Raw genomic sequence first — 144,179 nt, forward strand, 5'->3', positions numbered from 1 at the left:
TGGCAACCTGGATAATCCGTGCGGCCATTGTTTTGATTTCACAGAGAACTTCAGTAAAGAATGTGCTAACGAGCAAGTCGTATGACATCTTTATTGACGTACCTATGTCCATCCTTACGTCAATCCCGGCACCTTTAAGGTATAAATATTGCCGACCTTGCCCTATGCAAAACACACGCGTGGTGACAAGACGGAGCAGCCATACTTGCCGAAGCCGAGAGCAGAAGCAGACCCCGCAGGCAGCAGCCCCGCCTTCCTGACGCGCTGAGAGACGCGCTGCTATCTCAAGCCGAGAGACCCAGCACCGGCGCTTCCGGGTAGCCCTCGCAGGCAGCCTGGAATATCGAGAGCAGAGAAAGAGATACCATTCCTCATTCATCCTAAATTCCAGGTACAGAACTGAATAACCCCTCCTAGAGAATTCTTTAGTTATTCACTTGGCAAAAACAAACTTAACTTAAACTGTAACTTTCTATTCCCGCCCACGCATTAGACTTAGGTCAGGTACACGGGGTAGGCGTATTTAGAAACACCAGTTGAGTACGTTTAGTCAAATGTATATGTGTATGTAAATATATTTTAATCATTTTAAAACATCATATGGCTCAGAAACCATATCAATGTTTTTACAGTATTATTTTATACTATTGCTTTTAATGTATGCACTTTACTTAACTATAAGTATTGCAATAATATCGATCCATTTCTCTTGTACGAGAAAAGAGACTGATCAATAAATAACATCTTTTATTGAACACGCCCGTCTCTTCCTTTTCTCTACATTCTGATGAGACTAAGAATGCACGTACTGACTGAGTAAAATAATTGCCTTGTGCTCACACGACTCTCGAGATTGACTCTTGATTAGGGGAGAGCAAAGTTGTCATGTTCTATGGTTGTCAGAAACTAAATCCCTTCTTGTCTAATCAGGGGAGTTAATCCTTCCTTGAACATTCGAGAAAGTTTCTATCGAACTCTGAGCTTAGCTGGCAAACCCAAAAATTAAGTCTAGTATCGACAGTAGTAGACCTAGTTAACGTCTGGCCTAGGCCTTTACTGCTGTAGGTACTATTCCAATGCGCAGAGCCTATTGGGAAAATAGGAGCTACACTACATGGCGCCCAACGCGTTTGGAAAGGGCGATAAAACTAACGTAAGACATTTAGAGTAACTCAGTCCTGCTTTCTCACTCAGACCCCTTTTCCCAAATACTCCAAAGACGTCTGGAGTGGGTGAAAGGTTATTATATCCTCCAAAACCTCGCAGGAGGGAACTCCTATGTATGGTTCTTGGTCTAGTCAACGTTGAAGGATAAAACAGTTCCAAAATATTGTGCATCTAATCTCTGTTTCCATAAAGAAACCTGATCTGCAAATAAACATAATACCATCCTGTCAGCAAAATGGACAGCGATGAAGAACGAGAGGTTACTAGATTAGCTACTGAAATAGCAGATGCTGATGCTACCATGCAAACAGCAGACCCGGATATAATACTCATCCAGGTCGCCAAAAGGAGATCTATAACCTTAAAACTTATAGAAAATGGACTGACACCTAGAGGTGGCACAGTCATATTCGTAATCGAGGCACACGAATATCGGCAGACAGAGGTATACTATACATGGATACATTTTCCAGCAGCTAATACTGTAACAAAGTACTTCCACTATTACAAAGTAGAGGAACCTCCTAATGAGTACACTCCTTTTGAGGAGGTGGAAGTACCACTCAAATTCCAAGAGCATTTGCTCTTATTTGATGGCGCCCTAATACATAACAATCACATTACAAGGCTCGGTCCTTTAGGAAGACCAGGAGCAACGTGGCCGGTCCTAGCCGGATACACACCACATCCAGACATCGAAAGAATGCCTGCAACAGAGCTGTTAATACAGCTAAAACAACTACTAAAAATTCACAGACAATTAGTTCAGTATGTAATGCGGACTTCAACAATTCAGCCAGCGATTAAACTTCCACAGCTGACCCCTCACCAGGGGAACACAAATAAAATTACACCACAGAACATCCAATCCTGCCTAGGTAAAGTCCCAGCAAAACGGGAACAAATACCATTCTGGTTGGCACAGAAAATTACCCAAATAGAGGCGGTGTTTCCTGACACCACCCCATTAGAAAAACACAGGATTCTGACTATATGTCTCCCAATGGGAATCGCACCACACATTGAGGACTGTGACACTTGGGGTACAGTCTTTGCTTCCATCTACACAAAAACGCACGGTGTTCCATCCATTTCGGTAATACCAGATGTGCTAAAACAAATTCAAGATGAATACGGTCCAGAACCTGCTTTAACTCTTGGTATGAAATTACTGAAAGACTTCAAGCAGGTCTCGGCTATATTACTAGCCAACATAAAGGGTGAAGCAGCAAACGTGGCGATCCGCCAGAGGTTAAAAGAGACAGATATAGCAGACCAACCAGCTGAAATTGCCAGAATCATAGAAAAATCCTATGAAGAACTAGGCAGAGATAGTCTAGGTGGAATACCAGTAAAACCGCAACTGACTACAAGTCCAGAAAAAATGTTTTTTAATAATAATAATAATTCACCAAAAAAGAACTGGGATGGGAACAAACAATCCAATCCTAAAGAAAAGAAATTCCAGTCCAGAGGAAGGTCTCCTAGGCGAAGAGAGAAATCTCCAAACCCGAGACAAAGGTCACCCCAGAGTGAACCCTCTGGGAATAGATATAACCTTAGAAATAGGGATAATATTAAAAAACCTGATAGATATCAAGACATTGATACACGTCCCTCTCAATCTTTTCAGAATTCCTCGCAGAAATCGGAAAGAAGAGGACGATCAGAAGAGCACGCCAAGTCCAAAGACAAGGAACCTGCTCAACTGAAAAAGAAATCACAATTTCCAAAAAAGAAGGTAGCCAGTATCAAGGTAGTTAACAATGCCGAGAATACTGAGGACACAACTGAAAAACGGAGAGTGGGCTCAGACAATGCTAGACAGCGCAGCAGAGGTGAGCATAGCTCGCAAAGTCCTTATGAATCATCTGGAGACAGTGGACACGAATGAATACCTTCAAGTGGAAACTGCAGATACCAGAGTTAGCAAGCCCCACAAAATATACGAGATAACATTACGTATAGAGGGAGATAAGACTAGGAAAATTAGGGGACTATTTTGGGATAACCTCTCCAAAGGCTATGACATCCTTCTAGCTGAAAAAGACTGGCCACCAGAGTTTGTCAGGGAGTGCCCTCATGGCGAAGAAGTAATTATGCCTGCCTTCTCGAATCAAATACCGATTCATAAAAAATACACACTTGCTAGAAAGTAGGCAGTGGCCTTAGCACCTGCTTTATACAAAAATCATGTAGGATGGGATGAGGATTCTCCTCCTCACAAAATCCAGTTAAAATCACAACCTACTGCACAAAGGCAGTACCCAGTTAAGCAAGAAGCTAAAAAACAAGTAAATGAAATACTAGATCAGCTAGAATACCAGGGGGTGATTGAAACTTGCACCTCACAAATGAACAATCCTTTGTTTCCGGTCTCCAAACCAGACAATTCATACCGTCTAGTTTTGGATTACCGACACCTTAACACATGTTGCAAAACTTTTGCAGTACAAAATTCACACAGTGCTGCACTAATGAATAACATAGTGCGCAAAAAATACAAAACTACCTTGGACATCTCCAACGGATTCTTTTGTCAAAACATAGCACCAGAGAGCAGATATTTAACAGCTTTCTCAGTAAATGGCACTCAAAAACAATTCTGTCGGTTAGCCCAGGGGTACAAGAATAGCCCGGGGGTATTCTCAGCGAGAGTAACAGAATTACTACAACAATATGATGATGAAGCATTATCTTATGTCGATGACATTTACTTAACAGATGATGACTTGGAGACTCACTTGAAAAGAGTGAACACCATAATACTTGGTTTCGCTGCAGAGGGTTAAAAATTCAACTTCAAAAAATCCAGAATTGCCCATCTGAAAATCCAGTACGGAGGATATGAATTATCAAGTATTGCCTGGTTGACAGTCTTTTAAGAACTAGAAGAATAAAAAAATCTAAAATATGAAAAAACGTATCCTCTGCCAATCGACATTCTGCCTCTACGACATTACGCCTGTGTAATCTATACAGACGGACATGCTCAACCCTCCGTTTGGGGAGAACATGCATACAATCCCACATGTGAGATCACAAAAGAAGTGTGGCGCGAAGGTAAACTAAGACCTCTATTAACAAAATCACACTCAGTAGAAACTAATTCAGAACTGCAAACTGAAATAATAGCTTTGAAAATGGCACTAGATAATGCGGATCGCGAATTCCCGACACTTATAGTGTCAGATTCATATTTCTGCGTCAAAGCATATAACAAGGATTTGCAGACATGGATTCAGAACGGTTACAAAGATGACACAGATGCACCAATAAAGCAGAGACTTCTCTGGGAACAAGTAGCTCTTTTGAAGAAAGAACTACCAAAGACTCACGTGACTCACTCACTGAGTCATCAACGTGATGGCGTTCACGTTGTAGGGAATTCATTGGCTGAGACAGCCGCAGCGGCAGCCACTAAATCGGCTCCCGTAGATCGGAAAAAGCGTACATTAAAATACATTGACGGTGAAACATTGCTGGCGGTGAAAACGTCATCAAAAGGCGACTGCTCAGCGTTACCGATCAACTATCCACTCAATTATACATACATAATCGATGCAAACTCCGTCCCTTTTGCTCGAATCCCTGGAGTGGGGGATAGAGTGATTCCAAACATGGACAGGAGAAACTTGTTAATCGCAGACGCACACATGGGCGAGGGTCACAGACACCTTAAATTAAAAGATTCTCTGGAAGATTTACAATCACGGTACTGGTGGCCAGGCATGAGCCTCCATCTTACCATCTTTGTAAAAAACTGCCCAAACTGCAACAGAGATCGCAGTGGGGAGAGATGCAGTTTAATACCTCGTCGTATCAAGGCAGATAATATTACCAGCAAAAAGAATGGCTTGCGATTAACATATACAGGCTAGTTCCCACTTATAATGTAGATCCACAGCAATCGGCTGACGTCCGGACTATTATACAAGATTTGCGAGTCTAAATGGCATATACGCTAAGAGCATGCTACGTTCGACCATTTTTTTCTTTTTCTCAGGCAATCCAGCCTGGGGGGGGGGAAAGAATGGCCAAATGAGCACAGCCCAGCGGGAATCTTCTCACTTCCTTCCTGAGGGTATGGGATGGTGTAAAGAAAAAACCAAGACAGAAAGCAATCTATAATAGAAAGGATATTAGGTTCGGGAGCTGGGTGGGTCAAACATCTAATAAGTGTCCAACGTAGTCTAAATAACTTGCCAAGAAATTCTCTGAAGGGATTCAGTCCGTACGAATTATTATTCGGAACTAGGATGTTGATCTCTGACCTTGATAGTCAGACTTCAGTGGTAATAGAAAAAAGCTTTGATGTCAAAGACCGTTTGGCTATTTTGCAGGACTTAAACAAAACAAGAAAAGACCTGAGCAACATACAGTTGAAACAACAGCCAACAACCACTGAAGAATCACCACCTGTCCCAGCAAGACCTGTCTGGATTCCAAAAGTCGGGGATCTAGTCAGGGAGAAGATCGCGGTAAAGAAGGAATTTGGGCCTTCTTACAGAAAAGCAGTTCCTGTCTTGTCTGTCAACGGGACAAGATCAGTTGTACTACCGCCACTTGCTGGAAAAAAGGAGAACCGAGTTGTATCCATCGACCTGGTAAAACCACAACATGTGGCCGATAACAAACAGTAGGCCAAGTGGACTCCCAATAAGTAGCAGAACACCAAGGTTTGCTACCAGTACAGAGGTCCTAACAAAGAGGCTCATCACATTCGAAACGCCTACAGAAGAACAACAAGGACTATGCAACAATGCAATAGAACTTAGACCTCTGAAAACCCAAATAAAGACATTTAGCAGAGACACACCAATCTATACTGAAGTACCAAGTGAAAATGCAAGAAACAAAAATCCTGAACCAATTGGAACAATTGACAGAACTGCATCCGGTTACTTCATCAACTTCGATGATTCCTCTGAAGGTTTCAGCGAACAAAAGGCACAGCCATCATCAAAATCCTTTAAAGAAAAAGCGAAGGAACTTTTGAAACAACTAAAAGAAACATAACTGATTTCTCCATGGATTGAATTTTGGGTGGGTTTTGGTGCATTTATCCTCATACTTTGGCTCATCATGGTATTTACTTTGGGACGCTTCATTGAGGGAAAATATGCTAAAATGGACACAGCAAGTCAGAACATCAACTTGGTCCTCAAACCACACACATCTTCACACGTCGAGAAAAGAGAACTTTCTTCAGAACTTTCTTCAGCCAACTTCACAGCAATTCCAATACCTGGTGGGGTAGCCTGGGACAACACTGACTATGAAATTTATGGTCCGGTCGAGATCCTGAAATATCCACACCAAATTAAGATCTCTTTGAGTGACTTTGCAAAACCAAACTCATTTGCTGATGATTGGGACTTTGAAAGTATAAACAATATGATGTCTGACTTAGTAATGTCTGCTAAATTTACAAAACATGATTATTTGCAAGCTTCTACAAATTATGATAGTATGTATTGCTATAACCACTATGGTAACCATTTCTTGCATAAATCTGCACAACCTAGAAATGTTTTAAATTATAATCAATGGGAACATTGTGCTACACCTCCAAAAGGGAGCTCTAGAACCGTTTATGACAAATATTCATACTTTCAAGGTTTTAACACTAGTAATGCTGAAACATTTTATTATAAATTGTCAAACAAGACAGGGACCAAAACCATGATAACCAACACAAAATTGATTTATTCTGATTCATTCTTTGAAAAAATGAATACTTTTGGATTCGATTATTGGGACAAAAATGTTGATTTGAAAAGTGTTTGGGGTACAAAAGAATGGCAAGTACAGGGTATAGAAGCTTTGTTTAGAGCCTGCATGATCCCGGAACAAATGATATTTTTAAATGACACTGTTCAACAAACCACCTGTCTTGGCTTAGCCAAAATCAAAGATTTAAATAACCCGTCTATTCCAAAGCCAACAATGTTTAGCAATAACTCTGATACAGATGAAGAAATAGACATAAACCATATACTTCACCAAAACAGAACACATCCTGATTGGAAACAATGGTTGATCTGGCCCACAGATACAAATAACTGTCAAGATAGATTCCTGAATAAAACACAGGGTTTCAAAATGACCAGGCCAGACCCTAGATATCCCCAAAGACATCACCCAGGGATAATAACAACCTACAGTGTGGGCAAATTATGCCTTCAATGGCTACAGTCTTCCACACTGCCTGAAATTAAGCAACACCTAACTTTACTTACTGATGGTGCTGACTTGCGTGATTTCATAATGGGACCACGCAAACAGCGTCAAAAGCGTTTCATAGCAGCCTCTGTATATGCAGCATACAATGAGGCCTGGAAGGTTACTCAAATTGAAACAGCAGAGAGAATACTTGAAATTGATCGTATTAATTTGGAAAAATCACTTTCTGTAGTGGACAATGGGTTAATGACTCTGTCCTCCAGAATTTTTTCATTGGACAGCATTGTGTCTTCAGCAATCGATATATTATCGCAAGACTTACTGTTATTACAACATGGTCAGTCACAATTGCGTTCTATTGTACAGCTTGGCTGGACGTTACAAAATCTGCGTTCTGGCTATGTGCCTTGGCGTTTAATCAACACAACGTCACTATTCCAAATCTTTAACCTTACTGATAGACAAATCGGTATGGCGCAGAAGGGTGCTGATTATACAATCTTGAGCATTGAAAAACTAGAAAGATTACCGTTGACAATGTCAGAACGACCTGTCAGTGAATGGATAATCCATGGAATCATAAATATTCCAATCTCAACCTTCAGGTTTCAATACTGCCAAAAATATATACAGGCTGGCATGTACGAGAAATTGGGAAAGGGGTACCTTAAAACAACTTGGAACCTGCCCTATTCACATGCATGTGTCAGTAACAAAGGACAGAAAGTGTTTCTTAGTGGCAACAATTGTGCTATGTCACTAAGCGGCACACTTCTGTGTAACGGTATTAGTTTGCACGGAGCCTGTGAAGGGAATTCATACAACCTTTCATGTCACCAGCAAGGCGCACCTGCAACTGAAATAGAACCATTCTTTCAAAGACTCTATAATGGGAGTTACATTCTTATTGTAGACCGCAGATGTTGTAGTCTTATGCCCGGGACTCCTTATCTCGTCACTACGACGGCGAAGGTCAAGTGCTGTGGACGTTCTTTGTTCCCCAGCTCCTTTCCAGACAGGGAGGCAAGGGCATGGCCCGGTTTGAAAATTACTTCTATTCGAATAGACACTTTAAGCAGAATGAAAACAGTGCTTCTTCAGACGCCTACAAGGCTCACGTCATCTAAAGAAACGTATGATCTACAAGTCGCAAGGACGACTGCAGAGATACATACATTATTATCAACTAATTCCCCCGTACATTTCGCGGAAATCCTGAGCGAAATCTTAAATATTTCTGATACCACTGGGGTCTCAAAGGTATTTAAGACAGTATTTTTGATGGCATTAACACCATTCAAAGCCATACTGGGTATTTTTCCAGATTTCGTCCATTCGATTTTTGGCGGACTTCCCTTGATCTTGGGACTAATTGCAGGAATCCTATTCCTAGTCCTTATTTTTCGTTATGGCAACCCATGTCACAGAACAAACTCTCACGACAATGGAAGATACGATCCTAGCCATTGGATACCGGGACCGGATATCAAAAATCCTGGGACTCTCCCGGCTTAGAGACCTAAACATGACTTGGTTTCTATCATTTCGACCAATGTGGCAAAGGTGTGTTTTACCTGTACTAAGGTGTCTGCTATGCGGAGAAGAATGCGTGTTAGACGCCTGTCTGACGCTACAATCGGATGCGCCGGTGGATGCAGATACACTGCTGGTTCCTACCAAGGTTCACGCTTTGTGCTGCCCTCAAAGGCTGCCAATTCTGATGACGGCATTCCTGGAATCTTCACCACTGCGATTGAAGGGTAGTGAAGTTCAAGATGAAAGCAGCATCGAACAGGTACGACCTTCTGTCAGCAATGCAAATCAGAATGTCAATGCAGACAATCATGCGCATGAATGCATGGTTACCCCTATTTCCGACTTAGTGGAACTTTCCCATGAAGCTGTTGACAGTTTTTTCGAAAGCCTGAATGATATGATGTTCTCTCCGGAACAGAAATAGAGACTTTTGAGTAAACTCGCACACGGCGTTCCCTGAATTCGGCCTTCAACTTTTAAAAAATAAAGTCACATGAACAATTACAATCCAGTTCACGGACAGCAACTTTTTTCAGCAAGCCCTTAAAATATTTTTCTATATATTTTTGCCCCGGGACACTGATCTTCTGCTTAAAGTAAGAAACTATTCCTAGAGAACTAAGATTTCTATTTTTTTAGATACTTTATAGACTTTATATAGACTTTAGCTGCCCGCTGGTATGTTCACAATATATTTTATGTGATGAAATGGTTTCGACTTTTTTTCTGTATAGCCATATTAAGAGCCATTTCATGTGTATTTCTCATATACCAACAAGCAATAATGCATAACGATGCGTGTTTACTTTTGCATTTAATTCATAGCTTAAGTGCATACAATATATATGACTGCAATTTTTCAGTATATTTGAAAATTTCAAAATGCATTTATGTATTTTGGGGTGGTAAGGTATACACTATACTCTATAGTATGTTGTACTATGTTATACTATGCATAGATTAGTAGATATGACCATAGTTAGCGTGGAGTGGGTGTCGTGTATTTCTATAGGTTCTGAATCGATCCCCCTATTCCTGACCCTATTCTGGTTAAACTACCTAGCTAGTTAACTAACAGTCAGCCCATGAGGCAAGAAATCCCCCATGATGCAGATACCGTTATCTGACGCAGTCACACTACGGCACAGGAACGTGTTATCTGATTAGGTCATAACGCTTGAGATCTAATTAGACAAGCGACATTCCTCCAGCCCCTGATAAGGCATACGACGTTCTCATAACAAATCAAACCTATGACAACCTGGATAATCTGTGCGGCCATTGTTTTGATTTCACAGAGAACTTTAGTAAAGAATGTGCTAACGAGCAAGTCGTATGACATCTTTATTGACGTACCTATGTCCATCCTTACGTCAATCCCGGCACCTTTAAGGTATAAATATTGCCGACCTTGCCCTATGCAAAACACACGCGTGGTGACAAGACGGAGCAGCCATACTTGCCGAAGCCGAGAGCAGAAGCAGACCCCGCAGGCAGCAGCCCCGCCTTCCTGACGCGCTGAGAGACGCGCTGCTATCTCAAGCCGAGAGACCCAGCACCGGCGCTTCCGGGTAGCCCTCGCAGGCAGCCTGGAATATCGAGAGCAGAGAAAGAGATACCATTCCTCATTCATCCTAAATTCCAGGTACAGAACTGAATAACCCCTCCTAGAGAATTCTTTAGTTATTCACTTGGCAAAAACAAACTTAACTTAAACTGTAACTTTCTATTCTCGCCCACGCATTAGACTTAGGTCAGGTACACGGGGTAGGCGTATTTAGAAACACCAGTTGAGTACGTTTAGTCAAATGTATATGTGTATGTAAATATATTTTAATCATTTTAAAACATCATATGGCTCAGAAACCATATCAATGTTTTTACAGTATTATTTTATACTATTGCTTTTAATGTATGCACTTTACTTAACTATAAGTATTGCAATAATATCGATCCATTTCTCTTGTACGAGAAAAGAGACTGATCAATAAATAATATCTTTTATTGAACACGCCCGTCTCTTCCTTTTCTCTACATTCTGATGAGACTAAGAATGCACGTACTGACTGAGTAAAATATTTGCCTTGTGCTCACACGACTCTCGAGATTGACTCTTGATTAGGGGAGAGCAAAGTTGTCATGTTCTATGGTTGTCAGAAACTAAATCCCTTCTTGTCTAATCAGGGGAGTTAATCCTTCCTTGAACATTCGAGAAAGTTTCTAGCGAACTCTGAGCTTAGCTGGCAAACCCAAAAATTAAGTCTAGTATCGACAGTAGTAGACCTAGTTAACGTCTGGCCTAGGCCTTTACTGCTGTAGGTACTATTCCAATGCGCAGAGCCTATTGGGAAAATAGGAGCTACACTACAAAACAAAAAAAATATATTAAAAAAAAAAGGAAGAGTGAGTATAAGGGAAGGAAACAGAGAGTAATGTTAAAAGAAAGACAGCTAGAGGGAGTAACACAGAGATACTGTTTAATAGATCTATTTACCAAAGAAAAGATGTAAGAGGGCATAATTGAGAAAAACAAAATAGATAAGGAAGTGAAATAAAAAAGGAGAGTAGAAGAATAATAAACAAGAGTTTCTTAGAGAATGTGAGTGAATGTTCTAACTAAGGAGAAAAACAGTAAAGGATGTGGAATGAGAGGTAGGGATAGAACCGGACTAAAAGAACAACCCTGAGGGAAAGTGTTAAGAAAACAGTGAGCGAAAGTAAATAGGAATAAAACAAGATGTATGACAGTGACTAAGGTTAAAACATGTGGAATAACAGAGAGAAAAAACAGAAAGCAGAAAAGAAGAAGTGACAGAAAAGGAATAATTGAAACAGCAAAGAAATGTAAATAACATAGTGTGCTTGAACTACAGGGAGAAAGCATAATGAACAAGTAGTGAAAGAGTGATGAGTCAGACACAATGAGAGTAATAGAGACGGAGTGAGTGAACAGGAGTGATGAACTATGAGAACAGAGGGACTGAGAAAAGGAGTGGAAAGAGTAGAGTAAGTAAGTAATAGAAAAAGGAATGAGGGAAGTAGCAAAGGCAGGAAACTGAGGGTTAAAGAAATGAAGCAGTGGAACTAATAGAAGTTAAATGTGATAGAGATTTAACGGAAAGAGTACAAAACACTTACCTTATAATTGTCGTTAACTTAGTCACTTGTTATTTTTATACTTTCAATCTGTGAAAGAAAGAACAGAAATTTGAAAAATATTAAAACATGTATTTAAAAATTAGAGAAGACAAGGGAAAAGATTGAAAATCATCCAATTTTACAAAGAAATAAAGTTAGAGATAAACATGCGGAAAAAAAGAGAAAGAAACGGTGATAGACAGTCAGAGACAAAAAGAAATTGTAATTGAGTAAATTACTAAGAGAAAAAAAGGAAGATACTTTCAGTGACAGAAAAGAAAGATAGAAGAGAAAACTAAATTGAAGTTGTGTAAGCTACTAAAAGAAAGTGAGTAAGGTAAACTATATAAGGAAAGGGTGAATAAGGAAAAGAGAGTGAGGGAGAGAGGAGACAGAGGAAGTGAAGGAAAGAGTGTCAGATACAGACTGAGTGAGGCAACAAAGAAAGATAAATGAGTGAGGGTGAGTTATACTAACTGATTGCACCAAAAAAGGAGAACCCAAAAATATTTAATTTAGTAAACAAAGGGAGGAAAGATGGAAAAGACAAGCGAAGCAGAAGGTCTAAAAGCTGGAAAATGGTGCAAGGGAGAAAAGAAAAAAGCAGAGTTGGAATAGGGAAACAAAGGTTGATAGATAAGTGGAGTTAGAGAACAAGGGTGAAAGAGAATAAAACAAAAGGCAATGTGAGTATGTAAAGAGGATTGATAGAAGGTAGTAAAAGACGAGTGAGCATGAGACAAGACGAGTACAAATTAAAATTCACTATACAAACTACAGAATTAATTATACATGTTAAATGGTTTATTTTTACTGTTCTCAGAATATATCAAATTTCACTAAAAACAGTGAGTTGAAGGTATTCATCATATAACAGCGGGGGAAAAAAACACAATCAAAATGATTGTGTTTAACAAACCCATATAACATAACCAATCAGAAATCAGAACTCCTCAAAAGTAACTTACTTTCCATGACGTCGAAGGATGTCCTATGAACAGCTTATACTCTGTTGTGCTGTTATTATTTTCTGCCCGCCACTTTCTGAAAGAAAAGCTCCATCGTTTTGACAAATATGTTACATACAATAAATGACTTCTCGCTCTCTACCGCACTTCTCCTCAAGGCCAAATAGTGTAAGAGCCATTTATAACTCTTGGAATTCTTCTAAGCAAATCCCGTCATTTTCTTTTTCCACAACTTTCAGAAAGAAAACGTTCAAGATCACTTTTACAATCCTGTACTAGTAATATCTCACCCTTCTTGCTCACTCATGTTCCACATTTCCTATGACACTGATACTGCTTACTATGAGGCAGACTTACACTACCTCTATGACTATTACAATTATTTAATTCTCTTGATTACTGTTAATCACAAAGCAATTTAAAACAGTACATAACATTATATCAACTCCTAGAATCATTATAGGCCAGTTACCTACCCTAAATTCTCTCTTCTGAAAACACAAAGTAAGAATATTTTAAGTCAAAAGGCAACATTGTGGGGGCGTGGCTACGATGGCGGCCGGGGCGGACGTGTAACCGCGGAGCTTTGCCCTGGTCCCTTGTAACCCCCACTACAGCCCTGATATCCAGCGCATCTGGCCCCCCACGCACCGCTACCCACGCGGCGCGCTGTGGGGTGCACCGGAACCCCCGAAACCAGCCCCGGAGGATGACCGCTGCAAGCCTTTGCCGCCGCCGCATTACAGGGCGGGAAGGTGACGAGCTCCGGGCCCCGCGCTCGGCGGCTCTACCTCGGCCTTGAGGAGGCCGGACGTTGCTGCGGAGCGGCGCGGAGGGGACAGGGACTGCTGCCTGGTGATGCGACCCCCCCGGAGCACAGAGGACTTGCGCTGCTGTCGCTGGCGTGCTCCGGCGGCCCCGGGACTGGCCCGCAGCGCTGCCCGGGAGTGCCTCCAATTTAGTCCCCGGCTTGGGCCTGCGCGGACCCCGGACCTGCCAGCGGAAGAGTGTGCACCCCGAGCTGCCCCGGCGGGGTGGCTGACGACGGACCGGCGGGGGCCTCAGCACACGGACAGTGGAGCGGCTGACGTCCGGAGCGGACTGGGCCTGGAGGACGCTACACGCTGGGCCCCGGCTTGGGCCTTCACGGCGGTGAAAGGCAGTGGGCACACAGGACCTGGTGGCCTGATCGGCACCCCCCCCCCCGGCTCCACGCGGCTCCCTATCTGGGACTCTGCACGCCGGCTATCGCCTGCCCGAGCCGGACCACCGGACCCCGCAAGCAGCTGAGGAGGCCACGGGCGGTCCGACGCTACTCAAGGTGAGGAGCTGGGGGAGCTCGGGGGGCCTGTGGTCGCGCCCCCGGCGGGAGGAAAGTTGCGGTGAGCCCGAGACCCACCCTGCGAGAGGCCCTGGGACACTTGCTGGTGGTGCACAAGGGGTTGGGGGTTGTGCTTGAACTGCACCCTGATACCGCATTAGGAGCCCAGCGGACCGGCTACCCTCCATCTGCGCGGCCAGCTCCTGCCCACGGGGTGGAGGCCGGCCCCCGAGGGAGGTGGGCCGCACTCCATACTCCCCGGCGTTCCGGGCCACGCCGGGGGCCACGCGGGTGCCGCGCTCGGTGGGCCTCCCTGACACAGCACCTTCACTGCGCTGGGACGTGGTCAGCCCGATTTCTCGCCCACCTATGTCGAGCACTACACGCAGAGGGGGTCGTCCGATCAATGAACTCTTCATGAAATCCTCCTCTAAATCGGGGAAACCCCAATCGCCCACAATGCCGGCGACTCAGACTGTCACCCCGACCAAGGAGCCCGCGGAAGCCCCCATCACGAAATCGTTCCTAGAGTCCCTCTTCAACACGCTACGTGAGGACTTCCAGACTCTGAAGCAGGACATGGTGAGTGAGCAGAGGGAGCTGCGCCGGGACCTGGAGGGTCTGGGGGAAAGAGTGATGGCGGTGGAAGAATCGAATCAGACCCGTGGGGACGATCTGGTGCTCCTCCAGCAGGAAGTCGTCCGTCTTCAAGAGCAACAGGTGGGCCTCCAGGCCCACGCGGAGGACCTTGAAAACCGCTCTCGGCGGAACAATATACGGGTTCGGGGAGTGCCATTGAAAGCAGAAGGGAACAGCGTCACGGAGTATCTCCAAGACCTCTTCCGAGAGGTTCTTCATGAAGCAGCCGACTTCCCCATTCGCATTGACCACGCTCACCGGGTGGGGTTGCCTCGCCGAGCTCCAGCCCCCCCACCGGACATTTTAGCGTTCCTCCCGGACTTTCCCCTGAAAGAGAGGATCCTACGTGATGCGCGCAAAGCACAGCCCATCCGATTCCGAGGCCATCCCATTGAACTATATCAAGATCTCTCGGCAATTACTCTACAGAAACACAAGGATTTCAGGGTGGTCACCACGTTCCTGAGAGACAAGGGGGTGCCCTACTCCTGGGGTCACCCATTCCGTCTGATCTTCAAATGGGAAGGAACCTTGTCTTCAAATGGGAGGGAACCTTGCACCAACTCCGTTCGCTCCAGGACACCTGCGCCCTGTTGGGTATTGAGCTCCCTGATGACTGCTCGGACGGGGCTTCCTCTCCGGGGTTATCGCAAGCAACTCGACCCCGCTCGACTGAGGGATCCTGGCAGCAAGTGAGGAGACGTCGAGGCCCTAAACACGCCCACCGCCCGGACCCAGGAACGATCGCGAAGGACAGAGCCGCGGCCATTGAGGAGGTCGTTAGGACGCCGCTGCTAACCACTGAACTGCGCACTGATGGGGGGCCACACTCACATTGCTACTTCGTAGTGGGGGGGAGGGGGGAGGGGCGGGAGGGGCGGGAGGCCTCACTGGCTGCCACTGCCACAATCCACTTCACCTTTTTTTACCTACAGGCCTGATTTGACTTTGGATAGGCCTGGGACTATGACTTTGGGTCGGGGGCTACAAGTTGGGGTTAGGGTGGGCAGGGGCGGGACAGGGAGTTGGGCATGGGGACATGGGGGAGTTGGGGGGAGAGGGGGATCGGGGGAGGGGAGGGCTGGGGTCTGGGGTGGGTGGGGTGGAAGGTACTGGACCCCTCCCGGTGTGGTTCATTTACGTCGGCGCAAATTGGCACGGGGACCTGGCGCACCTCGGGCACACCGCATACACTGCCTTGCCTACAATCTTCCTATGAATGGCTAATCCTCCGCTGAAAATCCTCACCTTAAATGTGAAAGGGCTCAACAACCCCATAAAGCGCAGAGCCGTCCTATCCTTTTTAGAAAACTCGGGGGCCGAAATCTGTCTGCTCCAAGAAACTCACTTACTCTCCAAAGACTGGCACAGGATGCGCTCCAGGGCATTCCCGACTCAACGCTATTCCTCGACCCTTGAGAAGAAAGCGGGGGTGGCTCTTCTGGTGGCACGTCACTTCAAGGGGACAATGGGAGACAAGGTGGCTGAAATTAAAGGGAGATTCCTAGCTTACACACTTCACATAGGCGGGCTGGCCATGGTAGTTGGATCTCTGTACGCTCCAAATTCCAAGCAGGAACCATTTCTAAAGGGGGCACTAGCAGACGCCCTGCAACCCAATGTTGGGGCGGTACTGGTGGGAGGAGACACAAACCTAGTGATGAATCCCGACATGGACAGGTCTGGCCACCGACAAGGGTTTGCTGGGGCGATCACACGAGAGGGGAGCCGATGGCTGACAGAGGAGGGGTTCACAGATCTGTGGCGCGCGCGTCACCCCACCTCCCCGGGGTACACCTTCTATTCCCACGTGCACCGCACTTACGTGCGCATTGATCATTTCTTTGGCAGCGCAGACGTGTCTTCCCTGACAGAAGATGTAGAGGTGCTCCCAGCGGCGCTATCGGATCATGACGCACTTCTACTGCACTTGCAGACCCCTGCGCTTAACAAACGCAGAGGTAGATGGCGACTCAACGACGCCCTCTTGCAGCACGAGGGGGTGACCCAGAGACTCCGAAACCGCATCATAGACTATCTACAGACTAACGACACCCCGGAGGTCTCCTTGACTGCGGTATGGGGGGCACTTAAGGCGGTGATGAGGGGCGAGCTGATTTCGGTGGCCGCGGCGGAAGCAAAGACGAGGAAGGAAAAAAGGCTTTCCCTGTCTGCACGGGTGCTTGATCTCGAACAAGCCCATAGCCGGACCGGAGCACCCAGGATATGGAGACAGCTCAAGGCGGTTAGGGCTCAGCTTGCCTGCTTGCCAGCTTAGACCTGGACAGAGCAGAGTACGCGGCCCTGAGGCTGCGCCACACGTACTATGTGGGGGGGAACAAAACGGGGCGCCTACTAGCGAGTTGCCTCAAGGCTAAGACTCTGAAGGCGAAGGTACCCCCCGTCCACGCTCAGGATGGGACGATCGCCCAGGACGATGTCCAAATAGCGGAAGCCTTCCGCGGTTTCTATGCCTCGTTGTACACGGCGGAACCGCCGCCCGAGCAGACACTCATTGACACTTACCTCCGCGACGCGGAGATAACGCCCCTGAACGAACACGCCAAGGTCTCCCTTGACGCTCCCATCAGAACCGAGGAGGTCATCTTCGCGATCGCGCGTCTCAAGCCTCTAAAAGCCCCAGGCCCGGATGGCTTCTACAAAGCTTTCTGCCCCCAAATCGCCCCGTTGTTGACCGGACTGTTCAATTCCTTCCAGGGTAGAGGTTCCATCCCCCAAGACATGCTGGACGCGGACATTGTGGTTATCCCTAAGCCGGGTAAGGACCCGTCCCAATGCAAAGCATACAGACCCATCTCCCTTCTCAACCTCGATCTAAAATTGTTCACTAGCGTGCTGGCTGCTAGATTGGGCCCGTGTCTACCGGGGATTATTGAGCCAGACCAGGCGGGATTTGTTCCCAATAGACAATGCGCGGACAACACTAAACGACTGCTCCACGTCATCGATAAAACTCATTACAATGACTCCGACGCGGTCCTCCTGTCAGTGGATGCCGAGAAGGCGTTCGACAGGGTGGACTGGGGTTACTTGGACGCCGTCCTGATGCGATATGGATTCGGGGACCGATTCCGCACGTAGGTTGCTAGCTGTTACGCCACCCCGCAGGCCAGGATCTCGGTTAACGGGGTACGTTCGGAACCTCTAGACATTAGAAGGGGAACCAGGCAGGCGTGCCCTCTCTCGCCCCAGCTTTTTGCTCTGTACATCGAGCCCATGGCCCAGCAGATCCAAGATAACGGGTCCATAAAAGGCGTCCGTTTTGGCGGCGAACAACAGACCGTAAGCCTATATGCTGACGACATCTTGGCGGCCCTTGAGGACCCCTCGACATCGGTACCGGCTTTCCTTTCAGAGGTGGAGCGCTTCGGTGAGGTGTCGGGGTTCAAGATGAACTTAGAGAAATCCCTAGTCTTGCCCTTGGGTCGGAACGCGAAAGCGGCACAACATGACCACCAGACATATGGCGACTTAACTGTTCAGATGTCTATACCTTACTTGGGCATCTCTCTGACCCCAAGCACCACCCAAACGGTTGAGGAGAACTATACGACGTTGACCAATGCCCTCAATGGAGACCTTGCGAGATGGCGGCGTCAGCCGCTCTCCTGGCTGGGACGAGTAGCAGCGGTAAAAATGACCCTGCTCCCCAAGATCTTATACCTATTTCAGACCATCCCAGTTACGCCCCCGATCGGAGTACTTAAACAACTGCAGGATTCCATTACACACTTTGTGTGGGCGGGTAAGCGTCCTCGCCTCCGCAGAGACCTCAATACAAGAGCCGCGGTGGAAAGGCGGTCTCGGGGTGCCTGACCTCCTTCGCTATTTTCAAGCGACGCAGCTTCGCTACCTCTTAGAATGGAGCAGGCCCGAATCCGAAAAACGTGGTTGTTTCAGGATCGCGCCATGGGCCAGATGTCCTTATGGAAGATCCCATTCCTGAGACGCAAGGACAGGCCCTCACACCTCAAGAAATCCCCCATCACGAGAACGGTGATGCAAGTTTGGGACAAAGTAGCGGTACCAAAAGGCCTCACCACATTCCCGTCCCCGATGTCCCCCCTGTTTGACAACCCTGCGTTCCCTCCGGGTATGGCCCCACGGTCATTCCCGCAGTGGCGTGACTCGGAATGCAAAGCGGCTGGCAATCTCTTCACCCCCGAGGGCTTTATGACAATCTGCACTCTGCAGGACTATTACACGCTCCCACAGATACAACGCTTCCAATACTTCCAGATTAGGCACTGGCTTATGGAGAAAGACGTGCAACCTCAAGTAGGCAGACCCCTGACAGTCTATGAACGCTGGCTTCACACGAAACAAAACGACAGACACGCAATCACAGACCTGTACACGATGATCGGCCCACTTTCCCCTGCTGCTCGGTCGGCGGGACAGAATAGATGGGAACACGAACTAGAGCGCACCTTCACAGATAGGGAGTGGCAGGACATCTATTTCAGGGCCCACCACATCGCCCGCAATGTAGCCAGTAAGGAAGCGGCAGTGAAAATAGCGTACTACTGGCACCTCACGCCGGCCCGGCTTCATCAGGGTAACCCACGCAGAGACCCAGGCTGCTGGAGGGGCTGCGGGCAACAAGGGACACTCACTCACATCCTGTGGGAATGCCCAGAGGTTCAAGGGTACTGGGAGGAGGTGCTCCACAGCTTTGACAAGCACTTCGACACCGAAATCCCCCGATTCCCGGCATACACGCTCCTCGGCCTCCCCAACGCCATCACATTCCCTCTGAAATCGGTCAGGGGCAAACAGATGGGGCTGGCGATGGGGGCGGCCACCCAACATATCCTGTCACTGTGGGGCACCTCCAGGAAACCTACACACACGGGATGGCTTCATCGCCTATGGTACGTTATGGGTATGGAGAAAATACAGGCCTCCCTCACCCAAACACGGGACACATTTCTGGACATGTGGCAGCCCTTCGTCTCCCTCCTCTCGGAGGAGTTCCACAAAATCACTTGCCCAAAATATCTTAGAGTACTTAGACTTCCAAGAGATTTTCAGGGGGAACCTTGCTCACCTACCTAAGCGCCGCGGTCATGCCAGAAACAACGAACTGATGCCATCGCACTTATCACACCGGGGAGGGGTAAATGTGGGTGGGAATGGGGAGGGGGAGGGGGGGAGTTGGATGTTTGATAGACTGGATTGCCACTCGCTTCCGTATGCAGGGCCTTCCCGGCTCTGCAGGACCTGTACCATTTAGCCTCCTCGGACCCAACCGATGGAAGAAGAGGGGAAGCAGCTCATGGCAGGGCGACCGCATGCTCGTCCGAGATGTTGATGTATCCTATGTCTGTTGTGGTGAACCTTCAATAAAAAGATTTAAACCAAAAAAAAAGGCAACATTGTTTCATTGTCAAATGGGAATCATTTCCGAAACACCAGCTTTTTTTACATTTTAAATAAGCTGTGTAATAAGCAGATGTTGTCAAAGGACCATCATGTCATATAATAGCTGCAGTTACAAATGTTCTTCCTAAAATCAACGACTGTGTAGCCACAACATTTGTAATTAAAGTTGAAAACTTACTTTCATCAGGTTTATATAGTTGGAATTTTAAAATGACATTATAACCAAAAGTTTGTACAAATAATGTGGACAGCATTGCAGACTTACATTACCTCTACTCCATGTTTTGATTGGCTGCTTGAATTAGCTTATTAAAAGAAACAGTTTTTCAGAACTCATTCAAAGTGCAGTTATTTTTCCATGACGTCAAGTGTTATGGTAAGAACACCGTTTGCTTTGGGAAATACTCTGTTGTCCTTTAACTAATCCGTGCCCACTACTTTCAGTAAGAAAACCTTCTTTTTTTTCAGGAACTACTTAAAACTCAAAAATAACTTTTCACTCTGTACTACACTTATCCACAAGGCCAAATAGTGTAGGAGCCATTAGAACCTCTTGAAATTCCTCAGAGCAAATCCCGAGATTCTTTCCCTAAACTTTTGGTTGTAAAAACACCAGGTAAGAATTTTTAAGGTCAAAAGGCAATTTTTTTTTGAAAGTTAAAACAGAATCATTGCAGAATGACCAGCCGTTTCTAGACTTCAAATAAGCTGTGTAATGTCCTGATGTTGTTGAAGGACCGTCATGATATATAACTGCTGCAGTTACAAAAGTCCTTCCTGATATTGACAACTGCGAAGCCACAAAATTTTTTATTAAAGTTGTCAATTTCGTTCCATCAGGTCTACATCGTTGGAACATTAAAATGACATACTGGCCATAACTTCGTATAAATAATGTGGACAGCATTGCAGACTTACATTGGTTACACTCCATGTTTTGATCGGCTGCTTTTACTAGCTTATTAAAGGACACTGATTTACTGTCTGGCAAAGTTAAATATATAAATCTTTCTGAGTCTACACTAGTAGTACTTGATACCCTACAGTTCTCGCAGTCATGCTGCCATTGATAAGAAAGGCCAAACAGATGATCTACATCTACACCTTCATCTTGCAATACATCAAGCATATACATTAAAAACTTTGTGCGTTTGACCTGAACATTTGTCTAACAGATTTCGAATTTCAGACACACTTTCTATTTTTGTTCTATCAGTGCTACATTTCTCTAACACAGAATTCAATAAACAGCAAAAACTTTGATCCGAATTGATCACAATCTGTTCTTTTAAAGTTTCTAGAGAAAAGACAACATTAACCACTACATTAGCATAGCAGTTGACACCAGAACTATTTTCAAATTGAAAACCAACAACATCTTCAACAGAATCCATTTTCTTTCTGCTTATAATTTCGGGTTCATCAACTTTTCGTCTTTTTGCTACAACCTCCCTACTATTGGTCACATTTCTTCGTTTCCGGCCTACCACACGTTTCTCAAACAAAGGATATTGAGGCAAATGTGGCGCATACTCTCTTCTTAACCTATTGTATTCCTTAACACAATCTAGATCCGCACAAATGTTTGTGACATCACACTCAATCAAGTACAATCCCGATAAAGTTCTGACTCGTGACAATGCCACATATGCCATACCCTCCTTGAACACAGAACTGCCAATTTTCACCAATGCACTGTCTACACTTAAACCTTGCGATTTATGGATTGTCACCGCATATGCCAAGCAAACAGGAAACTGCTTACGGCGAACATATAAGTCTTTTACAAGCAAAAACCTAGCAGAGCAACGACCAATTAGCTGTACTTCCTCAATGCCATCAAATTTAATTTTTAAAAATTAAATTCCATCTCTATTTCTGTATTTCTCAAAATCAACAACATTACCCATTGATCCATTTACCAGACCTCTTTCAACATGTAAATTCCTTCTCAAAATGATACGGCAATTTAAGCACACATTCAGAGTCTTTTCAAAACCAGCAGTTTTAGATATAGTCTTCTCTAATGAATCCAATTTAGATTTCAAATTCTCAGACAAAATAATTGTTGCTCCCATATGCTCTATTCTGTCAATAGCTTCCAGTTTCACAATCTCTTGGTTTTCTAAATTCAACATTTTGTTGTTGAAGATGGCACATTCTGCAAGAGTTGGCATCAAACATATTCCAGATTTCCTCTCAGTAATTTTCCGAAAAATATTCTCTGGCACAACGTCTTCTTCTGGATACAAATTTGACAGTAATCGTGCATGTAAAGCTTCTTTCCCATGCTCGGTCACTTTTCCGATTCTAACATCTTGTAGAATATTCTTATAATCTTCATCCTTCGCTTGACGCATATTTTCACGCAGTTCAGCATAATTGAAGTTTAACCATATGTTAACGTTGCCAATGCTCCTTAGGCACTTCCTGGTATCTTCATGTGTAAGTAGTTTAAACACTGGTTGTCCTTTCACTGGTGTCAGCTGCAGAAGATCACCGAAAACAATGATGTGTTTGCCACCAAATAACACATCATACTCTGTTTTAAGAACTTCTTGCATTCTCAAATGCACAAAGGCAAGCATGACATTGGAAACCATGCTTACTTCGTCAATGATAAGAAGTTTCATTTTCCTCAAGACTCTTGAAACTTCACAACAAGCATCTCCAGATAACTTGTGGTATTGTAATTTGTTATCATGCTCCACTGGCAGCATCAGTAGACGATGCAAAGTAATACCTTTAATGTTATGTGCTGCCAGTCCAGTTGGAGCGGTGACAATACAAGAGAGCGATGACTCAGTCCTTTTCTGCAAATAACATGAAATTGCTTTAATGAGGAAACTTTTTCCTGTTCCTGCTTCTCCACTCACGTACAGTCGGACAGGCTTCAACGACGTACATGAGCACTCTTTCTTCTCATGACTTAATCCATGATCAATTTGGTTGGTAACTTCGTCATATATTTTCCTCTGCTCAACGTTGAGTTGCCTTTCCAAATCTTCTAAGTTAACCGCATCCTCCTGAGCATGTGCCATGGCTCTTTCAACTTCAATCATGGCAGTGGCAGCTTCATTTTCAATAACTGGTCCTCCTAGTGGATCCTGACTCAATGAAACAGAACTCTGACTGTCCTGAGAACTGTCTCTAGCAATCTCGGCTGCAATTGTTGCTTCCTGCTCGATTTCCACATTCAACATTTCTAGATATTTTGGAAAAACAGGACATTCTATGGTCTCCTTGGCTGCATTGAAAGAGTCTTCGTAACAGAGGAAATCTCCAAGCAGTTCCTTTTCTGCACGCCAAGGCTTGAAAAGTTGCAAAAGAGCTAAATAGAAAAACTCTTTTCTTTCTGGAGATTCGCCACTCAATTTTCGATGATTTACCAATTGGCATTTTCTTTGCTTGACCAGACATCCCTCACTTCCAATTACAGCATACACTCCTTTATCAATATCTTCTTTGATGTTCCTCTTGAATATGTAATTTTGTAGAACCTCATACAGACAAACATTCTCGAGGTGACTGCTTCTATTTGGATAATATGTATCCAACATGTTGGTCTTCAAAATATATGTACTGTTTGGCTCCTTTTCCACCAAATAATCAATTTCCCGTACAGGTTTCAGAACTCGATTACGCGTTGCAGCAAGACCAAGACTCGCCCAAATGATACTCCTAGATTTGGCATAGAGACTTGCTGAAGATAACTGGTCAGAACATTCGTAAGCTCTGATTTCTCGATGCGACAACATCTTCAGACTGAAACTGTACAACTTCTTACTGAGGCTCTTTTCATGTCCTCCCACATATCCTTCAATTCTGTCTTTTCTTTTTTTGTGATGTAAGATGTCACATACCGAGCAACAGCCATACAGTTATCAGCCACAAACTGTATATCCATGTTAGCATTCCACATGGACAAAATCACTGGGTTGTAGTCGTTGATGTACTTGGACTCTTCGTTTCTTTTCAAATTGTATGTATTTTTGGGTGATTTCCTCGTCACATTATGTCGCAGCGAAGACATCAAACTGTTCACTCTTCCTTTAGAAATCACCGGTCGTGGAAAGCTGAAACGACATTTTGTGTAGAACTTGTCCTTGTTTCTGAATTTATGACGACAGTACTTTCCACAACGATGGCTTTGAAAGCGTAAAACTTGTTCTCTTAGGCTTTTGTCTTCCTTTGTCTTTGGAACAGCACATGTAGAATACTGTTCTATGAAACTCATCACTAAGTCATCTGGATCTGTTCCAAATTTGGGTGCATCCTTGATCCATAGCAGCATATGTATATGAGGAGCACCTCTTGCTTGATACTCCTTTCTCCAGAAGAAATCCAACACCTCTCCAAGAGGTGGATTTTTCTTGTTCATGATGAAAGACATCATAGCTTCAAATCTATGATTGAAGTACCTGCATACATTCACTGGATCCAAAGAGCACAGTTCTCCGGGTGTCTTGAATTCGATATTTTCAATGTTTCCATTTGCCTCTCGTAGAAATTCAAGTAAGTCTTCCCAGCCATACTCGGCACAGCTGAGAGTGAGGAACCATGTGGGAGTTCCTAAGTTCCTCAGCATACATTTTAAATCACCATGATGACGGTACCAGTACTCATTAGTACCACGCTGACATGCCATGAGATTAATCAGGTGAGAATCCAAAATACTGTCTTGCACATTGACTTTATCCATAAAGTCCCTTGCCGAGATATTTTGCATCTGTACACCACTTTTCAAGATGTGGTTCACTGCATATGACAGTCCAGAAAGATCACTTTCAAACAGTAGATGAAACAAATAGGGAATGCATTGACGAAACCTAGGATCTTCTGCATACAATCGTAAAGTCCGGTATTCAGAAGCAGGAATTTGATCAAGTCGCTCATCATATCTTCCTCCTTGACCTGTTGGAAATAGCTGTGGGAAACACCGAGCTTCCAAACTTTCCTCCCAAACACTAATGGGACTCCCTTTGGCTTGTTTCATTTGAAACAACTCAATATCATTCCCCATTACTTCCTTGGAATGCAAAGGATGAACACTATAATGTTCATATATTTCTTCATTTTTAGAGGCTTCTACTTTCTCAATTTGTCCAGCACACAAATCGCTGTCCTCTTCTTCACTTACTTCCTCTTCTGCAACACATACATTCTTGTAGTACTCATTGTTTTTCATCAAATACAATGTTGCCTTTTTGACTTTCCTAACATCCACTAAATCTTGCCAGATTTTCTTACTCTTTGTCGGAACCCCATTAACTAAGATAACCAGAGGTTCCTCTTCCACTTTCTCTACTCCAATTGTATTAATGTTTTTCTTCAAATCTAGAGGCAAATAAACAACTCTTCCCTTTAATCCTCTCTGTAAATCTGATGGAGGCAATTTCCCTGTCTTTGGCTCCATTCGTACAATAGCCTGAAAGGGATGGACACTTTGAATCAAAATAGATTCATAAGTATTTAAATCCTTCAATTCAGAAGGAATGTCAACCAATTCCAGATTATTATGAACCGCTCTAGCAGGCATCCGGTTTTGATTTAATTTGTTACAACAATAAGTACACACACGTTGATCCGATCCCAAATCAAAACAATTTTCTACCATCAAGTATGTTGCGAAATCCTTCCATTCACTATTATTTTCCCTTTCACTTTTTGCATATAAATCCACTAACTTAGTCTGATTCTTATAATAAGTGCGTCGACAACACACACAAGTGAAATTAGGCCTCTCATTTGATTTCACCTGAAACGTGGCAATTTCCTTCTGAAAATTATCTGTACTGGAAACCTGTACACTCTCTTCCACATTACCTTCTTCTTCTGGGTCAATTTCAACATTCTCCTTTTTACTTGCAAAGTAACAAAACTCAATTTCTTCACAAATATTCTTCACATCTACTTCAGAACCATGCAAAAGAGCACTGCTTAATTGTTTAAGCTTAATTGCTGGACTCTTAGCAAAATACAACATTCTCACTCATTTCCTCACTTTATTATGATGGACTGCTAGCATCCTGAAATGATGAAAAACACTCTGGCATACTCTCCTGGAAAGACAAGCCAGTGAATGACCATGTAAACCTGTCACTTCTCTCACTCTGCATGGATCTAATTCCTGCAACAACTTCATTTTCTGTTTTAAACTTTTCTTATTAAATGTCCGTACAAAATCACAAAGCAAATTGATGGAATCCTGTTGCACACTGCAAATACTATTACACTTCCAGGTGTACACTGGACCCTTAGGACGTCTCCCTAAAACTTCATCACCTAACACCTCTTCTGCCTCTGTTGACACAAGTGTTTCTTTTTCAACTGGACAACCGTCTTTCACCTCATATGCTCGACCACTGGTGTCAACTGCATGCAACCAAATCATTGTCCTGGAAGTAACTCTCCTCATTGAAAAATGCCTCACAACTTGAACTATGCATCCATTCTCCTGAAAATACTTCACAAAAATGTTTACGATTAACTATTCTCTTCCATCTACTATTTGTTTTGAATTCATAAATTGCCTTGTTTAGTTTCCTAATTCTATTGATTACCAAAATGAATAACTTTCGCTTCATTTCCAAAGCCTGATCAATAATTTTCTCAACATTTTATTTTTTCTTATAAAAAGCCAGTTTCTGTTGACCTTTCTTTACATTTTTCATCAAATTTACAATTATCCTGTTGCGCAACATTCGTGTACGAATGTCCCTAAATTGATTGTGCCTTCTACCGGCACTCACAGAGTTTTCTCCTGCTCTACCACTAACTTTATTAAGGGGCCTTTCCTTCCTGTTTAAATTGACTCTCTTCTTCTGGACTAAAACATGTTCTGTAGTGATACTTTTTTTTCTGGAAATGTTTCTTAGGAAAGATTTCGTTGTCTTACCCGGAGCTTTTTTGGTGACTTGACGACTTTTTATTGTAGAGGACTGCTGCAAGCATGTAGTAAGCTGCTGTGTTTGACGTTTTGTAGCCTTTCTCCTTCTTTGCCTCGAAGGCATGATTTAATTTTGAAATGACCTGCAGTTGAATCTGTGGTAAAATATAATAAAAAATGTTATTAACCACTATTACCAAACAGTAAATCAATAACAGTCGTCAAGAAATTAACACACTAGTTGTCAATTCTACATACAATAATTTTTAGTGCATTGACAAATTTAAAACTCACAAATAGTAGCAAAGAAATGGAATGCTTCTACATTTGACCTGTGCTCTTTTATATGTGAATCTGAACTAATTTTATTAGCATATTTCACTGTTTTATTAAAGACACTTCACACAAGCTGTTTTTGAAGTTGTATTTAATTTTAAATAAAACGGTTAACATGGTTACTTTTAATTTCCAGTAGTTTAAATTTGTTTTTAAAAGTCTTTATAGTACAATAGGCTTGAGCAGGTCAGCTGCCCACCCTATGTCATACAAATCTGACAAATCAGCATCCTCATCATATTCTTCATCATCCACAGGATATAAATCATCCAAGGGATCTACTTCCACTGACGTTTCAATGACAAGTTCAATGATAAGATCGAGATCAACAGATTGCTCATTATCACTCATGGTTGATGTTGTCGTTATCTTTAAAGAAAGAGAACAACAATGAGATGTTGCAGAGTAAGAGACAAATCTCAGAGACTATAATAGTAAAATTGTTTAACAAGAGTAACATTTTGCAGATATTATTTAGCCATGTCCAGCGATGCTGAGGAGGTGAGGCCTATGTCCAAGTTTTCAGTGAACAGGACTCATCTCTTCTTAACCTTGGATAAGCCTCACCGACTCTGTGTCCCCTGCTCATACTTAAATGTAAAGGGGCAGATTTATGTTAACTGCCGCATCCCCAGGGATGCACCAGTTAACGTGCGCCGCTGCTCTGCCACCCATGGTGTGCCGCATTTACAATGCAGAGCACCATGTGGTAAAAACAGCACAGATGCGTCACGCATCTGTGCCGCAAAAGCGGCACATTGCAGGAATCACGTCGCAAGCCCGACATGACTACTGCAATGCACAGGGGCAAGGCACACATTGCATGGTGCATCACTCTTTATGCCTGTTTCAAACAGGCGTAAGGATTTGATTCAGCAATGCCATAAATCTTGTAAATTTCACTGTGTTAGTTTTACAGGGCTTTCATGCAAGTGAACGCCCACCCTGCAACAAAACGCCCACATGAAACCTGACGCAAGTTTCATGTGGCGCAGGACTTTACAGCGTGACACATCTGCCTAGATGCATCAAGTTGTAAATATGTCGCAACATAGCGCTTCTTTAGCGCCGCCGCTGTGTCACAAAAGTGACGCAACGGCGGCGCAACACAGGCGCACGGCCATCATAAATCTGCCCCTAACATTTTAAATGATTGGTTCAGGATGCCGATAAGGTGTGGCCTATTCAGAGGTTTGTTTGAGGTGAGGCCTACTCAGGGTTGCAGATGAAATTTAGGCTTGTTGAAGAGTACAGAGGAGGTAATACATGTGCAGGCCTACCAATGAAGTGAGTCATGTCCACTGCACTCTTGAACAAAGGCCAGACCTCCTCTGTCTCCCTGGACAGGCCTAAACCTCATCTGCACAATGTGATTCGTAATGTTAGGAAACACAGGTAATGTAATTGAAAAACGTGCACATTTTTTTGCTCATTTCACAATCACATCACCTGTGTTTCCTTTGCTTAGGTATCTCATTGTGCAGATGTAGTCTAGCATATCAAAGAGTATGCAGAAGGTGAGCACTGTATGCAACAACTATGACACTTACAGAAGCCTCAGCTTCTCCATGCCCCCTACACAGTCCTAAATGTATACATTTTAAACTGAAGGTATCTTGTTGCAGATGAAGTGAGGCCTATCTTGCAACATGGTGCATCTTTTGCACCGCTGCTGCGTCACAAAAGTGACGCAACGGCGGCGCAAAAGAGGCGCACGGCCATCATAAATCTGCCCCTAACATTTTAAATATTGGTTCAGGATGCCGATAAGGTGTGGCCTATCCAGAGGTTTGTTTGAGGTGAGGCCTACTCAGGGTTGCAGATGAAATTTAGGCTTGTTGTAGAGTACAGAGGAGATAATACATGTGCAGGCCTACCAACGAAGTGAGTCATGTCCACTGCACTCTTAAACAAAGGCCAGACCTCCTCTGTCTCCCTGGACAGGCCTAAACCTCATCTGCACAATGTGATTCGTAATGTTAGGAAACACAGGTGATATAATTGAAAAACGTGCAAATATTTTTGCTCATTTCACAATCACATCACCTGTATTTCCTCAGCTTAGGTATCTCATTGTGCAGATGTAGTCTAGCATATCAAAGAGTATGCAGAAGGTGAGCACTGTATGCAACAACTATGACACTTACAGAAGCCTCAGCTTCTCCATGCCCCCTACACAGTCCTAAATGTATACATTTTAAACTGAAGGTATCTTGTTGCAGATGAAGTGAGGCCTATCTTGCAACATGGTGCATCTTTTGCACCGCTGCTGCGTCACAAAAGTGACGCAACGGCGGCGCAAAAGAGGCGCACGGCCATCATAAATCTGCCCCTAACATTTTTAATGATTGGTTCAGGATGCCGATAAGGTGTGGCCTATCCAGAGGTTTGTTTGAGGTGAGGCCTACTCAGGGTTGCAGATGAAATTTAGGCTTGTTGTAGAGTACAGAGGAGATAATACATGTGCAGGCCTACCAACGAAGTGAGTCATGTCCACTGCACTCTTAAACAAAGGCCAGACCTCCTCTGTCTCCCTGGACAGGCCTAAACCTCATCTGCACAATGTGATTCGTAATGTTAGGAAACACAGGTGATATAATTGAAAAACGTGCAAATATTTTTGCTCATTTCACAATCACATCACCTGTATTTCCTCAGCTTAGGTATCTCATTGTGCAGATGTAGTCTAGCATATCCAAGAGTACGCAGAAGATGAGGACTGTATGCAACAGAGCGATGCACATTACTCACCTCCCTTGACACTTACAGAAGCCTCAGTTTCTCCATGCCTCCTACACAGTTCTAAATGTATATCATTATCATCATAGTGACTATGAAACTCTAGCAGTACATATTGTGAAACCTAAATGTCTTAAATTAACGATTTTTTAACCGACAAACAAGTAAATTATTCTCCCAGATTGATGGTGAGAAGTGATATATTTATTTAAAGAAGCAGACACCTTTTTGTCATTGTCATAAATGTAAAAAGCATTCCTTTTCTTTATGAACCATTTTCATGTCATACTTTGAAAACACAGCACAACTCCTATGTACAAGTACACCCTGTCAGTACTTAAATTTGCCAAGCACACATGCGGGCGTATTTACAAGAGCCTTGCACCATGGAGAAATGACTTAAATTTACTAAGCACTCATGAGGGCTTATTTACAAGGACCTTGCACCACCTTTAAAGTCACTTTTAACGTGGGGAAAATGACGTGAATGTGGCTCATAAGCTTTGTAAATTTGCCCCCATGTTGACTTTGAAACTCTTGCAGAACATATTGTGAAACCTTAATGACTTCAAGAAACGTGTTTTTAAACCGGAAAACAAGGAAATTATTCTCCCATATTCATGGTGGGAAGTGAAATATTTATTTAAAGAAGCAGACACCATTTTGACCTTCTCATAAATGTAAAAAGCATTTCTTTTTTAAAAAAAACGATTTTCTGGTCATAATTTGAAAACACAACACAGCTCCTATGTACAAGCACACCCTGTCAGTACTTAAATTTGCCAAGCACACATGGGGGCGTATTTACAAGGACCTTGCACCACGGGGAAATGACTTAAATTTGCAAAGCACTCATGAGGGCGTATTTACAAGGACCTTGCATCACCTTTAAAGTCACTTTTAACGTGGGGAAAATAACGTGAACGTGGCTCAAAGGCCTTGTAAATATGGTCCATGCTGACTATGAAACTCTATCAGTACATATCACGTAACCTAAATGATTTCAAGAAACGTTCTTAAACACATCAAGTAAAGAAATTATTCACCCAGATTCATGGTGAAGTGACTTAAAATGCCCTAACACACATGAGGGCATATTTTACAAGGCCCTTGCACCACTTTTGCGTCACTTTTAACATGGGAAAATAACATGAAAGTGGCTCAAACATGAAAGCGTATTTACAAGGCCCTTTCATCACTTTAGCGTCACCTTTAACATAGGGAAAATAACGTGAAAGTGGCTCAAAGTCCTTCTAAATATGCCCCATGCTGGCTATGAAACTCTAGCAGCACATATCAAGAAACCTAATTGACTTCTAGAAACGTTTTTAAACACATCAAGTAAGCAAATTATTCACCCAGATTCATGGGGAAGTGACTTAAAATGCCCTAACACACAAGAAAGCGTTTTTTTAAGGCCCTTGCACCAGTTTTGCATCACTTTTAACATGGCTATGAAACTCAAAGAAACTAAATCTATTTGTAAAACACTTGACACAAAGCAACATTTTAAATACACAACTTTCTTCATAATTTTCTCCCTAAAGCATACTATTCTCTATCTAAATTAAATGAATCTTTTCTCACCTTAGCAAATACTTTTTGAGTTTCAAAACAGTCTCAGACACACACCAATTTTTCTTTAGCAGAGCAAAGGGTATGCACTCCAGAGGCTGCAACCAACAAAGGCACAGAAATGCTGTAATTCATCACACATATCTCTCATGTCACCCAATCAAAACTCTTCCCTCACTTTTTTCAAATCAACACCCTTCCCCCCTCTGCCCTTTCTGCCTTTTTTCCATAGCAACCACCTCCTGAAAGACCTGTCATGTTTACAAGTTCACACAACAATGTTTCAATTGAACTCTGAACTCTCAGTACACCTGCGTATCCAGTGCAATCTTTCATAAAATGATTTTTTCTTGACCATTCAAATTACATCTTTCAAAGAACTCATCCATGCACCCTAACTTTCTGTTTTCAGCAATCAAAATCCACCAATCACTGCTACTGAATCATTAGCACAGAAACTCCACAGTTTTTTTCATTACAAACTCCTACTGTTTCAACTGCCATTTCATTCCCACACTTCATCTGACTGCAGCAGAACCTCCTCTCACCATGTTTTCTGTCTGGATTGTTGGACATAGTTACATCCACTGGGCTCAAAGGTATGCTGATAATAGAAATTTACACAACCTCAATTTAGAAAATGTGGAAATCAACTGGATTGGCCACAGAGGATTAAGATGTCACCAATTGATACCATTGGTGAAACCCTTTTTGCATTTGCCAAAACCTGACCTGTTAATTGTGCACTGTGGAGGAAATGACTTGGGCACTTTGACTGGGGTAGGTCTGGAAATGCTTTTAAAGGACACCTTTGAGCAATTGATGGCACTTTTTCCTCAAACTGCCTTGGTATATTCAAATATATGCCAAAGACAGAAATGGAGGTGGTCCAACCAATTTTGTTCACAAATTGAGAAATCGAGGAAGCATGTAAATAGGTCTGTTTCAGCTTACATGAGAGACCATGGAATGGGCTCCATCTACAACAATAACTTGCGTTACTACCTGCAAGATATCTACAGAGGAGATGGAGTTCACTTCTCAGATGAAGGGAACAGAATTTTCATCCTGAATTTAAGACTATGTATTGGTACCTACTTATAAGTACCTAGAACTTACACAGAACCCAAAAGCTCTTTTCAGAGCTACCTTAACTATGATTACTCTTTAAAAATTTCAAATGTACCTTTTTTCACTAATTTTCACTTTTGTTCGCTTCCCGGTTCGCTACCCGGTTCGCGTACCGGCAGCTAACCTCGCGAAAAATTAAATTTTTTTTTTCTTTTTCGACATATATGAGCCTCCTCAGCCACCCTTAGAAAACCTAGGGGGTCAGGATACGTCTCCCGTGACCCCTTATACCCTTTTCCAACATTCTTTATCCTCCATCTTGTGTCTAAATTCATCCGAAACACAAGATGGCGGACTCCCGTTACGCTATCGGTTAGCTTCCCGGTTAGCTGCCCGGTGAGCTGCCCGGTGAGCGTACCGGGACGCGCCTCCACGGCGAAAAATCACAAACATTTTATTTATTTTATTTATTGCCCCGCGGGGCACTTTAATATCCCCCTCATCAATCCTAGGGGGTCAGGAGGGGTCTACCTTGCCCCCTTTCCTTCATTTACCCCTTCGTTTTTCACCACATCTTGTCTCTCGATCCTACCGAGAGACAAGATGGCGGCCGCTCCGGACTGTTTAGAATGTTGACAGTCACCGGAGAGCCAATCAGCTTCGCTTCGCGAAGTTCCGTCACGCGTCAGGTACGCGAACCGGGGCGCTAACCGGAGCGCTGTTACAGATATATATTTTTTTGAACGTTAATTTATCAAAATCCACTGGAGCACATATATTGAGACCTAGCAAAGGCACATCGGGCAAACCATATCTACAATTTTGCCAAGTTTCATGTAAATCCATTCAGCCGTTCGAGCTAAAAGTGAGTCCAACCGCCCTATGGGAAAATGAATGGGAAAAACGCGTTTTGGGACTGCTCAGAAACAAAATGTGCCATTTTCCTGAAAATTTCAGCCAATTCCGTCCGCAAACGCCAAAGTTATTAGACATAGAATTTTCAGAACTCCCATAGAGAAAAAATCCTAACTATATATACCTACTGGCTATCGCCAGTAGGTACTATATATATATATATATATATATTCACTGAAAAAACCATAGGTTATAGACCATATATAGTTAGGAATTAGCATTTACAAAACCTTGAAAATTCACTGAAAAAACCATAGGTTATAGACCATATATAGTTAGGAATTAGCATTTAAAAAACCTTATTTTACTCACACAAAACCATTGAAATTCCATATATAGTTAGTTGCACTAACTATATATCGCGCACCCGCAATCCACTGCTGATGATGTCACATATTACATCATTCATGACATGGTCAGTGACATCACTGATGACATCACTGATGACATCTCAAATGACATCACTGATGAGATCACTGATGACATCATCCAGTGACTGTGTGTTTCTGTAAAGTTTAAATATGTTTTACATATTGAAGAATGAGTAGATGTATAAGTGTCTGGACGAAGGATTTAGTAGGTGCATGACTGAATGTATGAGTGAGTGATTAAATGTGTCTCACTGAGTGCATGGGTTAGTGACTAAACTGTCTTAATTTGTGCATCATTATGTCTGTTGTTCTGTAAACTGCTGCATGTGTTGATCAGTAGCTATATGATTAACTATATGGGTTATTGATTGATTGTCCAAGTATTTGTATAGGAGACTGAGTGTGTGTGTGGCTGGCTGGGAGGTGTGTGACTCTGTGCAGATCAATGTGTACTTGTATCACTGATTGTATAAGAAAGTAAGTATGTGTTAGTATATGTTTGAAAATGTAAGGAGCTCTATGTTTAACTGTATAGACAAGAAAATGGAAGTGTGATTGATTCTTTACAGGACTGACTAGGTGTGTGAGTAACTCCATGGATGAGTGGCAGAGTGTAAGTGTCTGTATAGGTGTATGAGTGCATATGATAGTGTTGTAAACATGAGTGATTGTATGTATGAATGATTGTATGGGTGAATGAGTGAATGTGTGTGTAGACGTAGGAATCAGTGAGTGCGTATGTAGTAACTAGTATTGGTGTGTCAATGGTTTCAAAAATTATACTCTGTATTTAACACTGGGTGTAACAGAGGTTATATTAAAGTGTGAGGAGATGCATTGTATTGTCACATTAATGATATCATCATTGATGTGACCATTGATGTCAAATGAGATATCATCAGTGATGTCATTTGAGATGTCATCAGTGATGTCATCAGTGATGTCACTGACCATGTCATGAATGATGTAATATGTGACATCATCAGCAGTGGATTGCGGGTGCGCGATATATAGTTAGTGCAACTAACTATATATGGAATTTCAATGGTTTTGTGTGAGTAAAATAAGGTTTTTTAAATGCTAATTCCTAACTATATATGGTCTATAACCTATGGTTTTTTCAGTGAATTTTCAAGGTTTTGTAAATGCTAATTCCTAACTATATATGGTCTATAACCTATGGTTTTTTCAGTGAATTTCAATGGTTTTTTAATAGCAAATATCATAAGCTGTCGAATGTCAAGTACGTGGTAAGTAAAAACATTTTCGTGTTTATGCACACTGATCTGCTTTGAATGCTACCCCCCACCCCTCATTTCTATTAGGAGTACTCTCTCTTTGCAGATAGTGAAGGGTAGTTAACGCAGCCCTTTGCCCCCTTTGTAATCCGTCGTGCCTGCTTCTCTCTCCATTTGATTGATTGTTCTCTTTGGTTCATTCTCTATTTACAAACAAGCACAGAGTCAAAATACTCTGTTTAGTCTTTGCAGATAGCGAAAAACCGTGTAAAAAAACAAAAGGAATCGAGCAAAATCAGTAGGCCACTAATGGGATCTCTTTTTGACCTCGCTAAAATAGAAACATTAGGAACAACCTGTTGAAAATAGCAATGCGTATGTACATAAGCGGCGTTCATTTGTGTTCACAGTACCCCTTGTTGATTGTTTGAATCGAGCATTGAATTGTTCGAAGTTGGTTCTCTTAAGGATCTTCTCTGCCTGCAAACGAGGAAGAATAGGAATATTCTCTCTCCCTTTGCAGATAGTGAAGGGTAGGTAACGCAAGCCTTTAACACGTCGTACCTATTTCATTCCTCATTGATTGATTGATTGATGCACCTGTTTCACCCGGACCATTTACTAGACATACGTCATCTGGCCCGACCAGAGAGCACCCCTAGTGAAAAAGACATATGCAATAATAACGAAGTGATCACTGTATCCTGTTAACAGAAACTTTAGCATGAAACAACCTGGAAAGAAAAGAATAGGAAATCGAAAATCAGTAGGCCACTGATGAACATGAACTTTTATTAAACAACGAACAAAGAAACGATAACATAACGTAATGATAAAACCTATTAATGTCCTAGAAACAAGAAAACGTTAGAAATATGCCAGTGGTGAGAGACCAGAAAAACAGTAAGAGAAACCAAATCACCCCTCGCTGTCCCACCGCCTGCCACGCCCAAAAAATCGATAGACTAGGGAAAATGCAAGTCAGTAGAACATCCGCCCCCACTCTGGAAACTTCCAAGGTGGGGCAGGGTTCCGGCTACGCCCAGCCGGGAGCAGCCCATATAAAGCAGGTCCTGCTGCCACGCCTCGGCCAGGAGATCCTAACGTAGGGTGTAGCCGGAGGAGAGGCCGAGACCAGCGGGACCCGGCCAGGGGATTGCCTTTACAACGCTGAACAGTTGCAGGGGGGGGGAATGTCTCCTCGACCCTCCCCTCTCTCTCCCAGTCCGGCCGCGGTGGCCCTTGAGAGTTGCAGGTAGTCCCGCCACATGCTCTTCCGGTCCGGCCACCAACGGTCGGGGGGCCGAGGCCGACGGGATCCGGCTGCAGCCAATAAACCAAGAAACCCGTTAATGGGGCCAGAGCCAGGGGCGTCCGGCCGACATCTACCGGAAGCCCGGCCCGAAGACGGACGGGACACTTCTTCTTTCTTGAAAAATGGCTGCGACAACACTGGGGGGGGGATGTCTTGCACATGCCTCCGACCCCCCCCCCCTCGTCCTCATCGCCTGGTCCGGCCATAACAAATCTCAAGCGAGACGCCGTGGGATGCACTGGCAGGGAGAGACGGTGCGAACAGGCCTCTCCCGCCTCCCCAGGTGGAGGCTTCCCAGCTGCACCCTCAGCGCTCCAGGCGCCCGGAAAAGGGTTCTTCCACTGTGGCTATGCTGCAACGTCTCGCCCGGCAGGGTGGAGCCCGTCCGCTCATTTGACCCCGCGATCGCCAGTAGCTACCGAACTCTCAAAATGGCGGTCGACCTGGCAAGAGCGGGCCCAGCATAAAGAAATGGCCCGGTCACTGGTTGACTCCACCACCGTAGTCCTCCACGACCTTGAAGATTCTAGAGGAGCCGCGGGAGTCTCCGACCCCCGATGGGGAATGACTGCCATGATCACCCGTGGAGTGACGAAACTGTATCCGCGGGACGTCGGCGCCAGCCTCACTTTGAATTACTAGAATCCTGCAGACCTCACTTCCGGTGAAAGCACAGTGTGACCCGGTAGGAAAAATTGTTGCACCCCCTCCCCTTTTTGACTGATAGTTCAAACCACCGATCCTTTCCTTTGCCCTTTTAACGGAACTTTGGACTGCCTCCCCCTCTTTTACATTTTCTAGAGAAAACAAAACATTAACCACTACAATAGCATAGCAGTTGACACCAGAACTGTTTTCAAATTGAAAACCAACAACATCTTCAACAGAATCCTTTTTGTTTCTGCTGTGACCCTGCTACAGCACAGCCATTGTCCCCAGCAGTAATTCTGCAATGCCGCTAAGAATAGCTGTGGTGCCTACTGGACTCACTCACCCCCGCGGCGCCCCACGCCGTTATTTGCTGGGCGGCAACTTGCTAGACATCACTTTCGTGCCATCTAGATTTCAGCGCGTTCTGCTGCCTTGGAACTATTCGCACAACAGACCGCTACTGACAAGAATATTTCATTATTGGTGCTGTCAATTTCAATAAATCTATTGGATAATTCAAAAGAAATTGCCACGGTCTCTTCGTTGTTTAAATGTTTTTACTGTTTTTGTTTTCTTGTATATATTTATATGTTATTAAAGTTTTATATTCCTACTACTTTGTTGGAGTGCTATATATTTTTAATGTGACACATAATTGTAAAAACTTTGATGTACAAAGAGTCATTCCTGGAATCTTCCGCTTCAGGCTCTGTCCCCTCCCCAATCACAATACAGGATAGTTTTCAGATAGTAGGAACACGTGTGGTGTGACGGATCTCATCGGGTGTGGGCCTTGATCTACTATAACTCCTTTGAAGAGGGGTGATTCTTTACAGCTGGGGCCATAAACTACATCTGCAGGGCTAGCTGATAGCCTGGACAATCGGACACAGAGGAAGAGGAGTGTCAGAGGGTGCGGTAGTGAATAGGGCGAAAGGGAGGTGTCGGGCGGGCACAGTGTGATTCTCAGGGAAGAGCAGCGCAGATGGGGGGAGGTTTATTGCCCATGCATAAGACAGAGAGCGGGGGTGACCAGTGCCTGGGGAAGATGCTTGCGAGGGTGAGGAGCCATGCTACGAATCGACAGCGTGCAGAGAGTGGGTCTGGTCAAGACATCTAAAATGGCTGCCGTGCACGACAAAAGTGTGGCATTTCAAAAAAGGCAAGATGGCGCAGACAATGTTTTTCAACACTTCCTCATTTCCTTCGAATCGAACGTTAACAGACGTTGGGGCATATTACCAAAGTTAAGCGATATTTATCGCTAACGATGCTTACCAACGAATTTTTTACCGCTAAGCATCATCAGAAATTACCGAAGATAAACCTTGCTATTATCAAGGTTTATCACAAATGCGATAATAAACGGCCGCAATGCATGAATATCGCTAAAAACTCAGCGATATTCATACATTACCGAGCTAATGCTCTTAGCCATGTTATCCACCTCCCATTGGATAACATGGCTAAGAACTGCTCAGGGCAGGTGTTACTTTTTGGAGATATTCGCGCTTAGCGCGAATATCTCCAAAAGTTGGTAATAGGAGATAGATATCTTGCATGTTGTAATGCAAGTTATTGTGGTATATGGAACTCATACCATAATCTCTCAGGAAAGCAGAAACTGATCCTTTTGGGACCGCCTAAAAAGGCCTAGGGGGTGAGGAGTACTCTACTTTGCCCCCTTTTCACGTTCCGAACTATTTTATTTTACTCTCTTCTGTAATTACACAAAATACCAGCGATAAGATGCATCGGAGACACACACTGAGAGAAAGGAGGCCGGAGATGAAGAAGACATGTCAAATACACATTGGAGATAATATAGTGGCAGAAGGGAAGTAAATATGAGTAAACTTACCATGTAACATAAAAATGTTGCACTCTATACTATAAGTCTCATTTTATACTACAATCACTTCGCTACAACCTCATAAATTAAAAATAAAAATAAATAATGTCTCAAACAATTTTTGATTTCTAAATATAAATTTATTCTTCAGAATTTTCTAAATTTGAAACAACTAGTAACATGTCCTCATCAGTAATTTCCTCTTCAATCATCTCATCTGGAATCTCCTCATTAAAAGTCTGCAATGATGATTCTTGTAACTCTATGGTCTCCAAACACTCGATAAATTCGCCATCAAGAGATTGATCAAAAAAATCATTCAAGTCATCTCCTCCTTCTGACAATATTTCATTATTGGTGCTGTCCATTTCAATCAATGTAGTGGAATCATTCAAGTCATCTCCTCGTGACAATATTTCATTATTGGTGCTCTCAATTTCAATCAATGTAGTGGAATCATTCAAGTCATCTCCTCCTTGTGACAATATTTCATTATTGGTGCTGTCCATTTCAATCAATCTAATGGAATCATACAAGCCATCTCCTCCTTGTGACAATATTTCATTATTGGTGCTCTCAATTTCAATCAATGTAGTGGAATCATTCAAGTCATCTCCTTGTGACAATATTTCATTCTTGGTGCTGTCCATTTCAATCAATCTAATGGAATCATACAAGTCATGTCCTCCTTGTGACAATATTTCATTATTGGTGCTCTCAATTTCAATCAATGTAGTGGACAATTCAAAAGAAATTGCCACGGTCTCTTCATTGTGAGCCATTTTATTTTGAAATTGCTTGCTGTAAATTGCAGAAAAAAATAATCACTTTCATTTATCGTTTTTAGTAATACATAATATAAAACTAACTTTATCAAGTATTTAGTATAACAGAAGGACTGCAAATAAATAACAGAAAACATTTTTCAAATTATCTTCAAGTGTACAACATAGTTCCCCTTACAAATTAACAACTCACCTTTTCAAAAGTAGGAAAAGTGTTAGTACTGTGTAAATCAAACACCAGAAATTCACCACCAAAAATTCCTCACAAATGTACCTCAGACAGTAGTATCACAAAATGGCTGTGGTTTCCTCTCATTTGACATATATACATAACCAATTAACTTTCATCACACACAAATACAAAACCAAAGTAACATTTTAATTGGTTCTAAATTTCAACACTTTCAAATGTGTTTTCCCCATGCAATTTTCCATAGGACATTTACATACGTCTACAGCCTGAATGGCTGAACGGAATTACACCAAACTTGACAAAATGGTACATCAAACCTAAGAGGTCAGGAAGGATCTACTATGCCCCCTTATGGTCATTTCCCCCTTCGCTTTGGCCTCCTCTTGTCTCTCAATCCTACCGAGAGACAAGATGGCGGCCGCTACGGACTGTTTGGAATGTTGACAGACGCCGGAGAACCAATCAGCTTCGCGAAGCTCCGTAACGCGAAAAGTACGCGAAGCGGAGCGCTGTTACAGATATATATCTTTTTTTGAACGTTAATTTCTCAAAATCCACTGGAGCACATATATTGAGACCTAGCAAAGGCACATCGGGCTACCAGTCCCTAATATTTTGCCAAGTTTCGTGCAAATCCATTCAGCCGTTCGATTATTATTATTTTATTTTTTTTTTGCCCCGCGGAGCCCTTTTAAAACCTCCACATCAAACGTAGGGGGTCAGCGAGGATCTACTATTCCCCCTTATGGTCATTTGCCCCTTCGCTTTGGCCTCCTCTTGTCTCTCGATCCTACCGAGAGACAAGATGGCGGCCGCTACGGACTGTTTGGAATGTTGACAGACGCCGGAGAACCAATCAGCTTCGCTTCACAAAGCTCCGTTGCGCGAAAAGTACGCGTCCTGGAGCGCTGCCCGGTCCGCTGTTACAGATATATATCTTTTTTTAAACGTTAATTTCTCAAAATCCACTGTAGCACATATATTGAGACCTACAAAAGGCACATCGGGCTACCAGTCCCTACAATTTTGCCAAGTTTCGTGCAAATCCATTCACCCGTTCGGGCTAAAAGTGAGGCCAACCGCCCTATGGAAAACTCAATGTTAAAAACACGTTTTGGGACCCCCCTTTTTTCTCAGCCCCCCCTTGACGAACCCCCCCCAAATTTTCAAGGGCTGCTCAGAAACAAAATGTTCCATTTTCCTGAAAGTTTCAGCCAATTCCGTCCACAAACGCCAAAGTTATTAGACATAGAATTTTCAAAAAACCCATAGAGAAAAAATCCTAACTATATATACCTACTGGCGACCGCCAGTAGGTAATATATATATATATATATATATATATATATATATATATATATATATATATTACCTACTGGCGGTCGCCAGTAGGTATATATAGTTAGGATTTTTTCTCTATGGGATTTTTGAAAATTCTATGTCTAATAACTTTGGCGTTTGTGGACGGAATTGGCTGAAATTTTCAGGAAAATGGCACATTTTGTTTCTGAGCAGCCCCTGAAAATTTTAGGGGGGTTCGTCAAGGGGGGGCCGAGAAAAAAGGGGGGTCCCAAAACGCGTTTTTCCCATGTTAATTTCCATAGGGCGGTTGGCCTCACTTTTAGCCCGAACGGCTGAATGGATTTGCACGAAACTTGGCAAAATTGTAGGGACTGGTAGCCCGATGTGCCTTTTGTAGGTCTCAATATATGTGCTCCAGTGGATTTTGAGAAATTAACGTTTAAAAAAAGATATATATGTATAACAGCGGACTGGGCAGCGGCCCAGGACGCGTACTTTTCGCGCAACGGAGCTTTGTGAAGCGAAGCTGATTGGTTCTCCGGCGTCTGTCAACATTCCAAACAGTCCGTAGCGGCCGCCATCTTGTCTCTCGGTAGGATCGAGAGACAAGAGGAGGTCAAAACAAAGGGGGAAATAACTATAAGGGGGCATAGTAGATCCTCGCTGACCCCCTAGGTTTGATGTGGAGGTTTTAAAAGGGCCCCGCGGGGCAAAAAAAAAAAATAATAATAATAATCGAACGGCTGAATGGATTTGCACGAAACTTGGCAAAATATTAGGGACTGGTAGCCCGATGTGCCTTTGCTAGGTCTCAATATATGTGCTCCAGTGGATTTTAAGAAATTAACGTTCAAAAAAAGATATATATCTGTAACAGCGCTCCGCTTCGCGTAACGGAGGTTTGCGAAGCTGATTGGTCATTCTGTCACTGGGCTATAGTTGGGCTACATCTGGCTGATATTTGGGCTACATTTGTTTTTTTGTGTGTCTGGCGGCCATCTTTGGGCTTCATTGGGCTACATTGGGCTACATTTGGGCTCCAACATATATATAGGCCAATGTAGCCCAATATATATTTTTCAAAGTTAATTTTCGTAAAAACCACTGGAGCATATATCTTGAGACATAGCAAAGGCACATCGGGCTACCAGTCCCTACAATTTTGCCAAGTTTCGTGGAAATCCATTCAGCCGTTCGAGCTAAAAGTGAGTCCAACCGCCCTATGGAAATGAAGGAAATGAATGGGTAATTTGTAATTAGCAAATAGCTCATCGCAAACTAGGAATGGTAAAGAATCGCTATTTATTCCTTAAAGTTCGCTATTTAGGAAATGCAAAAAACTTTGATGATACATATGGCGGTTCATCTCTAACAAGATAAGAAGCATAGGGATACATTTATGATGACTGGCGCATCACCAGGGATGTGTTAGTCATTCTGTGCCGCTGTTCCGTCACCTATGGTGTGCTGCATTTACAATGCGGCGCATCATGGGGCAAAAACAGCACAGATGCGTGATGTATCTGTGCCGTAAAGGTGGCGCATTGCTGGAGTTGTATCGCAAGTGTGATGAAGCTCCAGCAAGGGTCGGGGGTGCCCCTGTCGCAGGGTTTCTGTTCTCACACAGAACTGTGGACAGAGGATTGGAACCTCGGCGAATTAGGGTGTCCCAAAACTCACGTTAGTAATCAAAAACTCCTTAGCAAGCTAGGTACAGTGTCACATTGGATATAACAAACTCTCAATGTTTAGACAATCCAGAATATGAACTTATAGTACCTCAGGATACGTGGAACTCATGAACAGTCGGTCGTTATATATTTCTTAGAAACCAGAACATGGAGTTAAGAAGAACACATGTGTATTTGAAATGTTTATTTACTAATGCCGTCTTCACAGGCGTAGTATCTTAGATAATACAAGTACACATATTATCAGTAGCAAAATTACCAGCATAGTTACTAGTACATAAAAAGCGAATGGTGATAGTATGTTAACATGCTGTAAATGAATAAGAGTTAGCAACACTTATAAGCAGCCGCGGGCCGTGGAGGGAGTTACGGTGGGGCAGGGAGGCGGGGAGGGGGAGGGGCAAGGTAGAGAGGGCTCCACCCTGCTTCTCCCCCTCCCCGCCTCCCTGCCTCACCGTAACTCCCTCCACGGCCCGCGGCTGCTTATATCTCACCCTCCCTAATACACATATTATATTATTTGCTAAGAAGGTCTCTTTGTGTTGGTTTAGGGCGTGCCCATACTTTAGTGTCTTAGATTTGAAGGAATCACATCAGCATACACCAGCTCTCTCTTCATGTGAGCCGCATCAACTGTTGTGTATGTGTATTCGGCAAAGCAATATAAAACCCGCCTCATGCCCAGAATTGGCAGAAGTTGCACTTTTGTTATGAGTATGAAGTCGTGGAGATCAGACCTCATAACAATTCTGTATCGTGTTGTTCTTGAAACTTTAGCACTCGCTGTACAGATATAGTTTAACAAGCAAAGCAGATAGTAGAGCAATAACATATTATTCTCATGTAAACCACGATGAACTACTAGGTGGAAAGCTAAAGCAACAACTAAGTGTCGTGTGCAGAAGTTGCAAAAAAGGAAAAATGGCGTTTAAACCGGTAATGAGCCCATGCTAACTTAACACGGTGTAAAGATATCCAGGACCTAGATGACACCTCCCCATGATCCGGAAACGAACTGAATAAGATAATAGAAGTGCCATCTCATGAGAGCAGATTGCAAGTTTATATGTGGACGGTCCGCAAGGTAAAGCATTAAAAACTAAGAAAATTTAATGCTAAAGAAAAATAAAACAGCCAAGTACTTTATCGAGTCTTAAGCCAATAGGCAAGGTAAATAATAAAAACTTGACAAATAAGTCAATGAATTGTCAATGAAATGCTAGTACTCAGCATATCAAACATGAAAAAGGTCTATGACATAACTGTGTATGCAAAATAAGCTGCAACAGCCTCCAATAGGAAGTCACCGTCTTCATCCGAAAACAATTCAGCCATCCAATTTAAAAGTGGAAAAGAACATACGTGCTCTCCCAGCACCGGATCCTCTATCACCATCAGAGGACAGCTCGGTGGCTTTTCAAGAAAGCTCTGTTCCAAGAAAGACTGTGCTGCCGCCAGTAAATTCCAGGGACCAAGTAGTCCATGCATCAATGCCACAGCCATAATCCTTTCGCCAGGACAAACCAACTCGTGAGTAATGATAGGAGTCATCAGCTGATTAAAGTCGACGTCAGGAGAAACCGGTCCGCAGAGACACAAATCAATGGCCCAATCGAAATCACAGGTCAGGCAGTGAAATACAGGCTGGACACAGGTGAAGTAGGAGAATCGAAAAGATAATCCATATGCCGTGCTTAATATCGCCAACGGCATTGTGCCATAATATTCTAGCATGCGATTGCGGAACAGTGTCAGCAGCTGCAGGGTGGGACTTTGCATAGGAGGGACATCCATATTTAAAAATGTAAAAAAGCACAAGAGCGTCCGCTGGTAATGCAAGTAAAAATGCCAATCCACGAACCAGAGTGGAGAAAATAGAATGAAAGGAAGCAGGGATGAGTCCAAAGATTTTCTCAAATGAAGTCACGAGACCACTGGTAACAACTTTAAAAAAGTGCGCCAGGGACTTTGCGGAGGATGCGTTAAAGATAGTCGGAACCATCTTGCTGAATTTGAAAGGCAAATCTGAATTGAAAAGTGTGTGCACCTCTGTACGGGTGTTCGCTATGTGAAGCACGAAAGTTTCACGGGCCGAACTCAAGGCCACCTCTCTCTGAGACAAAAGAGCTCTTATTCTTGCCATGCCGTTGAAATCTGTCCCAAGGTTGGTATTTGTGGCCAGATTGAAAACTCCCTATGTTCATGTGTGGGAGGAAATAGAACATTTCTGCAGCAAATAACCCGTTCACTTACTGTTACGATAAAAGGAATACTTTTAATTAACTCAGAACAATCTTCATTATTGAGCATCAAATAACTACCATTTTCCAACAACTTGAACGTGGGGATGATAGCAGGAACTGGCGTGCCTTGCAACACGCAAGCCATATTTGGTCGGTGTTTGTTGCATGAACCGTGTAACTGTATGTGCCTACACATTAGTGAATGATCTGGCGTCTCAGTGCATTCCTCTCCATTCAGATAAACTTCTTGATCATCTTTGAAACATCTGTATGTGTATGGAAGCGACCAGACCTCATGAAGAAAAGCACTACCTAAAGGTTCATAACGACCTATTGGTATATATTTCATACAATTTGAAAACTTATATAAAGCAAAAGACAGCGTTATTAAACCGTGGATAAGGCACGTTGCCAAAAAACCCGCAATCCTCTGCTGATGATGTCACTGAGCATGTCATGAATGATGTAATATGTGACATCATCAGCAGTGGATTACGGGTAATAGTATCTCTAGTTTACTCCCCTACAGCTGTCTTTCTTTTAACATAAGTGTCTGTTTCCTTCCCTTATACTTACTGTTTTTGGTTCGCTTCCGGTTCGCGTACCGGGGAGCGAACTGGGAAGCGAACTAAGAGAAATAGAGGTTGGCACAGTTCCAAATATTGTACCAATTTTTTAATAACAGGGAGGTAGTTCTGAAAAGAACTTTTATTTTTATTTTTCAGAACATTTTTTTACTTTTTTTGAATTTTTCTGAACAGTTTTATATTTTTTGGGGTTTTTCTTGGAGGGGGCAATGAAAACGATTCATTGTAAAGGGCTCAACAGGAGCAACAAAACAAAAAAAAGAAGTATTTATTATTTTGGGCGTTTCGTACAAACTTGCATATGATAGTCAATAGCTCTGTTGATCAGAGTGATGCTTTTTTCTCCGTAGGAAATGAATCCATCGCAAAATACGCAGATGTGTTTTACATCACCAAATCTCATTTGTATATTTGGCACCATCTCCCTGCCCTCTGGTCCCGTTACTTCCGGTACAACAGATCTTCTGGCCATAATAGGGAGATTATCTAGGTCGTTCCGAAACTGTGCAGCACTGTAGTTGTTAGGATGCCACCTAGTCATATGGCGATGCATTGTGTAGTTTCCGAAACTGTATTTTTTGTCGGTCCCTCTGGACAGTCTATCTTGACATATAAGGCAAGTTACGTATCTTGCATTTACTTTTTTCTGACCTTTGGGAATTTTAAAAAATTGCCAAATGAAGTTTTCTTTCCGGTGAGACGTCCTGGGCTGCTCAGGCAAAAACTGCCTCTCTTCGTGCTCGTCCTCCTGTTCCTCTTCTTCCTCTCCTTGTTGAATTATAACTTGAGCAGGTGGTCCACTCTTCCTTGGATGTGGTGGAGGTGGTGGGGAAGCACCAGCTGAAGCTACTAAAGAAGCCATTGCTCAGTGATCACAAAGGGTCTTTCTCTCACAATGATGAAAGTCAGAGTGAGGAAAGAAGGAGGGATTTTCATCATTTGGGAAAAACAAGAGTTCTCAACCAATCAAAAGTGTTCATTTTAGATTATATGACCTAGTCTTACATCATTAGGAAACCAAAAGTGAAATGAACCAATGAAAAGTGTTATTACCAAGTCACATGACTTGCTGTGTTTACGTTAAGCGCTTTGCAGGGCCTCCCGGTTTGCTTCCAGAAACCTGCGCTTTGCGACTCGCTTCGCGTACCAGTTCGCTAACGTTGTACGTCATATGACGTATCACGCGACAACGTGAAACGTCATGCGGACGGGAGGCGTCACGATGTTGTTTTCTAACGCGGCACTTGCGGTAAAGAAACGTTTACCGGCTCGCGGTCTATTTCGCGGCATCAAGGTCAGCTAACGGGAAGCTTCCCGATTCGCGAAGCGGGAACGAAGAAAAAAAAATATTTAAAAAAAAAATTATTCATAAACATATAAAATATATTTTTGGATTTAAAGAAGAATACATTTTACAGCTACAGATATTAGCTGTTAAAATTCACTGAAAAAACCAATGAAATTCACAGAAAAAACCATAGGTTATAGACCATATATAGTTAGGAATTAGCATTTACAAAACCTTCAAAATTCACTGAAAAAACCATAGGTTATAGACCATATATAGTTAGGAATTAGCATTTAGAAAACCTTATTTTACTCACACAAAACCATTGAAATTCCATATATAGTTAGTTGCACTAACTATATATTGCGCACCCGCAATCCACTGCTGATGATGTCACATATTACATCATTCATGACATGGTCAGTGACATCACTGATGACATCACTGATGACATCTCAAATGACATCACTGATGACATCACTGATGACATCTCAAATGACATCACTGATGACATCATGACACACCAATACCAGTTACTACATAAGCACTCACTGATTCCTACGTCTACACACACATTCACTCATTCACCCATACAATCACTCATACATACAGTCACTTATTATTACAACACTATCATATGCACTCATACACCTATGCAGACAGTCACACACTGCCACTCATCCATGGAGTTACTCACACACCAAGCCAGTCCTGTAAAGAATCAATCACACTTCCATTTCTTCATCTATACAGTTAAACACAGAACACCATACTTCAGTGACATCACTGATGACATCACTAATGACATCTGAAATGACATCACTGATGACATCTCAAATGACATCACTGATGACATCATGACACACCAATACCAGTTACTACATACACACTCACTGATTCGTACGTCTACACACACATTCACTCATTCACCCATACAATTACTCATACATACAGTCACTTATTATTAGAACACTATCATATGCACTCATACACCTAGTCAGTCCTGTGAAGAATCAACCACACTTCGATTTCCTCATCTATAGTTAAACACAGAACACCATACTTTTCACACATATACTAACACATACTTACTCTCTTATACAATCACTGATACAAGTACACATTGATATGCACAGAGTCACACACCTCCCAGCCAGCCACACACACACTCAGTCTTCCATACATCCAGTCATTCTTCAATATGTAAAACGTATTTAAACTTTACAAAAACACACAGACACTAGATGATGTCATCAGTGATGTCATTTGAGATGTCATCAGTGATGTCATCAGTGATGTCACTGACCATGTCATGAATGATGTAATATGTGACATCATCAGCAGTGGATTGCGGGTGCGCGATATATAGTTAGTGCAACTAACTATATATGGAATTTCAATGGTTTTGTGTGAGTAAAATAAGGTTTTCTAAATGCTAATTCCTAACTATATATGGTCTATAACCTATGGTTTTTTCAGTGAATTTTCAAGGTTTTGTAAATGCTAATTCCTAACTATATATGGTCTATAACCTATGGTTTTTTCTGTGAATATATATATATATATATATATATATATATATATATATATATATATATATATATAGTTCAAAAATGCATTTATGCATAGTATTTATTGTGCTAGAATTTCGAATTGTTGTTTTATTACATAATTGCATTTAATTTTGTGCAATATGGACATATGAAAACAACTACGCTTTCTGACATTGGACTCAGGCAAATCCAGTCTGTTGTTTGTGTTTGTAGGTCACATGACCTTTCAGGAGGCGGGTAGTAGGCGGGGCAAAATGCATTTTAAATATCACTAAATTCAGCTACTCCTTGCATGTGAACAAGGGCTGCATAGCCCGAAACGCGTCATGGTTGGTTGTACCACTAAGATCTGCAAATAAAAAATCAGTTACCTGAGAAGTTCGTGGTCTGTCTCCTGCTTCGCCGGTCCTGGGGGATTGGAGGTGGTAATGCGGAGTTTCAGTATATATATATATATATATATATATATATTCACTGAAAAAACCATAGGTTATAGACCATATATAGTTAGGAATTAGCATTTAAAAAACCTTATTTTACTCACACAAAACCATTGAAATTCCATATATAGTTAGTTGCACTAACTATATATCGCGCACCTGCAATCCACTGCTGATGATGTCACATATTACATCATTCATGACATGGTCAGTGACATCACTGATGACATCACTGATGACATCTCAAATGACATCACTGATGACATCACTGATGACATCTCATTTGACATCAATGACCACATCACTGATGATATCATTCATGTGACAATACAATCCATCTCCTCACATTTTAATATAACCTCTGTTTCACCCAGTGTTAAATACAGAATATAATTTTTGAAACCATTGACACACCAATACTAGTTACTACATACGCACTCACTGATTCCTACGTCTACACACACCTTCACTCATTCACCCATACTATCATTCATACATACAATCACTCATCTTTACAACACTATCATATGCACTCATACACCTATACAGACACTCACAGTCTGCCACTCATCCATGGAGTTACTCACACACCTAGTCAGTCCTGTAAAGAATCAATGACACTTCCATTTTCTTGTCTATACAGTTAAACATAGAGCACCTTACATTTTCAAACATATACTAACACATACTTACCTTGTTATACAATCATTGATACAAGTACACATTGATCTGCACAGAGTCATACACCTCCCAGCCAGCCACACACACACTCAGTCTCCCATACAAATACTTGGACAATCAATCAGTAACCCATATAGTTAATCATATAGCTACTGATCAAAACATGCAGCAGTTTACAGAACAACAGACATAATGATGCACAAATTAAGACACTTTAGTCACTAACCCATGCACTCAGTGAGACACATTTAATCACTCACTCATGCATTCAGTCATGCACCTACTAAATCCTTTGTCCAGACACTTATACTTCCACTCATTCTTCAATATGTAAGACACATTTTAACTTTACAGAAACATACAGTCACTGGATGTTGTCATCAGTGATGTCATCAGTGATGTCATTTGAGATGTCATCAGTGATGTCATCAGTGATGTCACTGACCATGTCATGAATGATGTAATATGTGACATCATCAGCAGTGGATTGCAGGTGCGCGATATATAGTTAGTGCAACTAACTATATATGGAATTTCAATGGTTTTGTGTGAGTAAAATAAGGTTTTTTAAATGCTAATTCCTAACTATATATGGTCTATAACCTATGGTTTTTTCAGTGAATTTTCAAGGTTTTGTAAATGCTAATTCCTAACTATATATGGTCTATAACCTATGGTTTTTTCAGTGAATTTCAATGGTTTTTTAATAGCAAATATCATAAGCTGTCGAATGTCAAGTACGTGGTAAGTGAAAACATTTTCGTGTTTATGCACACTGATCTGCTTTGAATGGTGCCCCCCCCCCTCATTTCTATTAGGAGTACTCTCTCTTTGCAGATAGTGAAAGGTAGTTAACGCAGGTCTTTGCCCCCATTGTAATCCGTCGTGCCTGCTTCTCTCTCCATTTGATTCATTGTTATCCAAGTATTTACTGTTTTAGAATTAGTTCTCTTTGGTTCATTCTCTATTTACAAACAAACACAGAGTCGCAATACTCTGTTTAGTCTTTGCAGATAACGAAAAATCGTGTAAAAAAAAAGAAAAGGAATCGAGCAAAATCAGTAGGCCACTAATGGGATCTCTTTTTGACCTCGCTAAAATAGAAACATTAGGAACAACCCCTCATGACAAATACAAAACTAGTGAGATGAACTGAACTCCACACAATGATGGCTGCAAAACAGCTCGGCTCCGCCACCCACCCCGCCCAAAATAACGATAAAGAACGGCTGCCATGATTGGTTGCGGAATGACCACGACGGAGCTACGAAATGGTGCTGCTCTCATGCTAACCCCAGCTTCAGTCTGAAACATCCAGAAACACTGTAGACTACCAATTCGATCAGTTCCGGTAGCGCCCCAATGTAACCCGGTAGAGAAGAACTAGCCCTCCCCTCTTTGACTGATGGTTCTTGTTGCCTGTCCCTTCTGTTGTCATTTAACAGAACTATTTAGCCTGCTGAAAGGGGTTGTGTTCCGACCGCTGGTTGGTGGAGACATTTTGACTATATTCTGTACCTGCGTTGTCGCGTAATGCGTCATATGACGCGCCGCGTTAGCGCATCCGGAAGTCATCCGGGGCGCGCAGCGCGTAACGTAAGCATAACAAGTCATGTGACTTGTTAATAAAACTTTTCATTGGTTCATTTTACTTTTCTTATTGTAATGATGAAAGGCTTGGTCATATGACCTAAAAATTACGCTTTTCATTACTTCCGAACATTATTTTTTCTTAAATATATGTTATAATGTTCCAGGCTAATGTACTTTCCCGGAAATTTTACAACTGTCCTGCAAGTAAAATATATTCTTTTTTCGAGAAAAAGAGCGTTTCTTCGTCCCATGACGGAGCCGTTGAGCAAAAGAGGGTCGACCTGCTGTCTTAGTCGCCGATACGCCTGAATATGAGATTCTTATCGATCACTTTATGTTGCAGGAATAGAAAACACAACAGCCCTTGACCATTTATCTTTACTGCGTTCCTTCGTATTATACCTTTTACCCTTCATGTAATTGGTCTGCTTTATTTCACTTGCCTTTTAATGATTCTAAAACAGTGACTATTATTAAAAACTTTACCAATGTATATACTACTACCATGTTTTCTTTTAAAAACCTTTATTGTGAAAATTTCATTATACAAATACGAGCCTATAACCACGTGGGCCGGCCACGGAGCAAACTGTAATCGTATATGATGAATAGACATTTACACTGTAGAGGAACGTAACGGGCGGGCCATTAGGTTGCAAGAACTAAGGTGTCTAACAGTTACGGAATCGGTGGACGTACATTTTATAATTAAAATACGACAGGGCCAGTTACAATAAAATTATCTAGATATACATTTGCGGGCAAGTACCATGGGTGACGTTAATTCGAACTTTCAACAGTACAGTAATCAATAACACATCAGAACTTAATATCAATAGGGATGTCGAAATATTCAATCAATTCTCGTCCCCGCCCGCCATGTGCTTCAAAACTGCATACGTATCTCGTGATTTCAAGGTTCTGCAACCAGTACACAACAAGGAGTTACGAGTCCCATTTATTCTGGCGCCATTTTGGGCGAGGACGGGCAGGTCCAGGATATAGTCAAAATGTCTCTACCAACCATCGACTATGATGATGTTCATATGCTGTATTTATTAGAGTAACACTCATCTGTCCACATGAAATTAATTTGCCACAATCTAAACATGTCATTTTAATCTTTCCAAAGTTCTTCTAAATATTTGGGACCGTTTCCCTTGCCTCTGAAGCTCTCAGTGCCACTTCTTTGATGAATGTACTAGCAGGTCAGGGGTTCTCCTCCAAATCTCTCTTTTATGCAGCACTATAATTAATTGGTGCCACCTCTCCATATGACGATGCATGGTATAGTTACCACAACTATATTTTTTTTCGGTTCCTCTGGAGAGTTCATCGTGGCAGATGAAGCGTGTAACGTACCGGGCATTTACCTTTTTTTGCATGTACAGGAAAGGAAAAAAAAATCGAGCGTCCGAGTTCTAAGGTGTCCCAGGGCCATTTTAGTGGACCAGGCCCAAATCCAAAGAACAGGCCGCCATTTTGAGAGTCCTGTTGCAGCCGCCTGTCGCTGTAGCATCAAGAGCAGCCGAAACTCAGCTGAATGGCAACTGAAACGGTAAAGGGGCGCCCCACTACAGCAGACGAGCCAGGCCCAAATCCAAAGAACAGCTATCTCACAGGCTAATGGGGCGACCCACGCCGAGTTTCAGCATTGTAGGATGACCACACAAGTACAGCAACTTGCTAGACATCACCTCGGTGCCATCCGGATCTCGGCGCCCCACTGCAGATGAAGTGCCTCTCAACTATGAAACCACCACGGTGACATCCGGATCTTGGCGCGTTGTGCTGCCTTCGGCCTATTCGCACATCGGTCCGCTACTGACGCCATCTCACAGGCTAATGGGGCGACCCACGCCGAGTTTCAGCATTGTAGGATGACCACACCAGTACAGCAACTTGCTAGACATCACCTCGGTGCCATCCGGATCTCGGCGCCCCACTGCAGATGAAGTGCCTCTCAACTATGAAACCACCACGGTGACATCCGGATCTTGGCGCGTTGTGCTGCCTTCGGCCTATTCGCACATCGGTCCGCTACTGACGCCATCTCACAGGCTAATGGGGCGACCCACGCCGAGTTTCAGCATTGTAGGATGACCACACCAGTACAGCAACTTGCTAGACATCACCTCGGTGCCATCCGGATCTCGGCGCCCCACTGCAGATGAAGTGCCTCTCAACTATGAAACCACCACGGTGACATCCGGATCTTGGCGCGTTGTGCTGCCTTCGGCCTATTCGCACATCGGTCCGCTACTGACGCCATCTCACAGGCTAATGGGGTGACCCACGCCGAGTTTCAGCATTGTAGGATGACCACACCAACTTGCTAGACATCACCTCAGTGCCATCCGAATCTTGGCATCTCAACGCCTAGTGGTATCTTCCATACAAAAAATATTGTTACGCTGCCTTTGGCCCCATTCGCACATCAGTCCGCAACTTAGACATCACCTCGGTACCATCCGGATCTTGGCATCTCAGCGCCTTGTGGTGTCAGTCAGAAAATATTGTTGTGCTGCCTTCGGCCTATTCGCACATCGGTCCGCTACTGACGCCATCTCACAGGCCAACGGGGCGCCCCACGCCGACTTTCAGCATTGTAGGATGGCCACACCAGTGCGGCAACTTGCTACACACCACCTCGGTGCCATCCGGATCTTGGCATCTCAGCGCCTTGTGGTCTCTTCTACACCGGAAATATAGTAGAAAATATTGTTGCGCTGCCTTTGGCCCCATTCACACATCAGTCCGCTACTGACACCATCTCACAGGCCAACGGGGCGCCCCACGCCGACTTTCAACATTGTAGGATGGCCACAGAAGTGCGACAACTTACTAGACACCACCTCGGTGCCATCCGGATCTTGGCGCGTTGTGCTGCCTTCGGCCTATTCGCACATCGGTCCGCTACTGACGCAAACTCACAGGCCAACGGGGCGCCCCACGCCGACTTTCAGCATTGTAGGATGGCCACACCAGTGCTGCAACTTGCTGGACACCACCTCGGTGCCATCCGGATCTTGGCGCGCTGTGTTGCCTTCGGCCTATTCGCACATCGGTCCGCTACTGACGCCGCCTCACGTGCCAACGTATTTTCTCCGCATTTTATACCCTATGCCGCATAACAGGTCATGTGACTTGTTTATAAAACTTTTCATTGGTTCATTTTACTTTTGGTTTCCTAATGATGGAAGGCTTGATCATATGACCTAAAAACAACACTTTTCATTGGATGAAAACTTTTTTTTTCCCCCAAACGATGAAAGCCCCACCTTGTTTCTGGATGTTTCAGACTGAAGCTGGCGTCACCATGAGAGCACCACCATCTCGTAGCTCCGTCGTGGTCATTCCGCGAGCAATCATGGCAGCCGCTCCCCACCAGAAGCCTGCAGGAGTCGGGGCCCCCAAAACTTTTGATGAATTCTCAAGGCGGAGGGGACGCTTTCGAGAATGGGGTCCAAGACCTAGCAGACAAGCGTCCGATTTCCAAGGTGTCCCAGGGCCATTTCAGTGGACCAGGCCCAAAAAGGAAACAGCCTGCCGCCATTTTGAGAGTCCTGTGACAGCCGCCTATCGCTGCACCGCAAGAGTGGGCGCAACTCAGCTGAATGGCGGATTTTGACACAGTGGACCAAAAGCGGACGGAATGGCAACTGAAACGGTAAAGGGGCGCCCCACTACAACAGACGAGACTCCACCTGGAGAGGCCCGTTCACGCCGCCTCCCCCGGGGCGCTCCACGCCGTTATTCGGAGCAGCATTGTAGGATACCAAAACCAGTGCGGCAACTTACTGGACATCACCTTGGTGCCATCGTTCTGCTGCCTTGGAACTATTCGCACAACAGTTTGCTACTGATGACCCACCCCCCGCGACGCCCCACGCCGTTATTTGCTGGGTGGCAACTTACTAGACATCACTTTTGTGTCATCTAGATTTCGGCGCGTTCTGCTGCCTTGGAACTATTCGCACAACAGTTTGCTACTGATCACCCACCCCCCTCGACGCCCCACGCCGGAAATCTGGACGTTGTGCTGCGTTGGGACTATTCGCACAGCCGACCGCTACTTCGTTGTTTTTCTCTAAAAATGTTTATATGTTATTACTATTTTTGTTTTCTTGTATATATTTATAAATTATTAAAGTTTTATAATCTTACTACTTTGTCGGAGTGCTATATATTTTTAATGTGACACATAATTGTAAAAACTTTGATGTACAAAGAGTCATCCCTGGAATCTTCCGCTTCACGCTCGGTCCCCTCCCCAATCACAATACAGGATGGTTTTCAGATAATAGCAACGCTTCTGCTGTGACGGATCTCATCGAGTGTGGGCCTTGATCTACTATAACTCCTTTGAAGACGGGTGATTCTTTACAGCTGTGGCCATAAACTACATCTGCAGGGCTAGCTGATAGCCTAGGACCGGCCTGGACAATCGGACACAGAGGAAAAGGAGTGTCAGAGGGTGCGGTAGTGAATAGGGCGAAAGGGAGGTGTCGGGCGGGCACAGGGTGTGATTCTCAGGGAAGAACAGCGCAGATGGGGGGAGGTTTATTACCCATGCATAAAACAGAGAGCGGGGGTGACCACTGCCTGGGGGAGATGCTTGCGAGGGTGGGGAGCCATGCTAAGGATCGACAGCGTGCACAGAGTGGATCTGGTCAAGGCATCTAAAATGGCTGCCGTGCACGACAAAAGTGTGGCATTTGAAAAAAGACAAGATGGCGCACACAATGTTTTTCAACAATTCCTGATTTCCTTCGAATCGAACGTTAACAGACGTTGGGGCATATTACCAAAGTTAAGCGATATTTATCCCTAACGATGCATTGCAAAGATTTTTTTACCGTCAGAAATTATCGCAGATAAACCTTGCTATTATCAAGGTTTATCGCAAATACGATAAAAAACGAGCGCAATGCATTAATATCGCTGAAAACTCCGCGATATTCATGCATTACCGAGCTAATGCTCTTAGCCATGTTATCCACCTCCCATTGGATAACATGGCTAAGAACTGCTCAGGGCAGCTGTTACTTTTTGGAGATATTCGCGCTTATCTCGAATATTTCCAAAAGTTGATAATAGGAGATAGCGATGTTAGCGACTGTTTCCAGTCGCTAACATCTTGTCATGCCCACTTTGCATGTCATTAGTGATAAATATCACTCACATGCAAAGTGGGACCCAAGATGGTCGCTATCTCCTACTAGCCGTCGCTAACTGGTGTTAGCAACAGCTAGGTAATACACATATAATTTTATCTCCGCGAAGCGGAGCGCTGTTACAGATATATATCTTGTTTTTGAACGTTAATTTCTCAAAATGCACTGAAGCACATATATTGAGACATAGCAAAGGCACATCGGGCTACCAGTCCCTAATATTTTACCAAGTTTCGTGCAAATCCATTCAGCCGTTCGATTATTATTATTATTTTTTTTTTTTGCCCCGCGGGGCCCTTTTAAAACCTCCACATCAAACCTAGGGGGTCAGCGAGGATCTACTATGCCCCCTTATGGTCATCAGCCGTTCGATTATTATTATTATTTTTTTTTTTTGCCCCGCGGGGCCCTTTTAAAACCTCCACATCAAACCTAGGGGGTCAGCGAGGATCTACTATGCCCCCTTATGGTCATTTGCCCCTTCGCTTTGGCCTACTCTTGTCTCTCGATCCTACCGAGAGACAAGATGGCGGCCGCTACGTACTGTTTGGAATGTTTACAGACACCGGAGAGCCAATCAGCTTCGCTTCGCAAAGCTCCGTAACGCGAAAAGTACGCGAAGCGGTGCGCTGTTACAGATATATATCTTTTTTTGAACGTTAATTTCTCAAAATCCACTGAAGCACATATATTGAGACCTAGCAAAGGCACATCGGGCTACCAGTCCCTACAATTTTGCCAAGTTTCGTGCAAATCCATTCAGCCGTTCGATTATTATTATTATTATTTTTTTTTGCCCCGCGGTGCCCTTTTAAAACCTCCACATCAAACCTAGGGGGTCAGCGAGGATCTACTATGCCCCCTTATAGTTATTTCCCCCTTTGTTTTGACCTCCTCTTGTCTCTCGATCCTACCGAGAGACAAGATGGCGGCCGCTACGGACTGTTTGGAATGTTGACAGACGCCGGAGAACCAATCAGCTTCGCTTCACAAAGCTCCGTTGCGCGAAAAGTCCGCGAACCAGAGCGCTAACCGGTCCGCTGTTACAGATATATATCTTTTTTTAAACGTTAATTTCTCAAAATCCACTGGAGCACATATATTGAGACCTACAAAAGGCACATCGGGCTACCAGTCCCTACAATTTTGCCAAGTTTCGTGCAAATCCATTCAGCCGTTCGGGCTAAAAGTGAGGCCAACCGCCCTATGGAAAACTCAATGTTAAAAACACGTTTTGGGACCCCCCTTTTTTCTCGGCCCCCACTGGACGAACCCCCCCCAAATTTTCAAGGGCTGCTCAGAAACAAAATGTGCCATTTTCCTGAAAATTTCAGCCGATTCCGTCCACAAACGCCAAAGTTATTAGACATAGAATTTTCAAAAAACCCATAGAGAAAAAATCCTAACTATATATACCTACTGGCGACCGCCAGTAGGTAATATATATATATATTCACTGAAAAAACCATAGGTTAGAGACCATATATAGTTAGCTGGACATTTTATTGACATAAAACCAATGAAATTCCATATATAGTTAGTTGCACTAACTATATATCGCGCACCCGCAATCCACTGCTGATGATGTCAGATATTACATCATTCATGACATGGTCAGTGACATCACTGATGATATCACTGATGACATCTCAAATGACATCACTGATGACATCACTGATGACATCTCAAATGACATCACTGATGACATCATCTAGTGTCTGTGTGTTTTTGTAAAGTTTAAATATGTTTTACATATTGAAGAATGAGTGGATGTATGGAAGACTGAGTGTGTGTGTGGCTGGCTGGGAGGTGTGTGACTCTGTGCATATCAATGTGTACTTGTATCAGTGATTGTATAAGAGAGTAAGTATGTGTTAGTATATGTGTGAAAAGTATGGTGTTCTGTGTTTAACTGTATAGATGAGGAAATCGAAGTGTGATTGATTCTTCACAGGACTGACTAGGTGTATGAGTGCATATGATAGTGTTGTAATAATGAGTGACTGAATGTATGAGTGATTGTATGGGTGAATGAGTGAATGTGTGTGTAGACGTAGGAATCAGTGAATGCGTATGTAGTAACTGGTATTGGTGTGTCATGATGTCATCAGTGATGTCATTTGAGATGTCATCAGTGATGTCATTTGAGATGTCATCAGTGATGTCACTGAAGTATGGTGTTCTGTGTTTAACTGTATAGATGAGGAAATGGAAGTGTGATTGATTCTTTACACTACTGACTAGGTGTGTGAGTAACTCCATGGATGAGTGGCAGTGTGTGAGTGTCTGCATAGGTGTATGAGTGCATATGATAGTGTTGTAATAATGAGTGACTGTATGTATGAGTGATTGTATGGGTGAATGAGTGAATGTGTGTGTAGACGTAGGAATCAGTGAGTGCGTATGTAGTAACTGGTATTGGTGTGTCATGATGTCATCAGTGATGTCATTTGAGATGTCATCAGTGATGTCATCAGTGATGTCATTTGAGATGTCATCAGTGATGTCATCAGTGATGTCACTGACCATGTCATGAATGATGTAATATGTGACATCATCAGCAGTGGTTTGCGGGTGCGCGATATATAGTTAGTGCAACTAACTATATATGGAATTTCATTGGTTTTATGTCAATAAAATGTCCAGCTAACTATATATGGTCTCTAACCTATGGTTTTTTCAGTGAATTTTCAAGGTTTTGTAAATGCAAATTCCTAACTATATATGGTCTATAACCTATGGTTTTTTCAGTGAATTTCATTGGTTTTTTAAAAGCTAATATCTATAGCTGTAAAATATATTCTTTATTACGTGACGTATCACGTAGCCACGTGAGACGCCTCATGACGCGTCGCATAACCGTGACGTATCGGCTCTGCAGCGCAAACAAAACCCGTAACGTAAGCGTGCCGGAGCACGCTTACAGATATATATATTTTTTTTAACCTTAATTAGACAAAATCCACACGTGCACATATCTTGAGGCCTTGCAAAGGCACATCAAACAAACAGTCCCTACAATTTTGCCAAGTTTGCTGGAAATCTATTCCCTTAATTTTTTTTTTACTGTTTCTCTTGGTTTTCCCCTTGTTACGCTTACCGGGACGCTACCCGGTACGCGAACCGGACGCTCCAAAAACACAAGATGGCGGACTCCCGTTACGCTGCCGGTTAGCTGCCCGGTTCGCGTACCGGGAAGCGCCTCTACCGTGAAAAATCGCGGGGGACTTTAATATCCCCCTCATCAATCCTAGGGGGTCAGGAGGGGTTTACCTTGCCCCCTTTCCTTCATTTCCCCCTTCTTTTTTCACCACATCTTGTCTCTCGAACCTACCGAGAGACAAGATGGCGGCCACTCCGGACTGTTTAGAATGTTGACAGACACCGGAGAGCCAATCAGCTTCGCTTCGCGAAGTTCCGTTACGCGTCAGGTACGCGAACCGGGGCGCTAACCGGAGCGCTGTCACAGATATATATATTTTTTTAAACGTTAATTTCTCAAAATCCACTGGAGCACATATATTGAGACATAGCAAATGCACGTCGGGCAAACCATATCTACAATTTTGCCAAGTTTCATGTAAATCTATTCAGCCGTTCGAGCTAAAAGTGAGTCCAACCGCCCTATGGAAAAATGAATGGGAAAAACGTGTTTTGGGACCCCCCTTTTTTCTCGGCCCCCCCATGACGAAACCCCCCCAAATTTTCAGGGGCTGCTCAGAAACAAAATGTGCCATTTTCCTGAAAATGTCAGCAAATTCCGTCCACAAACGCCAAAGTTATTAGACATAGAATTTTCAGAAATCCCATAGAGAAAAAATCCTAACTATATGTACCCACTGGCTATCGCCAGTAGGTAATATACATATATAAACATATATAATCTGCATATCTATATAAATATAAATGCATGCATACATATACATATATGCATACATATGCATGTTATTTACATGAAAGTTTTAAAAACACTAATAAAAGCAAAGCTAAAAAGCCACCTCATTACAAACAGAATGGCTTTACCTTAAACGAGGGCGAGATCTATTGCATTTTCAATGCTTGTTTACTTTGGTTCTATCAAGAAGGCATTCAGATGTGTCACACATTTGCCATAAATTCTGAATGTTAGCACTCTAGTTGCTCATTAGATCACTGTAGTAAAGCTAGTGCTCACCAGGGAAGTCTGCTGCTAATCATGGTTTGCAGCCATTTTCCTGCATTTTTTATCCTGCAAACTTTCAGTCCGCATACCATTATCCCGCAAGGTCATTGACCTCGCATACCATTATCCCGCATTTTTTCAAAACGCATGTGCATTTATCGCGCATGCCTTTACAAAGAATTACGTTTTAAAGGCATGTATGGTAAATGCATTTGCGTTGTGAAAACCACGATGACGAGAGAGGTAAGTGGGTTTGTGTTAATTTTTTCGTGGGTTAGTGATTGTGTAGTGTAGTGTAGTGTTGTGTAGTGTAGTGTTGTGTTAGTGTAGTGTAGAGTTGTGGTGGTTGTTTAGTGTAGGGTCATGCTGGGGGTAGTGTTTTAGGGTTTAGGGTTGTGTTGTGTTGTAGTGTTTGCGTAGTGTAGGGTCATGCTGGGGGTAGTGTTTTAGGGTTTTGGGTAGTGTTGTAGTGTTTGCGTAGTGTAGGGTCATGCTGGGGGTAGTGTTTTAGGGTTTTGGGTAGTGTTGTAGTGTTTGCGTAGTGTAGGGGCTGCTCAGAAACAAAATGTGCCATTTTCCTGAAAATGTCAGCCAATTCCGTCCACAAACGCCAAAGTTATTAGACATAGAATTTTCAGAAATCCCATAGAGAAAAAATCCTAACTATATGTACCCACTGGCTATCGCCAGTAGGTAATATACATATATAAACATATATAATCTGCATATCTATATAAATATAAATGCATGCATACATATACATATATGCATACATATGCATGTTATTTACATGAAAGTTTTAAAAACACTAATAAAAGCAAAGCTAAAAAGCCACCTCATTACAAACAGAATGGCTTTACCTTAAACGAGGGCGAGATCTATTGCATTTTCAATGCTTGTTTACTTTGGTTCTATCAAGAAGGCATTCAGATGTGTCACACATTTGCCATAAATTCTGAATGTTAGCACTCTAGTTGCTCATTAGATCACTGTAGTAAAGCTAGTGCTCACCAGGGAAGTCTGCTGCTAATCATGGTTTGCAGCCATTTTCCTGCATTTTTTATCCCGCAGACTTTCAGTCCGCATACCATTATCCCGCAAGGTCATTGACCTCGCATACCATTATCCCGCATTTTTTCAAAACGCATGTGCATTTATCGCGCATGCCTTTACAAAGAATTACGTTTTAAAGGCATGTATGGTAAATGCATTTGCGTTGTGAAAACCACGATGACGAGAGAGGTAAGTGGGTTTGTGTTAATTTTTTCGTGGGTTAGTGATTGTGTAGTGTAGTGTAGTGTTGTGTAGTGTAGTGTTGTGTTAGTGTAGTGTAGAGTTGTGGTGGTTGTTTAGTGTAGGGTCATGCTGGGGGTAGTGTTTTAGGGTTTAGGGTTGTGTTGTGTTGTAGTGTTTGCGTAGTGTAGGGTCATGCTGGGGGTAGTGTTTTAGGGTTTAGGGTAGTGTTGTAGTGTTTGCGTAGTGTAGGGTCATGCTGGGGGAAGTGTTTTAGGGTTTAGGGTTGTGTTGTAGTGTTTGCGTAGTGTAGGGTCATGCTGGGGCTAGTGTTTTAGGGTTTAGGGTAGTGTTGTAGTGTTTGCGTAGTGTAGGGTCATGCTGGGCGTAGTGTTTTAGGGTTTAGGATAGTGTTGTAGTGTTTGCGTAGTGTAGGGTCATGCTGGGGGTAGTGTTTTAGGGTTTTGGGTAGTGTTGTAGTGTTTGCGTAGTGTAGGGTCATGCTGGGGTGTAGTATTTTAGGGTTTAGGGTAGTGTTGTAGTGTTTGCGTAGTGTAGGGTCATGCTGGGGGTAGTGTTTTAGGGTTTTGGGTAGTGTTGTAGTGTTTGCGTAGTGTAGGGTCATGCTGGGGGTAGTGTTTTAGGGTTTTGGGTAGTGTTGTAGTGTTTGCGTAGTGTAGGGTCATGCTGGGGTGTAGTATTTTAGGGTTTAGGGTAGTGTTGTAGTGTTTGCGTAGTGTAGGGTCATGCTGGGGGTAGTGTTTTAGGGTTTTGGGTAGTGTTGTAGTGTTTGCGTAGTGTAGGGTCATGCTGGGGGTAGTGTTTTAGGGTTTTGGGTAGTGTTGTAGTGTTTGCGTAGTGTAGGGTCATGCTGGGGTGTAGTGTTTTAGGGTTTTGGGTAGTGTTGTAGTGTTTGCATAGTGTAGGGTCATGCTGGGGGTAGTATTTTAGGGTTTTGGGTAGTGTTGTAGTGTTTGCGTAGTGTAGGGTCATGCTGGGGTGTAGTGTTTTAGGGTTTTGGGTAGTGTTGTAGTGTTTGCATAGTGTAGGGTCATGCTGGGGGTAGTGTTTTAGGGTTTTGGGTAGTGTTGTAGTGTTTGCGTAGTGTAGGGTCATGCTGGGGGTAGTGTTTTAGGGTTTTGGGTAGTGTTGTAGTGTTTGCGTAGTGTAGGGTCATGCTGGGGGGTAGTGTTTTAGGGTTTTGGGTAGTGTTGTAGTGTTTGCGTAGTGTAGGGTCATGCTGGGGGTAGTGTTTTAGGGTTTTGGGTAGTGTTGTAGTGTTTGCGTAGTGTAGGGTCATGCTGGGGGTAGTGTTTTAGGGTTTAGGGTAGTATTGTAGTGTTTGCGTAGTGTAGGGTCATGCTGGGGGTAGTGTTTTAGGGTTTTGGGTAGTGTTGTAGTGTTTGCGTAGTGTAGGGTCATGCTGGGGGTAGTGTTTTAGGGTTTAGGGTAGTGTTGTAGTGTTTGCATAGTGTAGGGTCATGCTGGGTGTAGTGTTTTAGGGTTTAGGGTAGTGTAGTGTTTGCGTAGTGTAGGGTCATGCTGGGGGTAGTGTTTTAGGGTTTAGGGTAGTGTTGTAGTGTTTGCGTAGTGTAGGGTCATGCTGGGGTGTAGTGTTTTAGGGTTTTGGGTAGTGTTGTAGTGTTTGCGTAGTGTAGGGACATGCTGGGGGTAGTGTTTTAGGGTTTAGGGTAGTGTTGTAGTGTTTGCGTAGTGTAGGGTCATGCTGGGGTGTAGTGTTTTAGGGTTTTGGGTAGTGTTGTAGTGTTTGCGTAGTGTAGGGTCATGCTGGGGGTAGTGTTTTAGGGTTTAGGGTAGTGTTGTAGTGTTTGCGTAGTGTAGGGTCATGCTGGGGGTAGTGTTTTAGGGTTTAGGGTTGTGTTGTAGTGTTTGCGTAGTGTAGGGTCATGCTGGGGGTAGTGTTTTAGGGTTTAGGGTTGTGTTGTAGTGTTTGTGTAGTGTAGGGTCATGCTGGGGGTAGTGTTTTAGGGTTTAGGGTAGTGTTGTAGTGTTTGCGTAGTGTAGGGTCATGCTGGGGTGTAGTGTTTTAGGGTTTTGGGTAGTGTTGTAGTGTTTGCGTAGTGTAGGGTCATGCTGGGGGTAGTGTTTTAGGTTTTAGGGTAGTGTTGTAGTGTTTGTGTAGTGTAGGGTCATGCTGGGGGTAGTGTTTTAGGGTTTAGGGTAGTGTTGTACTGTTTGTGTAGTGTAGGGTCATGCTGGGGGTAGTGTTTTAGGGTTTAGGGTAGTTTAGTTGTTTAGTGTATGCTAAAGGCATATTTGTTCTAAAAGTTTTCGTTATTTTAATTTGCGGCCTAATAGTACATGCGGGATTTTTTTTGCGGACTGATGGTATGCGGGATTTCGTCATATATTCGCTAATCATACTTTCTATGGCAAAATGAACCCCCTCATTTTGTTCCTTTTTAAATTAAATGTTTTAAGAGTTACCACTTTATTCCAATCAAGATGGCTTCAGGTGTGCCATACCTTTGTAATAAGTAGGACTGTTAGCACTCTAGTTGTTCTTTAGAACACTCTGGGACATTCTGTCATTGGGCTATAGTTGGGCTACATCTGGCTGATATTTGGGCTACATTTGTTTTTTTTGTCTCTGGTGGCCATCTTTGGGCTACATTGGGCTACATTGGGCTACATTGGGCTACATTGGGCTACATTTGGGCTCCAACATATATATAGCCCAATGTAGCCCAATATATATTTTTCAAAGTTAATTTTCGTAAAAACCACTGGAGCCTATATCTTGAGACATAGCAAAGGCACATCGGGCTACCAGTCCCTACAATTTTGCCAAGTTTGGTGTAAATCCATTCAGCCGTTCAGGCTAAAAGTGAGGCCAACCGCCCTATGGAAAATTGCATGGGAAAAACTCGTTTTGGGACCCCCCTTTTTTCTCGGCCCAACCTTGACGAAACCCCCCCAAATTTTCGGGGGCTGCTCAGAAACAAAATGGTCCATTTTCCTGAAAATTTCAGCCAATTCTGTCCTCAAACGCCAAAGTTATTCGACATAGAATTTTCAAAAATCCCATAGGAAAAAAATCCTAACTATATATACCTACTGGCTATCGCCAGTAGGTAATATATATATCTATATATTACCTACTGGCGGTCGCCAGTAGGTATATATAGTTAGGATTTTTTCTCTATGGGTTTTTTGAAAATTCTATGTCTAATAACTTTGGCGTTTGTGGACGGAATTGGCTGAAATTTTCAGGAAAATGGCACATTTTGTTTCTGAGCAGCCCTTGAAAATTTGGGGGGGGTTCGTCAAGGGGGGGCCGAGAAAAAAGGGGGGTCCCAAAACGCGTTTTTCCCATGTTAATTTCCATAGGGCGGTTGGCCTCACTTTTAGCCCGAACGGCTGAATGGATTTGCACAAAACTTGGCAAAATTGTAGGGACTGGTAGCCCGATGTGCCTTTTGTAGGTCTCAATATATGTGTTCCAGTGGATTTTGAGAAATTAACGTTTAAAAAAAGATATATATCTGTAACAGCGGACCGGGCAGCGCTCTGGTTCGCGGACTTTTCGCGCAACGGAGCTTTGTGAAGCGAAGCTGATTGGTTCTCCGGCGTCTGTCAACATTCCAAACAGTCCGTAGCGGCCGCCATCTTGTCTCTCGGTAGGATCGAGAGACAAGAGGAGGCCAAAGCGAAGGGGCAAATGACCATAAGGGGGCATAGTACATTGTCGCTCACCCCCTAGGTTTGATGTGGAGGTTTTAAAAGGGCCCCGCGGGGCAAAAAAAAATAAAAATAATAATAATCGAACAGCTGAATGGATTTGCACGAAACTTGGCAAAATTGTAGGGACTGGTAGCCCGATGTGCCTTTGCTAGATCTCAATATATGTGCTCCAGTGGATTTTGAGAAATTAACGTTCAAAAAAAGGTATATATCTGTAACAGCGCACCGCTTCGCGTACTTTTCGCGTTACCGAGCTTTGCGAAGCGAAGCTGATTGGCTCTCCGGTGTCTGTAAACATTCCAAACAGTCCGTAGCGGCCGCCATCTTGTCTCTCGGTAGGATCGAACAGCTGAATGGATTTGCACGAAACTTGGCAAAATTGTAGGGACTGGTAGCCCGATGTGCCTTTGCTAGGTCTCAATATATGTGCTTCAGTGCATTTTGAGAAATTAACGTTCAGAAACAAGATATATATCTGTAACAGCGCTCCGCTTCGCGGAGATAAAATTATATGTGTATTACCTAGCTGTTGCTAACACCAGTTAGCGACGGCTAGTAGAAGATAGCGACCATCTTGGGCCCCACTTTGCATGTGAGTGATATTTATCACTAATGACATGCAAAGTGGGCATGCCAAGATGTTAGCGACTGGAAACAGTCGCTAACATCGCTATCTCCTATTATCAACTTTTGGAAATATTCGAGATAAGGGCGAATATCTCTAAAAGCTACCACCTGCCCTGAGCAGTTCTTAGCCATGTTATCCAATGGGAGGTGGATAACATGGCTAAGAGCATTAGCTCGGTAATGCATGAATATCGCTGAGTTTTCAGCGATATTAATGCATTGCGGTCGTTTTTTATCGTATTTCCGATAAACCTTGATAATAGCAAGGTTTATCTGCGATAATTTCTGACGGTAAAAAAATCGTTGCTAAGCATCGTTAGGGATAAATATCGCTTAACTTTGGTAATATGCCCCAACGTCTGTTAACGTTCGATTCGAAGGAAATCAGGAAGTGTTGAAAAACATTGTCTGCGCCATCTTGTCTTTTTTCAAATGCCACACTTTTGTCGTGCACGGCAGCCATTTTAGATGCCTTGACCAGACCCACTCTGTGCACGCTGTCGATCCTTAGCATGGCTCCCCACCCTCGCAAGCATCTCCCCCAGGCAGTGGTCACCCCCGCTCTCTGTCTTATGCATGGGTAATAAACCTCCCCCATCTGCGCTGCTGTTCCCTGAGAATCACACCCTGTGCCCGCCCGACACCTCCCTTTCGCCCTATTCACTACCGCACCCTCTGACACTCCTTTTCCTCTGTGTCCGATTGTCCAGGCTGGTCCTAGGGTATCAGCTAGCCCTGCAGATGTAGTTTATGGCCACAGCTGTAAAGAATCACCCCTCTTCAAAGGAGTTATAGTAGATCAAGGCCCACACTCGATGAGATCCGTCACAGCAGAAGCGTTGCTATTATCTGAAAACCATCCTGTATTGTGATTGGGGAGGGGACCGAGCCTGAAGCGGAAGATTCCAGGGATGACTCTTTGTACATCAAAGTTTTTACAATTATGTGTCACATTAAAAATATATAGCACTCCGACAAAGTAGTAAGATTATAAAACTTTAATAATTTATAAATATATACAAGAAAACAAAAATAGTAATAACATATAAACATTTTTAGGGAAAAACAACGAAGTAGCGGTCGGCTGTGCGAATAGTCCCAACGCAGCACAACGTCCAGATTTCCGGCGTGGGGCGTCGCGGGGGGTGGGTCATCAGTAGCAAACTGTTGTGCGAATAGTTCCAAGGCAGCAGAACGCGCCGAAATCTAGATGACACGAAAGTGATGTCTAGTAAGTTGCCACCCAGCAAATAACGGCATGGGGCGTCGCGGGGGGTGGGTCATCAGTAGCAAACTGTTGCGCGAATAGTTCCAAGGCAGCAGAACGATGGCACCAAGGTGATGTCCAGTAAGTTGCCGCACTGGTTTTGGTATCCTACAATGCTGCTCCGAATAACGGCGTGGAGCGCCCCGGGGGAGGCGGCGTGAACGGGCCTCTCCAGGTGGAGTCTCGTCTGTTGTAGTGGGGCGCCCCTTTACCATTTCAGTTGCCATTCCGTCCGTTTTTGGTCCACTGTGTCAAAAGCCGCAATTCAGCTGAGTTGCGCCCACTCTTGCGGTGCAGCGATAGGCGGCTGTCACAGGACTCTCAAAATGGCGGCAGGCTGTTTCCTTTTTGGGCCTGGTCCACTGAAATGGCCCTGGGACACCTTGGAAATCGGACGCTTGTCTGCTAGGTCTTGGACCTCATTCTCGAAAGCGTCCCCTCCGCCTTGAGAATTCATCAAAAGTTTTGGGGGCTCCGACTCCTGCAGGCTTCTGGTGGGGAGCGGCTGCCATGATTGCTCGCGGAATGACCACGACTGAGCTACGAGATGGTGGTGCTTTCATGCTGACGCCAGCTTCAGTCTGAAACATCCAGAAACAAGGTGGGGCTTTCATCGTTTGGGGAAAAAAAAAAGTTTTCATCCTATGAAAAGTGTTGTTTTTAGGTCACATGATCAAGCCTTCCATCATTAGGAAACCAAAAGTAAAATGAACCAATGAAAAGTTTTATAAACAAGTCACATGACCTGTTATGCGGCATAGGGTGTAAAATTAGGAGAAAATACGTTGGCACGTGAGGCGGCGTCAGTAGCGGACCGATGTGCGAATAGGCCGAAGGCAACACAACGCGCCAAGATCCGGATGGCACCGAGGTGGTGTCCAGCAAGTTGCAGCACTGGTGTGGCCATCCTACAATGCTGAAAGTCGGCGTGGGGCGCCCCGTTGGCTTGTGAGTTTGCGTCAGTAGCGGACCGATGTGCGAATAGGCCGAAGGCAGCACAACGCGCCAAGATCCGGATGGCACCGAGGTGGTGTCATAGTTGAGAGTTCTGAGCAGCGGTTGTAACACTGTCTGAAGCTTATTTGCAGCTGCTGCAGCTTCACTACGCGTCAAGATCCGGATGGCACCGAGGTGGTGTCTAGTAAGGTGCACTGGTGTGGCCATCCTACAATGCTGAAAGTCGGCGTGGGGCGCCCCGTTGGCCTGTGAGTTTGCGTCAGTAGCGGACCGTTGTGCGAATAGGCCGAAGGCAGCACAACGCGCCAAGATCCGGATGGCACCGAGGTGGTGTCTAGTAAGTTGCCGCACTGGTGTGGCTATCCAACAATGCTGAAAGTCGGCGTGGGGCGCCCCGTTGGCCTGTGAGTTTGCGTCAGTAGCGGACCGATGTGCGAATAGGCCGAAGGCAGCACAACGCGCCAAGATCCGGATGGCACCGAGGTGGTGTCTAGTAAGTTGCCGCACTGGTGTGGCCATCCAACAATGCTGAAAGTCGGCGTGGGGCGCCCCGTTGGCCTGTGAGTTTGCGTCAGTAGCGGACCGATGTGCGAATAGGCCGAAGGCAGCACAACGCGCCAAGATCTGGATGGCACCGAGGTGGTGTCTAGTAAGTTGCCGCACTGGTGTGGCCATCCTACAATGCTGAAAGTCGGCGTGGGGCGCCCCGTTGGCCTGTGAGTTTGCGTCAGTAGCGGACCGATGTGCGAATAGGCCGAAGGCAGCACAACGCGCCAAGATCCGGATGGCACCGAGGTGGTGTCTAGTAAGTTGCCGCACTGGTGTGGCCATCCTACAATGCTGAAAGTCGGCGTGGGGCGCCCCGTTGGCCTGTGAGATGGCGTCAGTAGCGGACCGATGTGCGAATGGGGCCAAAGGCAGCGCAACAATATTTTCTGATTTGAAGACACCACAAGGCGCTGAGATGCCAAGATTCGGATGGCACCGAGGTGGTGTCTAGCAAGTTGTGGCACTGGTGTGGCCATCGTACAATGGTAAAAGTCGGCGTGGGGCGCCCTGTTGGCATGTGAGATGGTGTCAGTAGCGGACTGATGTGTGAATGGGGCCAAAGGCAGCGCAACAATATTTTCTACTATATTTTCGGAGTAGAAGACACCACAAGGCGCTGAGATGCCAAGATCCGGATGGCACCGAGGTGATGTGTAAGTTGCGGACCGATGTGCGAATGGGGCCAAAGGCAGCTCAACAATATTTTCTGAAGAGAATACACCACAAGGCGCTGAGATGCCAAGATCCGGATGGCACCGAGGTGATGTCTAAGTTGCGGACCGATGTGCGAATGGGGCCAAAGGTAGCGTAACAAGATTTTCTGTATGGAAGATACCACTAGGCGTTGAGATGCCAAGATTCGGATGGCACCGAGGTGATGTCTAGCAAGTTGTGCCACTGGTGTGGCCATCGTACAATGGTAAAAGTCGGCGTGGGGCGCCCTATTGGCCTGTGAGATGGTGTCAGTAGCGGACTGATGTGCGAATGGGGCCAAAGGCAGCGCAACAATATTTTCTGACTGACACCACAAGGCGCTGAGATGCCAAGATCCGGATGGCATCGAGGTGATGTCTAAGTTGCGGACTGATGTGCGAATGGGGCCAAAGACAGCGTAACAATGTTTTCTGTATGGAAGATACCACTAGGCGTTGAGATGCCAAGATTCGGATGGCACCGAGGTGATGTCTAGCAAGTTGGTGTGGTCATCCTACAATGCTGAAACTCGGCGTGGGTCACCCCATTAGCCTGTGAGATGGCGTCAGTAGCGGACCGATGTGCGAATAGGCCGAAGGCAGCACAACGCGCCAAGATCCGGATGTCACCGTGGTGGTTTCATAGTTGAGAGGCACTTCATCTGCAGTGGGGCGCCGAGATCCGGATGGCACCGAGGTGATGTCTAGCAAGTTGCTGTACTGGTGTGGTCATCCTACAATGCTGAAATGTAGTGGGGCGCCCCTTTACCGTTTCAGTTGCCATTCAGCTGAGTTTCGGCCGCTCTTGATGCTACAGCGACAGGCGGCTGCAAGAGGACTCTCAAAATGGCGGCCTGTTCTTTGGATTTGGGCCTGGTCCACTAAAATGGCCCTGGGACACCTTAGAAATCGGACGCTCGATTTTTTTTTCCTTTCCTGTACATGCAAAAAAAGGTAAATGCCCGGTATGTTACACGCTTCATCTGCCACGATGAACTCTCCAGAGGAACCGAAAAAAAATATAGTTGTGGTAACTATACCATGCATCGTCATATGGAGAGGTGGCACCAATTAATTATAGTGTTGCATAAAAGAGAGATTTGGAGGAGAACCCCTGACCTGCTAGTACATTCATCAAAGAAGTGGCACTGAGAGCTTCAGAGGCAAGGGAAACGGTCCCAAATATTTAGAAGAACTTTGGAAAGATTAAAATGACATGTTTAGATTGTGGTAAATTAATTTCATGTGGGCAGATGAGTGTTACTCTAATAAATACAGCATATGAACATCATCATAGTCGATGGTTGGTAGAGACATTTTGACTATATCCTGGACCTGCCCGTCCTCGCCCAAAATGGCGCCGGAATAAATGGGACTCGTAACTCCTTGTTGTGTACTGGTTGCAGACCCTTGAAATCACGAGATACGTATGCAGTTTTGAAGCACATGGCGGGCGGGGACGAGAATTGATTGAATATTTCGACATCCCTATTGATATTAAGTTCTGATGTGTTATTGATTACTGTACTGTTGAAAATTCGAATTAACGTCACCCATGGTACTTGCCCGCAAATGTATATCTAGATAATTTTATTGTAACTGGCCCTGTCGTATTTTAATTATAAAATGTACGTCCACCGATTCCGTAACTGTTAGACACCTTAGTTTTTGCAACCTAATGGCCCGCCCGTTACGTTCCTCTACAGTGTAAATGTCTATTCATCATATACGATTACAGTTTGCTCCGTGGCAGGCCCACGTGGTTATAGGCTCGTATTTGTATAATGAAATTTTCACAATAAAGGTTTTTAAAAGAAAACATGGTAGTAGTGTATACATTGGTAAAGTTTTTAATAATAGTCACTGTTTTAGAATCATTAAAAGGCAAGTGAAATAAAGCAGACCAATTACATGAAGGGTAAAAGGTATAATACGAAGGAACGCAGTAAAGATAAATGGTCAAGGGCTGTTGTGTTTTCTATTCCTGCAACATAAAGTGATCGATAAGAATCTCATATTCAGGCGTATCGGCGACTAAGACAGCAGGTCGACCCTCTTTTGCTCAACGGCTCCCTCATGGGACGAAGAAACGCTCTTTTTCTCGAAAAAAGAATATATTTTACTTGCAGGACAGTTGTAAAATTTCCGGGAAAGTACATTAGCCTGGAACATTATAACATATATTTAAGAGAAAATAATGTTCGGAAGCAATTAAAAGCGTAATTTTTAGGTGATATGACCAAGGCTTTCATCATTAGAATAAGAAAAGTAAAATGAACCAATGAAAAGTTTTATTAACAAGTCACATGACTTGTTATGCTTACGTTACGCGCTGCGCGCCCCGGATGACTTCCGGATGCGCTAACGCGGCGCGTCATATGACGCATTACGCGACAACGCAGGTCCAGAATATAGTCAAAATGTCTCCACCAACCAGCGGTCGAAACACAACCCCTTTCAGCAGGCTAAATAGTTCTGTTAAATGACAACAGAAGGGACAGGCAACAAGAACCATCAGTCAAAGAGGGGAGGGATAGTTCTTCTCTACCGGGTTACATTGGGGCGCTACCGGAACTGATCGAATTGGTAGTCTACAGTGTTTCTGGATGTTTCAGACCGAAGCTGGGGTTAGCATGAGAGCAGCACCATTTCGTAGCTCCGTTGTGGCCATTCCGCAACCAATCATGGCAGCCGCTCTTTATCGTTATTTTGGGCGGGGTAGGTGGCGGAGCCGAGCTGTTTTGCAGCCATCATTGTGTGGAGTTCAGTTCATCTCACTAGTTTTGTATTTGTCATGAGGGGTTGTTCCTAATGTTTCTATTTTAGCGAGGTCAAAAAGAGATCCCATTAGTGGCCTACTGATTTTGCTCGATTCCTTTTCTTTTTTTTTACACGATTTTTCGTTATCTGCAAAGACTAAACAGAGTATTGCGACTCTGTGTTTGTTTGTAAATAGAGAATGAACCAAAGAGAACTAATTCTAAAACAGTAAATACTTGGATAACAATCAATCAAATGGAGAGAGAAGCAGGCACGACGGATTACAACGGGGGCAAAGGCCTGCGTTAACTACCTTTCACTATCTGCAAAGAGAGAGTACTCCTAATAGAAATGAGGGGGGGGCACCATTCAAAGCAGATCAGTGTGCATAAACACGAAAATGTTTTCACTTACCACGTACTTGACATTCGACAGCTTATGATATTTGCTATTAAAAAACCATTGAAATTCACTGAAAAAACCATAGGTTATAGACCATATATAGTTAGGAATTAGCATTTACAAAACCTTGAAAATTCACTGAAAAAACCATAGGTTATAGACCATATATAGTTAGGAATTAGCATTTAAAAAACCTTATTTTACTCACACAAAACCATTGAAATTCCATATATAGTTAGTTGCACTAACTATATATCGCGCACCCGCAATCCACTGCTGATCATGTCACATATTACATCATTCATGACATGGTCAGTGACATCACTGATGACATCACTGATGACATCTCAAATGACATCACTGATGACATCACTGATGACATCTCATTTGACATCAATGACCACATCACTGATGATATCATTCATGTGACAATACAATGCATCTCCTCACATTTTAATATAACCTCTGTTTCACCCAGTGTTAAATACAGAAACCATTGAAACCATTGACACACCAATACTAGTTACTACATACGTACTCACTGATTCCTACGTCTACAAACACATTCACTCATTCACCCATACAATCATTCATACATACAATCACTCATCTTTACAACACTATCATATGCACTCATACACCTATACAGACACTCACACTCTGCCACTCATCCATGGAGTTACTCACACACCTAGTCAGTCCTGTAAAGAATCAATCACACTTCCATTTTCTTGTCTATACAGTTAAACATAGAGCACCTTACATTTTCAAACATATAGTAACACATACTTACTTTCTTATACAATCATTGATACAAGTACACATTGATCTGCACAGAGTCACACACCTCCCAGCCAGCCACACACACACTCAGTCTCCCATACAAATACTTGGACAATCAATCAATAACCCATATAGTTAATCATATAGCTACTGATCAACACATGCAGTAGTTTACAGAACAACAGACATAATGATGCACAAATTAAGACAGTTTAGTCACTAACCCATGCACTCAGTGAGACACATTTAATCACTCACTCATACATTCAGTCATGCACCTACTAAATCCTTCGTCCAGACAGTTATACATCTACTCATTCTTCAATATCTAAAACATATTTAAACTTTACAGAAACACACAGTCACTGGATGATGTCATCAGTGATGTCATCAGTGATGTCATTTGAGATGTCATCAGTGATGTCATCAGTGATGTCACTGACCATGTCATGAATGATGTAATATGTGACATGATCAGCAGTGGATTGCGGGTGCGCGAGATATATAGTTAGTGCAACTAACTATATATGGAATTTCAATGGTTTTGTGTGAGTAAAATAAGGTTTTTTAAATGCTAATTCCTAACTATATATGGTCTATAACCTATGGTTTTTTCAGTGAATTTTCAAGGTTTTGTAAATGCTAATTCCTAACTATATATGGTCTATAACCTATGGTTTTTTCAGTGAATATATATATATATATATCTATATATATAGATATATATATGTATATTACCTACTGGCGATAGCCAGTAGGTATATATAGTTAGGATTGTTTTCCATAGGGAAATCGCAACATTCTATAGGGAATAACTTTGGCGCCGGTTGAGGAATCTTCCTGAAATTTTCCGTAACTTTGCCTCGCGGCGCTCTGCTCCTTCCCTGAAAGTTTGGGGGGATTCGTCAAGCGGGGGCCGAGATAAAAGGGTGGTCCCAAAACGTGTTTTCTCCATGTTAATTTCCATAGGGCGGTTGGACTCACTTTTAGCCCGAACGGCTGAATGGTTCTCCACCAAACTTGGCAAAATTGTAGGGACTGGTAGCCCGATGTGCCTTTGCTATGTCTCAAGATATGTGCTCCAGTGGTTTTTACCAAAATTAACTTTGAAAAAATATATATTGGGCTACATTGGGATATATATATGTTATACTATACAGTTGCAAGCAACATATATAATGCTATCCGTGATGTCATTTGAGATGTCATCAGTGATGTCACTGACCATGTCATGAATGATCTAATATGTGACATCATCAGCAGTGGATTGCGGGTGCGCGAAATATAGTTAGTACAACTAACTATATAGGAGCAATTTCATTGGTTTTGTATGAGTAAAATGTCCAGCTAACTATAACACCACTAAAACTTATAGTTTTTTGAGTGAATTTCAAAGGTTTTTTAAAAACTAATTCCTAACTATATAACTCCTGAAACCTATGGTTTTTTCAGTGAATTTTTATATATATATATATATATATATTATTTTTTTTTTTTTTTTTCTTTGTCGGAAAGTTCCAGTAGGGAGTTATGCAGACTACACGAGCGCGTTAGCATTCGGTGTTCCGAGACAAAAGACGCTACGGTAGTCTCAGTGATTATATCCAAGTTCATTTACCCTAATAATACAACTATACAGTTGCAAGCAAAAATGTCCGTGGATACGTTGCGGAACAGGGAGGAGACGGCGGGAAACATGTTTGACAAGTCCCCGGCTGGGGATTTGGACCCGCAGAAACAAACGCCTTTGAATAACACCACTGAGGTCAATCCCGCTCTTAAGGACTTGTTCAAAAAAATGGAAAAACTTATAAAAAAGGAGCAAGCAAAGTGGTAAATGTAAATGTAAATGTAAATTGTAAATTGATACATGTATAGCGCACTACTCACCCGCAAGGGTCTCAAGGCACTTGTACGAATACCGCTGTGGAACCCATCCTAAGAATCAAAAAGGGTCTTGACTCCTAACTCAGCAAGGCTGAGTCCAACCAATAGTATCAAACAAAACAAACGCCAATGCTGGAGTTACCTATTTGCCAAACAAAAATCCTTAAGAATAAGCTGTTTTGAATTAAGCAAAAACAACTTGTTTTGGATTTAACACCAAACAGTATTTATTTTCTTTTAGTAGAATTCTTTTTCTTTTTTGAGCACACTATTTTTCGTGCATGGAAAATACAAAATACAAAATGCAACAGAAATTTATATACAATATATACATACAAATTAGTACACAATTTCATACACACTTGGCCATACAGTCATACACAAACCATTCAAACAACTGGAAATAAGAAAACAATGCGTCCACGTATCGGTAAATAATTGGATGGAAAATAATTCTTTTCGTGGTTTTGTAATTCTTAAAGTCTGTTTTGGTCGTAATTTTATCAAAGTCACTCATGTGACCACATTAATGCAATGACTGTTCCAAAACACTAGTAGTAACCAGATGCGGGACAGGACTGATCGACGCGTTTCAAACCCCTTCACCTTGGTGGGGTTCTCCTCAGGACCGGGTAGGTTCTGTAACAATAGAAATGACTAGCTTAGGATGGCCTATTCAAAATAAAGAAAACGGACGTCCTCCAGTGGACCCAAGCGGCCCCCTACCTTTATCTAATAATCAATAATCGCAAGCAGTGGTGGGCTGGTGAATTCCCAAAGTCGAATCTAATTTGTATTTCCCCAAAGGAGTGATCACAGGGACTGTGTGGGGGAAAAAAGACATAAAACACGACATTCAGTAATATATCAAACAACCCCGTTCATTCATTCAGCGGAAGGGAGGGGGGCGTCCTACTCACCCGCTGACGAACAGCTTCTGACTAACTGTTCGGTCCTTCTTTGCTCGGGAGCGGCCGCTCCTTTGCTGGAATGAGAAGGAAATTGTTGTGAACACCAAAGCGTCTTCAGGCGCGATGGCGGAGGTACTCAAACTAGCGCGATCACATACCGATTCAGGAACAAGGCATCCGTCCTTCTCCTCGATTTAAACGAATGATTCACACGACTGGTTCCTCGGCTGGAAGCGTTATGTTGGGACTTCCTGGTTCAAGGAAAACACCGGAGGTTCTGGGACTTGTAGTTCAGTGGCCCAGTGACACAGCAATTGAAAAAGGGTGAACTGGACTCTGTGAAACCATATGACTAGCGCGGCTTATGCATTAGGCTTATAGATTTCAGATATTTCATTTAATCCTCGTATCGCGGTATTAAACTTCATTATAAGCATTGCTTCGCGTTGGGATAGTTTGGCATCAAGGTCGCCGCCCCTAGGGTCTTTTTCAATTTTGGACAACACTGTCCAGCGCAATTCAGTATTCTCATGTTTACACTTAGTCCAGTGGTTGACTAGTGGGGCATTCTCCACTCCTCTGCGGATACGCGATTTATGTTGCGTTATCCTATTTCTGATTTCTTGTGTGGTTTTCCCAATGTAGACTAGAGGGCATGGGCAGACGATGGCATATACGACATTTTTGGATTTACAATTCGTAAAAGTGTCGTGCTTCCAATGGATGTTTTCAAATGTAAATACTGAGTCCTCAATGGTTTCATTACAACAGGTGCATGTACCGCACTTATGGTGTCCTTTGGGCGGAGGTAATCCGAAGAGACTCTGTAATGTTGGTGCCTTCACAATTGGTAATGCCGCCCTTACAACGTGATTGGCCACGCTTTTGTCCTTTTTATATGCAAACAGTGGTGGTACTGAGAAATCCTCATGCAGATTTTTTAATAAATGCCAGTTGGACATAATGAGCTTCCTGTGTAGGTTTGTGGCTGGACAGAAGGTGGTGACACACACCATCCTTCTTACATCTTGTTTTGTTTTTTTCTCCAGTAAAGTTTCTCGTGGAGTCCACCATGCTCGTTTAAGGGAATTTTTTAATAGTTTTTTAGGGTAACCTCTCTGAATGAGTCTGTTTTTCAAGAGTTCGGCATGTTTGAAATATTCTTCTTTGCTCGAACAATTTCGGTGAATTCTTAAAAATTGCCCGTATGGTAAATTTTGTTTTAAGCTGCGAGGGTGATTACTATTAAAATGCAAAGCTTTATTCCTATCTGAGGGTTTCCGGAATAAGGTTGTGCTTAAGCCTCCCTCAAAAGGTTCCACTTTAACATCCAAGTAGTTGATCGATTCATTGGATGCTGTGACAGAGAACTGGATGTCAATCGTTCTCGAATTCAGCCAACACACGAATTGGTCCAGGTCTTCCTGTCCAGACCAGGAATATATCGTCAATGTACCGCATGTAATGGGAGATGCAGCTGCCAAAAGGGTTTGCTTGATATATAAATTTTTCTTCAAATAGCCCCATGAACATTATGGCTAGCTCTGGAGCAAAGGGGCAACCCATCACCACCCCTTTTATTTGATAAAAAAATTCTGCATCGAACGTAAAAAAGTTTTTTTGCAATGCAAAACGTGCTAGATCAAGGATGAAATTGGTGGGAACTCTAACTGGTCTTTCTCTTTTGTCCAAGAATACAGTCAGAGTTTCCAGTGCTTGTTCTTGAGGGATTTGGGTGTATAGAGACACCACATCCAATGTCACTAGGAGCTGTCTGTCATGATTGAATTTGATAGTGGAAATTCGATTTAGGAAAGCAGTTGTGTCTTGGAGATGAGCAGGGATGGTCTGAATAAAGGGTTTCAAAAAGAAATCAATATATTTTGCAATGGGTTCGAACAGAGACTCGCAACCTGAAATTATGGGTCGTCCTGGAGGGTTCCTTTCATCCTTGTGCAATTTAGGAAGCACATAGAATACCGGCGTCCTAGGATTTTTATTTTGTAGGAAAACTAATTCCTTTGGTCCTACAAACCCTTCGTCAAAGCCTCTTTGGATAACGTCGAATAATTGATTCCGTATTTCAGATGTGGGATCTTTCCCAATGCGTCTGTAGCAATTCTGATCGTTAAGCTGACGGTGTACTTCTTGTTTATATTTATTGATGTCCCAAATTACCACTGCTCCGCCTTTATCGGCCTGTTTAACCACAATGGTATTATCATTCTTCACCGTTATTAGTGCATCTTTTTCAGCTTTGGAAAGGTTGAATTTTACAAATGTTTTCTTTTTTTCTATTGATGAAATCCCAGATAAAACAGTACGTTGAAATGCTATGACTTCCTTCGGGACTTTGGGGCCTTTTGGGCAGAATGTCGATTTTCTCTTAAGACCTGTGGTTTCCTCACGATTATTTTCAATTGAGTCCTGAAAGAATGTTTTTAAGCGAATCTTTCGGCAGAATTCCAGTGTCTCAAGTTTCATTTTAATATAATCTGTGGGTCTTGATGGTACGAAATTAAGTCCTTTGGAAAGAATGGATGTTTCTGCTGCTGAGAGCGCCCTGTCTGATAAATTATAAATCGGTGAAATTTCTAATTTTTGTAAGATTTCTGGCGCGTCCTCATTTCCCATGGTTGGGTGTAGCGTACTCGGCCTCTGGGTTTCTGTTGGCCCCGTCCTAAAAAAGGCTGTTGGTTTTGAGGTTGTTGTTGGTACTGATTTGTTCGATTTCCTACCCTATTTTGAGGAGGTCGATTACTGTTATCTGGTTCACTCCCAGACGATGATGTAGTATCCGAAAAAGTTAGGAATTTTCGACGTGATCGTCCTTGGTTATCCTGTAAGAAGCGTCGTGAGTCAGAATATGTATAAAAATCCTTATTGAGATACGGATAAATTGATTCTAAAGAAAAGTTTTTTTTGTCCAATTCAAATTTGTTATTTTTTTGAGTCACTGTAAAATCTTTGAATTCCAAGATTTCCTTGTCGATTTTATCCAGGAGTGTTTTGGAATCAGTAATTAATTGATTGGTCTCAATTTCCCTTTTTAAAGTCTCTATCTCTTCCAATTCCTTAAGTGATGTCCTATGTGCGGTCTCGATGGTAAGGACCATAAGATCCCTGCTGCACTTTGTTTCGATTCCACTGAAACCTTTTTTGTACACTGGGTCGTCAGTGAACACGACCGGTATGTTGCGGATCACAAGTCCCGCCGGGATAGTACCTGACCGGAGGTGCTGGAGTAGAAAATGACCATGCAGGTCTGTCCGGATTTGTTTCTTCCGTAGACGAGTTAGTTTATCTGACTCATTCTGAGTGTTGGCAGTAAGGCTGAGTGCTGCAGAGGCAAACACTGGAGGGTCCCTAATCAAATTTTGTATATGCTCTTCACTAAAAGCAAGTGTATCTCTTTCAGCCATATCATACAAGTGAAACAATTAGACAAAACACATATAAACAATGTGAGTGGGATAAGTGAAAAAAGTGAAATGATCGAGAGCTAGACGTGGGGAAGAATAATCCCCTACTATGTCACCATGCACAATCGCCCCTAAACTGGGCAGACCACACTATTCAACAAAACACAACTACCACCCTGCGGTAGAATTTCCTACCTACCAGGACCTCGCGAGCAACCGCCCGCTCAAAAGTCTAAGAATCAAAAAGGGTCCTGGCTTTCCCTGGGAGGTGTCCACTCCTGGGCACCCCCAAGGTGGAGGCCAGGCATCCTTAGCGTTGTGGGGGCCGTTGTGGAGATTAAGCAAGCTATTGCCCAGAGTTGCAGAGTGGGACTCCATGATTGGAATAGGCACCGAGGCGAGAATTATCAGGTCCGTGGAATTTTTGAGCCCTAGACCCGCCGAGGCGGGGAATTGAATCCTGGTCCCGGGCTAGACCTCGGCATCAGGGTCTGCCGCTCTAACCATTGAGCCACACTTCTCCACTGGTGGGAAAACAAATCTCTATCTAGGTATCTGGCAGTTGGGAGAGTACCGAGGGGGCTGAGAATTACTTTGGCCCCCAGCTACGAAACACCTGATCCACTAATGCTAACGAGATGGGCGGAAACTAATCTGGACTGTTCCAGCAAGTTAATGGCCCTCCTAGTTAAATACGCTGAAAGCGATCGAGTAAAAATACAAGTGGAAATAGAATTACTCGAGGTTGAAATTCAAGGATTTGGGCCAAGTGAACAGGCAGACAAATTTAGAAATGAGATGATGCAGAGGGTTAAAAAAGACGAAGACGTAATAAAAAAACGCAAAGCATTCAAATTTGAGCGTGACCGCCTTGACTATCTGAACGGCCAAATTTTTACGTATGCAAAAAAGTACGAAAATGTGAAAGCCCGGGCAAGAAAAGTACGACAGGCAAACGAGGGCAATAAAACTGTCTCTATTTCTTCAACTGACGCAAGCCTGACTTCGGGTAGTGAGGCGGAAAACGAGGTGGCAGGACCCTCCATGGTAGGGTTAACAAAACTGTCTCTGGCGCAGGAAGTGAGTTGTCTGTGTCAAGACCGGCGTGACACTTTAAGACCAAGAGTCCTAGTAAAGACACAGGCAAACAAAACCGGGCAAACCAAAAACGACATGCAGGACGGAAATGTCGCCAGCACAAAGCAGCCCAGCTCGAATCAGTCAGCCAGGGGCCGATGGAACAGATCAAAACGCAAGGCGAATTTGAATTGAGATCAAGATCTATTGTAAATCTCTCTAACATCACTCTATCTGCCAATGATGAAATGATCCTGGGTTTAGGATTATCTTATTGTCCACCATCGAACTTCAACTATGTGGACGTGAGAATGGACACTTATCGTTTCGTACGCAAACTGAAACTGAATAAATTCTTTGCTCTTCAACCAAAGAAAGGAAAAAAACAGGCAGGGACACAAAAAAGTCCCTCTTTATTGGAAGCCGGGGATCGTTGCACTTTCGATGAGATCTGGAGTCTACAACAGGAAGGTGAACCATCACTGGATTTGCCTTTGGTGACCTCAAGGGAAGATCAAGGTATGAGTAACACTCCTTTCAAACCAAGGTCAACTTTCCAACCTGTGCTAACCCATGATAACATAGACGTTTACCATGACTTGGTCGTGAAAGAACTCAAACAGCTATACACATCGATCAACAAAAAACAAAAGATGGCTAATAATAAGAACCAATGTTACCAAAATCTAATAAAAAAACTAGAATTAGATAAAAATGTAATCATCCGCCAAGCGGATAAAGGCGGGAACATTGTCTTATGGCCTCGTGACTTATATATAGCTGAAGCAGAAAGTCAACTTTCCGATTGCACATGCTATAAAAGAAGCAACTTGACAACTTTGAAAGTATCTTGGCAAGATCAAAATCAGGAACTCATGGCATGGAGAAGCGCCAAATTAATCTCAAACGAAGAGTACAAATTTATGAAGAAAGATTTCCCGGTCATACCAACATTTTATTTAATACCCAAGATACACAAAGATTTGAACAAACCACCAGGTCGCCCGATTATATCAGCGATCAACAGCTCAACAGAGAACATTTCAAAATACATCGATTTTTTCCTCCAGGAGTGGGTAAAATGTCTTCCATCATTTGTTCAGGACACTTCTGATTTTATCAAAAAAGTTAACAATGTAGTTTGGAGCACTGATTGTTTATTGATAACTCTCAATGTATCTTCCCTTTATACATCAATCAAACATGCTGATGGTATGAAGGCGGTGGAATTTCTCTTCGCACAACAGAATGTTACTATCCATGATCCAAGTGTGTCTGGAACAAAACTATTTCCTCTTTAACAATCAGATTTACCAGCAGGTCAGAGGGGTAGCTATGGGGTCTTGCTTCTCCCCGAGTCTAGCATGTCTTCACATGGGACTCTGGGAGGAGCAGACCCTTGGTATTATTCATGGAACAACAATGCAACAACATGTTCCACTTTACCTGAGATATATCGATGATATATTTATGGTGTGGCGAGGAACATCTTTAGAAGCCAGCAATTTTGTGGAGGCATTAAACGATAACAGTTTAAATTTGAGATTCACCTCACATATTGATGCCAGGTCGGTGGTCTTTTTGGATACTGAATTATATGTTACAGATTCTGGCCTACACACTAAGCTACATAGAAAGCCCACGACAGGAAACACGGTGCTACATGCCTCCAGCCAGCACCCTCAACACCTTGTCAACAGCATCCCCTTCGGGGAGATGCTGCGGATTAGGCGTATCTGTAGCCACGACCTAGACTGCCAGAAGGCTCAGGAGGAGAGTAAAGCACGTTTTTTGTCCCGTGGATATTCTGAAAAGACTATCCAGCGGGCAATCAACAGATCTCTTTCAGTAACAAGAGAAGAAACTTTGGCAATTAAAAACAAACCTAAATTTCCACCAGTGGAGGATACTAAATTTCAACCTAGGGTTATCACTACATACAATAAACAAGGAAATTCGGTGAATTTTCTATAAGAACTGGAACTTAATAACTGGGGATCCTGTTATTGGGAAATTTATCACTAGTAAACCTGACATTACATATAGGAAATACCAATCTATGTCGGATCGACTAGTAAGTAATTTACTAGAGAAACCGATTTCCGATACCTGGGGTGCTCTTAGCAGAGGCTTTAAAAAGTGTTCTGTCTGCAAAGCTTGCAGACATGGCTGCAATAAAACTCAGTATACAGTGCCTTTTAGAAGCTGCCCTGTCAAAATTAAAAACGCATGTTGTGCAGGACTGAATTCGCAGTCTATGTGCTACAGTGTCCTTGTGAACTCAGGTATGTGGGTAGCACCCGCTTGCACCCGCTTGCCCGTTCACAAACGGATACTGCAGCACATCAGGGCCATCGTGGGAAAAGACCAAGCCTACCCCGTGGCCCACCATTTTGAGACTCGACACGACAGTGATCCCTCAGTACTGCAGTACGATGCTATCGATTGCGTTATGCCACTCAAAAGAGGAGGAGATAGAGATGCTAAGCTCCGTCTTTTGGAAACTAGATATATCATTGAATTGGACTGTAAGACCCCGCGAGGCCTCAACGCGAGTGAAGATTTATACAATTGTTTGTAAATACCATCATATCAAGTGTACCAATCTAGCATTTACAATCACTCACGTCTACAGTTTGCATCTAGTCTCCTGTCTATACAATGCACTTTAATCAGATTGCACAAAGATTTGAACAAAAGTATATATAAGAGGTTTGGGTAAGGGTATAGATGATATGATTAAGAACTTAAATACCTCCCTTTATATCCTTTCAAGAGCTATATAAAAAGTTTTAAGATGTATATTACACATTTTTTGCACTATTTATGCACTTTATTGGTAGGATTAAACATGAGGATTGTACTTGATTTGAGCTTAGACCATTTTGACAACATTTGGACTTTAACCATACCCTATTATGAGTTTGTGTTTTCCCATTGGTTTTTTTTGGTTAACAACAAGATGGTTTTAATGATAATGTTTATTGATACCTTTTTTTTATAGAGCTGTATTGTTATTTTGAATTTGACATACAGTATATGTGATTAGATGAGTTAGTTTAAGAAACAATCTTCTTTGAAGAGCAAGTAATGTTACAACAAACAAGACACTATGTCGTTCACAGTTATGGTTTATAAAATCTGCAAATGTCTACACATTGCATATTGGTACAAATACTCTGCTCTTCCAATAATTATCTGATTTAGATTGGAGCTAACCTTTCCATAGTTTTTATGCCATTGTTGCGTATTTTGCACTATATGTATATTGCACTAATCAAATGACCAATTGACAACACCGGCCACTATGCCATCTATGTTAAAGTAAGTCGGTAAACAGACTGGCAATTACAGGGTTAATTAAGGGATGGCCAGAAACAACTAGCGCCACCCCTTGTTGTACATGCTCAATAAGTACCCTCATCACTTTCAAGCAATGTATCATGTGATCAAGCCTCTGGCTAGAGGCGAAACGCGTCCTGCGGGCTTGCTGGGTGTTATTCTGCTTGATGGAATAAACCACTGAATTTTCCCGAAATCTGGGTCTGTCTTATCCGTTTTTGCAGTACAAGAAGTGTGACTGGGATGCGGCTGCGTCAAACGGAGTACAAGCAATATATATATATATATATATATATATATATATATATATATATATATTTGTGAAGTAGTGTGGCTCACTGGTTAGAGGCGGCAGACCCGAGAGCAGAGGACGGCCCGGGACCAGGGTTCGATTCCCGGCGCAGCAGGTTTCTGGACCAGGGTCAGCGGACTCGATAATTCTCTCGCCTCGGTGCCCACTCTGATCAGCGATCACACTCGGCAACTCTGGGCATAAGCTTGCCTCATCTTCACTAACGGCCCCACCAGACCGCCGGGGATGCCTGGTCTCACCCTGGAGATACCCATTAAGGGACCATCTCTCAGGGAAGCCAGGAAGGGTTTCGCAGCGGTCGAAGCGCCTTGGGACCCTACGGGTAAGTAGTGCGCTATATAAATGCCTATACATTTATATATATTAAAGCTCCAAAATTGCACCGGCAATCCCAGGGCACTCATTCAGCGGGTGCAAGCTCCGCGCCGATACTCGCGGAAATAATTCCAGCTCAGGAAAACGTTTCTTTCAGGAAACGAAGAAAAGCGCACTCCGGGGGTAAAGCAGCAAGGTTTATTTTTCAGCCCACAAACACTTGTGCAACAGACGCGTTTCGGACGCCAAGTCCTTCGTCAGTGTTTACACAGTCAACAGTCTGATGGCAACATATAAATATTACCAGCAAACTAGAAAACGGACATTATACATTTAGCGTAAATGCAGTGGCCATTTTAGAAAGGTTAAGATACCATAGTTCATATACATAAAACCAGTGTCAATCACCACGGAAGCCTCAATTCTCCCTATTCCAACTCATACTGCCGTGTATCGGCAAGTCACTGCATTTTTTACGCTTTTACTCATTGTCCGTTTACAAATAAAATAAGAGCAAGGCATACTATTTTTTGCATGTATAAAGTATAAAAAGCTCGCATCAATCACATCCGTGATTCAAGTCATTATTCTTGGACATGCATGCTTATGTCTTTCAATGCCTTCAATCAAGGCTGATTTTAGAGGAATAACCACAATTAAGCCGTGTATCGGCATGTCACCACACCTTGCCAGTATAAAATATCATTTCCGCAAAGTTATAATCATCAAATCTCAAAATCATGATCAAAATCTCAAAGTTTAAGATTAAAATTCAGATATATCATACAAAATCACACAACTGTTTCAGAGTAGAGGACTCATCAGCACATCATCAGTATTCTATAGGTATCATTTACATAGACCAATTTAGACTCATCTATTTTCATAAAGAACATCATTCTCACACGTAAATCTGTTACTTCCCTAAGTGAACCATAAGTTCCTCCCCACTGTTGAGACCCATTGGTTGTTTGGTCTGCATATCAATGATATAACGGGACTCCAGTCTCCGAAGACTGAGTAGTCTATCCCCCCTCTAGGATGTAAAGGGATGTGGTCTAAACCGAAGTACTGTAGTAGCTCTCTATTACTTTGGTGTGCCTCCGCAAAGTGTCGAGCTATAGGATATGCCATATCTCTATTCATTATGGCTCGTTGGTGCTCAAGAATCCGCATTTTAACATTTTTAATCGTACTTCCAATATATTGGAGTCCACAGGGACAGGTAAGACAATAAACAACATAGGGGGTAGTGCATGTAATAAATTGTTTGATGGTTTTCATTTTAGACAGCCCTGGTATTTTGTAAGATAAGACTCGTTTACTGTTCTCGCAGGCACGGCATTTCCCACAGGGGAAAAAGCCTTTCATGTCTTTAAGGGTTGCACTCACTTTAGGTTTTACTGGTGTGAGATGGCTGTTGACTATTCTGTCTTTAATGGATCTAAGTTTCCTGAATGTTACAAGGGGTTTAATCGGGACATCCTTTCCTATTACAGGATCCGTGTGGAGGATGTGCCAGTTCTTTGTCATTATCCCCCTAAGGACATTGGCCTGATCAGAAAAAGTAGTTATCAGACGAAACGTATTTTTCATATTAGAGGAGGAGTCTTGCTTTTTCTTATTCTCAAATAGATGTTTTCTTGGAATCTTGGCTACCTTTTTATAGATCTTATCCAGGTGTACCTGGTCGTAGCCCCTTATGATAAACCTTGCAACACACTCCTCTGCTGCTTTTCTGAAATCCATGTCCTGTGTACAGTTCCGCCTCAACCTTAGTAACTCCCCATAGGGGATGCTTTGAATGAGACTAGGGGGATGACTGCTCGAGGCGTGCAATATACTATTCCCCGCCGTCGGTTTCCTATATAGGGTTGTCTCTAACTTGTCTCCATTTACAAAAACTCTTAGGTCCAAATAGTGTACCTCTGATACGCTGATGTCAGCAGTGAATCTTAAATTGAGGTTGTTCATATTCAGGTACTCAACAAATGCTACAGCCTGTGTGGTGGAGCCCCGCCACACAAGAAACAGGTCGTCGATGTATCGACGCCATACCACTATGTGATCTGCCCACTTCTGATTGGTCCCCGCCAGGGCCACCTGCTCCTCCCACCAGCCGACGAAAAGGTTCGAGTAGCTGGGGGCGAAGCAGGTTCCCATAGCAGTCCCAGACATTTGTTTAAACAATTCGGAGCCAAACAGGAATATATTGTGTGTAAGACAAAACTCCAAACATTCTATTAGCATGGTATTGTGCTCCATATATTTTGCAGACCTTTTTCGCAAAAAATATCTAACGGCCTCTATACCTTGTTGATGTCTAATACTTGTATAGAGGCTCGTAATGTCTAGAGTGATCAAAACATATGTGGTATCCCAAGCAATAAGTTCAATTTGTTCTAGAAAATGTTTCGTATTCCTAACATAGGATTTAAGTTCAACAACAAAACTTGCTAAAAAGGAATCAATATAAATCGACATATTTTCTGTCAATCCTCCCTTAGAGGACACAATCGGTCTTCCCGGTGGGCACTCTAGATCTTTATGAACCTTTGGCAGGTGATAGAATGTCGGTGTGACAGGTTCGGTGTTACGTAAGAATAACAATTCATTTGTATCCAGCATCATTTTATTACGCCATTTAGTTAACAAATCACTGTAGGCTTGAATGCTGAGCTGATATTCATTTTTGTCACTTCTTCGATAGTTCTCCTCCATTCCAAGTTGTCGGAGAGATTCTCCACAATAATGTTCTCTTGTTAATAGGACAACATTGCCCCCTTTGTCGGAGGGTTTTATAATTGTACCTTCCATTTTTGCCATGTTTGTAAGTGCATCCGATTGTCCTCTATTAAGATTGTTCTTCATCTTACATCTCTTGTTTTTCGTTGCTGGTAGGGTCCTCAATTTCATGAGATCCTGTATCATTGCCTCAGAGAAAGTGTCGATGGCGTCATAGGGCATCTGTGGGTTGAATTGGGAGGGGACACGAAAGTCAGTTACAGGGGAATGTTGCTCTATTCCTCTGTATTCTCTCACTGATGGTGGTACAGAGGTCGCCTCATCCCCAAGTTCATCCAAGATGTTCGCTGTAATCAAATCTCCAACGGAGAGTACATCTGTGGGTTGTGATCCCACTTTTTGGGAAGTTCTCTTTACTTCTCCGGTGGATGGTTTAAGTTTGTGGAATTTATGTAACTTGATCTTCCTTGTTAATTTGAAGAGATCAATACGTGTCTGGGTATACTCAATTTTGTTGTTAGGACAGAAGGTTAATCCTAGCTGTAATGTTTCTTCTTCTGCCTGGGTCAATGTGTTCTTCGTTAGATTAATGATGGTTAGGTTTTCTCCATCATTCACCATCTGTTGCCCTGCTTCTTGCGAGTATTGAAATTGCTCTTCTTTGCCTTCCCTCTTCCTCTTCCCCTTCCAGCCTCCTCTTCGAGTTCTTCGTCGTCCTCTGGGGGTTTGACTTTGCCCCCTCTGAGCCAGGTCTTCCGGATCAGATCGAATTCCTGATGAAAAGGATTCTCGATATTTTCTTTAGTTACATCCGGTCTATCATCACCCGTTTGATCATCGTCCGTTACACTGGATTCAGAGGTGGCTGGTTCCACAGGTGGTGGTGTGTTCCTCTTCTTTTTCATCGCCGCTCTTGGTGCGTCAAATTTTTTAGAAAATGTCAAAATCCTACCAAGGGCGTAATCTCGCTCATCGCGTTGGAATTTTTCTTGTTTTCTCAGTCTGATTTTTAATTCATATTTCATAAGTCGTTTTTTCATCTCTGCTCTCAGTTGTTCCTGTTTTGTATGGTCAGTGTCTTTAGCAATATCCTTTTCGATCAGGGCAATTTCCTCCAGTGCTTTTGCCCGATCGCTCCAGGCAAATTTTACCAGTAAATCCAACATTGCTTTACAAGACGCAGCTATAAGTTCGGCCCATTGTTCTAAAAGCCTTGGGTCCGGACTTTCGTATGCCGGAACGGTGTAGATTCTCAGCCCCCTAGGGACCCTGTCGACATCAATGTAATTCTGTAGGGAAGTGGCCTCCCACCACTTCCTTACTTCCCTTTCACTGCATCTTTCCAACTTGATAAACAGATTTGCCAAGGAGCCTGATGTCGTCTTTGCTCCTGCACCGGCATTTGGCGTAGTGGTTAAGCCTGGTGCTCTCTTTTTAAAAATGTCAAGTGCCGCCTCCTGGCGGTCTTTCTCGTCGCACATTATGTTTGCGCAACTATGGCTGTACGGTATCTCTCCGTAAGATAAGCCGCTTTTACCCCCACGCTGTGCTCGGCAAGACAGTAGGTATTGTATATTTTACGAAGGCATTGAAAGACATAAGCATGCATGTCCAAGAATAATGACTTGAATCACGGATGTGATTGATGCGAGCTTTTTATACTTACATGCAAAAAATAGTATGCCTTGCTCTTATTTTATTTGTAAACGGACAATGAGTAAAAGCGTAAAAAATGCAGTGACTTGCCGATACACGGCAGTATGAGTTGGAATAGGGAGAATTGAGGCTTCCGTGGTGATTGACACTGGTTTTATGTATATGAACTATGGTATCTTAACCTTTCTAAAATGGCCACTGCATTTACGCTAAATGTATAATGTCCGTTTTCTAGTTTGCTGGTAATCTTTATATGTTGCCATCAGACTGTTGACTGTGTAAACACTGACGAAGGACTTGGCGTCCGAAACGCGTCTGTTGCACAAGTGTTTGTGGGCTGAAAAATAAACCTTGCTGCTTTACCCCCGGAGTGCGCTTTTCTTCGTTTCCTGAAAGAAACGTTTTCCTGAGCTGGAATTATTTCCGCGAGTATCGGCGCGGAGCTTGCACCCGCTGAATGAGTGCCCTGGGATTGCCGGTGCAATTTTGGAGCTTTAATTTACGTTTATCAAGGCACCGCGAAGCAACAGCAGGAGAAGGGAACAGTAGGAGGTTGGACATCGAGCCACCGATTGACGAGGAGAGTCTGCTAAAGTCACCGGTAAGCTTTGTTTTCCTGTTTCTCCGCCCTTCGTAAAATATACAATACCTACTGTCTTGCCGAGCACAGCGTGGGGGTAAAAGCGGCTTATCTTACGGAGAGATACCGTACAGCCATAGTTGCGCAAACATAATGTGCGACGAGAAAGACCGCCAGGAGGCGGCACTTGACATTTTTAAAAAGAGAGCACCAGGCTTAACCACTACACCAAATGCCGGTGCAGGAGCAAAGACGACATCAGGCTCCTTGGCAAATCTGTTTATCAAGTTGGAAAGATGCAGTGAAAGGGAAGTAAGGAAGTGGTGGGAGGCCACTTCCCTACAGAATTACATTGATGTCGACAGGGTCCCTAGGGGGCTGAGAATCTACACCGTTCCGGCATACGAAAGTCCGAACCCAAGGCTTTTAGAACAATGGGCCGAACTTATAGCTGCGTCTTGTAAAGCAATGTTGGATTTACTGGTAAAATTTGCCTGGAGCGATCGGGCAAAAGCACTGGAGGAAATTGCCCTGATCGAAAAGGATATTGCTAAAGACACTGACCATACAAAACAGGAACAACTGAGAGCAGAGATGAAAAAACGACTTATGAAATATGAATTAAAAATCAGACTGAGAAAACAAGAAAAATTCCAACGCGATGAGCGAGATTACGCCCTTGGTAGGATTTTGACATTTTCTAAAAAATTCGACGCACCAAGAGCGGCGATGAAAAAGAAGAGGAACACACCACCACCTGTGGAACCAGCCACCTCTGAATCCAGTGTAACGGACGATGATCAAACGGGTGATGATAGACCGGATGTAACTAAAGAAAATATCGAGAATCCTTTTCATCAGGAATTCGATCTGATCCGGAAGACCTGGCTCAGAGGGGGCAAAGTCAAACCCCCAGAGGACGACGAAGAACTCGAAGAGGAGGCTGGAAGGGGAAGAGGAAGAGGGAAGGCAAAGAAGAGCAATTACAATACTCGCAAGAAGCAGGGCAACAGATGGTGAATGATGGAGAAAACCTAACCATCATTAATCTAACGAAGAACACATTGACCCAGGCAGAAGAAGAAACATTACAGCTAGGATTAACCTTCTGTCCTAACAACAAAATTGAGTATACCCAGACACGTATTGATCTCTTCAAATTAACAAGGAAGATCAAGTTACATAAATTCCACAAACTTAAACCATCCACCGGAGAAGTAAAGAGAACTTCCAAAAAAGTGGGATCACAACCCACAGATGTACTCTCCGTTGGAGATTTGATTACAGCGAACATCTTGGATGAACTTGGGGATGAGGCGACCTCTGTTCCACCATCAGTGAGAGAATACAGAGGAATAGAGCAACATTCCCCTGTAACTGACTTTCGTGCCCACTCCCAATTCAACCCACAGATGCCCTATGACGCCATCGACACTTTCTCTGAGGCAAAGATACAGGATCTCATGAAATTGAGGACCCTACCAGCAACGAAAAACAAGAGATGTAAGATGAAGAACAATCTTAATAGAGGACAATCGGATGCACTTACAAACATGGCAAAAATGGAAGGTACAATTATAAAACCCTCCGACAAAGGAGGCAATGTTGTCCTATTAACAAGAGAACATTATTGTGGAGAATCTCTCCGACAACTTGGAATGGAGGAGAACTATCGAAGAAGTGACAAAAATGAATATCAGCTCAGCATTCAAGCCTACAGTGATTTGTTAACTAAATGGCGTAATAAAATGATGCTGGATACAAATGAATTTTTATTCTTACGTAACACCGAACCTGTCACACCGACATTCTATCACCTGCCAAAGGTTCATAAAGATCTAGAGTGCCCACCGGGAAGACCGATTGTGTCCTCTAAGGGAGGATTGACAGAAAATATGTCGATTTATATTGATTCCTTTTTAGCAAGTTTTGTTGTTGAACTTAAATCCTATGTTAGGGATACGAAACATTTTCTAGAACAAATTGAACTTATTGCTTGGGATACCACATATGTTTTGATCACTCTAGACATTACGAGCCTCTATACAAGTATTAGACATCAACAAGGTATAGAGGCCGTTAGATATTTTTTGCGAAAAAGGTCTGCAAAATATATGGAGCACAATACCATGCTAATAGAATGTTTGGAGTTTTGTCTTACAAACAATATATTCCTGTTTGGCTCCGAATTGTTTAAACAAATGTCTGGGACTGCTATGGGAACCTGCTTCGCCCCCAGCTACTCGAACCTTTTCGTCGGCTGGTGGGAGGAGCAGGTGGCCCTGGCGGGGACCAATCAGAAGTGGGCAGATCACATAGTGGTATGGCGTCGATACATCGACGACCTGTTTCTTGTGTGGCGGGGCTCCACCACACAGGCTGTAGCATTTATTGAGAACCTGAATATGAACAACCTCAATTTAAGATTCACTGCTGACATCAGCGTATCAGAGGTACACTATTTGGACCTAAGAGTTTTTGTAAATGGAGACAAGTTAGAGACAACCCTATATAGGAAACCGACGGCGGGGAATAGTATATTGCACGCCTCGAGCAGTCATCCCCCTAGTCTCATTCAAAGCATCCCCTATGGGGAGTTACTAAGGTTGAGGCGGAACTGTACACAGGACATGGATTTCAGAAAAGCAGCAGAGGAGTGTGTTGCAAGGTTTATCATAAGGGGCTACGACCAGGTACACCTGGATAAGATCTATAAAAAGGTAGCCAAGATTCCAAGAAAACATCTATTTGAGAATACGAAAAAGCAAGACTCCTCCTCTAATATGAAAAATACGTTTCGTCTGATAACTACTTTTTCTGATCAGGCCAATGTCCTTAGGGGGATAATGACAAAGAACTGGCACATCCTCCACACGGATCCTGTAATAGGAAAGGATGTCCCGATTAAACCCCTTGTAACATTCAGGAAACTTAGATCCATTAAAGACAGAATAGTCAACAGCCATCTCACACCAGTAAAACCTAAAGTGAGTGCAACCCTTAAAGACATGAAAGGTTTTTTCCCCTGTGGGAAATGCCGTGCCTGCGAGAACAGTAAACGAGTCTTATCTTACAAAATACCAGGGCTGTCTAAAATGAAAACCATCAAACAATTTATTACATGCACTACCCCCTATGTTGTTTATTGTCTTACCTGTCCCTGTGGACTCCAATATATTGGAAGTACGATTAAAAATGTTAAAATGCGGATTCTTGAGCACCAACGAGCCATAATGAATAGAGATATGGCATATCCTGTAGCTCGACACTTTGCGGAGGCACACCAAAGTAATAGAGAGCTACTACAGTACTTCGGTTTAGACCACATCCCTTTACATCCTAGAGGGGGGGATAGACTACTCAGTCTTCGGAGACTGGAGTCCCGTTATATCATTGATATGCAGACCAAACAACCAATGGGTCTCAACAGTGGGGAGGAACTTATGGTTCACTTAGGGAAGTAACAGATTTACGTGTGAGAATGATGTTCTTTATGAAAATAGATGAGTCTAAATTGGTCTATGTAAATGATACCTATAGAATACTGATGATGTGCTGATGAGTCCTCTACTCTGAAACAGTTGTGTGATTTTGTATGATATATCTGAATTTTAATCTTAAACTTTGAGATTTTGATCATGATTTTGAGATTTGATGATTATAACTTTGCGGAAATTATATTTTATACTGGCAAGGTGTGGTGACATGCCGATACACGGCTTAATTGTGGTTATTCCTCTAAAATCAGCCTTGATTGAAGGCATTGAAAGACATAAGCATGCATGTCCAAGAATAATGACTTGAATCACGGATGTGATTGATGCGAGCTTTTTATACTTTATACATGCAAAAAAAAGTATGCCTTGCTCTTATTTTATTTGTAAACGGACAATGAGTAAAAGCGTAAAAAATGCAGTGACTTGCCGATACACGGCAGTATGAGTTGGAATAGGGAGAATTGAGGCTTCCGTGGTGATTGACACTGGTTTTATGTATATGAACTATGGTATCTTAACCTTTCTAAAATGGCCACTGCATTTACGCTAAATGTATAATGTCCGTTTTCTAGTTTGCTGGTAATCTTTATATGTTGCCATCAGACTGTTGACTGTGTAAACACTGACGAAGGACTTGGCGTCCGAAACGCGTCTGTTGCACAAGTGTTTGTGGGCTGAAAAATAAACCTTGCTGCTTTACCCCCGGAGTGCGCTTTTCTTCGTTTCCTGAAAGAAACGTTTTCCTGAGCTGGAATATATATATATATATATATATATATATATATATATATATATATATATATATATATATATATATATATATATTACCTACTGGCGGTCGCCAGTAGGTATATATAGTTAGGATTTTTTCTCTATGGGTTTTTTGAAAATTCTATGTCTAATAACTTTGCCGTTTGTGGACGGAATTGGCTGAAATTTTCAGGAAAATGGCACATTTTGTTTCTGAGCAGCCCTTGAAAATTTGGGGGGGGTTCGTCAAGGGGGGGCCGAGAAAAAAGGGGGGTCCCAAAACGCGTTTTTCCCATGTTAATTTCCATAGGGCGGTTGGCCTCACTTTTAGCCCGAACGGCTGAATGGATTTGCACGAAACTTGGCAAAATTGTAGGGACTGGTAGCCCGATGTGCCTTTTGTAGGTCTCAATATATGTGCTCCAGTGGATTTTGAGAAATTAACGTTTAAAAAAAGATATATATCTGTAACAGCGGACCGGGCAGCGCTCCAGTTCGCGTACTTTTCGCGCAACGGAGTTTTGTGAAGCGAAGCTGATTGGTTCTCCGGCGTCTGTAAACATTCCAAACAGTCCGTAGCGGCCGCCATCTTGTCTCTAGGTAGGATCGAGAGACAAGAGGAGGCCAAAGCGAAGGGGCAAATGACCATAAGGGGGCATAGTACATTGTCGCTCACCCCCTAGGTTTGATGTGGAGGTTTTAAAAGGGCCCGCGGGGCAAAAAAAAATAAAAATAATAATAATCGAACAGCTGAATGGATTTGCACGAAACTTGGCAAAATTGTAGGGACTGGTAGCCCGATGTGCCTTTGCTAGGTCTCAATATATGTGCTTCAGTGCATTTTGAGAAATTAACGTTCAGAAACAAGATATATATCTGTAACAGCGCTCCGCTTCGCGGAGATAAAATTATATGTGTATTACCTAGCTGTTGCTAACACCAGTTAGCGACGGCTAGTAGAAGATAGTGATCATCTTGGGCCCCACTTTGCATGTGAGTGATATTTATCACTAATGACATGCAAAGTGGGCATGCCAAGATGTTAGCGACTGGAAACAGTCGCTAACATCGCTATCTCCTATTATCAACTTTTGGAAATATTCGAGATAAGGGCGAATATCTCTAAAAGCTACCACCTGCCCTGAGCAGTTCTTAGCCATGTTATCCAATGGGAGGTGGATAACATGGCTAAGAGCATTAGCTCGGTAATGCATGAATATCGCTGAGTTTTCAGCGATATTAATGCATTGCGGTCGTTTTTTATCGTATTTCCGATAAACCTTGATAATAGCAAGGTTTATCTGCGATAATTTCTGACGGTAAAAAAATCGTTGCTAAGCATCGTTAGGGATAAATATCGCTTAACTTTGGTAATATGCCCCAACGTCTGTTAACGTTCGATTCGAAGGAAATCAGGAAGTGTTGAAAAACATTGTCTGCGCCATCTTGTCTTTTTTCAAATGCCACACTTTTGTCGTGCACGGCAGCCATTTTAGATGCCTTGACCAGACCCACTCTGTGCACGCTGTCGATCCTTAGCATGGCACCCCACCCTCGCAAACATCTCCCCCAGGCAGTGGTCACCCCCGCTCTCTGTCTTATGCATGGGTAATAAACCTCCCCCATCTGCGCTGCTGTTCCCTGAGAATCACACCCTGTGCCCGCCCGACACCTCCCTTTCGCCCTATTCACTACCGCACACTCTGACACTCCTTTTCCTCTGTGTCCGATTGTCCAGGCTGGTCCTAGGGTATCAGCTAGCCCTGCAGATGTAGTTTATGGCCACAGCTGTAAAGAATCACCCCTCTTCAAAGGAGTTATAGTAGATCAAGGCCCACACTCGATGAGATCCGTCACAGCAGAACCGTTGCTATTATCTGAAAACCATCCTGTATTGTGATTGGGGAGGGGACCGAGCCTGAAGCGGAAGATTCCAGGGATGACTGTTTGTACATCAAAGTTTTTACAATTATGTGTCACATTAAAAATATATAGCACTCCGACAAAGTAGTAAGATTATAAAACTTTAATAATTTATAAATATATACAAGAAAACAAAAATAGTAATAACATATAAACATTTTTAGGGAAAAACAACGAAGTAGCGGTCGGCTGTGCGAATAGTCCCAACGCAGCACAACGTCCAGATTTCCGGCGTGGGGCGTCGCGGGGGGTGGGTCATCAGTAGCAAACAGTTGTGCGAATAGTTCCAAGGCAGCAGAACGCGCCGAAATCTAGATGACACGAAAGTGATGTCTAGTAAGTTGCCACCCAGCAAATAACGGCATGGGGCGTCGCGGGGGGTGGGTCATCAGTAGCAAACTGTTGCGCGAATAGTTCCAAGGCAGCAGAACGATGGCACCAAGGTGATGTCCAGTAAGTTGCCGCACTGGTTTTGGTATCCTACAATGCTGCTCCGAATAACGGCGTGGAGCGCCCCGGGGGAGGCGGCGTGAACGGGCCTCTCCAGGTGGAGTCTCGTCTGTTGTAGTGGGGCGCCCCTTTACCGTTTCAGTTGCCATTCCGTCCGTTTTTGGTCCACTGTGTCAAAAGCCGCAATTCAGCTGAGTTGCGCCCACTCTTGCGGTGCAGCGATAGGCGGCTGTCACAGGACTCTCAAAATGGCGGCAGGCTGTTTCCTTTTTGGGCCTGGTCCACTGAAATGGCCCTGGGACACCTTGGAAATCGGACGCTTGTCTGCTAGGTCTTGGACCTCATTCTCGAAAGCGTCCCCTCCGCCTTGAGAATTCATCAAAAGTTTTGGGGGCTCCGACTCCTGCAGGCTTCTGGTGGGGAGCGGCTGCCATGATTGCTCGCGGAATGACCACGACTGAGCTACGAGATGGTGGTGCTTTCATGCTGACGCCAGCTTCAGTCTGAAACATCCAGAAACAAGGTGGGGCTTTCATCGTTTGGGGAAAAAAAAAAGTTTTCATCCTATGAAAAGTGTTGTTTTTAGGTCACATGATCAAGCCTTCCATCATTAGGAAACCAAAAGTAAAATGAACCAATGAAAAGTTTTATAAACAAGTCACATGACCTGTTATGCGGCATAGGGTGTAAAATTAGGAGAAAATACGTTGGCACGTGAGGCGGCGTCAGTAGCGGACCGATGTGCGAATAGGCCGAAGGCAACACAACGCGCCAAGATCCGGATGGCACCGAGGTGGTGTCCAGCAAGTTGCAGCACTGGTGTGGCCATCCTACAATGCTGAAAGTCGGCGTGGGGCGCCCCGTTGGCCTGTGAGTTTGCGTCAGTAGCGGACCGATGTGCGAATAGGCCGAAGGCAGCACACCGCGCCAAGATCCGGATGGCACCGAGGTGGTGTCTAGTAAGTTGCCGCACTGGTGTGGCCATCCTACAATGCTGAAAGTCGGCGTGGGGCGCCCCGTTGGCCTGTGAGATGGCGTCAGTAGCGGACCGATGTGCGAATGGGGCCAAAGGCAGCGCAACAATATTTTCTGATTTGAAGACACCACAAGGCGCTGAGATGCCAAGATCCGGATGGCACCGAGGTGGTGTCTAGCAAGTTGTGGCACTGGTGTGGCCATCGTACAATGGTAAAAGTCGGCGTGGGGCGCCCTGTTGGCCTGTGAGATGGTGTCAGTAGCGGACTGATGTGTGAATGGGGCCAAAGGCAGCGCAACAATATTTTCTACTATATTTTCGGAGTAGAAGACACCACAAGGCGCTGAGATGCCAAGATCCGGATGGCACCGAGGTGATGTGTAAGTTGCGGACGGATGTGCGAATGGGGCCAAAGGCAGCTCAACAATATTTTCTGAAGAGAATACACCACAAGGCGCTGAGATGCCAAGATCCGGATGGCACCGAGGTGATGTCTAAGTTGCGGACCGATGTGCGAATGGGGCCAAAGGTAGCGTAACAAGATTTTCTGTATGGAAGATACCACTAGGCGTTGAGATGCCAAGATTCAGATGGCACCGAGGTGATGTCTAGCAAGTTGTGCCACTGGTGTGGCCATCGTACAATGGTAAAAGTCGGCGTGGGGCGCCCTATTGGCCTGTGAGATGGTGTCAGTAGCGGACTGATGTGCGAATGGGGCCAAAGGCAGCGCAACAATATTTTCTGACTGACACCACAAGGCGCTGAGATGCCAAGATCCGGATGGCATCGAGGTGATGTCTAAGTTGCGGACTGATGTGCGAATGGGGTCAAAGGCAGCGTAACAATATTTTCTGTATGGAAGATACCACTAGGCGTTGAGATGCCAAGATTCGGATGGCACCGAGGTGATGTCTAGCAAGTTGGTGTGGTCATCCTACAATGCTGAAACTCGGCGTGGGTCACCCCATTAGCCTGTGAGATGGCGTCAGTAGCGGACCGATGTGCGAATAGGCCGAAGGCAGCACAACGCGCCAAGATCCGGATGTCACCGTGGTGGTTTCATAGTTGAGAGGCACTTCATCTGCAGTGGGGCGCCGAGATCCGGATGGCACCGAGGTGATGTCTAGCAAGTTGCTGTACTTGTGTGGTCATCCTACAATGCTGAAACTCGGCGTGGGTCGCCCCATTAGCCTGTGAGATGGCTGTTCTTTGGATTTGGGCCTGGTCCACTAAAATGGCCCTGGGACACCTTAGAACTCGGACGCTCGATTTTTTTTTCCTTTCCTGTACATGCAAAAAAAGGTAAATGCCCGGTATGTTACACGCTTCATCTGCCACGATGAACTCTCCAGAGGAACCGAAAAAAAATATAGTTGTGGTAACTATACCATGCATCGTCATATGGAGAGGTGGCACCAATTAATTATAGTGCTGCATAAAAGAGAGATTTGGAGGAGAACCCCTGACCTGCTAGTACATTCATCAAAGAAGTGGCACTGAGAGCTTCAGAGGCAAGGGAAACGGTCCCAAATATTTAGAAGAACTTTGGAAAGATTAAAATGACATGTTTAGATTGTGGTAAATTAATTTCATGTGGGCAGATGAGTGTTACTCTAATAAATACAGCATATGAACATCATCATAGTCGATGGTTGGTAGAGACATTTTGACTATATCCTGGACCTGCCCGTCCTCGCCCAAAATGGCGCCGGAATAAATGGGACTCGTAACTCCTTGTTGTGTACTGGTTGCAGAACCTTGAAATCACGAGATACGTATGCAGTTTTGAAGCACATGGCGGGCGGGGACGAGAATTGATTGAATATTTCGACATCCCTATTGATATTAAGTTCTGATGTGTTATTGATTACTGTACTGTTGAAAATTCGAATTAACGTCACCCATGGTACTTGCCCGCAAATGTATATCTAGATAATTTTATTGTAACTGGCCCTGTCGTATTTTAATTATAAAATGTACGTCCACCGATTCCGTAACTGTTAGACACCTTAGTTTTTGCAACCTAATGGCCCGCCCGTTACGTTCCTCTACAGTGTAAATGTCTATTCATCATATACGATTACAGTTTGCTCCGTGGCAGGCCCACGTGGTTATAGGCTCGTATTTGTATAATGAAATTTTCACAATAAAGGTTTTTAAAAGAAAACATGGTAGTAGTGTATACATTGGTAAAGTTTTTAATAATAGTCACTGTTTTAGAATCATTAAAAGGCAAGTGAAATAAAGCAGACCAATTACATGAAGGGTAAAAGGTATAATACGAAGGAACGCAGTAAAGATAAATGGTCAAGGGCTGTTGTGTTTTCTATTCCTGCAACATAAAGTGATCGATAAGAATCTCATATTCAGGCGTATCGGCGACTAAGACAGCAGGTCGACCCTCTTTTGCTCAACGGCTCCGTCATGGGACGAAGAAACGCTCTTTTTCTCGAAAAAAGAATATATTTTACTTGCAGGACAGTTGTAAAATTTCCGGGAAAGTACATTAGCCTGGAACATTATAACATATATTTAAGAGAAAATAATGTTCGGAAGTAATTAAAAGCGTAATTTTTAGGTGATATGACCAAGGCTTTCATCATTAGAATAAGAAAAGTAAAATGAACCAATGAAAAGTTTTATTAACAAGTCACATGACTTGTTATGCTTACGTTACGCGCTGCGCGCCCCGGATGACTTCCGGAAGCGCTAACGCGGCGCGTCATATGACGCATTACGCGACAACGCAGGTCCAGAATATAGTCAAAATGTCTCCACCAACCAGCGGTCGAAACACAACCCCTTTCAGCAGGCTAAATAGTTCTGTTAAATGACAACAGAAAGGACAGGCAACAAGAACCATCAGTCAAAGAGGGGAGGGCTAGTTCTTCTCTACCGGGTTACATTGGGGCGCTACCGGAACTGATCGAATTGGTAGTCTACAGTGTTTCTGGATGTTTCAGACCGAAGCTGGGGTTAGCATGAGAGCAGCACCATTTCGTAGCTCCGTTGTGGCCATTCCGCAACCAATCATGGCAGCCGCTCTTTATCGTTATTTTGGGCGGGGTGGGTGGCGGAGCCGAGCTGTTTTGCAGCCATCATTGTGTGGAGTTCAGTTCATCTCACTAGTTTTGTATTTGTCATGAGGGGTTGTTCCTAATGTTTCTATTTTAGCGAGGTCAAAAAGAGATCCCATTAGTGGCCTACTGATTTTGCTCGATTCCTTTTCTTTTTTTTTACACGATTTTTCGTTATCTGCAAAGACTAAACAGAGTATTGCGACTCTGTGTTTGTTTGTAAATAGAGAATGAACCAAAGAGAACTAATTCTAAAACAGTAAATACTTGGATAACAATCAATCAAATGGAGAGAGAAGCAGGCACGACGGATTACAACGGGGGCAAAGGCCTGCGTTAACTACCTTTCACTATCTGCAAAGAGAGAGTACTCCTAATAGAAATGAGGGGGGGGGGGCACCATTCAAAGCAGATTAGTGTGCATAAACACGAAAATGTTTTCACTTACCACGTACTTGACATTCGACAGCTTATGATATTTGCTATTAAAAAACCATTGAAATTCACTGAAAAAACCATAGGTTATAGACCATATATAGTTAGGAATTAGCATTTACAAAACCTTGAAAATTCACTGAAAAAACCATAGGTTATAGACCATATATAGTTAGGAATTAGCATTTAAAAAACCTTATTTTACTCACACAAAACCATTGAAATTCCATATATAGTTAGTTGCACTAACTATATATCGCGCACCCGCAATCCACTGCTGATCATGTCACATATTACATCATTCATGACATGGTCAGTGACATCACTGATGACATCACTGATGACATCTCAAATGACATCACTGATGACATCACTGATGACAACATCCAGTGATTGTATGTTTCTGTAAAGTTAAAATATGTCTTACATATTGAAGAATGAGTGGATGTAGAAGTGTCTGGATGAAGGATTTAGTAGGTGCATGACTGACTGTATGAGTGAGTGATTAAATGTGTCTCACTGAGTGCATGGGTTAGTGACTAAACTGTCTTAATTTGTGCATCATTATGTCTATTGTTCTGTAAACTGTTGCATGTGTTGATCAATAGCTATATGAGTAACTATATGGGTTATTGATTGATTGTCCAAGTATTTGTATGGGAGACTGAGTGTGTGTGTGGCTGGCTGGGAGGTGTTTGACTCTGTGCAGATCAATGTGTACTTATATCAATGATTGTATAACAAGGTAAGTATGTGTTAGTATATGTTTGAAAATATAAGGTGCTCTATGTTTAACTGTATAGACAAGAAAATGGAAGTGTGATTGATTCTTTACAGGACTGACTAGGTGTGTGAGTAACTCCATGGATGAGTGGCAGAGTGTGAGTGTCTGTATAGGTGTATGAGTGCATATGATAGTGTTGTAAAGATGAGTGATTGTATGTATGAATGATTGTATGGGTGAATGAGTGAATGTGTGTGTAGACGTAGGAATCAGTGAGTACATATGTAGTAACTAGTATTGGTGTGTCAATGGTTTCAAAAATTATACTCTGTATTTAACACTGGGTGAAACAGAGGTTATATTAAAATATGAGGAGATGCATTGTATTGTCACATGAATGATATCATCAGTGATGTGGTCATTGATGTCAAATGAGATGTCATCAGTGATGTCATCAGTGATGTCATTTGAGATGTCATCAGTGATGTCATCAGTGATGTCACTGACCATGTCATGAATGATGTAATATGTGACATGATCAGCAGTGGATTGCGGGTGCGCGATATATAGTTAGTGCAACTAACTATAAATGGAATTTCAATGGTTTTGTGTGAGTAAAATAAGGTTTTTTAAATGCTAATTCCTAACTATATATGGTCTATAACCTATGGTTTTTTCAGTGAATATATATATATATTGGCGGTCGCCAGTAGGTAGTAATAGTTAGGACCAAGTTTCCATAGGAAGAGCTTTTTCTGTTTTGCTTATAACTTTGGCGTTGTTTGATAAATCTTCATGAAATTTACCAAACTAATTCTTTGTTCATATCAGCTCCTATGTTGACAGATTGGGGGTGATTCATCAAGGGGGGGCCAAGAAAAAAGGGTTATCCCAAACCATGTTTTCTCCATGTTAATTTCCATAGGAAACTTTAGACAAGGCTAAAGGTCGAACGGGTGAAAAGAATTACCCCAAATTTGGCAGGGAGAAGGGTCTTGGTCTAGAAAGCACACTTTTATTTATTTGTTGTAAATCTGTTCAGTAGTTTTGGAGAAATATCAAAATTTACATATATAGATATTTGGGAATTCTGCCATCTGATTGGCTGAGGCGTTACGAGCACGCGCTTGCTGCTTATTAGCTGTGAGCGCTGCGAGCGGTTGCAACTAGGAAGTGTTGGCAGCCATTTTGCGATTCCATTGAAGCGGCTAAGGGGAAAAAAGGGCGAAAAAGTAGTAAAGAGGAGGGTAGGAGCACTGTAACGTCTGTAGGGTGTTTAGGGTGTGCTGTACAGGGAGTGTGAAGCAAAGTATTTACCCCTACGGGTGTGAAAGTGCTGTTTTGCCCTGAGTGAGATGGTGCTGAGGTGTATGCCAGTACACTCGGGGATGAAAGCGTGTGCCTAAACCGTGAGCTGAGTGCTGTAAACTGATGTGCTGAAGTATCTACCCCTACCGGTGTGAAAGTGTTGTTTTGCCTAGAGTGAAATGGTGCTGATGTGAGGTGCCGGTACACTTGGAGATGAAAGCGTGAGCCTAAACCGTGAGCTGAGTGCTGTAAACTGATGTGCTCTGGGTGCTGTAGCATACTGGCCACTGTAGGATAGCTGTGCAGGTGGTGTTAGTATGCGTTTAGACTATAGCAGGAGTGGAAAGCAAACTACTCACTGGTACCGGCTCGAAGACTCGGGGATGAAACCGTGAGCCTAAGCCGTGAGCTGATCGCTGTAAAGTAATGTGCTGTGGGCGCTGTAGGATACTGGCCGCTGTAGCATACCTCTGTATGTAATGTTAGTATGCGTTTATACTATACAGGGAGTGGGAAGCAAACTACTCACCTCTACTTTCTGAAGACTTGAATGCCATGTTTTAGCAAGCAGGAATAAAGAAATAACCGTGAAGAATATAATGCAGAATGTTGCAATGCCACAGAAGAAAAATGGTGAAGTCAAGTGTGTCTTAGAAAGTGGCTGTGTGTAATAAAGCGATGGAGTCTGCAAGTTATATAAAAAGTGTCTTTATTAAAGTGTCATAAATGGACCCACTGGTGTAAGAGCTGAGGCATCCAGCTGAGGCAAACTCCAACCGCTTCTGCTGTATTCAAACATAATCTCCTGCATCAGTGAATTCCACATTACATGTTACAGTTCCATGTGACATAAATAATACCTATTAGACTTGAATGACTGAAAATTCTATTATGAAAATCAAGGTAGGATACCATTACCACATGTATCCTTTAAGAAAACAAACAAAAAAAAGTGCAACATGTAATCATCAAACTTCTTAGGTACCCTGGTACTCCTTTTTTGTAACACAAAACTATCAACAGTAGAACAGTCAGCAATCTCTTGTAAAGTAGATTCAATCTGGTACGTGTCAGAATCGGTAATAGTTCTAGCCCCATTGGAACTTTGAGGAGGAACACAAAATTGCGCTCCTGAGAAGCACATTTGGTACCCTTCTCATCTAACCATACATTATTGTCTTCAGCTCTTTCAAAACAAAATTCTTGTACAAAGAGCTAAGGCACCGAGCTGAGGCAAACTCCAACTGCTTCTGTTGTATTCAAACCGAAGCTTCTGCATCAGTGAATTCCACATTACATGTTACAGTTCCATGTGCCATAGACAATAGCTATTAGCCATGAATGACTAAATTCTATAATGAAAAGAAAGGTAGGATACGATTACCACACTGTGCCAAACAGTTCCTAAACAATGTTGTTTTTTAGGTCTCGTGACCTATCAATGCGCATGCGCATTGAGAGAAGCGAGACTATAGGGCTTTAAACAAAGCTTACCTAACTGTGGCGATTTGCTGCTGTGCCCGTGGCTTTTAGGTCAATGCGCAAGCGCATTGACCTAAAATGCGCGTGCACATCACCAAATCGCCGTCTGTTTCCTCAGCCGCATTCCTCCCACACCTTTTGAAGTGAAGCTTAGCTTCACTTCAAAGGCCCCGGCTGCTTCACACCCTCATGCCGCTCTCCCCGCTCCGCCCCCTCCCCTGCCCGCCGTGTGCATTTCTCCTCCCCCCCTCCCCACAGCAATGCCCTACGTCTTGTTTCCTTTCTTGTTTCTCTGGGAACTTTGCACTCCGATGACGCTGTATGGAGTGTGTTTACATGCTCAAGGCAGGCTGGGCTCACCGGTGGTCCTACACACAGCAGCAGCTGGCTTTTGTGTGTGCCTCTAGCAGTCTCTTTTCTTTGCCTATTGCTAACCTTACTTTCTTATCCAGAAAGCCAATCTTTTTGGTTGCAAACGGTTCTGTGCCACAAATAAGGTTACCAGCCGTTCATTTGTGCCGATCACCATCTCTCTTACTCCTGATATTTTCTACTACAGATAGTTATCGGGCATGGAGATTAGCCTATTTTTTTTTACATATTGGCACACGAAAACTACAACTCCCAGAAGACACTCGTTTGTTAAATCAAAGCTCAGTTCTACAAACCTGGTGTTCAGTGCACATACATGCAAAACCTGGCAACTTTGCAGTAAGCCACCAAAATCTCAGAGCCACGGCAATTCAAGCTCCGTGCATGCATGCAGACTGAGGAGGGTGCAGGGCCTGTACTTTGCTCCCACCTGCAGCCCGAGGTATCTTCTCACGTGCTGCTTAAACTCTGTCTTTTTCTGCAGTACAAGCAATGTGCCCACCACAGGCTGCGTCCAGTAGCAGAGGTCTTTACCAGTTAGCAAAGGACTTCCTGATCAGTGATTGTCAGCAAAGCCCAAAGCTATAATGCAGGGCCCTGGATGCTTTTTGAAATGGGATTTCTCCGTCGTCAAGATGCGCATTGTCTGCTTCAGCCACCTTACACCTGCTGCCAGGGTGGTGTACTGGAGCTCGAAGCCATCTCCTCTGCGTTCGGCCCCGTTCTGATTACCTCTGAGTCCTCCACATCACCTGTTCTTTCACTTTCTCGTTATATGCCCATATACATCTCCCATCACACTCACCCTCACCCTCACTCACTCTCACTCACCCTCACCCTCACCCTCGCTCACCCTCACCCTCACCTTCACTCACCCTCACCCTCACCCTCACTCACCCTCACTCACCCTCACCCTCACTCACCCTCACCCTCACCCTCACTCACCCTCACCCTCACTCACCCTCAACCCCTCACCCTCACTCACCCTCAACCCCTCACCCTCACCCTCACTCACCCTCACCCTCACTCACCCTCATTCACCCTCACCCTCACTCACCCTCACCCTCACTCACCCTCACCCTCACTCACCCTCAACCCCTCACCCTCACTCACCCTCAACCCCTCACCCTTACTCACCCTCACCCTCACTCACCCCCTCACCCTCAACCCCTCACCCTCACTCACCCTCACCCTCACTCACCCTCAACCCCTCACCCTCACTCACCCTCAACCCCTCACCCTCACTCACCCTCAACCCCTCACCCTCAACCCCTCACCCTCACTCACCCTCACAACACATATTGTGTTACAATAGGTGTCACATTTGCGAAAGATAAAACTATTGGCATTGTAAATAACAAAGCTATTAATTTCGCTATTTTCAAAACAAGCACATAAATAAAAAATGTGTCCTTTACAATACCAATAGCTCAAACTTTCCTAATGCGAGACCTATTGCATTGCTGTGCTTCTCTCCCCTGCTGCACTCTCCTGCTCTCTAGAGATGTGGCCTAACGACCAGAGCTGCCATCTAAGTCACGTAAGTACAAAAAATGTTGCATTCCAAATGCTATAGGTGTCACATTCGCGAAAGTTATAACTATTGGCATTGTAAATGACAAAGCCATCAATTTAGCAATTTTAAAAACCAACAAATAAATAAAATATGTCATTTACAAGACCAATAACTCCAACTTTTCTAATGCGAGACCTATTGCATTTCCAATGCTTGTTTATCTTGATTGCCAGCTCATGAGCAGAGGCTGAGGATGAGTAAATTTATGTGAAAGGGCTTCGTGGATAACAGGCAGGCAGAGAGATGTGTGCACAAAGAATAGACATGGTTTCAAAATGGATGTCGGGTTTAGGCTAATTTAGCAAGTAAATAGGGTATTTGCATAGGCCATACTTAACCCATCCCTGGTTAGACTGGGGGCGTAAGGGGCAATAATGAAAACAGAGTTCAAATGCCTGAGCATACTTAGAAAGTTATTACATGAAAATACTTCAATTGAAGTGTATTAACAACATTTCAAGGAAAAAGTAAAAAAAGTTGGAAAAATCAATCCAAGAAGAACGTGAATTTCTTACAAGTCTTGGAGCTTGCAATCCGGAAGTTCTTCAGCGGCTTGAGATGCATAATGTTCCAAGAGGTCATTGTTGCCATTGTGTGAGAAAAGCAAAGAGATCCAATTCATATCCTCGAAGGGACAGTAATGTTCCTCGAATGTTGGAGCGGCAATTTGAATTGGCAGGCAACCTGCGATGTTGTCAAAGGTCGCACGTTGCAGGAGATCATTCGCAGCTGCGCAGAAATCCCATTCTGCCACAATACCATTTTGCTTTGCATCCGCCATTTATCCACTGCCTGAACAATCGAGTTCATGCTTTTCAAGATATTCCATTAGCTGCTTGATATCGGGAGCGATTGTTGGGATGTTGCAAGGCATAGATCCTTTTGCCAGTCGAATGGGCAAGTTCGCAATAAAAAGATGGTTGCACGGAGATTGCATATGTGTAAATAAATGTCATGTTGTAGCTGGCTCCAATAATAGATAGAGGCAGGCAGCCACAAAGTTGTTACATTTTTTGATAGTATTGATGTAGCTTCAAGTAGAGGCGTATTCTGTTGGACATAGTTAATACCACAGGGAGCGCAGCCATTTTTTACAAGCAAAAATAGTAGTAGGATGGCCGCAAAGAGAGCGAGAATTATGGGCAATGTTCCTGTTATTCCATAGATGATCGAATAAATGAAGTCTGGTATTATACCAAAAACAATTTGAAAGACTGTGAGAAGGCCAGAGGAGACCATGTTTAAAAAGTGTGAGATGTGTTAAAAATTGTGTATTGGGAGGTTCGTATTTAAAAGGGACTGTATTTTACTTGAAGTTTGTGCTATCTGCAGTTGATACATTTCTTTTGCAGAAGTGAGGGACACTTCTGTTCTGAACAAAAGCGCTTTCAGTTTGGTTAGTTTAATGAAATCTGTTTTCAAAGTAGGTATTAAAGTTCAAGTTGAAGTTTGGGAGTTGTTGTGTGTGGGTGGGAATATACATTGCCACAGGAAGTTACTCGGTTTGAAACAGTAAGGACATACGGTATGCCAGCTCACATTCCGTAGGAGTGCATGTTATTGAGAAGCAGATAACTTCCGTTAAAAAGCTGTGTGAATGTTGGTCTGATTGTGGGAGTTGGCGAAAGCACACCAGATTAGGGGTTGTAAGCTTAGAAGGGTCGTGCAGTTGGATATTCTTGGATAGCCATGAATGACTGCCATTGTGGTCACACTTTTCACCTGTAAGAAAAAGTTCTGTATACCCTTTAAGACAGTGATAATTAAATGAGACAAACCACCGCTCGTGAATAAACGTGCTACCTTGTATAATCACATACAAAATGACAAACAACATGTACACCTAGCAGACACAACAACACTACGTACTGTGGGAACCTTGGCTAGCCTTGTACACAAACCAAACCAAACATGGCATGGCACCTCTGCCACACAATGCAGAATGCGGGGAGAGATGGGAGAAAAGTATGTGCGAAGGTGGCAAGTGATTCTCGATTATAAAAGTATACAATGCAAAGTGGTGAGGGGATGTGCAGGACAGACTTGAGCATGCAGAGCACTGACATGTACATGTGAACATACACTGATAGTCTATTCAGTGAAGTAGACAGTGGACGCAACCATGATAGTACAGTCAGTAGGGAAGATTACAAAAACATAGCGCGTACATGCCCCCTCCCCCCTCAAATCTTTAACGTAGTGGGCTGGCTCGGCATACGCAAGGCTGATCGTAGGGGTAGGAATAAAAGGCATGTTTCTGTGGGTGTGGTTTTGTTCATGAATGGCGAACATGTCTGCCAGGTTTGTGCAGCTTACACCGCCACGAGGTTGACCCCATGAGCGAAGGTGGCTGCGTGAATGATGCTCTCAACCTGCTGATACTCAGAAACTGTCATGGCCACTGCGACGCACATATGCCCCACAGTTCACCTTTTGCTACCCCATTATGTGAAAGAGGGCCCACCACGTGTCGGCGGAAGATCCTGTGCCGAGGTCTGCGAGGTCGGAAGGTTCCTGAGATCAATGCTGGCTACCGCGACACAGGCACACAGCGCCCAGTCTGAGGTCCAGCAGCGCATAGTGCTCTGTATACTACTAACACAGTAGTCCAACAGGTACCAACAGTGGAACGGTGTCTTGATCCCATAATGGACGATGTCCGATGTTACCTGCTGCTTGGTTTTCATAGAACTCCCTCCTTCGAGGTGCATCAGCCTCTGTGCTTCCGTAGCTAACTGCTGCAAATGATTATTGGGCTTGATTGACTGTAGTCGCTGGACTACACAGCGGTACAGCAGGTCCGAACAGTGAAACAGGGTCTTGATTCTATGATTGAAGATGTCAGAAGTTAAAGGATGTGATAATTTCTGTATACTCCCTCTGACCAGGTGCAACCAACTGTAGGTCCCAACAGTGGAAAGGTGTCTTGATCCCACAATGGACGATGTTAGAACTGCATCTGAGAGTGGAGATGAAGGTAGTCCCTTCGACCAGGTGCAACCTACTCTAGGCTCCAACAGTGGAACGGTGTCTTGATCCCACAATGGATGATGTCCGATATTACCTGCTGCTTGGTTTTACACAACTCCCTCCGTTGAGGTGCATCAGACTGTGCTTCCATAGCTAACTGGTGCTTATGATTATTGTGCTTGGTTGACACCAGTCGGTGCAGTACACTGCGGTACAGCAGGTCCGAACAGTGAAACAGGCACTGCAGTCAGCAGGGCTCACAATTACGATTAAGTGGTGATTGTTTAATTAGAGAATCCAGTAATCTATTGAAATATACACAATATCCTTTCAGTATATTTGCTTGAAGAACCTTTTTTAGATGAGTTAGAGGTTTAGTACAATGACCAAATTATTGGTAGTGGAAAAGAACACTGAATAACAATCTACACTGTGGACAGCAGAGATCAAAAATCAAATTTTTTTATTTATTTATTGCGGAGATTTCTGTAATTTATGTTGTTGTATTTTGTCAAGAGAATGTGAGAAAAGTATTCATGGATGTCTGTGTGACTACTGCCTTCAATTTACACTGCTGACAGCAGTGTTCACAATTCAGATCGAGTCGCTATTGTAGATGACGCAGTCCTGTAGGCAAAAGACATTGCTGAAGTGCGCTCTGTCCGCACCACGTATACGAATCATGGCAGGCGCTGCACAAGCTTTTTGTTGCTTCGTGTATTGCAAACTGGGCAGCTGAAGTCAACGCCATTTGGCTGTGGGCCCTTGCTGACCGCTCCTTCTGGCTGACACTGCAGACAGCAGTTTCACAATTCAGATCGAGTCGATATTGCAGATGATGCAGTGTTGATAGCAACAGACATTGCTCCTAGAACGGTCAGCCCGCAGCACGCATCATCGCTGACTGTGCACATGCTGAATGCTTTTGATGTGGCTATCTGAGTGCACTAGAACTGATGGACCCTTTATGATACACTCTTTTTGCGTATTATTTCAGATCTATTGCCTGTGTCTCAGTATACCACAAGTTGTTGTTCCTTTACAATATAATTTTTTCTGTATTATTTAACATCTACTGTCCGTACCTTACTGCAGCACAAACTATTGACCCTTTTATTATTGAATCTCTGTGTGTGACCCAATGATTACTGTTGTAGTTGATGCTAGCGGCAACCATTCCCTGAGGGCTGGTTTACACTCAGCCTACACGCATCCAGCACAGACGTCACTGGATATGTGACCCTGGTAATAAAAAGGTGTTGAGCGCATGTGCCTGTACCCACTTCTACTATTTATCTGTGTCATTGTGTTCATTATCTATGCATGATACTGCCCCTGTGCCGTACCACATTACATTCTGCTGTGGACAGCGTATGCAACCATGTTACCTCTGGCAGTGGGGAAAAGTTTTGTTATGTAACTTTTAGATGCATGGATATCACAGGTTGAAGGCTACTTTACAGACCCATAATATTGATGAAGATGATGGTTGCATGTTGTGTGTAGTGTAAGATATGTGTATATAGTAAAAAGTTTTCAAAAAATCTCTATAAGCAGAAGAGGTGTGTCTCATCAGATGCTGTAGAGAGAATGACTAAAATGGGTGGCGTTTTCCAACTGCTACAATGGGAATTGTTATGAAGTAATCAAATGCTTTTTTTTAAGGTCACATGGCAATCGTGCACCTAGCAAGCAAGGAGTCCCCACCGACGCGATTTTGAGAAAATATGTTTACTATATTATAAGTTTATTACAGTTAGAAATGTATAAATGTTTAAAGTATTTTAGATGATTGCTTGCTCTCATATACACTTTAAAGTTATTTAGATATAGTTTTGAGACATAAAAAAATGAGGAAATGGCATACCCGGCGCTACACTATACGTCTATGACATAACACAGGGCCTGGCAGCGTGCACTCATCACATACGCAACACGTAGCGGACGCGACCCTATATGTACGATGTAATGCGCGGCTTGGTACTGCTAACCTGTTGCATACCAAAGTAGCAGCTGGCACGACCTATACGTATATGTTGTTATGCGGGACGTGGTGCCACGAACCCGTCATATACGAAATGCGCATCATTTACAAGTTTAGCAATATGGCGGATAGGTTTAGGGTGCTGATGGAGCTTGATATACTGTCAGTACGGGACTCTAGTTTTCTCCCCCCAAAAAAAATTATATACATATTTTTTTTTGAAGATATAAAACATTACATCATTTTTAAAGTTAAAAAAAGGATAATAGAGTTCTAAAATATTATTAAAAAATTAGAAAAAATAGCGGTTTTATAAATATTAAAATGTGAAATTAACATTTAAAAAACTTCGAAATTCACTGGAAAAAACATAGGTTTTACAGACGTTATAGTTAGGAATTAGCATTTAAAAAACCTTTGAAATTCACTGAAAAACCATAGGTTTCAGGGATGTTATAGTTTGTTGGACATTTGACTCATGTAAAACCAGAGAAATTCGCCTGTTATAGTTGGTTGAGCTAACTGTAACTCTTGCGCCCGCAATGCACTGCTGATGACGTCACATATTACATCACTCATGACATGGTCAGTGACATCACTGATGACAACACTGATGACATCTCAAATGACATCACTGATGACATCATCCAGTGAATGTGTGTTTCTGTAAAGTTTAAATATTTTTCATATATCTATGCCAAGGTGTATTGAAGAATGAGTGGATTTACAAGTGCCTGAATGGATTATTTAGTAGGTGCGTGACTGACTGTATTAGTGAGTAATTGAACGTGTTTTACTGAATGCATGGGTTAGTGACTAAACTGGATATATATATATAAATATATATATGTGTGTGTGTGTGTGTATATATTCCACCAAGTTGTGTTCTTTGCCACAACAAAACAGAGCAGACTTTAAATGTAATAAACGTTTTCCTTTATTTTTTCATGGTCAGCCTTGCATAACGCATTTCGGTCGTCTCTGTGACCTTAGTCACATGTTATTACGGAGGGACGTATCCCAGATTGACTTTTCAATCCCACTGAAGACAGACTCTTGACAACAGCTCAGATTACAGTAACAAGAAAATGCTCAAAATGCGGCTGCCCATGGTTCAGCACATCAAATCCCAAGTATATATAAACAGTAAAAAGCTTGTGCAACCACTTCCAGATCTTGCCGCAATTCCGCTCCACTGGAAACTAGATAAGCAAACTTTGTACAGAAGGGAAGGTGCACCAAAACAAAGTCAATTTACTCCAAAATTATCCAGAAAATATCTTTATTGTCTTTATTGGACAATAAAGATATTTTCTGAATACATTTGGAGTAAATTGACTTTGTTTTGGTGCACCTTCCCTTCTGTACAAAACATCTCAGATTACCTTGATACTCAATATCTTTTCACATTGTACTGCAACATGTTTACTTTACATAATGCTCTGGGCCGATTCATTATCGTTCCCTTCCTTCCTCGCTTTTGTAAATTTGTAACATAGTTTCCTGCCAAATTAGTTCATACAACTGGGCTAGTGCCCCAACCTGAACAAATCATCTCTACCCCATCATTAAATAACTCCATGTGATGTTGTCAATTCATTTGTGTCATTTCTGACTTACAGGGTTTGTTTCTTATTCATTTTCTATGAATTTAGTGCCCCTAAATGCTGTGTTGCACTAATGTTCGTGTCCCCTCTCCCCAACTACAGACAAGAGCGAAATTCTTTATCAAAATTCGGGCCACTCAGAGCTTTGCTATTCAGTGTCAGGATGTACCTAGTTTCGAGTTCACACAATTTTCTAGTGAGGTTACCCCCTCTTCTGTCAGCTGGCATTGAGTCTATTACAAAATACCTGACTTTTGTTTCCCATGCACCACCTCACAGTGCCTGTCCACTGGGTATGTTCTGTCCCCATTTGCTATGGCCCTCATGTGCTAAGGAAGTGGAAGTGCCACAACAAGCAGGTTTGTACTCCTTTATTTAAAAGCAAAGGCTGCATACAGTTCCTGGCAGTCGTCATCAAAATTCTTGCCAGACGCGTTTCGGGTCTTCGTGACTCTTAATCATTGGCTTTGGCGGGTGCAGACTACTGGAAACTGCCAACTAGATATAACACACACCGCACGCGTGGGCGTGGTCACTCCCGTGGCCTCTTGGTACTTGAAGTTTGCAGGAATAAAATCTCAAGTGAGTCCGTTATGTCTGTACTTGCTTTTAAGTTCTAAAATCCACAGTGGGCTGATGCTCGAAATTTAGGCCTTTGCTTTTTGAAATAAAGGAGTACAAACCTGCTTGTTGTGGCACTTCCACTTGGGTTAAATCTCGTTTGTTTGGATATATATTGCCACAGCCAGTTTCCCTCTCATTGAAAGTAAAACTAGGGCGCACTCCGGATGCAAAACCAATCATCTTTATTTACAGGGGATCAGCATGACGCGTTTCAGCATGTTGCCTTATCAGATGCACTCCCCTGCCAAGTGCCACTGCCACTGCAATCTCATTTTCAAAGTTATTCAGCTATTTAAAGTAGAAGAGTGCACACCTGTATTTCGTTGGGGGAGGAGTCGCTTCCATATATAAAGTTTGTCACTCTTAGCGCTATTTAGTATTTTTTAAAATACTCACAGAGAAGTTCCTCTGTATCCCTCTGTTTGCTAGTGGATACATTCTCTGCATACATGTATATATATATATATATATATATTTATATATATATATATTTATATATATATATATTCACAGAAAAAAAACATAGGTTTCAGGGGTATTATAGTTACCTGGCCTTTTCACTCGTACAAAGCCATAGAAATTCCTCCGGTATAGTTAGTTCTGCTAACTATAACTCGCGCGCCCGCAATGGACTGCTGATGATGTAACATATTGCATTATTTATGACATGGTTAGGCTATGGTTTTTCTGGTGAATTTCAAAAGTTTTTTAAATGCTAATTTCCAACTATAACGTCTCTGAAACCTATGGTTTTTTTCAGTGAATTTCAAAGCTTTTTTAAATGCTAATTTATAACTATAACGTCTCTGAAATCTATCGTTTTTTTTAATAAAATTTTTATTTTGCATTTTAAGTAGAACAAGTAACACAAGAAAGGTCATCGAGGTGCTGCATATTCCTCCCCGTAGGGGTCATCGAATCAGGAGCATTGTCATCACATATGGATATAGGCACATCAAGTCCGAGCCACGTGAGCACAGCCATAGCACCAACAGTTCGGTGAAGCTGGCATCAGCGTTGTTTGACGTGGAAGCTAAGGAGAAAGGTCCTCAAATCTATGTTCTTCCCATCCCAGCCAAACGGCTATGGACCCAGCAGTAAGCACCCAGAATGACCAGAACAGGAAATTAACAGTTTTCCCACCCTCCCCCTCCCCCCCCATGGTGGCGACTCCAACACACATACACACATTCTTCCTCCAGACTAGACCTGAAAGAGATGTAGTGACCTTAAGGATGCAGGACAGACAGCGGCGGGTAGACCTTTGGAGAGGAAGGCAACCAATGGGCCCCATTGGAACTGAAAGTTCTTGAAATTACCTAGGAAGATGTCCGCCATCCTTTCCATGCTTAGAAGCTTCCAGAGTCGTGCGTGCCACAAAGATATTGCCGGTGCCTCCCTCCGTTTCCAAGCAGCGGCTAGCGTAAGCTTGGCAGCTCCCAGACATAGCCATAAGATCTTTTTGTCGGCCCGGGTCTGATGTTCAAGACCAGGTTCACGCAGACCCAACAGAACAGAGGCAATAGAATCCTCTATGGGGTAATGGAGGATGTCCCTGATATGTGAAAGAATCTCCTCCCAATATGGTCGGATCACTGGACAGTCCCACCAGATGTGGCGGAAGTCCCCGAGGGGCCCACAACCCCTCCAGCATAGGTCTGATGTGGCCGGATAGATGCAGTGGAGCCTAGTTGGGCATAGATACCATTGCATAAGCGTCTTGAGGTGAGCTTCCCTCAGGTGCAGCAAATGATTAAACGCCGTCATGTCCCGCCACAAGGCCGACCATTCAGTATCGGAGATGTCTCTTCCTATCATGACCTCCCACTGGCCCATGTAACGGTGCCTAGGCATCACCGCCGATTTAAGCAAGAGCCGGTATAAGAAGGAGATGACTCCCTTCATGACAGACGTCCGCAATATGAAAGCCTCGAATGGCGATGGAGGTCTCGTCGCTGCCTCCATTATCCCGGGCGTCGTGGCCCAGTGATGCAGTTATAAGTGATGATATCGTTCGGATTGGGTGATCCCATAATCCCTCATGCAGTTAGCAAAGGTGAGGGGTTCCTGCCCATGAAACAGATGGGTCAACGCCCTGCAGCCTCCCTCCCTCCAGGCATCAAAGACCCCCTCTCGAAGTGCCGGCGGGAAGGCCGGATTGAAGTGTATAGGCGTAAACGGCGAGGGGAAAGTAGTCCAACGCTCATCTGCAGCTAAGGAGTCCCAAACCTTCAGTGTGGTACCCGTAGGGGTACTGACATAGGCGTTCAGCGGACGGTCCTTCTTGGGCTTCCATGCCAAGTCCCAGACCGATCTGCCAGCCACGCTCCGGTCCATATGCAGCCAGTGTTTCTCCGACGTTTGCTGCGACCACTCCACCAGCACTCTTAATTGCGCCGCTTTATAATAAAGCTGCAAATCAGGAAGTCCCACTCCTCCCTCGGATCTCGGCTGCCGCAGAGCCGTAAATGAAAATCGCGCCCGTCCCCCCGCCACACAAAGCGGAGTATCTGAGTTCTAAGACGCCGAAAAAATTTGTTATCTAGAGGGATGGGCAGGGCTTGAAATAGATATAAATATTTGGGAAGGAGAACCATCTTAACAGCATGGATTCTGCCCAGCCAAGATATAAATTTAGGTTTCCACTTATCCAACTCAGCTCGGGTCTTCGCTAATAAGGGCGGGAAATTGGCCGAAAAGAGCCCGCCAACTGTCGGGGTCAGGTGAACCCCCAAGTAGACCAGTGATCCAACTGCCCAGGCCAAAGGTGTCAAAGGCCTCACACGTTCCACTTCCTCCTGTGAAAGATTAAGATTCAAGATATGAGACTTGCCATAATTAACCTTGAAGCCTGCCACCGCTTCATATCTTAGCAAGACCTCCCTGAGACAGGGCAGTGAGCGTTCCGGTTCCGCTACTGATAATAAAATATCATCCGCGAAGAGCGTGATTTTGTGTTGCTCTCCCGTGAACGGTATACCCCGAACCCCCTCGTGCTCTCGCACCGCCGTCGCTAAGGGCTCAATACTCAATGCGAACAGGAGCGGGGAAAGGGGGCATCCCTGCCTGGTGACCCTGGAGTGCGGAAAGAACTCCGACATATGCCCGTTCACTGCTACCCTAGACCTGGGGCAGCAAAAATTGGCCTTCACCATGGTGATGAATTTTTCCGAAAACCCGAAGGCTGACATTGTGTTAAATAGGAAGCCCCAATCCACTCTGTCGAAAGCCTTTTTGGCGTCCAACCCCACAAGTACCGTCGGGATGCGGAACCTGTCAGCTTTTTCAATTAAGTGTACCACCCTACGCGTATTATCGTGAGTCTGGCGCCCCTTGATGAATCCGGATTGATCCGGATGTATGACCGCAGGCAGCAAATCCTGCAATCTATGCGCCAGGATCGCCGAGTATAATTTAGCGTCTACATTAAGTAGCGCTATGGGACGGAACGATGCACAATGGGCGAGATCCTTCCCGGGTTTTGGCAAAACCGTAATCACCGCCTCCGCCAGGGAGCCGGCTGAGGAACCGGACACGGCCATGTCATTAAAAAGGGATGTTAAGAAATCACATAATTCGGAGGCGTAAGATTTGCAAAAGACCGCCGTATAGCCATCCGGCCCAGGCGCCTTGTGCAATTTCATATTCTTAATGGCCTCGAGCACTTCCTCCCTGGTAATCGGGGCCTCCAACAACCCATTCCACTCTTTAGATATCTGTGGGAGGGGCAGTCGCCTCAAGTACTCCCTCCGGGCTTCCGTAGCGAGCCTGTCCCCCGCATAGAGGTCCGCATAGAAGCGTCCAAAAATGGCCGCTTTCGCTTCATCCCTGTGTTGCAAGTCACCTGCCTCATCCCGTATCCCTCCGATATATTCGCGTTCCCTCTTATCACGCAGTTGACGCGCCAAGTGCCTTCCCACCTTATTCCCACAGGAGTAAGACTGTCGCCCCAGCCTCAGCATCGTAAGTTCGGCCCTGTTATTATAATGAGCTCTCAATTTTCCCCGTACCGCAGTCAAGGGTCGGAGGGTCACTCTCGAGGGATTGAGCTTATGAGCCTGTTCGAGGCGCGCCACCTCGGTTTCCAGAGCCTCCCGGTCTTTACGCCGCAACCTATTAAGATGCGCATTAAGGCCCAAGCACTTGCCCCTAATGGAAGCCTTAAAGGCATCCCAGGTATTGGCGACCGAAGTATCGGATGCAGGATTAAGCTCAAAGAACTCCCTAATGGCTGCCCGCAGAGTCTTATTGGAGGCATCATCCCTGATCACCGAGGCTGGGAAGTACCACTTCCTCTGGCCGCCGCCAGTCGACGACCAACGGAGGCTAAGCACCAGCAAGCTGTGATCCGAAACCGAAAGCGGAAGAATGGTGGAATCCAGGACATCTCCCCTAAGGGCCTGACTGAGAAAAATGTGATCCAGGCGGGAGTAGGAGTGATGTACGTGAGAGAAGTAAGTGTAATCCCTGGAGGTAGGGTGATAAAAGCGCCAACCATCAACCAATCCCAACTCCCCCACCATCTGCTGCGTTGATGCCGAAAACACTCCTGCCTCAGCCCTATGGACCCCAGAGCTATCCACCGTCTTGTCCCACACCAAGTTGAAGTCCCCCAAGAGGAACAAGTGACCATCAGCAAATTCACCCACTTTCTGTAGAATGTGTAGCATTAGGAAGATACACCACTACAAAGGAACACAGCCGCCCCTGAACAAGCCCTTTCACCATCAGCCAGCGACCATCCTTATCATTCCGTACCTCTATAGGTTGGAAGTGCAGCGCAGCGCGAAAAAGGAGGGCCACCCCTCTATGTTTCATTGATGCAGAGGACCTATATATAAGGGGATACGCCTTATGCTTGAAGCGCAGTTCGTCCTTGCGCGCCAGATGAGGCTCTTGAAGCCCCACAACATCCAACTGATGATCCATCACATATGTCCACACCTTCTGCCGCTTCTGAGGTGAGTTGAGACCCTTAACATTCCAAGACCCTATACTAACAGGCATAATGGAATAGTACCCCAGAGCCCTCTACAGTCAACTCACGAGGTCCCCCACCCGCACACGGACCTTCACCAGTCAGAGGCACAGTCGAGGAACCACCCAGGGGATCCCACTTGACGTTACCTGTCGAACCCCGAGCCAACCCGCATCCGGGATATCTCCCCTCCCGCCCCACCTCCCTCCCAGCTGTCTGCACACAATCCAGCCACACATACCACATAGCGCCCCCGTCGCCACCATTGACCCCCCAAGAAACCTTCACCCAAGACCCCCCTCCCCCCGACCCCCCCCCACAACCAAAAGAACATTAGGAAACAACTCAGAGCACTGAACCTGACAAAAGTAACCAGCAGTTCCAGCAGACCGTAGTTTGTGAGGCCCCATCTGGACTGAAAATGGGGCAGGGGTGCCATCTCGGCGACCCCCAAGGCCATGGATCGGGGTGTCTTCTCCAAAAGTACAAGCAAACCCCGATACCTTAAGGGCCAGTGCCGCTCCGACGTCAAGCCATCATCGAATCAGGAATCAGGCCGCTCCGGAGCTCTGCTGAGAATCTGCCAGCGTCGCCGAGGCCACCGAAGCCACGGCATCTCCCCTTTCCTGCTGGCTAGCAGTGCTGTCCGGCCGCCGCCGGGCCGGAGACGAGCCAACTCTGTGCCAGGAGGACGAGCGATGTCGCCTCCTTGATGGTGAAGCTGTTGCCCCCTGGGAAGGAGCGACATCATCCAGGCCCAAAAGATCCTTTGCCACCTGGAGGGAGCAAATCTGCGCCAGCCTGTTCTGCCACCGAAAGATGATACGGAAAGGGTGACCCCACGAGTAGGATATGTTGCGCTCCTGCAGGAAGGAGGTCACTGGGCGGAACTCCCGCCTCTTCTGGAGCATGGAGGCAGCGAGATCCTGGTATAGCTGTGGCCGATGGCCCCTAAATTGCAGAGATGAGATAGCTCTGGCCTTCCTCAGGATACGTTCCTTCACTTGAAAATCATGTACACATACAAGGATGTCCGGGGGGGGACCCCCTCGCCTGGGCAGACCCACCCTATGCACTCTGTCCATTCTTATTTCCTGCAAGTCCTCCTCTTCCAGAATCTGCAGAAACAGGGCCTGGACATAGCCACGCAGATCCCCCGCCTCCCCATCACACGGCACCGCTCGGATACGGATGTTGTTCCTCCGGGAACGATTCTCCAGATCCTCCGTGTGCGACTGCAAATCCAGATTTTGTTCCGTGAGGCGGATGATATCTTGCTGTAGCTGGTGCACGTCATTCACCACACTCAGATCATGGTCCTCCAACGTCGCCACCCGCTCTCCAATTCCATCCACCTCTCTCCGCACCTCTCGTAGATCCGAAGCCAACTGTGCCCGTAGTTCGGAGATGTCCTCTTTAATGGAAGCGAATAGCTCGGACATAAAGGCCTTGGTGGCAGGCGCCTCATCATCCGGTTGTTTCGACGAGCCGCTGGCTCCCGGAGAGGCCGGCTGCTGCGAAGATTTAGGAGCACCGTCCTTCCCCGGCCTCCCCTTGTGCACCGTGTTGGACATCGCGAGGCTTGGCTGTAGCACGCTACAAAGATAAGTCCCACTCACCGGCTAGGGCCAGCTAGCGTGCGCAGAGATAAAGTAGGTCCCCCCTCTTTAGCCTGACCAGGCCGTGGATGAGCGCAGACGAGATCGCCGGGCCAGTCGAGCAACCCGATCAAAATGGCACCGCAGGACTCTCCCTCGCACCACTGCCAGACAACACTGCGCCCCCGCAAAGGCAGCCCGTACAAAGGCCGGTCCTGGTGTTCCTTCCACTTCAGTCCGGCGCTCCCCCGTCACCGGGGCCCAAGATCATCAGCCCAGGCAGACCACTGCCAGTGGATCCTGCTCCGCGATTCCAGACCCGCCAGAGATGCCCAGGAGTGCTGCCCCAGCTGCAATGCTGCCTGAAGAGTGGCAAAGTCTGACAAGCACCCTACCCCCACTCAGTGCCAAGCGCGTGGGCTCCTCGGGCTCCGATGTGCACCCCCTGCTCGATTCCTCCGCAGGCCACACCGGACCGGGCAATATGTCGTTCTATGAGAGGAGGAGGGGGAGGGCCAAACCCATGTCGGGGGGTCTCCGCTAAGCGTCCAATGCAGACCTCCGGGCAATCACCCAGTCTCTAGAACGCGTGGCCCCTTCCAAGCTCCTGGTAACAAGCACGAGACCCTGTGACCTTTCCTGGGCCCTCGCACAGCGCAACCGAGCTCGACTGTCTGCCCGGCCCGCGGCCCCACCCAGGTACCAAGGGGTGCCCCCCAAGAGAGCACGGGCACTGACGGGGACCGCAGCACTCACCGCCGCTTCCTGCCTCCACGTGGTCCCATGTGTGCCAGTCCTGCCTAACGGCTCCAAGCAGTGGCTCCAATCCAGGGGCCGCTCCGACCAGGCCGCCGACCCCGGCCTCAAGTAGGGATCGGGCCGCGCCGCAAGGTCCGGCGCCCCAGCCCTCCAAGCTCCGCCTCTACCCGAGTCGCGGGGGCCACCGCAGCAATGCGGCACCGCTCCAACGCCGGTGGGCACCGGCGATACCGGGTACCGCGTCCCTGCCGGCACCCCAAGTATCCCGCTCCGTCCTCCACAGGCCCGGCAGATCCGCCGCCTCGCGTAGCCGCCGGTCCGGTCGCGGTCCCGCCGTCAGCCTCGTCTCGGCAACAGCACTGCAGGGACCGGCACCAGCGTCGTCGGAGGGCTCGCCGCTGCCGACCGCAGCCTCCAAGAATATCAGGAGCTGCCAGCTGCCCTAGGGGACCCCCGATCCAGTGCTATACTACGCTTTGTTGGGCCTGGCGCCGGAGGAGACAAGAAACACGTCTTACTCAGTCGCCATCTCGGCCACGCCCCCTCTATCATTTTTTTCAGTGAATTTCAAAGCTTTTTTAAATGCTAATTTTTAAATGTGATAGTAGTTATACCTATTTTTTTGCACTGATTTTCTACAGTTTTTTAACTGTTTATTTATAAACATTTTATTCATTAAATAACATATATTTTTCAGACAATTGTAAAAAAATAAAAAAAATTATTCAAACTGAAATATTGATTAATTTTTTTGTTTTCATTTTTTATTTTAATATATTTATATTATTTTCTTTTGGAAAAAAATGTTTCCCAATTTTTTTCGGAGTCGCGCACTCAAAGCGTATACATCACGGTTGGTGCGCGGATTATAGCCGCCATTTTAGAAAAGTCATGAAGGATCCGCGTACAGTGTGCGATGGCTGCGTGTTTTTCAGTTACATCATATACATTTAATATTACGTGATGTGCGCGATTGGTATGCAACCAGTCCACGACTCCTGCGCATTCGTGACACGTGCGCATTACAGTACGAGACGCTTGTGCTGTGGCGGGTCCCGCGTGACGTCATATACATGCTGGGGCGCACTGGGTGTGCAACTCCCGCTAAAAAATTGTATGTTCCAAAATGATATGTATGTGTCTTTAATATACATATCAGGCCAAGAGATTATCTAAGATATTCATGAAAATAATATATTTGTACTTTTCACAAAGTCAAGTGCGTGCATCGTGAGCGCAGAGAACCAGGTCAGCAGAGCTGCTGTAGAGCCAGAGAAACCAGGTCAGCAGAGCCGTTGTAGAGCCAGAGAACCAGGTCAGCAGAGCTGCTCTGGAGCCTAAGTAGCAGGTCAGCAGAGCTGCTCTAGAACCAGAGACCCAGGTCAGCAGAGCTGCTCTAGAGCCAGAGACCCAGGTCAGCAGAGCTGCTCTAGAAGCCGAGAACCAGGTCAGCAGAGCTGCTGTAGAGCCAGAGAAACCAGGTCAGCAGAGCGGCTTTAGAGGGTGAGAACCAGGTCAGCAGAGCTGCTGTAGAGCCAGAGAACCAGGTCAGCAGAGCTGCTCTAGAGCCCAAGTAGCAGGTCAGCAGAGCTGCTCTAGAACTAGAGACCCAGGTCAGCAGACCTGCTCTAGAGCCAGAGACCCAGGTCAGCAGAGCTGCTCTAGAGGCCGAGAACCAGGTCATCAGAGCTGCTGTAGAGCCAGAGAAACCAGGTCAGCAGAGCAGCTTTAGAGGGTGAGAACCAGGTCAGCAGAGCTGCTGTAGAGCCAGAGAAACCAGGTCAGCAGAGCGGCTTTAGAGGGTGAGAACCAGGTAAGCAGAACTGCTTTAGAGCCAGAAAACCAGGTCAGCAGAGCTGCTCTAGAGGCAGAGAACCAGTTTTGCAGAGCTGCTTTAGAGCCATAGAACCAGGTCAGCAGAGCTGCTCTAGAGGCAGAGAGCCAGGTCAGCAGAACTGCTTTAGAGCCAGAGAACCAGGTCAGCAGAGCTCTTTAGAAGGAGAGAACCATGTCAGTAGAGCTGCTTTAGAGCCAGAGAACCAGGTCAGCAGAGCTGCTTTAGAGCCAGAGAACCAGGTCAGCAGAGCCGCTCTAGAGGCAGGGAACCAGGTCAGCAGAGCTGCTTTAGAAGGAGAGAACCAGGTCAGCAGAGCTGTTTTAGAGGGTGAGAACCAGGTCAACAGAACCTCTACTACTCCCTACTACTCACTCTACTACTCACTCTCTACTACTCTCTACTACTCACTCTCTACTACTCCACTACTCTCTTCTACTCACTCTCTACTACTCTACTACTCCCTACTACTCACTCTCTACTACTCACTCTCTACTACTCACTCTCTACTACTCTCTATTACTAACTTTCTACTACTCACTCTCTACTACTCACTCTCTACTACTCTCTACTACTCTCTCTCTACTACTGTCTAAAACTCACTCTACTACTCACTCTGCTACTTACTCTCTACTACTCACTCTCTACTACTCACTGTCTACTACTCTACTACTCCCTACTACTCTCTCTCTACTACTCACTCTCTAGTACTCACTCTCTACTACTCTCTACTACTCACTCTCTACTACTCAATCTCTACTACTATCTAGTACTCACTCTCTATTACTCTCCCTACTACTCACTCTACTACTCACTCTACTACTCACTCTCTACTACTTACTCTCTACTACTCTCTACTACTCACTCTCTACTACTCTCTCTCTACTACTCTCTACTACTCACTCTACTACTCACTCTCTACTACTCTCTACTACTCCCTCTCTGCTACTCACTCTCTACTACTTACTCTCTACTACTCTCTTCTACTCACTCTCTACTACTCACTCTCTACTACTCTCTACTACTCACTCTCTACTACTCACTCTCTACTATTCTCTACTACTCTCTACTACTCACTCTCTACTACCCACTCTCTACTTATCTCTACTACTCGCTCTCTACTCACTCTCTGCTACTCTCTCTACTACTCTATACTACTCTCCACTATTCACTCTCTACTCTCTATTACTCAGCCTCTACTCTCTACCTCTCTACCTCTCGCTCTACTACTCTCTACCTCTCTACCTCTACCTCTCTATCTCTACCTTTCTACCTCTACCTCTCTACCTCTACCTCTACACCTCTACCTCTCTACCTCTCTCTACCTCTCTCTACACGCTCACATATGTACATATATATGCATATGTATTTATATATATGTATCTCTATATATTACCTACTGGCGGTCGCCAGTAGGTATATATATAGTTATGATTTTTTCTCTATGGGATTTTTGAAAATTCTATGTCTAATAACTTTGGCGTTTGTGGACGGAATTGGCTGAAATTTTCAGGAAAATGGAACATTTTGTTTCTGAGCAGCCATTGAATTTGGGGAGGGTTCGTCAAGGGGGGGCCGAGAAAAAAGGGGGGTCCCAAAACGCGTTTTTCCCATGTTAATTTCCATAGGGCGGTTGGCCTCACTTTTAGCCCGAACGGCTGAATGGATTTGCACGAAACTTGGCAAAATTGTAGGGACTGTTAGCCCGATGTGCCTTTGCTAGGTCTCAATATATGTGCTCCAGTGGATTTTGAGAAATTAACGTTCAAAAAAAGATATATATCTGTAACAGCGCTCCGGGTAGCGCTCCGGTTCGCGTACTTGACGCATAACGGAACTTCGCGAAGCGAAGCTGATTGGCTCTCCGGTGTCTGTCAACATTCTAAACAGTCCGGAGCGGCCGCCATCTTGTCTCTCGGTAGGATCGAGAGACAAGAGGAGGCCAAAACAAAGGGGGAAATGACCATAAGTGGGCATAGTAGATCCTCCCTGACCCCCTAGGTTTGATGTGGAGGCTTTAAAAGGGCCCCGCGGGGCAAAAAAACAAAACAAAAAAAAATGTTTTTTTTCGTGGGGTGCTCCCGGTACGCGTAACGGAAAGCGGACTGGGGAGCGTACTACAAGGAAACAAGAATGATTGACTTTTAACTTATTGTATGTTTATAGACTTTTTTTTTTTTCTGCTGAGTGACGTCTCGGCCTATCTCCACGGGATGCAGTCCCTACCATCTCGGCGTTTAAGCCCAGGGGGACCGGTAGTGTGGGAGAGATAACGTCTGTTAACGTTCGATTCGAAGGAAATCAGGAAGTGTTGATAAACATTGTCTGCGCCATCTTGCCTTTTTTCAAATGCCACACTTTTGTCGTGCACGGCAGCCATTTTAGATGCCTTGACCAGACCCACTCTCTGCACGCTGTCGATCCTTAGCATGGCTCCCCACCCTCGCAAGCATCTCCCCCAGGCACTGGTCACCCCCGCTCTCTGTCTTATGCATGGGCAATAAACCTCCCCCCATCTGCGCTGCTCTTCCTTGAGAATCACACCCTGTGCCCGCCCGACACCTCCCTTTCGCCCTATTCACTACCGCACCCTCTGACACTCCTCTTCCTCTGTGTCCGATTGTCCAGGCCGGTCCCAGGCTATCACCTAGCCCTGCAGATGTAGTTTATGGCCCCAGCTTTAAAGAATCACCCCTCTTCAAAGGAGTTACAGTAGATCAAGGCCCCCACCCGATGAGATCCGTCACACCACACGCGTTCCTACTATCTGGAAACCATCCTGTATTGTGATTGGGGAAGGCACCGAGCCTGAAGCGGAAGATTCCAGGGATGCCTCTTTGTACATCAAAGTTTTTACAATTATGTGTCACATTAAAAATATATAGCACTCCAACAAAGTAGTAGGATTATAAAACTTTAATAACTTATAAATATATACAACGCAACAAAAACAGTAAATACATTTAAACATTTTTTTGAAAAAAGAAGCAACAATGGTCAGTAGCTGTGTTTTGTGCGAATAGTCCCAAGGCAGCAAAACGTGCTGAGTTCTGGACGGCACCCAGGTGATGTTACCTGGGTGCCGCACTGGTTTTTGGTATCCTACAATGCAGCTCCGAAAAACGGGGTGGGGCGTCCCGGGGGGTGCGGGGGGAGGCCTCGTCAGTAGCGGTCTGTTGTGCGAATAGTCCCAAGGCAGCAGAACGCGCTGAGATGTGGATGGCACCCAGGTGATGTCCAGTAAGTTGCCGCACTGGTTTTGGTATCCTACAATGCTGCTCCGAATAACGGCGTGGGGCGCCCCGGGGGGGGGGGTGAGGCGGCATGAACGGGCCTCCCCAGGTGGAGGCTCGTCTGCTGTAGTGGGGCGCCCCTTTACCGTTTCAGTTGCCATTCCGCCCGCTTTTGGTACACTGTGCCAAAATACGCCATTCAGCTGAGTTGCGCCCACTCTTGCGGTGCAGCGATAGGCGGCTGCCACAGGACTCTGAAAATGGCGGCCGGCTCTTCAGATTTGGGCGTGGTCCACTGAAATGGCCCTGGGACACCTTGGAACTCGGACGCTTGTCTGCTAGGTCTTGGACCCCATTCTCGAAAGCGTCCCCTCAGCCTTGAAGATTCTACAAAAGTCTTGGGGGCCCCCGACTCCTGCAGGCTTCCGGTGGGGAGCGGCTGCCATGATTGCTCGCGGAATGACCACGACGGAGCCACGAGATGGTGGTGCTTTCATGCTGACGCCAGCTTCAGTCTGAAACATCCAGAAACAAGGTGGGGCTTTCATCGTTTGGGAAAAAAAAATGTTTTAATCCAATGAAAAGTGTTATTTTTAGGTCATATGATCAAGCCTTCCATCATTAGGAAACCAAAAGTAAAATGAACCAATGAAAAGTTTTATAAACAAGTCACATGACCTGTTATGCGGCATAGGGCTATAAAAAGCGTAGAAAATCCGTTGGCACGTGAGGCGGCGTCAGTAGCGGATCGATGTGCGAATAGACTGAAGGCAGCACAACGCGCCAAGATCCGGATGGCACCGAGGTGGTGTCCAGCAAGTTGCCGCACTGGTGTGGCCATCCTACAATGCTGCGCCGAAAGTCGGCGTGGGGCGCCCCGTTGGCCTGTGAGTTCGCGTCAGTCAGTGGGGGCTGTTTGAGGATCTGACTGCATTGGAAAGCAATGTGATGCTGTGCGTCGCCCCCAAGATGGAGGTTCCTCGGCTGCAGTGGGGCGCCCCTTGGTGTTTCACTCGCTATGCAGCTGAGTTGCGTGCGCACTTGCGGCGAATAGGCCGAAGGCAGCACAACGCACCGAGATCTGGATGGCACCGAGGTGGTGTCCAGCAAGTTGCCGCACTGGTGTGGCCATCCTACAATGCTGCGCCGAAAGTCGGCGTGGGGCGCCCCGTTGGCCTGTGAGTTCGCGTCAGTCAGTGGGGGCTGTTTGAGGATCTGACTGCATTGGAAAGCAATGTGATGCTGTGCTTCGCCCCCAAGATGGAGGTTCCTCGGCTGCAGTGGGGCGCCCCTTGGTGTTTCACTCGCTATGCAGCTGAGTTGCGTGCGCACTTGCGGCGAATAGGCCGAAGGCAGCACAACGCGCCGAGATCTGGATGGCACCGAGGTGGTGTCCAGCAAGTTGCCGCACTGGTGTGGCCATCCTACAATGCTGCGCCGAAAGTCGGCGTGGGGTGCCCCGTTGGCCTGTGAGGTGGCTGTAGTAGCGGACCGATGTGTGAATAGGCCGGAACCAGCACAAGGCGCCAAGATCCGGATGACACCGAGGTGGTGTCATAGTTGAGAGTTCTGAGCAGCGCTTGTAACACTGTCTGAAGCTTATTTGCACCTGCTGCAGCTTCACTATTGCCCTGGTGTGGCCTAAGATCGCCCATGACATAGGCGGCCGCCTCCCGGGGTCCGGCGGAACTTTTTTCCTTTTCCTTTGTGCATCTTGTCCCACAATCCGTTTGACCTGAAGACACGACCAGGTCCCTGAATGTGTGCAGGGGGACGCTATTGATTGAATCAAAATGGCGGCTTCACACAAAGCTGACTCAAGCGTTGCAGCTGATGCTATACAGACAAAAACTGGTTTTCAGTTTGTACATTCTTTAGGATTTTTCCATCCAAGGCTGGTTGAGAGTTTGTAGAACAATGGCTTCAGATTTTCAACATACTACTCTTCAACATTCTTCCTAAATGTAACAATGTGAGACTCACTAGGAGAACGGTGTAGTGAGGGCCACAAACGGCTGTTTATCTTTCCTTTCAAAATGCTGCCAACAATATTTTCGGAATGGAAGACACCACAAGGCGCTGAGATTCGGTTGGCACCGAGGTGGTGTCCAGCAAGTTGCCGCACTGGTGTGGCCATCCTACAATGCTGCGCCGAAAGTCGGCGTGGGGTGCCCGAAGGGGGGGGGGAGGCGGCGCAAACGAGCCTCTCCCGCTTCTTCATGTGGAGGCACTTCATCTGCAATTACAGCATACACTCCTTTATCAATATCTTCTTTGATGTTCCTCTTGAATATGTAATTTTGTAGAACCTCATACAGACAAACATTCTCAAGGTGACTGCTTCTATTTGGATAATATGTATCCCACATGTTGGCAACTCCTTGATGTGTACTGGTTGCTCAGCCTTGATATCACGAGATATGTATGCAGTTTTGGAGCACATGGCGGGCGGGGACGGGTACTGATTGAACATTTGGACATCAATATTGATATTAAGTTCTGATGTATTATTGATTACTGTACTATTAAAAATTCTAATTAACGTTACTCATGGTACTTGCCCGGAAATGTATATCTAGATAATTTCATTGTAACTGGTCCTGTCGTACTTTGATTATAAAATTAACGTCCACCGATTCCGCGACTGTTAGACACCTTAATTCCTGCAACCTAATGGCCCGCCCGTTACGTTTTTCTACAGTGTAAATGTCCCCTCATCATATACGATTCCAGTTTGCTCCGTGGCCGGCCCACGTGGTTATAGGCCCGTATTTGTATACTGACATTTTCACAATAAAGGTTTTTAAAAGAAAACATGGTAGTAGTATTTACATTGGTAAAGTTTTTAATAATAGTCACTGTTTTCGAATCAGTAAAAGGCAAGTGAAATAAAGCAGTCCAATTACATGAAGGGTAAAAGGTATAATACGCAGGAACGCAGTAAAGATAAATGGTCAAGGGCTGTTGTGTTTTCTACTCCTACAACATAAAGTAATCGATAAGAATCTGATATTCAGGCGTATCGGCGACTAAGACAGCAGGCCGAGCCTCTTTTGCTCAACGGCTCCGTCATGGGACGAAGAAACGCCCTTTTTCTCGAAAAAGGAATATATTTTACTTGCAGGACAGTTGTAAATTTTCCGGGAAAGTACATTAGCCTGGAACATTATAACATATATGTTTAAGAAAAAATAATGTTCGAAAGTAATAAAAAGTGTAATTTTTAGGTCATATGACCAAGCCTTTCATCATTAGAATAAGAAAAGTAAAATGAACCAATAAAAAGTTTTATTAACAAGTCACATGACCTGTTATGCTTACGTTACGCGCTGCGCGCCGCGCCCCGGATCGCTTCCGGGAAGCTGCGCTTCGCGCACCGGAGCACTTCCGGATGCGCTAACGCAGCGCGTCATATGACGCATTACGCGACAACGCAGGTCCAGAATATAGTCAAAATGTCTCCACCAACCAGCGGTCGGAACACAACCCCTTTCAGCAGGCTAAATAGTTCTGTTAAATGACAACAGAAGGGACAGGCAACAAGAACCATCAGTCAAAGAGGGGAGGGCAAGTTCTTCTCTACCGGGTCACGTTGGGGCGCTACCGGAACTGATCGAATTGGCAGTCTACAGTGTTTCTGGATGTTTCAGACTGAAGCTGGCGTCAGCATGAGAGCACCACCATCTCGTAGCTCCGTCGTGGCCATTCCACGAGCAATCATGGCAGCCGCTCCCCACCAGAAGCCTGCGGGAGTCGGGGGCCCCCAAGACTTTTGTAGAATCTTCAAGGCTGAGGGGACGCTTTCGAGAATGGAGCCCAAGCCCTAGCAGATAAGCGTCCGAGTTCCAAGGTGTCGCAGGGCCATTTTAGTGGACCACGCCCAAATCTGAAGAGCCGGCCGCCATTTTGAGAGTCCTGTGGCAGCCGCCTATCGCTGCACCGCAAGAGCGGGAGCAACTCAACTACATGGTGAGCGAGACGCTGTAGCCGCAAGAGCGGGCGGAAACAGCTAAATAGCGGAAGAGGCACAGTGTAGCAAAAGCGGGCGGAATGGCAACTGAAACGGTAAAGGGGCGCCCCACTACAGCGTGTCTTTAGGTCAAACGGATTGTGGGACAAGGTCAAGCATGGAAGAGTCACCAAAAGGCAAAAAGTTCCGCTTGACCCCGGGAGCCGGCCACCTATGTCGGGGGCGATCTCAGGCCACACCAGGGCAACACGACTTGGGGAGGGGGCTGGAGCCAAGCGCCCCCTCCGAGTCCGCGCCATCACACCGTCCCTCGGGGGCCTCCGTCAAGCGGTTCAGGGAGGCACCGCATCACATTGTTTACATTGAGAATAGTGAAGCTGTAGCAGGTGCAAATAAGCTTCAGACAGTCTAACAAGCACTCCTCAAAACTTTGAACTATCAGAGTGCATAAGTTTCATGCTCGATCGATTGAGCTAGCCGGATCGGGCAACAAAAAGTATAAAATAGTTATGTAAATAGTTATTTAATAAAATGTTTTACCCTGTTACTTTGCTGGTGTGTTGTATATATTTGTAATATTTGCATAGAGTTTATCGTTATTTTGGGCGGGGTGGGTGGCGGAGCCGAGCTGTCTTGCAGCCATCATGGTGTGGAGCTCAGTTCATCTCACTAGTTTCGTATTTCTCATGAGGGGTTGTTCCTAATGTTTCTATTTTAGCGAGGTCAAAAAGAGATCCCATTAGTGGCCTACTGATTTTGCACGATTCCTTTTGTTTTTTTACACGATTTTTCACTATCTGCAAAGACTAAACAGAGTATTGCGACTCTGTGCTTGTTTGTAAATAGAGAATGAACCAAAGAGAACCAATTCTAAAACAGTAAATGCTTGGATAGCAATCAATCAAATGGAGAGAGAAGCAGGCATGACGGATTACAACGGGGGCAAAGGCCTGCGTTAACTACCCTTCACTATCTGCAAAGAGAGAGTACTCCTAATAGAAATGAGGGGAGGGGGTCAGCATTCAAAGCAGATCAGTGTGCATAAACACGAAAATGTTTTTACTTACCACGTACTTGACATTCGACAGCTTATGATATTTGCTATTAAAAAACCATTGAAATTCACTGAAAAAACCATAGGTTAGAGACCATATATAGTTAGGAATTAGCATTTACAAAACCTTGAAAATTTACTGAAAAAACCATAGGTTATAGACCATATATAGTTAGGGATTAGCATTTACAAAACCTTATTTTACTCGCACAAAACCATTGAAATTCGCATATATAGTTAGTTGCGCTAACTATATATCGCGCACCCGCAATCCACTGCTGATGATGTCACATATTACATCATTCATGACATGGTCAGTGACATCACTGATGACATCACTGATGACATCTCAAATGACATCACTGATGACATCACTGATGACATCTCAAATGACATCACTGATGACATCATCCAGTGACTGTGTGTTTCTGTAAAGTTTAAATATGTTTGATATATTGAAGAATGAGTGGATGTATAAGTGTCTGGATGAAGGATTTAGTAGGTGCGTGACTGACTGTATGAGTGAGTGAATAAATGTGTCGTACTAAATGCATGGGTTAGTGACTAAACTGTCTGAATGTGTGCATCAGTATGTCTGTTGTGGTGTAAACTGCTGCATGTGTTGATCATTAGCTATACGAGAGGCTATATGTGTTATTGATTGGTTGCCCAAGTATTTGTATGGGAGATTGAGTTTGTGTGGGGGTGGCTGGGAGGTGTGTGACTCTGTGCATAGATGTGTGAGCAGTTGATTCACTAGGTGTATGAGTTCAAGAGTGCATGTGGAAACAGCTACATGGGCGGTTGACTGTGTGCATGAGTGTATTGATGAGTGAATGGATATCTCAATGCTACATGTCATAGTAAGTACATATGTAAAACACAGTACATGTGAGAGTTGGCATATATAAATAACTGTGCATGAGAGCCACTGAATGTGTGAGTGGCTGTATGGATCATTGTGAACTTGTATCAGGGATTGTATAAGAGAGTAAATATGTGTTAGTATATGTTTGAATAAGTAAGGTGTGTATAACTGTATAGTTGAGGAAATGGAGGTGAGATTGTTTCTTTGCATGACTGACTAGGTGTGTGAGTAACTCCATGGATGAGTGACAGTGTGTGAGTGTCTGTATACACTAAGTGTATCTAAGGTTATATTAGAGTCTGAAGAGGTTCATCGTATTAGCACAAGAATGATGTCAAATGAGATGTCATCAGTGATGTCATCAGTGATGTCATTTGAGATGTCATCAGTGATGTTATCAGTGATGTCACTGACCATGTCATGAATGATGTAATATGTGACATCATCAGCAGTGGATTGCGGGTGCGCGATATATAGTTAGCGCAACTAACTATATATGCGAATTTCAATGGTTTTGTGCGAGTAAAATAAGGTTTTGTAAATGCTAATCCCTAACTATATATGGTCTATAACCTATGGTTTTTTCAGTGAATTTTCAAGGTTTTGTAAATGCTAATTCCTAACTATATATGGTCTCTAACCTATGGTTTTTTCAGTGAATATATATATATATATATTTATATTACCTACTGGCGGTCGCCAGTAGGTAGTTATAGTTAGGATTGATTTCCATAGGGAAATCGCAACATTCTATTGGGAATAACTTTGAGGCCTGTTGAGGAATCTGCCTGAATTTTTCAGCAACTTTGCCTCGCGGCTCTCCGCTCCTTCCCTGAAAGTTTGGGGGGGATTCGTCAAGCGGGGGCCGAGATAAAAGGGGGGTCCCAAAACGTGTTTTCCCCATGTTAATTTCCATAGGGCGGTCGGTCGCACTTTTAGCTCGAACGGCTGAATGGATTTTCACCAAACTTGGCAAAATTGTAGGGACTGGTAGCCCGATGTGCCTTTGCTATGTCTCAAGATATGTGCTCCAGAGGATTTTGAGTAATTTAGGTTCAAAAAAATGTATATATCTATAGCCGCGCCCCGGTACGCGCACCGGGGAGCGCTCCGGGCGCGCCACGCAACTTGCGCACAGAAAGCTGATTGGCTCTCGGGTGTCTGTAAACATTCGAAACAGTCCGCAGCGGCCGCCATCTTGTGTCTCGGTAGGATCGAAACACAAGAGGTGGCAAAAAACAAAGGGGGAAATAACCAAAAGGGGGCAGGGTGGACCCCCCCTGACCCCCTAGGTTTGATGTGGGGGCCATAAAAGGGTCCCTCGGGTAAAAAAATGTTTTTATTTTTTTTCGGTTTTCGCGGCGGGAGCGCCTGGTACACGCACCAGGGAGCGTACCGGGGAGCGTATTTTGGTGAAAAATAGTTAAAATAATAGTGTAAAATAATCATTTTGAGTGATTACAGGTAGGGTAGCTCTGAAAAGAGCTTTTGGGTTCAAAAGAGCTTTTGATTTCTGTGGCTGTTTTAGGTACCGACAAGTACGTCCCACACACACCCAAACGCACACAACCCCACACCCCCACACCCACACACTCCCCACAGACACCTCACACACGCACACCTCCACCCACACCTAAACACCCCACACCCCCACACCGACACCTTACACATCCACACCCACACCCACACATTCCACACACCCACACTCATACACACACCTCACCACCCCCAACACACACACACGCACACACAGATACCTCACAGACACACCCCACACATCCCACAGACACACCTCCGCCCCCACACATACACACACACCCACACCTCACAGACACACCCACACATCCCACACAAACACACATATCTTACACACATACTACCAACACCCACACACCCCCCACACACACCTCACACACCCACATTTCCACCTACACTCAAACACCCCACACACCCACACCCGCACACACACCTTACACACCCACACCCCCACCCACACCCACATACTCCATACACCTACATACACCTATACACCTCACCTCCCCCAGACACATACACACACACACCTCACAGACACACCCCACCATCCTCCACACACACCTCCCCCGCCCCCACACACATGGGGAAAACTCAGTGAAACAGTAAAATGATAATTTAAAGTGCTTAGAGGTAGGGTAGCTCTGAATAGAATTGTTGTGTTGTGTGGGTGACTTAAGTACCAACATGTAGGTACCAAAGCAGAGTCATGTTGTTACAGAAGTTATTGTGGTATATGGATTCTATACTATAGTCTGTCAGGAAAGCAGAAAGAACATGGAGGCAGGAGATGAAAAAGAGATGTCAAATACACATTGGAGATAATATAGTGGGAGAAAGGAAGTATCTGTGAGCAAAATTACTATGTAACATAAAAAAGTTGCACAGTATACTATAAGTCTGACTTTACATTATAATCAATTTGGTACTAGTTTAAGAATTACATATAAAAATGAATAATGTCTCAAACTATTTTAGAATTATTAAATATAAATGTATTTTTCAGATTCTTTTTCCAAATTATTCAGAACTTGTAATATTTGACTGTCAGAAATGTCCTCATTTTGAATCAGCAAATCTACTGATTCTACACATTGAAGTAGTTCATAGTCCCGTGATTCATCCATGAATTCCAAGTTATCATTGGGTACAATAATTTCTTCATTGTTGCTCTCCAGAACAATTTCAAAGGAAATGTTTTGCTCTCCTTCCATTTTCGTGCTGTAATTTACATAAAAAATAAATATATCAGTAGGGATAGGGCACTGTTGGGTTTAAGTTCAGACAGGTAGTTTGCATTTTTTAACAGTGAATTTATCTTTGGACAGTGTATGGTATCAGACTGGAAGTAGAAATATAAAAAAGTGTATGTGATGAAGCCTAAGTAAATTCATAATTATACAAGACAAGCCTAACTCCATCCATAACTATAATAGAGTAGTCTATCTCAATCTATAACTATTACAGAGGGATAGTATATAACTATCAGAAACAGTTTTCCAAATTAACTTAAAGTGCACAACATACTTCAGTTTTCAAAATAATAACTTACCTTTGAGAAAGCAGTTGAAGTTGTCAGTGAAAATGCTCTTGAAATATACTTCAGGAAGTAGTAGTCAAAATTGCTGTGTTTCCCTCTCTTTCTTTATATATATTCAGGTACATAACCAATCAAATGTCATGAAATAATAGTAGAAAATGAAAGTAACATTTTAATTGGTTGTCAATTCTAACACTTCAGATGTGTTTTTGTGAAGTAATTTACCTCAGGATATTTAGAGAGGTCTACAGGCTAAATGGCTCAATGGAATTCCACCAAATTTAGGAAAATGGTAGGGACTGGTATGTAGTTTGACCTATTCTATATTTGGTGAAAGTGTCTCCGGTGGTTTTTATGTAAATTAACTTTTAAAAATGTTTGGGAGCGCTTCCCGGTGCGCGCCCCAGTACGCGTACTGGTAAGCGCTACGGGAGTCCTCCATTTTGTGTTTTGGTAGATTTGAGACAGAAAATGGAGGACAAACAACGTTGGGAATGGGTATAAGGGGGCACGGTAGGCACTCCCTGACACCCTAGGTTTTCTGAAGGGGTCTTAGGAGGCCCATATAGGCCCAAATTTTATTTTTATTTTTTTTCGCCGAGGGAGCGCCCGGTACGCGCCTCGGGGAGCGTACCGGGGAGCGTACTTTGGTGAAAAATAGTGAAAAAAGTTAGAAAAAGATAATCATTTGGAGTGATCAGAGGTAGGGTAGCTCTGAAAAGAGCTTTTGGGTTCTGTGGCTGATTTAGGTACCTACAAGTAGGTACCAATGCACAGTCTTAAATTCAGGAGGAATATTCTATTACCCTCATCGGAGAAGTGCACACCAACTCCTCTGTAGATATCTTGCATGTTGTAACGCAAGTTGTTGTTGTATATTGAACCCATTCCATAGTCTCTCATGTAAGCAGAAACAGATTTATTCACATGTTTCCGTGCTTTCTCAAATTGTGGACAAAATTGGTTGGACCAGTTCCATTTCTGTCTTTGGCATATATTGGAAAATACCAAGGCAGTTTGAGGAAAAAGTGCCATCAATTGTTCAAAGGTGTCCTTTAAAAGCATTTCCAGACCTACCCCAGTCAAAGTGCCTAAGTCATTTCCACCACAGTGCAGAATTATGAGGTTAGGGTGTGGCAAATGCAAAAAGGTTTTCACCAATGGTATCAATTGGTGACATCTCAATCCTCTCTGGCCAATCCATTTAATGTTCACATTTGGTAAATCAAGGTTGTGAAAATTTCTGGTAGCTACATACCTTTGAGCCCAGTGGATATAGCTATGTCCAATAATCCAGACAGAATACATGGTAGAGGAGGTTCTGGTGCAGTCAGATGAAGTGTAGGAATAAAATGGCAGTTGGAACAGTATGAGTTTGCAAAAAAAAAACCTGTGGAGTTTCAGTGCTCTTGAATCACAAGCAATGATTGGTAGATTGAGATAGTTGAAAACTGAAAGTTAGGGTGCATGGTTGTGTTCTGTGTAAGAAGTAATTTGAATGGTTAAAAAAAAGTCATTTAAAGAAACATTGCAACAGATAAGCTGGTGTATTCGCAGGTCAAACATCCTTGCTGAGGTGATTTGCAACATTGTAGAATAAACTTTTAAACCTGAGAGCTAAGTGAGGAGGGAGTTGCTATGGTAACAGGTAGAAAGGGCTGAGGGGGGGAAGGGTGTTGGTTTGAAAATACAGAGGGAAGAGTTTTGATTGGTTACCATGAGCAATATGTGTGTAGAAACATAGGTTTTCTGTGCCATTAATGGTTGCAGTGCCTAGAGAACATACCTTTAGCTCTGCTAAAGAAATATTGGTGTGTATCTGACATTGTTGTGAATCTCCTAGAGCATTTGTAAAGGTGAGTTATGATTCATTTAATATACATAGAGACTTGTATACTCTATGGAGAAGATTTGGAAGCAAATTGTGGTTTTTTAATGTTGCTTTGTGTCATGCTTTTTGATAATGCTTGGTAAAATGTTTTTACTGCATAGAGGAATTGTATTTTGTAAAATTGTGAAGTTTTAGTAGTGACATGGAATGCTTGTACCTCTGCTGTGTTTCTTAAATGTGATGTCAAAAACGATTTTGGGAAAAATGAATGGCTTTTACATTTTTTAAAAGGAATAAAGAATGTGTGCATGTTTAAAGAAATACATTTGACTCTTTACAATGATGTTACCTGTGTTAACTCAGTGTAGGAAGCATATTGAGTTTGTTTGCATAGAGGAATTGTATTTTGTAAAATAGTGAGGTTTCAGTAATGACATGGAATGCTTGTACATAGGACCTGTGCTGTGTTTCCTAAATGTGATGTCAAAAACGATTTTGGGGAAAATGAATGGCTTTTACATTTTTGAGTATAATGTGGTGCAGAGGTTTAAAAAGTGACGCATCTACCTACATGCGTCACTTTTTAAATATGGCGCAAAAAGGTACATGTTTGGGCTTTCCTGGGGAGCGTAGGTGGTGAGGCTTGTGGGACACCCCCGCGCCGCACGGCCACCAGCTGCTGCGTGTGCCCCCAGTGCCTGCCTCTGCCTCAGCGCCGGCCTCGCTGCCGCCCTGAGCGCTCTCCTTGGTTTTTTCCTCGTTTTGCCTGAAATTGTGCTTGTATCTTTTTCTTCCCCAGAGCGTGTCACTGTCTTTTTTCCCCCGTGTTTTTGCCTGTAATTGTGCTTGTTTTTTCCTCCCCAGAGCGTTTCACTGTCTTTTTTCCCCGTGTTTTTGCCTGTAATTGTGCTTGTTTTTTCCTCCCCAGAGCGTTTCACTGTCTTTTTTCCCCGTGTCTCTGCCTGTAATTGTGCTTGCTTTTTGCCGCTTCTCGTCGTGCTTGGCCCCCTCGCCGCCCCCCGCTCCCGCTTCCCGCCACCGCCTTCAGCCCCGCCCCTTTTCTCTTCTGTTTCCCTCCCCGCTCCCGCCTCCCAGCTGCTCCGCCCACCCGCGCACTTGGCCTTAAATGGCGACCGTGCGACGCAGGTGAGTGTGACCCACTTGTGGGACACCCCCGCGCCGCACGGCCACCAGCTGCTGCGTGTGCCCCCAGTGCCTGCCTCTGCCTCAGCGCCGGCCTCGCTGCCGCCCTGAGCGCTCTCCTTGGTTTTTTCCTCGTTTTGCCTGAAATTGTGCTTGTATCTTTTTCTTCCCCAGAGCGTGTCACTGTCTTTTTTCCCCCGTGTTTTTGCCTGTAATTGTGCTTGTTTTTTCCTCCCCAGAGCGTTTCACTGTCTTTTTTCCCCGTGTTTTTGCCTGTAATTGTGCTTGTTTTTTCCTCCCCAGAGCGTTTCACTGTCTTTTTTCCCCGTGTCTCTGCCTGTAATTGTGCTTGCTTTTTGCCGCTTCTCGTCGTGCTTGGCCCCCTCGCCGCCCCCCGCTCCCGCTTCCCGCCACCGCCTTCAGCCCCGCCCCTTTTCTCTTCTGTTTCCCTCCCCGCTCCCGCCTCCCAGCTGCTCCGCCCACCCGCGCACTTCGCCTTAAATGGCGACCGGGCGAACGCGCAGCGGTCACGCGCAGCGGGCGCGCCGATTGTGCGCCGAAGGCGCGCCAAAGGTAAGCCCGTCTGCGCCCGTCCGCGACCGGATCGCGACCAGCGCCAGGACCCCTGGCCCCCACCGACGGAAGCCGACCCGACGAACCTACAGCGCCGCCGACCTCACCGCACTCAACACCGGCCACATCCCAGGATGTCACCGAGCCGCCCCGAAGCACACCCACGGACCCTTCAGCTGCCACGCCTGCAAGTTCACCTGCATCCGGACCTTCCCTGCACCCGCCAAGCCGAACTCCAGCAGCACCCACCTCAAGTGTATCCTGCTCAACACCCGCTCCGTCCACAGACACGCCGTAGAACTCTGGAACCTGCTCGACACCACCGCCCCCGACGTTGCCTTCATCACCGAGACCTGGATGAACGCCTCCTCAGCCCCAGACATCGCCATCGCCATCCCAGAGGGCTACAAGATCACCCGGAGGGACCGCGACAACCAGACCGGAGGAGGCATCGCCATCATCCACAGAGACACCATCCGCATCACTACCAACACCGATGACACCCTCACCACCGCTGAACACCTGCACTTCCAGATCCACACCAACCCAAAGACCACCCTCAGAGGCACCCTGATCTACCGACCCCCGGGACCACGCACACGATTCAGCGAGGACATCGCCGACTTCGTCAGCCCGCACGCTCTCCCCTCCGCTGACTACATCCTCCTGGGGGACCTCAACTTCCACCTGGAGAACAACAACGACCGCAACACCATCAGCCTGCTCGACAACCTCGACAACCTAGGACTCAAGCAACTGGTGACCACCCCCACCCACTACGCCGGACACACACTCGACGCCGTCTTCTCATCCAGCAAAGACGTCACCTTCAGCCACGCAACAGAACTCCACTGGACGGACCACAGCTGCGTCCACTTCACCTTCAGAAGAACGACGATCCACCACCACCAGCAACAGGTTGCTCGAAGAAGCTGGAACAAGATCACAGCCGACCAGCTCACCGCTTCCCTGAGCCAGCACCCTCCCGCCAACTCAGCGAACCCCAGCCAGGCCGCCGACAACCTCACGAAATGGATCAACGACTGCGCGGACGAACTCGCCCCTCTGAGAACCCCACCCAGCAGACCCTGCAGCAGAAAAACACCATGGTTCACCGACGAACTCAAGAGCTCCAAGAAGAACTGTCGAGCCCTCGAGAAAGCATGGAGAAGGGAACCAACGACGGACAACATGACCACCCTCAAGCTCGCCACCCGGAAGCACCACCAACTGATCCGCGCCACCAAGAAAAATGCATACAAGGACCGGCTGGACAACAACGCACACAACTGCAAGGAGCTCTTCAACATCGTGAAAGAGCTATCCAACCCCAACGCCGGAAACAATGACATCACCCCGTCGCAAGAACTCTGCAACTCCCTCGCGTCCTACTTCCACAACAAGATCACGGACATACACAACAGCTTCAACAACCAACCAACGCCAGCCACAACCGCAACGACGCCACCCACCACCACCCTCCGCACCTGGACCCCGATCAGCACCGAAGACACCATCCGCACCATGAACTCCATCCATTCCGGATCTCCGACTGACCCCTGCCCTCACCACGTCTTCAACGAAGCCGACACTGTCCTCGCACCCCACCTGCGGGACATCATCAACACCTCCTTCGACTCCGCCACCTTCCCTGAGAGCTGGAAGCACGCCGAACTCAGCGCTCTCCTCAAGAAACCCACAGCAGACCCCACCGACCTCAAGAACTACCGTCCCATCTCGCTCCTCCCGTTCCCGGCCAAAGTCATCGAGAAGACCGTCAACAAACAGCTGGCAGCCTTCCTCGAGACGAATGGATCCCTCGACCCCTCACAGTCTGGCTTCCGAGCGAACCACAGCACCGAGACCGCCCTCATCGCCGCCACCGACGACCTTCGAACCCTGATGGACAACGGAGAAACAGCGGCCCTCATCCTCCTGGACCTCTCCGCGGCTTTCGACACTGTCTGCCACCGCACCCTAATACAGCGCCTCAGCAACATCGGAATCCGGGAGAAGGCACTGGAATGGATCACCTCCTTCCTCGACGGAAGAACACAAAGAGTCCGCCTACCACCGTACAAGTCAGAGGCCACCAAAGTCATCTGCGGCGTCCCTCAAGGATCCTCGTTGAGTCCCACCCTCTTCAACGTCTACATGAGCCCCCTCGCGGCCATCGCACGCCAACACAACCTCAACATAATCTCCTACGCTGACGACACCCAGCTGATCCTCTCCCTGACCAACGACCCCACCACCGCCAGAGCCAACCTGCACGAAGGGATGAGAGACGTAGCCGAATGGATGACGACCAGCCGCCTGAAACTGAACTCAGACAAGACGGAGGTCCTCATCCTGGGCTCCTCACCCTCCGCCTGGGACGACTCCTGGTGGCCTCCCGCCCTAGGCACCGCACCCAAACCAACGGACCACGCACGCAACCTGGGCTTCATCCTGGACTCCTCCCTCTCCATGACCAGGCAAGTCAACGCCGTCTCCTCATCATGCTTCAACATCCTGCGCATGCTACGTAAGATCTTCCGGTGGATCCCCACCGAGACAAGGAAGACGGTCACCCAAGCCCTCGTCACCAGCCGACTGGACTACGGCAACGCCCTCTACGCCGGAACCACTGCCAAACTCCAGAAGAGACTCCAGCGGATCCAGAACGCCTCGGCGAGACTCATCCTCGACATCCCCCGACGCAGCCACATCTCCGGACACCTGAGAGATCTGCACTGGCTCCCGGTCAACAAGAGAATCACCTTCCGCCTCCTCACCCACGCACACAAAGCCCTACACGACCAAGGCCCGAGCTACCTCAACAACCGGATCAACTTCTACACTCCCAAGCGCCTCCTCAGATCAACCAACCACGCCCTCGCCGCCGTCCCCCGCATCCGAAGAGCGACAACAGGAGGAAGATCCTTCTCCTACCTGGCCGCCAAGACCTGGAACTCACTTCCCACCAATCTGCGCCTGACCCAAGACCACCTCTCCTTCAGGAAGAAGCTCAAGACCTGGCTGTTCGAGCAGTAGCGGCACCCCCCCCCCTCCCAGCGCCTTGAGACCCTACGGGTGAGTAGTGCGCTCTACAAATGACCTGATTGATTGATTGATTGATTAAGAGTGCAGTGGACTAGGCTTCATGAAGCCTATCCCCGACTGCACTCTTAGACACAGGCGTCAATTTGACTCTTTACAATGATGTTACCTGTGTTAACTCAGTGTAGGAAGCATATTGAGTTTGTTTGCATAGAGGAATTGTATTTTGTATAATAGTGAGGTTTCAGTAATGACATGGAATGCTTGTACATAGGACCTGTGCTGTGTTTCCTAAATGTGATGTGAAAAACGATTTTGGGGAAAATGAATGGCTTTTACATTTTTGAGTATAATGTGGCGCAGAGGTTTAAAAAGTGAGGCATCTACCTACATGCGTCACTTTTTAAATATGCTGCAAAAAGGTACATGTTTTATGCCGCCGATGCGTCACAAAAAGTGACGCATCAGCAGTGCAAAACTGACGCAGGGCCTCATAAATGAGGTTCTTTTTTTTTTTGCACACTACTCCAGTTTAGTCCTGTCCACTGCACTCTTGGACACAAGCCTCACCTTTTGTGCTCCACTGGACAGTCTTCATCTCATCTGCACTCCTGCTTAGGTGTCAGAATCCTATCACATGGGGAAAGCTCCATGTGAAAGCGTTTGCCTCAGTCTTATCCCTGCTGTGAGGCAGATGCTTGTACATAGGACCTGTGCTGTGTTTCCTAAATGTGATGTCAAAAACGATTTTGGGGAAAATTAATGGCTTTTACATTTTTGAGTATAATGTGGCGCAGAGGTTTAAAAAGTGACGCATCTACCTACATGCGTCACTTTTTAAATATGGCGCAAAAAGGTACATGTTTGGGCTTTCCTGGGGAGTGTAGGTGGTGAGGCTTGTGTCTAAGAGTGCAGTGGACTAGGCTTCATGAAGCCTATCCCCGACTGCACTCTTAGACACAGGCGTCAATTTGACTCTTTACAATGATGTTACCTGTGTTAACTCAGTGTAGGAAGCATATTGAGTTTGTTTGCATAGAGTAATTGTATTTTGTAAAATAGTGAGGTTTCAGTAATGACATAGAATGCTTGTACATAGGACCTTTGCTGTGTTTCCTAAATGTGATGTCAAAAACGATTTCGGGGAAAATGAATGGCTTTTACATTTTTGAGTATAATGTGGGCACAGAGGTTTAAAAAGTGACGCATCTATCACATGCGTCACTTTTTAAATATGGCGCAAAAAGGTACATGTTTTATGCCGCCGATGCGTCACAAAAAGTGACGCATCAGCAGTGCAAAACTGACGCAGGGCCTCATAAATGAGGTTTATTTTTTTGCACACTACTCCATTTTAGTCCTGTCCACTGCACTCTTGGACACAAGCCTCACCTTTTGTGCTCCCCTGGACAGTCTTCATCTCATCTGCACTCCTGCTTAGGTGTCAGAATCCTATCACATGGGGAAAGCTCCATGTGAAAGTGTTTGCCTCAGTCTTATCCCTGCTGTGAGGCAGGTGCAAGATTTTGACGTAACAGTGTCCTAAAAGTGACGCAGTGAAATCTCATAGATTTCACTGTGTCATTATTACGAGGCTTTTTGCGGAGAAATGACCCCTCTCTGTACATTACACTTGACAGAGGTATAATGTGGCGCAAAAGGTTTAAAAAATGACGCATCTACCTACATGCGTCACTTTTTAAATATGGTGCAACAAGGCACATGTTTTATGCCGGCAATGCGTCACAAAAAGTGACTCATCAGTAGCGCAAAACTGACACATGGCTTTATAAATGAGGCTCATCTTTTTCTTGCACACTACTCCAGTTTAGTCCTGTCCACTGCACTCTTGGACACAAGCCTCACGTTTTGTGCTCTCCTGGACAGTCTTCATCTCATCTGCACTCCTGCTTAGGTGTGAGAATCGTATCACATGGGGAAAGCCCTATGTGAAAGCGTTTGCCTCAGTCTTATCCCTGCTGTGAGGCAGGTGCAAGATTTTGACGTAACAGTGTTCTAAAAGTGACGCAGTGAAATCTCATAGATTTCACTGTGTCATTATTACGAGGCTTTTTGCGGAGAAATGACCCCTCTCTGTACATTACACTTGACAGAGGTATAATGTGGCGCAAAAGGTTCAAAAAATGACGCATCTACCTACATGCGTCACTTTTTAAATATGGCACAACAAGGCACATGTTTTATGCCGCTAATGCGTCACAAAAAGTGACGCATCA

The sequence above is a fragment of the Lissotriton helveticus genome, chromosome 8 (assembly GCF_964261635.1).
Source record: "Lissotriton helveticus chromosome 8, aLisHel1.1, whole genome shotgun sequence".
In the NCBI taxonomy this organism is placed as follows: Eukaryota; Metazoa; Chordata; class Amphibia; order Caudata; family Salamandridae; genus Lissotriton; species Lissotriton helveticus.